General features: G+C 37.7%; 1 protein-coding gene across 1 annotated transcript; it reads right to left on the bottom strand.

The window, feature by feature from the left end:
- Positions 1 to 64,601: 64,601 nt before the first annotated feature.
- Positions 64,602 to 143,841, bottom strand: SLC39A8 (solute carrier family 39 member 8). Its single transcript, XM_079153458.1, has 9 exons — positions 143,725 to 143,841; positions 142,834 to 143,282; positions 115,673 to 115,835; positions 108,345 to 108,514; positions 105,688 to 105,810; positions 105,045 to 105,209; positions 69,000 to 69,207; positions 68,410 to 68,594; positions 64,602 to 66,402 (listed from the first exon to the last, which is right to left on the bottom strand). Exons 2-9 carry the CDS (start codon positions 143,050 to 143,052, stop codon positions 66,253 to 66,255), a joined length of 1,383 nt encoding a protein of 460 aa, XP_079009584.1. The 5' UTR covers positions 143,053 to 143,282; positions 143,725 to 143,841; the 3' UTR covers positions 64,602 to 66,252.
- Between the last annotated feature and the right edge of the window lie 338 nt (positions 143,842 to 144,179).

The raw sequence follows: 144,179 nt of genomic DNA, 5'->3' as shown, positions 1-144,179 counted from the left end.
CTGTACTCCTAATTAATTCAAGGTTCAAGGACATGCTATTTAAGTTTTCTCTCTCTCTCTCTCTCTCTCTCTCTCTCTCTCTCTCTCTCTCTCTCTCTCTCTCTCGTCTCTTTTCTTAAATAAGATAGAAATTGATGGATAACTTGATGGTCCCTGGAGAAACTCTGCTTTTAGTAATTTGGTCATGGATATATTTAGTATCTCTATTTAAAATATGAGTGTACTTATCACCTACTATTCTCAGGTTCACAATCTCAACTGAAATCATAAGGCAACAGAAGTTCTAGTTCACATTCTATGACACCTATCTCACCACAGCAGAATCTCTGTCTCAAGGTCAAAATTACAGTGTTTTGAAATTGCTGGTGACTGTGCTAACCCTTAGATGGTCAATTAAAGGTCAAGGGATCTTTGTGGGAAAGCAGAGGAGAATGTCATCTATTTCATCTCTAAGGACTGCATGATCAACGAGTGAAAGTCGAAAATATCCACAAATCAGACAATCCTGATAACTATTTTGGCTGCTTTCTCCTTTATAGTAACCAAACCCACACTGCCTCTACCAGTGCCACCACTTTGTTCCTGACTTTTGAAAGCCCCATCATCCCATTGAATCAAGTGCACTCATTTTGATAGCATCCATTACCAATGTCACTCTTGACCTACAGTGTATAGACACTACAGAGTCAGTGTCCTTTAGACTGTGGGGACATAATGAGATGTGGTGAGCATGTCTTACATGATAAATCCACTCTAGCATTCCAATTTTCCCAAGCCTTTCCATACATTTCTCTTTAGTATCTCATGGAAGTTCTCAAATTATCATTTCTTTTAGTATAAGGGATTTTGGGTTTTGGTTTCACTGAACTAATTAAATTTTTTTAAAAAAAACTATTAGAGTTGATTTCAACTACTCAAATTAACACATGAAATGCAGAATCTCTGCATCAATATCAATTAATTCAGTCTGTCCTAATTCCTGAGAATCTATTCTGATATATGTTCTCTAGATTTCTATCATTGTAAATGAGCAAAATTTTACCACACTGTAACTGCTCATGACTCACATTTTGTACCTCACCTTCTGGGCGCTTATGGAACATATAGCTCTAAAATCCTGAGGAGGATTAGAAATATCTTACAAGACAACTGTCTCAGGGGAGACTGTTACAGGTCCTTCAGGAAAGAGGAGGCAATGTGGCTGAGCAGAGGAACGAGGGCTGCTTCTAGTGACAAAAGGGACTTGACTTGATGGGATATATGGGTTCAAGTCTTCAATTTCAACAGAATCTATCCAGACACCTCTATTCCCAATTTTCAGAATCCCACTCTTTCCCAAATAATGACCTAACTTTTATTTAAAAAGAGGCTTCAAGATTAGGAGTACAATTTGCATTATAATACAATCACTCCTAAATTTAGCCTCTGGACTTGGTTTTCAGAAAACTCAGAAATGCAGCTGTAAGAGTTGTGCATTCATTCCATACACATACACTTATATACACATACCAAAATCACAACAAACGTCTTTAAAGTGGTCATTGAAGTTTTCAGTTCTCTTTTCCATACTCTGGGAGTTTGAATGCTTAAGCTCATCATTTTCTTTTCACAATTCTCCAGTGCACTTAAAAACAACCAACAAATTCCATCATGTTTGTTTTAGTCAGCTTTTACATCACTGTGACCAAACAATTAGAGGAAGAAAAGTTTAATTGGTACTCACAGTTTCAGAGGTCTCAATCTGTAGACAGCCAACTCCATTGATTTGAACCCAAGGTGAGGCAGAACATCATGGCAGAGGAAAGCAGCTCAGGATATGGCAACAAGGAAGCAGAGAAAAAACTCTCTGTCACCAGGGACAAAATATAAATCTCAAAGACAAGTCCTCAATGACCTATCTCCTCTACCCCTCTACCCACACCCTACCTGCCTATAGTCACCACAGTTAATCCCCATCCGTGGATTAATGTACTGATTAGGTTTGGGCTCCAATTATTTCACCTCTGAATTTCTCACATTTTCTCATGCATGAGATTTTGGGGGATACCTCATATCTAAACTATAACAATATTCTTTATTTTTCCTAAACAGTCTGTGATACAGTCACTTGTTCACCTCAATGTTTTCTTCCTTAGGCATATGAATAAAATGGATTCCACACCTGATGTTGAACCTTAAGTTACATGGGAAAACCATGTTGGCATTTGGCAAGAAAAGGTATATGTTAAATTAAGAAGAATAATGACAAACTTACAAGAACACACAAGGATAAACTGGGTCCTGGTATGTCTCTCAAACCTTGATGGTTTTGGTGTTCTATAGGAGTTGGAATCTTTCATCCCTGAGATGCATGAGCACTTGATTCAACAATTTGAGAAACCCAAGGTACAGCATCTCAAGAGCCATAAAAACATGGATTCTGCTAATGCTCCAAGGTGACCCAGCAGATGGGCCACAGAATATATGAAAAACAGTACTTCCTGTCCCCCATTACTTTCTGAATGTGATGACCACTGCTTTAGTACCACGTTCCATATCTCTTTCAAATTCCTCATTTGACCAACCCTAACACTAAACCACACAGTAATGGAATTCTGGGAACCATGGATCTAACTTAGCGAACCTGGTATAGTATGAAATCACCACATTATCCCTCAAACATTCTTTTCTTCCATTTTCTCTATCTCATTTGCCCTCACATCAGCATCCCTTTTCTTTCTTCAGCTAAATAAAATTCCCTAATCATTCAACTCACTCCAAGAACTATCTTTGTGGGGAGTTGTTTATAAGGTCTCACTTGGTTGCTCTCCCCTTTAAGTTTTAAGCTCAGTCAGGTCACCCTATTATATGTGTATATGTATATATGTATATATGCATGTGTGTGTGTAAAGGTAGGTATGTATGTATATAATGTGTATATGATATATATAGTATATATAGACTAGACATATATGTATGTTATGTTTACATAAATGTACCTACAGTATTTATACACATGAATATGTATATACAAAAATATATATATTTGTAAAATCAAATCCTGATTTTTTATTTTGAAATATCATACTCATAATTCATAATTAAAATTTTCCTTTGAAGAAATAAGTTAATACCAGAATCTCAAACACACATAAAAATAACAAGTGGTGGTTCCATCCATTACAATAATGTAGACCCAAGGATGCATTTCTGCAAGTGTGAATCAATTAAATTAGAACTAAGGTCAAAAGATCTCATATTGTTTCTTTATTTTTCTTTCTTTTTCCTCACTACAGTGTTACTACATAAAGTCAAATTCCAAAAGTATGACTGTCAGGAAAGTTTTATTATCAACCTTTTGTGATGTCTCCTTGTTAAATAGCTTCTAATGTGAAGTCCTTATTCATTATCTAGATTCTATTTTATTAAAGATTGATTTTGAAAAAGGTTTCAGATTCTTATAATATTCCATCTTTGGTAATTTCACCTACATTTGACATTTTATTAAAAAGAAACTAATTTCAATTCTTGATGATTCACTGAATCCTCATATCAAATATTCTTTTGTAGAAATTTGTTTGTTATATGATTATATGAACTCCTGGCCCCATACCACCACCCACACTCAAACACACACATAAAAATTAATTAATAAATATGGTCCCCTGCATCCTCCTCTTTCCTGAGACTTCCACTGGACCAATGGGCAGGTTTGGCTAAAGAAGAAACTGTAATATAATTACAAGACTTACCGCATTCCTCTTCTGTACTCCTACTTGATTTTCATCTGTCTTCCCCTCCTGCATCCCCCATCCATTCTGACCTCCTACCAGAAAGAGACTATCTTTTTTCTGTACATCTCTCCAGCTAAATGAATTACTCAGCACTCCCAAGTTACATGACATGGATTCCTAGTGTAACTGTCATTTTAAGTGGGAGCATTTAAAGAATAAAAAATGCAAACCCCAAATTTATTAGACCTCCAAATGACACTCTCAGGAAATGTGACAGAAGCATTACGGGGCCCTTAAATGACTGGTATAGTGTTCTGCCTTCCTGTTTGTGGAGCTGACTCTTCCTGTATGGTCCTTAGCAGGAAGAATGGGGCACCACAGCAAGGCCAGTTTCCAATTTCCCCAGGCTCTGAAGGAAAAATAGGACTATAATCTTCTTTTTGGCCCTCTCAAATGAAATAATCTCTGCCAACCACAGTTTCATCTGTATATATCAAAAAGTTTACTTCCATACCTTTTAAAAAGATACACAATTTAGATCAACATCCTTGAAAAATGTACGTGCAATAATAATGCACAACCCTGATGAGAACAGAGAGAGGTTTATCCTCTACCTTTTCAACAAATGATGGAAGTCCACCCTTGGAAAAAAGTACCCAGAATGATAATGTATGAAAAGGTCTAGCATAAACACTAGCTTTTGCTGAGAATTGCAAAGTTATTCAAGAGAGAATGCAAGGGCAAAATATAATTCCAATTTCAACTCTGTAAAGGTTTTCACATCTTTTAACATAAAACATAGGAGAATCTACCTCAGCAGACTATAACACCAGAAAAGCTTTCTGAATAATTAAAGAAGGGTATCTAAGGTATTTGAGGTGTGCATTAACTATTGGATTTGTTTCTAATGTAAAAGATTCTATGTTGTTTGCTTGTTTTTAGAAACAGGGTCCTTCCAGAACATTTAAATCTTCCATTAGAAATACGTACTTCCTTTGATTTTTACTGTTCTTTTCTACATTCAATATTTTATAGTAAACTTTGGTGCTAGAAGGCAGACTTTAGTACAATGCAGGATTGTTATAGATTCTTTTTCCAAAAGTACCGAGAAGATGGGCTCTTTTTTCATTTCACAACCTGGGTAATTTCAAAGACCTTGGAATCTAAACACTTTTCAAGTCTTGTAAACCGAATCAAAATGCTTCATATCTATCTGTTGCTATGTGTTGCTATTTCACAAAGCTACACAACAGACATCCTGGTCACCACTTCCTCCACATGAATCTTTAAAGGTTTTATCTCCTGGCTCATTTTCTCTTCCTCCATAATTATTTTCTATTTGACTATCCATGGGTCTCAAACTTGCCTGCAAATAGAACCTCATAAAAAGTTTGTAAAAGTACCAGTGCATAGGTTCCACATTCAGAAAGTCTAGTTTAATTTGTCTGAGATGGAACCTGGCCTTTGGTATATTTATAAAGTTCTCCAGGCTATTTCAATGTGTAATAAGGATTGGCAGACTGAGGTAGGCAATCCTCTCTGCACTGGACTCCCTTATTCTAACCTTCCTCCTCCAGATATTTTGTCCTTCAACTCTTTTTAGTCACTCCCACACTTATTCAAAGACCTTACCATCATCTTAAGTCCTCTATAATGTCCATTTCAAGCACACTACTGTCTTTGCTATGCTTTCAGAAATTCTCTGAGCCCACTTTGACTGACACTTCATGGAATACCTTTAAACCAAAATTTATCTCCTTACGGTTTCATCACCCATCACGGTGCCCAGCTAGAGAGTGCCATGGCCCAAGATCTTAATCACTCTTCTGCAGAAACCATCTTCTCTTGTCCCTCTCACATTCTCTTGTCAAGGTCTGGCAAAATCCCAACACTGGAAAAATCCAAGTTCCCCACATGCCCTGTAACCTGGTGTGACCAGACAAAAATACAGATACAAAGACTGATATAATTTTAACTCTTGATTACAGACAACAAGTGAATCCATAGTTTCTAGAAATCCAACCTATTCCCCCCATCACACTCATCTATGATCCCCAGGGAAAATTTTATGCTTTTTCTTCTATTTGAATCTCTAATGTCACTTTCATTTTCTTCTTTCTCAAATAATGGGCTTGTTTCTCATGTTATTAAGAAATTAGAAACTGCCAGGCACAGTGGTGCATGCCTGTAACCCCAGAGACTTGGGAGACTGAGGCAGGAGGATCACTGGATCGAAGCCAGTCTCAGCAAAAGCGAGGTGCTAAGCAACTCGGTGAGATCCTGTCTCTAAATAAAATACAAAATAGGACTTGTGATGTGGCTCAGTGATTGAGTGTCCCTAAGTTCAATCCCTGGTATCCCCCCAAAAATAAATTAGAAACCATCAAAAAATAAACTTCTATAAGTGTCCACCACAAAATCCACTAACCTACTTACACTTGCATCTGTCTTCATATATTATATTCCACCTCACCTACACATATTTTGCCTTCCTTTCTATAATTCTAGATGAATTGCCTATGTTCCTATTTTAAATCAGTCCTTCTTTGTTTCTGGATTTATTATCGTATATTCTATTCAAGACATCCCTACTACAATTATTCCCTTTTTCTCCCAGATCTTCAATTTTTTTCTTCTCCATTTTTATGAACACACAAACATGCTAAAGACCATCTGTCAAAAAGCTCTCTTGATCCTACCTGCTCCCTACCTCCACCCTCTACTTCCTTCCCTTCACTGCAAAATTCCATTCTTCCAGTTCTTAGCCAATAATCTTGGGGTCACCCTTAATTCCTTCTTTTTCTGACAACCCTACATCCAAAATAATCTGTTGGCTCCACTTTCAAAATATGCTCAGAATCTGATAATTTTCACTACCTCCACTACTGCTGTCCTAGTCCAAGCCACTGTCCTCTCCTGGAATCTTACCACCCCTCCTAACCAGTCGCCAAGCTCTCTGACCAGTGCAATCTTTTCTCTGTCCCTTAGAGTAAAAGCCTCTACTAGCAACTCTCTCATTCGGAACCAAAGCTAACCTCATACTGTGACCCATCAGACCCTGCATCAGATCTCCACACTGATTATCACTTTTCCCTGATCTCTCTGCTCAGCTCATATGGGAAACGGGATCTCACTGAAGGGTCCTTGCATTTACTTTTCCTTCAGCCTGAAAATCTCTTTTGCAAGTTCTCTGTCAAGCTCCCTCTTTCATCTCCTTCAGAACTTTCTTTAAATATCATTTTATTTCGAGGTCTTCCATTTTCATCCTACATAAACCATCCCATTGGCCATCAGATACAGTATATTGTTATAATACCAAGCATGTTATAGACTGTTTCTTGCATATAGTCAGTCTGACCAAATATTTGTCAATGATTGTGTTTGCCTCTTTATTTCTTTTCCCACACTATCTTCTTAGTCCTTGCCATCTGGTACTATTCTTTGCACATAATAGATGCTTATCTTTTGAACTAAACTAAATTGAACCAAACTGAACTATAGTTTGTTTTCCTTGAGCACATACTTCTAAAGACAGTGAGGTGAGAGTTACCTAGAAACCGAGTATTTAGGGAAACTCATGGAGTTTAGTGAAGGGCTTAGAGTTTTTAATTACTGGGAATGATATAAAAAAAGAAATAACTATGTTGATTTCATAGCTGTGAACAATGTTACATTTTGTAACAAACACAAGGTTTTTTAGGTACATATTTTGAATGAGCACAAATTCAATATAATGTCATCTACTTATTTGATGGTTCATGGAAATAAAAAACTCTAAGCATTGTTCATGTACTTTATCTGATTCTGTGTTTCAATGATGACAAATTCTCTAAGAACTAAAACAGAGAAAGCAGAAATCTTCCTGCTTTAGTTCACAGAGAATTTCATCACTGAAACTCAGAAGCAAATAAAGCCCATGACCAAGAAACTTTGGTATTACATAACCTTATGTAAAGCTAATTTTGCTGTAGTTTATGGTCCAGAGTTTACGTTTCCAATGAAAACACTGTGTCTATTCCACTAATGTCTTTTGCATCTGTTTCTTATCAAGAGGATCCCTTCTCACAATATACTTTCTTTTAGTGTTGATAAAAATTTCTCCAATCTAGTATTCTTCAGAGCTCTGGGGATTAAAATTGACTACTTCAAATGGTCTTATTTTTGTGAGATAGATGATCTGGCTTATATCTTTATTTAAATTTTCATTGCTATAATTGGACCCCTTCATCTCAATAATGGCCAACATATATTTGAAGGTACATGTAATCCTCTCAAAAATCTTAAGAAGAGGCAGATATTATTACTATAATCATCGCCATATTACAGAAACACAGAAAATATCTCGTGTATCCAAGGTTGTACAATTAGTAAATAGTGGGTTCAGGTAATAAAGATCCAGGAATGCCACTCTTACCAACTATGAAATAGTGACCCCGATGTCCACCCCACCATCGTCTATATGAGTAATTATGCCAGGGCTTAATTAGGACCTGCACATTTGATAACAAAAGATGGGCTGAGAGTAGCTATGGAAAGCCTCTTTCAGAAATACTACCTTCCACTTTACCTGAGTAGCCAGGAAATTACTATCACCTATTTTGTGGCAATACCCAAACTGGCTGAGCAATTGCTTTGTCCCTGATTCCTAGTAGGTACCTCAAAGATGTTCTTGAGATGGAGAAGCAGATCCCAAGTGAAATACTCATGTTTCATCCCATTCTAAGTGAGTAGCATAACCACTGAGCATAAACATAAGAACAAAGATCATAATTTTTGCCTTTCCTGGGAGTCCTTCAATGTATATTCCTTAATGCATGTAGTCTCTAAAAATAAGCAATCTTAGTTAATATGCATAAGAGTCCCTTTTCTCTCCCTTTGTTCTTTCAAATCATCTTCCAAAATATTATAACTTTCCCTACTTTACTTTTATTTACTTAGTTTTATTCCTAGAAGTTGCCTAAATGACGTTTTATTTCAAAAAACCCAAGATCTCTTCTTTATTTCCTTTAATGGATCTGTCTGGAAATCAGACAAAAAATAGTTTAGTATCATCATTGGAGACAAACTGTAATCATCAATGCATAATACTCCAAGAAACAATTAGGGTTGGTCTGGGATGTTCCAGTGTGCAAGCTGCTAGAGCAATTATTTTCAAACATATCTACTAAAAACTATACCATGAAGAAAGCTTGGTGGAAAAGTTAAGGAACAGTAAGAATTTTTTTTTTCTAGAATATTTATTTCAAACAAGCATCTCTAGGAGAATAGAGTTGGGAGGAAGAGTTTAATCAAAACTTGTAACTATCAATACGTATGTTTCAGTAGCAAATCTCAAGATAGAGTTCAATGCAAAAATCATCTTATCAACTAATGCAGAAAGTTTGACCTGAAATAATATCTTTCTGGTCTACTAATTTCATTTTTTACCTTCATCTTGATAGGAGATGAAACTGATAATGAAATCTAAAGCTATTACTCTGGTCAGGAATTATCCAGATAGCTGGGAGGTATATATCAGAGTACATAAAAGTACTATGAACTCATGTTTGTCAAGATTTATTACTCAACTTCTTATTCTAACCATCAAAAGTAAGTGTTAATATGATTCAGTGACTGGAGAAGTGAATTTCATCAAAATCCACAGATATCAGCATTTACCTTGACCAAAAACATATCCAGAACATTCCAGGTTTTGGCCAGTTACAGAAAGCAAGGAGATGCTACTGTCATTTTAAAAGTCAAATGATTTTCCTTTCTTCTTAAAGGATAAAACATTTCCAAAATTGGAACTGAAGAAAGTTTGTACTTTAAAGTGCATGTGTCCAAAAATCTGTCAGATGTACAAAGCATATCATAAAGTACTGAGACTTTGCCTCCATGAAGAATAACCAGTTCTTCCATCTTTTATATTCTGCACTTCCAAGCACAGTGTTCCTTACTGCAAAACAACTTCCAGCAATATTGTCTGGATCATGAAGTCCTGAAAATAGTTAACAACCCAAGGTGACAGCCATGGAGGTGTTGAGAAGAAATGAATTATGTATGTATGTCAAAGACAAAGCCACAAAGTTTCCTGACAGAAGAAATATGAGGGGGGGCTTGGCATGCACGTAGCTGAGGATAGAGTATTTGCCTTGCATATATGAAGACCTGGGTTCAATCCTCACGACCAAAAAAAAAAAAAAAACAGAGAGAGAGAGAGAGAAGAAGAAGAAGAAGAAATATGAGGTGTGAAGAAAAGAAAGGGCTCAAAAGTGACTATAGGATTTTTTCCTAAGAACTTGGAAGGATGGAGTTTACATCAACTGAAACAGAGAAAGCCACAAATGGAACTGGTTTAGATGGGCATATCAGGAGTCCAGTTTTACATATGTTGACCTTGAAATGTTTGTTAGACACTTAAGGGGAAATGCGGAGGAGATAATTAATATATCTGCAATGTTTAGGCCTATAGATAAAAATCAAAAAGTTATTAGCATATGAATGACATTCAAATCCATGAGAGTATATGAAGTCATCAAGGAAGTGACTAGAGATGTTGGAAAGGAGAAGACAAAGTACTGGAACACTGGGCACTCCACATGAAGTGTTCAAGAAAAGCATGAATACCCAGACAGTGGTTCTGAGCAGATGCAGAGTGTGAGAGAGGGGGAAAGCCATGAGACTGATGTCTTGGAAGTCAGATAAAGATTGAGTATGGTGGAGAAGTCAGTCAGAAAACAGAACTCTCCACTGTACTTGGCAATGTAAAAGTTACTGATGACCTTGATCTATTGAATGCATGTTTCCAATCTGTTAAAAATTGCACTCTCGCTGGGCACGGTAGCACATGACTGGAATCCCAGTGGCTCCGGAAGATAGCTCAAAACCAGCCTCAGCAACAGTCAGGCAGTAAGCAACTCAGTGTCTCTAAACAAAATACAAAACAGGCCTAGCGATGTGACTCATTGGTAAGTTCCTTTGAGTTCAATCCCCTGTACCTCTGCCAAAAAAAAATTTGCACTCTCTCCAGATAATCCTCCTTGATCTCCAAAATTGAAGTAAGTAACACTTCTATGGGGTCCCGTATCATCCTATAACCATATGTCACATATAACATATATTTGTGAAGAGGAAGACAAGGAAGAGGAAGAAAAGTGCAGAAGTAACACTAATTGTTTTTAACTAGACTAAATGCTGATATTGTTTACTAGAATGAGTATTTCAATCTGTTTGGGCTGCAATAGCAAAATGCCAGAGCCTGGGTGACTTATAAATAACAGAATTTATTTTTCACAGTTATAAAGGGTGGGAAGTCCAAGATCAAGATGCTTGTAGATTCCATGTCTGATGAGGAACAACTTCCTGGTTCATAGACAACCGTCTTCTCCCTGTGTTCTCACATGACAGAGGAACAAGGGAGATTTCTGGGGTCTCTTTTACATGAACCCTAATCTCATTCATTAGGGTTCTGCCTTCATGATCTAATTACTCCCCAAAGCCTCCCCTCCTAAGATCATCACATTGGAGGTTAGATTTTAATGTATGAATTTAGGAGAGAGATAAACTGTCATCTTTAACAATGTATTCACAAAACTTTGTCTTAAGAAATCATCACTAAATTAAGAAACTTCATAGCTATTTATCCTCAGCTGAAATGAAGATAAATAAGCCTCTGCAATATTAACCAATAATCACAAGACATTCTGCTCTTCCCTTGGTAAGCAGTGGAAATATACACGTCACCTAACAGAAGGTCTTATGGCTTCTGCTCTTTGCTCTTCCATAGGCCTAACACTACCTGCTCTTCCTTGCCATTCAAATTGTGACACCCAATGACTAGGTTTTTAGTTAAACATCCTTTGCAAAGTCTCAAAGCCAGTTTCCCCCTTTTCCCTAGTTATACTTTTCATGACATTAGTGTATTTGGAGTTTAAATATTTAATTGTGTAAAACATTTACAGATGAATGTGGTAATGAAATCATTGCTCCTATAATGTGACTATTCTCTAAATGCTGTGTTCCTCTTTCATTACAATTACAGGCACAGAAAAGTGAAGGAAATTTTGAAATTCTGCAGTATCAACATCTTCAGACATTAGACAATACTGTGAAGGACCAATGTGGTACTCAATCTGTGTGTATATTGTGTAGAGTGGCTTTTGTTTCATAAACTCTAAAAAACAGAATATATCCTCTGTATTACTTTAAACACTAAGATACATTATTGTTAGTAGGCATGTATTAGGTAGAAATTAGTATGATAATGCCTATTATGTCTTTTCATTCTTTTTAAATATAAAAAACCATTTAAAATTAATTAAATTAATCATAGAAATGGAGAAAGTGTTCCATTCTTGCTGTCTGGTTTAAAACTAGATTGTATTTAGTAGTTTGCAACATACTGCTAAAATGTTAAGTAGAAAAGAATAAAGTTTATGGAAGAGCTTTACCAAAATTTTATATAAGCAGTTTTGTAAGAAAGTCATTGGGTTATATTTTCTATTTTCCTAATTAACGTATCATATTAACCAGTCAACTTATATCCAAACTAAATGAGATTGTGAATTTCTCTGTGACTACACCTATCATCATTATCTTTTTATCACATCAGAGAGCTCTTCATGGTAAATTTGGTTCTGAAGAAGTTAAACTTTCATTTCCAAAATCATTGATATTTCCTATTGTTTTTAAAGTATTGTTTTCCATAAAGCAGAATTTTTTTCATAGAAGAGAAAATAAAAAACCCTCTCGAAAATGATTCCAGGCAAGATCTTTCTTTTGTTCACTGAGCCATATTAAGATGTTGCTATGCAAAGTCACTGCTAGAATAGATCATTAATTGGAAGGTAAACTTTAGGATACCCATCTCTGACTCCATAATATTGGACCTTACTTTGATTCTGAATAATTAACTCAACACAGGAAAAAAACATAGTAATAATTCTCACTTGACAACTACCATGTCATTTTTATGTTTCCATGGAGATAACAATCATTTGATTCTCTTGCCTAACTATCATCATTTTAAAATCTAATCTGAGCATCTGCTTTTGGATCAATTGGCTTTATGCATTTATATTTATTATAATTACAGTTACATTTGGATTTATTTTTGACAGACTATTTTGCATTTCTGTTTAACATGTTTTCTTATTCCCCATCTCCTCTTGTCTTCCATTGGTGAAACAGACTATTCTTCTGCTTATGTATTTTTATACTCTCAATGTTTGCCACTAATTGACTGATAACATAACTATTTACCTTTTGCTACCATTTTAAAGCCTATCTGGAGAAAAATTTCCCATCCTTAAAATGGCAGCTGTTAGCTCTGGGGGAAATTTTGTATGAATTAGAGAAAGGGAAACTTTCCTCAAGAAAAAATAATATTAAATTAGCTCACAGGGTTTTCCAGAGCCCTGGCAAGCAACAGCCCTTCCTAGCTCCAGGCCCATATTTGCTACCCTCTTAGCAGCTCAAACATCATGACATGAAAACATATGCACCTCTATGCCTCATTCCTACCACCTTCGTGGAAAGACAGTGATGTGTGGGGCAGAACTCAGGCCCCAATTATCTCCTGAAGATGTGCCTATGGAGAATGTGGATGGTACCTCCTTAAATGTGACACTTTTGATCAGCACAAACCTGAAGACCCACAGGGCTGCATGCACAAGCCAAATGTTTTACCATAAATATGCCTTCTGTCGTCCCCTGTCCTACTCACGTGGTGATCATATAAAATATTTCGGCTCTGGATTCTTTGGGATATATTTCAGTTTGTTCCTTTATCATTTGCCAAGTTATTTACTCATTCTAACTTCCCTCATCTCAAAATCTCCTAGATTTATTTATTTTCTTGTATAAGAGGTTAATAAGCATTTTCTCAAATAGTAGAACAATAAATATTTTAGACTCGTGGAATATATAATCTCTGTCACAACTTCTTAACTCTGCCATTATAGCAGGAAAGGAGTCATGGACAATATATAAATGGATGAACAGAACATTGTTCCAGTAAAGCTTTGTGTTCAAAAGCACTCACGGAAAAGCTTTGCCCCACAGTCTGTGTTCTCTGATCTTTGTCCTAGAGTATTTTCAAAATGAAGCTTTGCATGGTAAACCTTCTGAAGCATTGTGCATGTGAGGATTTGTTTTTCATGCATTCAAGTGATAATCAAATATCTTTTATTAAACACTCTAAAAATAGTATTTCTGAGGTGAGGAGAGAGTTTGACTCAGTGGTAGAACATGTGCTTAGAACATGTATAAGGCCCTGGCTTTAATCATCAACACCAAAAATAAAAATAAACATTAATCCATTATCCAATATTGCCATTGGGCAATCTGATAACAATATAGCTCCAAGAGATTGAGGTAATCTGCTTTTTTTAATACCAGTTTTCTTTTTATTTTTATTTACAGACTGCATTTTGATACATTGTACACAAATGGGGTACAACTTTTCATTTCTACTGTTGTACACAGTGTAGATTCACACCATTTGTGCAATCATACATATGCTTAGGGTAATAGTGTCTGTATCAGTCTACTATCTTTCCTTCCCCCATCCCCTCCTGCCCCATTTTGCTCTACCCCATCCAAATTTCCTCCATTCCTCTCTTCCCCCTTCCCCCACCCCGTTATGTATCATCATCCACTTATAAGAGAAAACATTCAGCCTTTGGTTTTTTGGACTTGATAATCTGCTTTTAATTTCTTGAAGCCTTTTTTTTTTTAAATAGTTCACCATAGTATATATTGGTATAAGCTCTCATTTATCTATTTGCTTCACACTGCGTAAAGTCTTTCAATTAAATGCATGAATATCTTTCCTTGACTTGAGGAAATCTTAGTCATTATTTTTCAACTATTTTCTTTCATTATTTATCTATCAGAAATACCCCTTATTCTGATATTGGTGCTACTACTCCATTTTTTCATAACTCTCGATTTTGTTATAATTCTATATTTTTTATCTCTTTCTGGTTCCTTCTGGGAAAGATCCTGGACTTCATCTTCCAGCTTTCTAATTTGTCTTCCATTACATCCATTGTTACTTAACCCCTCTGCTGTGATCTTTATTTAAGCCATCATATTTTTTCATACAAAATATTTCCAGATGAATTACATAAATGACTTTTTCTGCTTCATATATCCAATTTCCTATCTGCATCAGTTAGGAATTACTTATCCTGTGAGTAACAGAAAATCTGATTACGTAGTTTCTTAAATAAATTAGCCTGTTTACTTTTCACAAATAATAAGAGGTTTAGAAGTGGTTGCTGGCATTGGTTCAGTAGTTCAGAGTGGTCAGGCCAAGGTCTCTCCTTCCCACTGCCTTTCCCTCATAGTGGCTAGATGATGTTTTACCTCCAGCCATCTTGTTACAGGTGACAGGATGAAGGGAGGCCAAGGGGAAAGAAGAAGAGCAGAAGCAGTATATCTATGGGGCAAGCAAAGGCTTTCCTAAAAGTCCTTAGCAGACTTTCTCTTTTACCTGTCTCATTATATCACATATCCAGCTCATGCTGCAAGGCTTTTTTTGATGGTTGATTTTCAGTTCCCTTGACACTATGGCAGATGAAGCCAAGGCAAAATATGCCTGGACATGGAACTGACTGAGCCAACCTATAGTATTTGCCACAATCCCATTTCTCTGAAAAGATTTTGTTTGCTCATTTAATTCCTCTCTCTGGTCTATGTATCTGCTTACCTAGTATTGTTTGTTTGTTTGTTTGTTTGTTTGTTTGTTTTTAATGTTGTGGTGTTTTTTTCTAAGGGTGCTTTCAAGTTTAAAATGTCTTTTCCTTCTGAAGGAATGTTAGCTCAGTTGGTGACAATTTCTCTGGAGAGAAATGTGAGACCAGGGCCTTGACTTCATTTGGAGAGGAGAAAGATACCTTCAAGGTGGAAGTCTCTGGTGTGAAGAACTGCACTTCTGCCCTGGCACTGTTCCTTTGCAACAGCAGCTGCCCAGATAAAACCAGGTGGCTTCATGATGGAGAAGCTGTGGGGTTGGGCTGCACTACTGTTTGCATCTTGATCAGAGCAAGGCTTGGTGTCATACAAATACACATCATTGAACACTGCACTTCAAGCTGGTAAACAAGCTAACAGAAAATCAGTCAGTAACCATTCTCTGGGATTGTTAAAAATCATCAACCTCACAAACAGGAAGCCAGAGAAAGACGCATAAATAGAATAGACTACACATCCACCATTGCTTACTGTCCTTACCAAGCTTCAGTTCAATACATGCTTGATGAAATGATCCACAGATTGCCACAAGTCTTCGATTAATTTTCAGAGATATGAAAACTCTGGTTAGAATTCTTGTTGATTTCCTGGAGGAATTGGCTCTTGAAGTCTTGCTCCATCTTTCTGGAGGTGCTTCTTTCTTATTTTTCATTTTTTTCTATTTATGTTCATGTCAGTGGTGATCAGCTTCATGACTTGAAAATATTGACAAAATAAAATAATTTGCCTACATTCAATAGTAGGCATAAAAGCAAAGAATAAACTCTATATGAATAAATTCATAATCTAGAGTATAACAGCCAACTTGATTTTTGTGACTTTCAAACATTTACATTTGGTTTCACTAGTATACAAGTAATTTTAGAATTATTTGTATTTTATCCAAAATTATTACATCTTTGAGGCAACAACTAATTTCATGTTTCTAAATATTTAAATGGCATATAAGAAGAACTTTGATCTATCAAAATGTATAAATGCATTCTATTATCATGTACAACAAATTAGAACAAATTAAAAATTTAAAATAATAATAATATAGTCCTGATATAAGATCTTCCCTTTGGTTGTAGAAGTTTCTTTACTTTCCTTCTAAAAAGTGTGATTTTTCTCCCTAAAATGTTATTACTCTTCAGTCAAAAGGAAGGTACTTAATTAGTATTTAGTATACTTGTTGGTACCAAATATTATTGAATTGTTAGTAAGCATACTAAAATACAGAAAAATCATAAATGCATTCTGTATAAAATAGAAAAACTAAGAACAAAGCAGCCTTTTCTCTGAAAAATCAGGATGAGTGAGTTAATCAAAGAGGGAAATCTCCATTCTCAGGGAAGGGCAGAGGTATCAACTTTGGAAGTAACAAAGTAAGTTAAATTAGTCAATTCAGGTGAATTTCTGTTGGCCAGTCAAAATTTGGAGTGGGAGAAAAATACTAGGAAGAGATAAAACTTGAAGAAAACAAGATAAAACTTGTGAGGTGGTTTGTATTCTTTCATTCTTTTAACACTGAGTGAGGAAGGACAGGAACACAGAAGGAACCAGACCAGTGCAGTTAGAGGTCTCAGTCAGCTAGACCAGGCAGACTCCACTTCTGGTGTGTCTAACTGTATGAAATCCAGCATCTTCCAAAGACAGCATAATGAGAAGAGCCACAAGCAAATAAAGCTGGCAGTAAATAGTCCCAAGTACTATGTGGTCTAGTTAGTTCTCTCCTGATGGAAAATCTGGGGAAGGAAGTGGAAAGATCTGTGTCCAGGCATAGAATGGTGTTACGGTGAGAAAGAATGTTATGTATTATAGAGTAATATATAATATCCAGATTTGCCAGGGATGGCCCTGGTTTAAGCCTGTTGTCCTGGCTTAATCATCAATAGTTGGGTGCCTCTTTTCACTGTCAACTATGTCACTGGACTTTAGGTCACATTGTCCGACAGGAGTTACTATACTCACATGGAATAACTTAAGTTGATCACTTTGAGAGAGAACTTGCTGACCCTGTTGCTTTCCTGCTGTCATAGTCAGTTTGGCTGAAAAATCATACCATTATCCATTTGTCCTCCATGTCATATCTGATCAAATCCATATTGCTTGGAAGGAATTCCCAGATGTTCAGGAAACCCACACTGAGGGAAGACAGATGTGAACTCCCCTCTTGCTTTGAGCAGGATTCAGAGCAATCTGGAAGCTCACTGCTGGCCTTGCTTTCTCTCCCCAACCTTCTCATCAATCTGAAAAAAGGACAACCCTGGCGATGAGAGGTAGGCAGAGAAGAGGAGGAAGGAAAACCAGCTGAAGGTCACTCAATGCATTCTCCCCAAATGTCTATGCTTTACCTCTTCAAACTTCTGGGAGGTAAACAAGCCCTCATTAGGTAGAACAGGTTTCAATATAAAGGAGGATTTAATTTAAATTTAGTTTTAATTAAATGATTTCTTATTCCTTTTCACTTAGTTCTCCCACGGAACTTATGAAATCCTTTTTCTTTTTTTGAATACTTTAAAAAAAAAAAACCTGTCTTCATACTCTCTCAAAAGAACTTAGATATAAGTATGTAACTTTCAATAAATCATTTGAAGTCATACATACTTACCCAGAAAATTGACATCCTGTGTCATCCTCAGTTGCCCTACTGGAGACTTCTGTCAAAGTTATTTGATCTATTTTATTCTTCCTCCTTCTTTGGTGCTTCTCAGAGTGCAATACAACATACTGGGTTATCACAGGTCATTTCCATGATTCTGTCAGCAGCCCCAGTAATGAGGATGATCAGTTGATGGGTCAACAAAATGCATTTGAAATACAAGAGACACATTAGAAAAGCAGGAATATGAAAGACTCAAGATCCTCTTAGGAAACATTGCCACATTTTTATCAATTTTAATCACAGAATAAAACATATTAGCATTATTGTAATTGTCCAATTTATGGTCATTCTACTTACAACATGGGATACTTGAGTCTTCCACCTAATTACAACTTTATAGACAGCATAAGTAATTGTAATTACAATCATAAGTATGATTTCTTTAAACAAAATGTCCACTTACCCTTTCAAAGAAAAGAAAGACTTCAGGGAAATGATCACTAAAAAAAAAACTATGTGATAGAAATCAATTGTTTCTTAATGCATTGAACTGATCTGGCCAATTTCAAGAGCAGCTATGTTTTAGTCAGCTTCTTCATGACTATGGCCAAAACCTGACAAGAACAATTTTTGAGGAGGAAAAGTTTGGCAGCTGACTTCTTTCCTCAGGGCCTGAGGTGAGGCAGAACAGTGTGATGGAGGAAGCAGATTATGACACCAGGAAGCAGGGGGCGGGGGAGAGGGAAGAAAAGAGAGAATGCACTCCTCACCACCACAAATTATAAACCCAAAGGCACGACACCAATGATTTATCCAGCCACACCCAACCTGCCTACAGTTAACAGTTAAGCCCTATGAGAAGAATCAGAGGATTAATGCACTGCTGAGCTTAAGGCTCTCATAACCCAATCACTTCACCTCTGAACTTTCTTGCATTATCCTGTACATGAGCTTTTGGGGGACACCTAGTATGTAAACCATAATAAGCTACTAAAGAAAATCAGATCTTTTCTTCTTGTTTTTTCTCTCTCCCTGACTCACTTTCTTTCTCCTCCTCACTTTTCCACTCTCTCTAATGCGCGCCCTTTCTCTTTCCCTTTCTTTTCCTCTCATTTTCTCTCTTACCCTGCAGGAAGACACTCTGTTTGCTTAAACTCCCTTATGTGATTTCCCGTGTCTGGCGTAGTTTTCGTGGGATTCCTTACATTGGTGCCATGGCTCAGATGGGTCCTTCCACTGCGTCTTAGGCAAGTGGAACCCCATCCGACGCCCCAGCGCCCCCGGACATGGCCCCACTTTCCATTGGCCCGGACGCTCAGCTTTTTGCATGCAACACCAGACTTCAGGTTGGTGAGTTCCCTTAGACAGGTCCCCACTCTAGACCACTTAAACACACCTCTGCTGACCTGAGAAGTGACCGTCAAGTGTCCAGGGCTCTGGAGGCAGCTGAGGTGTGGGGGTACCCCCAGCCACAACTTTTATAGTTACGGCTGGCCCCTTAGTCAGTCTTATCTGCCAGGCGGATTCCTGATTTTATAGTGGAGATTCTCTCTCAGGGTTGAGGCTCATCTCACGCTCACGCTCGCGCACTGGAAAACCCTGACCTCAGGTCCTCAACCCTTCTTGGCTTTCGCCTGGCCCCACATTGATGCTTGTGTGACGACACCATCTATGTGCTGCTTTCTCGTCTCCAGTCGACTACTCTGGCCTTGGGACACCCTGGCCACAGACTCGGCTGTATCAGTCTCCACCTTGGGGTCTGGGTCCTCCAATCTGGCAGATTCGCCCCTGGGAATCCTTCGCCTGACCCCCGGCTTAAAGCCATCAAAACTTGATTACATTTGGCCACAGTACCCTTTAGATAATCAATCCAAAATGGCCGTGTAATGGGACACTGCTTCCATGAGCAAGCGGGCAAATGGAAAGGGATTCCTTATCTTCAAGTCTCTTCCTTCTTGTTTCTTGGCTCTTCCTGCAAACTCCAACGCCTCCTTCTTCTCCCGCTCTTAATCCCTCCTCCTCCAACTTCGACTCAGCTGTTTCTGCTTCCATTCCCTGGCCCAGCCCACCTAGTCTTCCTGCCAAAGGTCCTGCACAGGCCGGTGTGGAGGGAGTAACCATCCCAACCATCAGTGGCATGTCCCAGTAAGAAGTATGATATAGCAGCCCCATTGCCCACAAGTAGTGGGAGATAATTTTCTAATTTACTAACCAGGAAAAAGGGTTAAAATACCTTAGGCATCGAGTTTCTGCTAGAACCTATTAGCCCCTTTCAGATCTCAGTCAAGACTTATATTGAAATGTAAATGGAGGAAGGGGCAGTGGGACACCAGTCTCAAACCCAAGGGAAAAAAAGTGTCCATTTTAAATTTCTCCTTGACTGCAACACAACATTTTATCTCTCCCTTTTCCTCTTCTCTCTGCCCTCCTCTTTCCCATTTTCTCATGCTATAATTAATGGCCATTATCATTTTTCTTCTAGGACTGTTGTTTTTCTTAAATGCTATATTTTCAAGCTCACAATTTTTATCCTACATACCTAGGTTAATGATTTTTGATCAGTTCTTTTTATCCAATGCTAGAGTTATTTTTGAACACCTGTTACACTGCAATGGAGATAAACATTACAAGGCCTTTATTTAGTGTTAAACATAAGCATAAAAATTAAAATTTAAAAAATGGATCCAAATACTTTTTTTTACATTATAGTATAATTTATTTTTTGAATATGTCTTTTTTTTATTAAAAATCATAAATTTACATAGGGCAATGTTGTTTGATTCATTCGGTTATTTTCTTCCCTTTCCCCCCCACGCCTCCCACCCCTCTTTTCCCTCTATACAGTCCTTCCTTCCTCCATTCTTACCACCCTCCTTATCAGTAACCCTAAACCTAACCCTAACTGTAACGCTAACCCCTCCTACCACCCATTATATGTCCTCATCCGCTTATCAGCGAGATCACTCGTCCTTTAGTTTTTTGAGATTGGCTTATCTCACTTAGCATAATATCCTCCAATTTCATCCATTTGCCTACAAGTGCCATAATTTTATCATTCTTCATGGAAGAGTAATATTCCATTGTGTGTGTGTGTGTGTGTGTGTGTATATATATATATATATGCCACAGTTTCTTTATCCATTCATCAACTGAAGGGCATCTAGGTTGGTTCCACAATCTGGCTAAGGTGAATTGAGCAGCTATGAACATTGATGTGGCTGTATCTCTGTAGTGTGCTGATTTTAAGTTCTTTGGGTATAGGCCAAGGAGTGAGATAGCTGGGTCAAATGGTGGTTCCATTCCAAACTTTCTGAAGAATCTCCATACTGCTTTCCAGAGTGGCTGCACTAATTTGCAACCCCACCAGCAATGTATGAGTGTACCTTTTTCCCCACATACTCACCAACACCTATTGTTGCTTGTGTTCTTGATAATCGCCATTCTAATTGGGGTGACATGGAATCTTAGGGTACTTTTGATTTGCATTTCTCTTATTACTAGAGATGTTGAACATTTTTTCATATATCTGTTGATTGCTTGTAGATCTTCTTCTGTGAAGTGTCTGTTCATTTCCTTAGCCCATTTGTTGATTGGATTATTTGTATTCTTGGTGTAGAGTTTTTTGAGTTCTTTATAGATTCTGGAAATTAGTGATCTATCTGAAGTATGAGTGGCAAAGATATTTTTCCACTCTGTAGGCTCTCTCTTCACATTACTGATAGTTTCCTTTGCTGAGAGAAAGCTTTTTAGTTTGAATCTATCCCAGTTGTTGATTCTTGCTTTTATTTCTTGTGCTATGGGAGTCCTGTTAAGGAAGTCTGATCCTAAGCCAACAAGTTGAAGGTTTGGACCTACTTTTTCTTCTATAAGATGCAGGGTCTCTGGTCTGATTCTGAGGTCCTTGATCAATTTTGAGTTGAGTTTTGTGCAGGTGAGAGGTAGGGGTTTAATTTCATTCTGTTGCATATGGTTTTCCAGTTTTCCCAGCACCATTTGTTGAAGAGGCTATCTTTTCTCCATTGCATATTTTTGGCACCTTGGTCTAGTATGAGAAAATTGTATTTATATGGGTTTGTGTCTATGTCCTCTATACTGTACCATTGATCTCCCTGTCTATTTTGGTACCAATACCATGCCGTTTTTGTTACTATTGCTTTGTAATAGAGTTGAAGGTCTGATATTACGATACCCCCTGCTTTGCTCTTTCTACTGAGGATTGCTTTAGCTATTCTGGGCTTCTTATTCTTCCAGATGAATTTCATAATTGCTTGCTCTATTTCTGTAAGGTATATCATTGGGATTTTAATTGGAATTGCATTGAATCTGTATAGCACTTTTGGTAGTATGGCCATTTTGACAATATTAATTCTGCCTATCCAAGAATATGGGAGATCTTTCCATCTTCTAAGGTTTTCTTTAATTTCTTTCTTTAGTGTTCTGTAGTTCTCATTGTAGAGGTCTTTCACCTCTTTTGTGAGATTGATTCCCAAGTATTTTATTTTTCTTGATGCTATTGTGAATGGGGTACTTTTCCAAATTTCTCTTTCTGAAAATTCATCACTTATGTATAAAAATGTGTTGGATTTACGAGCATTCATCTTGTAACCTGCTACTTTACTGAATTCACTTATGAGTTCTAAGAGTTTTCTGGTGGAATTTCCAGGTTCCTCTAAATATATAATCATGTCATCAGCGAGCAGGGATAGTTTGAGTTCTTCTTTTCCAATTTGTATCCCTTTAATTTCTTTGGTCTGTCTAATTGCTCTGGCTAGAGTTTCAAGAACAATGTTGAATAGAAGTGGTGAAAGAGGGCATCCCTGCCTTGTTCCAGTTTTCAGGGGGAATGCTTTCAGTTTTTCACCATTTAGAATGATATTGGCCATGGGCTTAGCATAGATGGCCTTTACAATGCTCAGGATTGTTCCCACTACCCCAATTTTTTCTAGTGTTTTGAGCATGAAGGGATGCTGTATTTTATCTAATGCTTTTTCTGCATCTATTGAAATAATTATGTGATTCTTAACTTTTAGTCTGTTGATATGGTGAATGACATTTATTGATTTCCGGATGTTGAACCAACCTTGCATCCCTGGGATGAAACCCACTTGATCGTGGTGCACTATCTTGTTAATACATTTTTGTATGCGATTTGCTAAAAGTTTGTTGAGAATTTTTGTGTTGATGTTCATTAAGGATATTGGTCTGAAATTTTCTTTCCTCGATGTATCTCTGTCTGGTTTAGGTATCAGGGTGATATTGGCTTCATAGAATGAGTTTGGGAGGGTTCCCTCCACTTCTATTTTATGGAATACTTTGAGAAGTATTGGAATGAGCTCTTCTTTAAAGGTTTTGTAGAACTCGGCTGAGAACCCATCTGGTCCCGGACTTTTCTTTGTTGGTAGGCTTTTGATGACCTCTTCTATTTCATTGCTTGAAATTGATTTATTTAAGTTGTGTATGTCCTCCTCATTCAGTTTAGGTAATTCATATGTCTCTAGAAACTTGTTGATGTCTTCGAGGTTTTCTGTTTTGTTGGAGTATAGATTTTCAAAATAGCTTCTAATTATGTTTTGTATTTCACTCGTGTCTGTTGTGATATTTCCTTGTTCATTCCGAATTTTAGTAATTTGAGTTTTCTCCCTCTTTCTCTTTGTTAGTGTGGCTAAGGGTATATCAATTTTGTTTATTTCCTCAAAGAACCAACTATTTATTTTGTTAATTTTTCCTATTGTTTCTTTTGTTTCAATTTCATTGATTTTGGCTCTGATTTTAACTATTTCCTGTCTTCTACTACTTTTGGTGTTGGTCTGCTCTTCTTTTTCTAGGGCTTTGAGCTGTAGCATTAAGTCGTTTATTTGTTGATTTCTACTTCTTTTGTTAAATGCACCCCATGAAATAAATTGAAATAAATTTTCCTCTAAGTACTGCTTTCACAGTGTCCCAGGGATTATGATATGATGTGTCTTTGTTCTCATTTACTTCTAAGAATTTTTTAATTTCCCTCCTGATGCCTTCTGTTATCCATTCATCGTATAATAGTGTATTATTTAATCTCCAAGTATTGGAGAAGTTTCTGTCTTTTATTCTGTCATTTATTTTTAATTTCAATCCATTATGATCTGATAGAGTACAAGGTAGTATATCTTCTTGTATTTGCTAACAGTAGCTTTGTGGCATAAAACATGCTCTATTTTAGAGAAGGATCCATGTGCTGCTGAGAAGAAAGTGTATTCATTCTTTGTTGAATGGTATATTCTATATAAGTCGGTTAAGTCTAAATTGTTGATTGTGTTATTGAGATCTATGGTTTCTTTATTCAATTTTTGTGTGGACGATCTATCCAGCGGTGAGAGAGGTGTGTTAAAATCGCCTAGTATTATTGTGTTGTGGTCTATTTGATTTCTGGATTTGAGAAGGATTTGTTTGACGTACATGGATGAGCCAATGTTCAGGGCATAGATATTTATGATTATTATGTCTTGCTGATTTATGCTTCCCTTAAGCAGTATGTAATGTCCTTCTTTATCCCTTCTGACTAGTTTTGTCTTGAAGTCCACATTATCTGAAATGAGGATGGATACTCCAGCTTTTTTGCTGTGTCCATGGGCATGGTATGTTTTTTCCAATCCTTTCACCTTTAGTCTATGGGTATCTCTTTCTATGAGATGAGTCTCTGGCAGGCAGCATATTGTTGGATTTTTCTTTTTAATCCATTCTGCCAGTCTATGTCTTTTGATTGATGAGTTCAGGCCATTAATATTCAGGGTTATTATTGTGATATGATTTGTATTCCCAGTCATTTGACTCATTTTTGTTTTTTGACATGATTTGGTTTCTCCTTTATTTGGCTATTCCTTTAGGCTAGTTCCTCCCGTTGCTGATTTGCATTGTTATTTTTCATCTCTTCCTCATGGAATATTTTGCTGAGAATGTTCTGTAATGCTGGCTTTCTTTTTGTAAATTCCTTTAGCTTTTGTTTATCATGGAAGGATCTTATCTCATCGTCAAATCTGAAAGTAAGTTTTGCTGGGTATAAGATTCTTGGTTGGCATCTGTTTTCTTTCAGGGCTTGGTAAATGTTGTTCCAGGCCTTTCTAGCTCCTAGGGTCTGGATTGAAAAATCTGCTGATATTCTTATGGTTTCCCCCTGAATGTAATTTGATTCTTTTTTCTCACGGCCTTTAAAATTCTCTTTATTTTGTATGTTAGGTATTTTCATAATAATGTGCCTTGGTGTGGGTCTGTTGTAATTTTGTATATTTGGAGTCCTATAAGCCTCTTGTACTTGGTTTTCCATTTCATTCTTCAGATTTGGGAAATTTTCTGATATCATTTCATTGAATGGATTGTTCATTCCTTTGGTTTGTTTCTCTAAGCCTTCCTCAATCCCAATAATTCTTAAATTTGGCCTTTTCATGATATCCCATAATTCTTGTAGATTCTGTTCATGATTTCTTACCATCTTCTCCGTTTGTTCAACTTTGTTTTCAAGATTAAATATTTTGTCTTCAGTGTCTGAGGTTCTGTCTTCCAGGTGTTCTATCCTATTGGTTATGCTTTCTATGGAGTATTTAACTTGGTTTATTGTTTCCTTCATTTCAAGGATTTCTGTTTGTTTGTTTTTTTTTTTTTTCAGTATCTCTAACTCTTTATTGAAATGATCTCTTGCTTCCCGTATTTGCTCTTTTAACTGTTGATTGGTGTGATCATTTAATGCCTGCATTTGCTCTTTCATCTCTTCATTTGCTTCCCTGATTGTTTTAATTATGTATATTCTGAACTCCCTTTCTGACATTTCTTCTGCTGTGCTGTCATTGGGTTTTATTTGATATAGTATCTAGGTTTGTTTGGGACATTTTCTTCCCTTGTTTTCTCATATTGGTCAGATATCAGTGGGACTCTGTGATATTGCAGATTTCCTCTACTTGCTTATAGTGTCCCTGTAGATTTCCAGTGTATCACCTCCCAGCCTTCAGTAGCCTGAAGTCTTGGAGTAACTTGATAATGCAGTACTTCTGAAGAAAGCTGTCCCTAGCCCACTACTGGTTCCAGGGCTTGGAGCTTGCTCTGTGTGGAAAGGCTCTCACTGGCGGGTCTGTTCTGAGAAGCTGGCCGTGTGGGAGGAGCCCACCACTGATGTGCCCAGGGCTGCCTGGAGAAGACTCTAACTGCCCTGCCCTACTCTAATAAGCCGCCTGAATCCCGGCCTGCCGCCCGGGCCGAGCTTCACCAGGTGGGGGAGACTCACCCTGTGGGTCTATTTTAGTCACAGTCTCTCAATGCCTCCCCTTCTTGAATCCTGGGTTCAGGAGCAACTGGAGATTCAGTCACCCTCTAGTCCGCCATCTTGGATCGCCCCAAATACTTTTAATTCACGTGATTTAAAAGGTTCTGTTATGCCCAGATCGCAAATCCCCAAAGACCACCAAGGAGCCATCTCCGATGTAAAAGCAAAAGGGTCTTTATTGCAAGCTGGAGCTGGGACTCACAGCGTTCACTGACACAGCAGGTACTGGCTGAGAGTTCCGAGTCTCAGTTCAGTGGGATTTAATGAGCTCCACAGTAGAGTGGGAAATTTGAACAAAGCAAAGTACACAGTTGGCTGATATTCCAACATGTGAGGTTTGGCATGTTTCCATTGGCTTAGGGTACCCAGGTCTTAACATATTGACATATATGGTTTGGAATGTTAGGCATTGGCTTGTTAGCTCCCGATTGATTGTTTGCCAAAGGCCAGTCCTAATCTAGTAGCCTTCCTGGAATCGGCTATCTAGGCCTGAAATCTTTCATGCCCTAAATGCAGCCTGTCATGGCCACTGTTTAGCTCCCTTTTCAGTTCAATTTAAATTTGGTAAACTAATAGAAGCAAAATTTCTTTAAAATTAACTCAAGTCTCTAGGTGGTCAAACTCATTAAATGTTGATGTTTATAAAATGTCTAACATCAATTTTTCTAGGACTTTTCTTCCACAGGAAAGAGACAGCAAATACTGTTGGTACGCTTGTCTGATATCTTGGTTGTTTTACACTTGTCTGATATCTTGGTTTTTTTACAATAAGATGAGTGAATGAGAGTTGACATGTATGGGATTACTCAAATGTGTTTGTTAGAGACATCTGATTAATTTATAAAGTTATTCCATGGAGTAACATACTTAAAAACATTATTCTTTGTATATTAAATGTGTTCATATTTTCCAGGTATACAAGCCTTTAAAGCAGAAAATTTGTCAAGCTGCTATTCTCCAAATTAAACTTGTCTGTAATGGTAAACCTATCATTTAATGTTTTATATTGGACCTGTCATCAATAGGGTATATGTTAAATTCATTAAATGTATTTCTAAAAGTTATTGAGAGCCTAATTTGTTTAAAGGTTAAACATGAAAGCATTTTGCCATTTTGCCACACAAAAGGAAAGTTAAAAGCTCTCTCAGCCTTTCTTTAATTCATGTTTTAGATATAATGTTAAGTTGTGTTAACTAATGTTCACATGGGACAACAGTGATTGAGATTGGGGTCTCTGACCTCATGACTTTGGACAGTGGACTTTTTTGTTTATCTTTTCAGTCCCAAACTTATCAGTAGTTTTACACATCCATTCCTCCCACCTTCAGCCTCCTCACTGCCCAAATGACTTGTTCTCCATATCATCTAAATAGCTGTATAGCATGATTTAAATCCTCCATCTAGTCACAGTGGTTTCCCTTATAATCAACTTTTATTATAAAGCTACAACATTTCTGTAGACACATCCAAACCCAGTTCCACTGTCCAGATTCCTATAGTCTCTACCCATTCTAAATTCAACTGCTTAAGGGTAGCTACCCCTGCCATCTTTTCTCTCTTGTTTTTTCTCTCCCCGACTCACTTTCTTTTTCCTCCTCACTTTTCCACTCTCTCTAGCACGTGCCCTTTCTCTTTCCCTTTCTTTTCCTCTCATTTTCTCTCTTACCCTGTAGGGAGACACTCTGTTTGCTTAATAAACTCCCTTATGTGAAAAAAAAAAAAAAAAAAAAAGAAAGAAAATGAAAGCTCCCTTAAAGCAAAAAGGCAGATAACTAAGGAAAAATAATTTAATGAAAAAGTAAACATTAATTCCAATTCTAGAAGGGAAAGAAGTTTTTAACATTTTTATAACACTACTATTGTGAAGATCAATATTTTCATCATCGATTACAACATGTGAAATCTTCCTTTCTCAAGGTCTGTGAAATGGAGCTAGATTATTTTTTTGATGATTTCAAAGAAACAAATAAAGAAACCCAATGAATTATCACAATGTCTTTTGAAATTGTGAGTTTATTTTTCACACAAGGCAATTCAGTTTTTAAAATATGATCATGAACTGCTCTTAGTAACACCAGATGCAAAACCTGCAGTGTGTCCTTGTATCTCCTATGTGGGTAAAATGAAGTTGCAATTTTAATAAATAGCTCGCCTAACCTACTATTAAAGCAAAAAAAAAAAAAAAAAAAAGTTGATGATACAGGTTTTAGACCAAATTTGGAAAAGTCTGAGAAGACAAGTTCCTTTCCTACCTGTCACTTTTACTTTAAATTGTCTCTTTTCTAGAATTTCTTAAAGAAAGATAGGTTGAAGTAAAATTAATAATTCATAATAGAATTTTCTCCATTCAAAGGCAAAGCTAAAAAAGTATTATATTTAAACTAAGGAAAGGCATTTGACCGCCTTTCATCAAATGTCCATAGCACACTTATGTAAAGTCTCTTCTAATTAGGCATTCATTGTCAAGCATAAAAATATGTCCAATACGTGACACTTCCTTCTAGAAACCTTTACATGAGAGAAACAAAGTCATATATAAAAACTCCATTGAATACACAAAATGTTGAGAAAAAACAAGTATGGGAAAGAAAGACATTTTCTTTTGAGGAAATCTAGAAACATTTCTTTGAAGTAGTGGCATTCAAAGTAAATCTTAAAGGATAAGCCAGGCATCAGCAGTGAAATGCAAGCCCTGACATCCAAATAAAACTCAAGTGGCCCACGCAGGCAGGCTACCAGAAATCCTAGACATGTCCATGTGCTCAAACATGAGCTTCCAGGGGCAGGATTTTCCCTAACACCTCACCCAATACGATGCACAGATATGAATTTAAGAAGTCATTGTGATCCAACAACCCCATTTCCTGTTTTATACTTTCAGGTAGTAGCTAAGAGCAAATGAAAAGTATTTTAAAGTGTAAATCCCAGGATGAAGTAACCTGGTATAAAGATCAAATCCACAGGATTTGGAATAAAAACTTATTTGAAAACCTTCCCACAATAGCAGCTATTAGACCCTGGAAAGATGACTAAACACTTAATGCCTCAAATTTCCTTTCTATTAAAAAAAAATGGGATAATAATATCTGTTTCATAGCAATGTTGGCAATGTGAAAGGAATAATACATGTAATTTTCTCATCCCTATTTCACTATTAAGAATTTTGTTACATTTCTCCAAACACATATATTTTATTACAAATTTTACCAAGTTACCTGTGCTTATGGTAATAAATCCACAATGATGGGCACTATTTGTCTTCCATTTTATGGCTTCTTAATATAAGAAAATTATTCACATGACACTCTGCAGAAGGTAGCAGAGGGCATTCCTGGGAGAAAGGTCACAAAAAGGGGAAACCAATGAAGTAATAAGTTTTTATGAGGAGCACATTATTATGGCAGATGTAAAAATTAAAACAAACCTACATAGTGGACACAGAGGGGAGCAAAGTCGTTTAACCTGAGGAAGAGGTCCAGGGGAGGACAGCGGCTGCCTGGCATTACTGATTTCATGGAAATTTGACAAGTCACTTCCTAACAGGGGGCCCACAGAACTCCCGCAGAGAACCAGGGCCTGCTTTCCCATAGCCCTAGTCCTCCTTTTCCATCACAAATCCTCAGGCCTTCTTCCTTATAACCCATCCCCGTGCCTATTTTCAGGACAGGGAGGATAGTTAAATGTGCGAGATTGTAAACGGGGAATGACTATTCTAACAAACAGGAGATGAGGTGGACTAGGCACCTGAATCTGAAACCTGGAGTACTCAAACACTGACCAAGCAGTATCTCTCTCCCCTTTGTGTTAGTTAATTTGCTGTCCAAGGACATTGCAATCCCTTTAATTGTAACTGTGACTGGTGTGGTGGCACACCCCTATAAATCCCAGTGGCTCAGGAGGTTGAGGTAGGAGGATAGGAGGATCTGGAGTCCGAAGCCAGCCTCAGCAATAGGGAGGTTCTAAGTAACTCAGTGAGACCCTGTCCCTAAATAAAATACAAAAAAGAGCTGGGGATCTGGCTCAGTGGTCGAGGGCCTCTAAGTTCAATCCCTAGTACCCCGCCCCCGAAGTTGTAGTGAAAGGAATTTAGAAAGCCACAATACTAGTGATTGATACCTTCAAAGATAAACCTCTATTTGGGAATAAAGGAAGCATTCTTAAGTGTGTTCTTTTCCACTCTTCTTGGCTTCTCCAGATAACACTGTGAAACTGAGTATTTATTACAAAATACAAATTATAGTGGTGATGGGATCGAGGAGGCATCATAGATTGTTCTTCCTGGACACACAGACTGGATTCCCATTTCCCTTCCGGTTAGGAGATACCTTTGAATGTGATATGTGTGTGTGAGCCAGGCCTGACCCTCCTTCTGCATCACTGAATGCAGCCACATTCTCAGGGTAAACATGGAAACCTTCCTTGAAGAAGGCAGGCTTCTATCATCTCAGGTCTGAGGATGAGTAGAGAGCAGAATCTCTGGCCTATTGGCCTTTGAAGGACTGTTAATGACACATAGCTCATATCTATTATGTAGGAAAACACACAGATATGAATTTAAGAAGTCATGCCCAATAGAACATGTGAAGAGTCTGGTGGCCAAACTCTCCTGGATTTGCTAGATTAGCACAAAAAACCAGCAAATTTGTAGCAATTGAGAGGAGATGCTGATGCTGTCAATAATCTGTTTCCTTGCTTCTAAGACTTTAGGTGGGTCATAAAGTGTTATGATATCACAAAATTTAATATTACATTTCTACACACACCAAAAACCCAGCAAACTATAATAATCACCACAGCTAGTAAAGAAACTGCAGCAAACCATCCTACTATCAACTGAAACATCCAAACACACTATTTGTCTCCAACACTGCCAGAAAGGGGTACTCATATCCTAAGTTTATAACTCTTATCTTCAGAAGTTACAAGATTCTGCTACACGAAAGGGTACAAAAAATGATTATGTGCCTCCTGGGTTGCTCTGAGGATTAAATGCTATAGGAATTTGAGAAAGATACATATGTATGTAGGTATAGACTAAATTCAAAAAGGCTTCACAGAGAAATTGTCCTACAGAAAAAGCATTCAAGGTCTAGATAAGAGCAGAAATGGAAGACACGGTAGAGAGGAGATGGGACTCAGGTGAAGTGTGTCAGCACCTGACCTCCCAGAAGCTGACCAGAGAAAATGACACCTAATTCCTTTATTCTCCTCAAAGATATCCCTAGGCTATTCTTTAGCAGAAAGGGAAACATTTCACAAACATTTCAGAAATCCAGTCCCATTCATTATTTTTACAATCTTGAACAAATCCCCTTGTGTCTCAGTGTTGTCCTCTGTGATACTGGGAGATTATAAGGCCAAGGCTATTCATCTTATAGGATCAAGTGGGTCAATGAACATAAAGCAGCTTGAAAATGTGGGAAGAGCTATAGACATGAGAGTCATCATTATCACTATTTCTACTGTCTCTCTTGTTATTTGCTAAAGTAAAGGAAAGAATTGCAACTTAGGTGACTTCTATTATCTTCTGGGCTGCAGAGCTGAGTATTCAAGATAAGTTTTCTTTTACTCTTACCAACATTTGGAGTTGCATGGTGGGCACAGAGCATTAGCTATAGTTATGCAGTTCACTTATACAGTCAGATGGCCTTTGGGGTCAATTTGAAGACCTCCTGGGTGAACACTCTCTCTTCCCTGATTGGTTGTATTTACTGTTTCCAAGGCAACTCTAGATCCATTCTGCCTGTCCCCATTCACTGTTATATCTCTTTAACAACAAGAGACATAAAATTTAATAAAGTGAAAGCATTTTAATAAATGAAGGCATAATTTAAATAGGAGCTTTGGGTTTTTTTGGTTTTTTTTTTTTGGAGTCCCGGGACTTTTTTACATGTTATAGTAGAATCATAGTTCTTTCCTTTTAAAGGGAATGGAGGAAAGCAAACACATTTTATAAAATTCCTTGTATGAACATTGAAAAAATATTGTCATGGCAATCTGTACATTCACAGGCACAAAGATCCCTAACCAACATTTAATTGAACTTATTCTCCAGAAAAGAAAGTACATGCTTTGAATTCTCTGTTATCATACACCTATCTGCATGACCAGGACACTTCTCCACGTTCCCAACATAATGTTCCTCCACGTCTGGTCAGAGAGGAAGTCCAAAGGTGAGGTAAGGATCGTAGCTCCAAGAGGACTCTTCTGTCAGAGTTCTGAGCAAGCTTGCAACAATCCTATCAGGTAATATTACGTTTTCAATGTTTCCAGGTGAGTTATTGAGACTCAGGGTGTTTGATTCAGTCCCAGTGTTGTGAGACATATAAGTGACAGAGCCAGGATCCACACACCTACACCAAAGTGCCTTGACCACAAGGAGTTGGCCACAGTTCTGGAGGAGGTCATACCCTCAGTACCACATAATCACCATAAATTTTTGAATTTTGATAAGTTACTCTGGTTCTCAACTTGGATCCCCGTGGAAAGCTGAGCCTGAGACAAAGACTGTGTACAGGGACTGATCCTAGATTTGTAGGAGTAAATCCTAGAAAGCAGGAGACTAACGAATGTAGAGGCTAAGGCAGGAGAAAAGAAAAATCACTCTAAGGTGTTTTATCAAGGTCACTCATAGATTCCTCTAGAATGGGTTCTGCATTCTGCCAGACACTCCAAGAAGTCTATGGAATGCCTTCTAGAATTATCCAGCTGACAATGAGAGCCTGGAGCACTCATGCCCTAGTCTCACCCCACCCCTTTGGTTAAGTGTTATTCCTGGCCTTACCCCTCTCACATTTCTCGCTGCTCTTGTGCACTGCATGAGGAATTCCCAGTGTTACTGAACTAGGTGCCTTGTGTCCAATGCACAATATGTCAATCACTAAAGTGATGAGTTTGCAAAAAATAAAATTTGTTCATAAAGTGGCCAAGCATGTGGAGTGAGGAGAGCAAATTTCAAATCTGCTTTCCTGGGATAGAGTTTATGGGTTTTTATGGGAATAAAAATGCAGGGTACTTTAAGGCATTGGGGAAAAGGAAATTGGAAGCAAGGAAGAATGAAGCAATTGGTGGTCTGCACACACATAATCATACGTCATGGCTCTTCATAGGATGCATGTTCAGAAAATTGCAACCTTAGCATAACCTGTGGGTGTTTTGGCCTTCTGACATTAAAAGGTCACCCATCAGACACCCACACGGGCCCAACTGAAAAGGTCAGTAGTTTCAACCATTGGAGGCAGAGGAGATTACCCCCAAATTCCTGAAAAACAACTTAAATAACAATTTCTATTGTGTCCATACATCAGAGGTGTTATCTACAGCAATGCTAGTGGCGTCTAATGTTTTATTGTTTAGGTAAGCAACTTCAAAATCAGTGATAAAACCAGTAGAAACTAGAGTTTGTTCGCACCCGCATCTGACATGAACATGACCCTAATTATGGCAGTAGAGCATTCCTGTCGTGATGCACAAAATCAATGTGGCAATAGCTTCTCTGGAACAGCAATCACAGTCCTACTGTGGGCGCTGAGGCTAAGGTGCCTAGTTCTACTCTTGCTTTTATCACAGGCAAGTCTAAGTTAAACACATTGTCTTTCAGTTTCTCCTTCTCTAAAAGGGACATAAAAGGATCTACTTCATAGTTTGAAAATAAATGAGATAATGAGTGTAAAGCACTTGGTAGAGAGCTTAGACATAGTGCCCCAAGGAGTCAGTAGAGCTTTATCAAATACTTTATAATTACCATATATCAATTTCCTTCTCTCATAGCAGGAGGTAAGTGCATTAAAAGCACTCCATGTCTTCCCTCTCCTGGCTACAAGATGCTAAGGGAAGCCTAAGACAAAATAACTGCAAGTTCCTAAACCAAACATCATGGCGACAGGAAATTTCAGCACCCAAATTCCAACGTTTTCTTGGCACTGTCTCGTAATGATGAAAACTGGATAGGGGCTTACCTCTCACACAAACTGGAACCAAAGAGAAAGATTTTAAAAGGCTCATGTTTCCACTTGGTAAAAATCCTGTACTCTGACAGAAAAACAGCTGGTTGGAGAGGAGAAAAAACAACCAGCACAAGCGCTGAGTAGCTTCAGGTCTCCATGGTAACAGAGTGCCATAGTCTGACCTCTTTAATCACCTGATTCTCATAGGATAAAGAGAGGAGCAAGGAAACAAAAACTCTCAGACAAAATAATGTGGTCATTTGTGGAGCAAATGATGCCAAGACAGCAAAGGTGGTCCAGAGATGATTCTGATTACCTATAGTTACCTGACATTGCCCTAGAATTATTTTTTCAGACTAATAGATTAATATTGATTAAGCAGAGCTTAGTTGAAATTATTCATCCCTCCCCACCCCACAAGCCACAGCACAAATGCAAGATGGCACTCTGGGGATGGTGGACAGTTTGCAGCCAAGCCACAGCCAGTAGCAAGATAATGAAGTGGAGTGGATAGTCTCTACAGGAATGAAATTTATGATATTTTTTTCTCTTTATCATAAGCCTTTGGTTGATTTCTAGGAAAGATAACTAAACATCTCTTGAAAGATCAGAGTAGTACATCTCAAAGCAAGGTCCTCAGAGCTCCTGCACCAGAATCCCTGGGGGCATTGTTAAAGCACACTTTCCTAGGGTTGAACTTCAGAGATTCCAGCAGAGCAAGCCTGGAATGGAGCCAAGGAAGCTGTATATGCCAGGCAGCTCCAGGGGGTTCTTTTGCACCCTACAGTTCCAAACCACTTATTTAGAACTTGGGTGTTACTCAAAAATCTAATTTTAGCTAACTTTTCTCCTCTTTATTTGTGCTGGCATTCAAAAGACCATTTATAAATGTGACAGATTCCACTCATCCACAGATAACTTGCAGGGATAATCCATTTTTGAGACAAAAAAATATAGGAAAGCATTGAAAACCAATAAAGTGAAAGGAAACAAAACTATTTTGGAAAAATACTTCTAACAATGAAAAGGTTAACTTTGGCTTACCTAATTTTATTGAATTCCTTATATTTCCTCACCAGTTATAATAATATCTAATTATTGTAAAGAGTGCCATTTACTTTTTATACAATCGAATTCTTCCACTGGAAGATAAAAACCTAATGCTATAAATCACTATTTTATTTCATACCTCCCAAAACTTTATACAAGTTATATTTAGATGCCATTCCATTTTTTCATTTATTTATATACGCAAATGTTTACAAAGTATGTAGTACATACAGGGCAGTGCTCCAAATTATAGAAAAAGGGAGAAAGGGGCTTTACCTTAAGGAATAAGGGAACAACATGGGTTGAGAGATAATCAGAGTCTATAGAGTTTCTATTCTGGAAGGAAAGAAGGACAATAAACAACCTAGTGAAAGATGTACCAAGTCAGGTGGTAAATATTATATAGAAAAACAAAGCAAGTGTGGTGGCTACCGTTTTAAATAACTGGGGAATGGGGAAAGACCTCAAAAAGGAGGTAGCATTTGAAAAATCCTAAACATGGTAAGGTAGCAACCCTTACAAGTACCTGTTAAAAGAATGTTGGAGGCAGAGAAACTATCAGGTGCAAAAGCCCAGAGGCAGAACACCTCAGAGGCCAATGGGACTTGAAGGGAGTGAAAAGAGGGAGAGAAGTAGATAAGGTGAGACATAATTCTGGAAGGGGAGACACATATCGTGACCTTTGACCTTTATTGCAGTGAGATCAGAAGAAGTCAGCAAAGAGTTTTAAACATAAAATACAGGAACTGACTTACACTTAAAAGCATCACTCTGGCATCTGAACTGGGAATAGACTGTAGAAAAGACAAGGCATAGAAAGAGAGGCCAGATAGAAGGCGTTCTAGTACTTTGGGTATGAAATCATGGTGGTGGTGAGAAATGGGAAGATTCTGGAACTATGTCATGATGTAGGAGACTGGGTAGTGAACAGTCTTAGGAAACTTGGTATGGTTGCCAATAGTGTAAGGGTCGTCTTGAAAATCCCAGGTGAGATTTCTCAGCAATTGTGACCTTATGCATCTAGGGAAAATTATTAGTCAGATCAAAAAATCTTATTTAGCTGTTGTAAGAAGTTTTCTAATTCACTGAAGAAATTCTTCACTTAGTTTTGTCAAAGACCTGTCTGAGTATTTCTCCTTCTCCCTAAGAAGTAGAGTCATGACTATTATCCCTGCCTGCTAGAGAATTTTGGAGGGTTAGTTGCTGAATCTACTGGCCTTTCACTTTATAAGAAAGTGAGGCATATTTTTAAAATACCTCACTCTTTGCAAACCCCATCCCTAATGGTATAAAAATCTCTGTGGCATAATTTTGGTTGACATACATTCTAAGTTTATTCCTACCAATAGAATGCTAAATGCTACTCAACAGAAATCATTCTCAATGGTGAACTTTTGAGGACCTGTTTATAACAAAGGCTGATATAAAAATTCTCAAAGCAGAAATAATTTTAGTGCAAAACCATATGGCATATTATACATATCATTTATTAATGGCAAGAGAGATAATACTCCAATTAACCAAGAAAGGTTTTTATAGCTCAAAAGGGATAAATTGTATAAATCCCAGGAACACCTACAGTCAGTCCTGCTTCTGAGTTCCTCGCATATCGTGAGCTTTCATTCGTTGCTAACTACCATCCTGCTTCACAGTTTACTGCATTTTCCATTCATCCATTGATCTCTGGGTAGTGATTCCACTGAGCTATGTGAGAGAGATACAACCAGCATTTAGAGGGAAAATAAGGCACCTTGTGACTTCATAGACATCATCCATCTGCCATCACCAGAAATGACTTCTTTCTCATCTTTTCTAGTTACACATCACAAGCCTATTTTCCCCTTTTCTGAAACTTTAGAGTACCTTTAAGTTGGTAAGAAAAGGGAGGAACATTTTATCATGCCCATTTGGGGGAACGTCACTTGTTTTTTATTTTAAGATATCTTACAGTTTATATTCGATACTAATACCTCTGTCTTATAGCATGTACTGGTCACGTGTGATTTACTTGATAATGGATACTTGTCACCAGAGCCCTAATTCTAACATGTCCCTATAAAAAAATAGGATTTACCTTGCCACTCTGTTAATGTGGTGTTGTAAGGGAACGAATAGATGAGGATAGTGGGAACATGAGGTTCAGAGAATGATTCTATAAAATGAGCCCACTGTACTGACTCCTCAGATGCTTTCTTTGCCAAAAAGCATTCTGCCTGCAGCCCCACCTGGTCTGAGAGGACAGGAAATGTCATATTCCTCAACAGACTGAGTCAGAGGGCCGAAGGCCTGGCAGTCAGTGTAGGTAATGAATGATGGGGGTTGAGAAGATGAGGGCTTGTTATCAAAGAAAAGACAATGGATGGCTAATACCGAACTTCCAGACTGCATTTCCCCCCTCAATTGACCAGTCGCTAATACCTCCAGGTGAGTGGGGACCCCACTTCCCAACACAAATGATTACCCTCAAAGCTGCTCCTTCCTGCCCTTAGGCACAAACAGGGAGAAGAAAGAAAAGGTGAGGGGGAGGGGTTTCTGGGAGTCTATAAAAGAGAAAGATTGCCCCTCCCATGGGCACCCAGCTCTGGGCCCCACTTCTCTCCACAGGAGTCTATCTCTGCCCTCTCCTGAATAGAACTTGCTTTCTACGCTTGTCCTTGGTTTCTCGGGTGTTTCATCTTCAACAGCGGGAGAACCAGAACCCATTTCTGATCTCCAAAACTGGTATCAGTGTCATTTCAGGGACTGCCTGTGTCTTCTTTATTGATCCTTTCATTGATTAACTGATTAGTCTACAAGCTTTAACAATTTAAAATATATATATGTATTTTCAAGCATCTACCAGTTTCATGAGAAATATTATTTCACATTTGCCTGTTAAGAATCCCTTCAAGATCCATTCACTGATTAATAGAGCACTAAATTTGTGTTTTTGCTCTTCTATGGATGCTCTGTGTAATTTGGGGCTTGAACTTTACATCATAAATCTTTCCTGTTGATGTTCTATTTAGTTAAGAAGTGGTTCAGATGATGGATAATGGAGTATTCTCTAGAGTCAGATTATCCTGGTTTCAGTTGCAAGTTCATCCCTTACTTGGTTCCTAGGTTATCTCGGGAATTGACTTAAAATCTGTGAGCCTTTTCTGTAATGTGGACAATAATAACAGTCCATACATCAGAATGTCATCGTGAGCGAAAACCACATTAACTCATTCAAGGTGTTTAGCAACAATGCCTGGCAAACAAGAAAAATTCAACAAGGTTTGCTTTGACTACATTTTTAATAAATGACAAGTGAAATTTAAGACTGCACAGAATATGGGAAATATTTATTGATTCCCAATTCTTTCATTTACTAGTTATTTAGCCCTCTCTGACTCTCTTTTTCAGATTTTAAAAAGAGATCATTCCCACCTCAAGTGGTGCTTCACAAAGGCCTCCTAACGATTTTGTAGGTCTTCATGAAAAGATGGGACTAATTGCCATTCTTAACTGTTTTGTTGGCATGCCAGAACAAAATCCCACAGACTAGGTGGCTGGAAAGAATTAATGTTCTCTCAGTTCTGAAGTCTAGAAGTTCAAGCCAAAACGTAAGCAGGTCAGATTTCTTCTGAGGCTTCTCTCTTGACTTGCTGATGGCTTCCTTCTCACTGTGTCCTCAGAGGTCTTTTCTCAGCACACATTCCTGGTATCTCTCTATGTCCTAATCGCTTCATAAGAGAGCATCATTTAGACTCAAGTTCATTGTTACAGCCTCATCTTCACTAATAATCTGTTTAAATGCCCTATCTCCAAGTATAGTAGCATTCTTAGGTATTGGGAGTGTTTCAACATATGAATTTGGGGGGACACGCTTTGGCCAATAAAACTATCTTCCAGTTTTTCCAATCTTTTTCATCTCACATAACCCACCTACCTTAAAAGACACACCTAAAGAAATAGGGATTCAAAAGCTACAGATACCATAACTTGAAGAAATGGAGAAGTTTCTGGATAATTACTTTCTTTTCCTACAATCATTCCCTTGCCCTGCTTCATTTGTAGTTGCTGAAATTTTAGGTAGAGGTTCTAAAAGTACAAACACCTTGATAATTGTAATAACTTGAATTCTATATCAAGTTATTTGAAAATATTTTACAGTGCCAATGAACAATGACTTCTAGGAGCAATACAGTGAAGAAAAATCAGAATACTGTGAAGTGAGAAGAATGTTTAACAAATGTAAGAAGAAAAAAATACTTTTGCCAAAATTTATAACATTAACTTGCCAAAAACTACTTTGGAAAACATCATAGCATGTCTATCCAAAAGTCATTCACTCTCCTTTTGTGTCAGTCCACTAAATTGTGTCTGTTCTTCTACAAGAAGTCATTGACCTCAGGGAGAACTCTCCAGACTCTGTGGATAAATCAGGAATGGCCAATAAGTCAATCACAATAGTGTCATTTCCCCTTTGACTTTTGGCTTAAGTATAGGCCAATGAGTCATAAGGAGAGTCTGCAAAGAACTTTAGAAAAAGAATATAGGAAAGATAACACTTTCTTTCAAATACTGTGAACATGAGGATACGATTCTTAGAGTTTCTGAAGTTGTCTTGTTCTCTGAAATACATCCCTGCACCTTGCCCCAAGACTATGCACAAAATACAGAATGAAGCATGGCAGAATACGCCACTTCAAAATATGCTACTTGAGCAAGAGGATTAGCTTGAGTTAAAGGTTCTTGAAAAATAGCAGATACCAAAGGGAACTCTCACCTCTCCTTTTTTCTCTGTCCCAGCAGAAATGAAACTTTCTTGTCACCACACATGGGGAATTGAGGTAGAGAAAAGTCTGTATTGATAGACCTTGGTAAAATAATCCTTATCTTCTTTAACCTCTCTACACATGTTAGTTACTTTTCCCCAGTTGCCACCCTTTGTTCAACCTATCACTGTTGGTCACCATTTGGATTTTGTCACTTTCGTGGGTCATTTTCCAGTGGAGTTCCTATGTACAGGCAAAATCTGTTTTCCTACTGTCAATCATCTTATGCCAGTTTCATCTTCTGGCCAGCCAGAGATCCCAAGAGGGTAGAAAGAAAGTCGTGCCTCCTCTGCAAAAACAGTCTCTAAAATCAGAGTCTAATTTTTACCAATAGGGAAATGAATTTAAAAGAACGGTTAAAAGACAAAGCAGCCTGAATCACTTTAACACTCAACTAGATGAAGATCAAGAATAAAGTGCTCAGGAAAACTTCTAATTCCACACCAAGATTTTGAAGAATTGATAAAGAAAATGTTTGTGTCAATGGGAAAGGCAACAAATTGCATTTAATTCTTCTAAAAAGCATTAACTTTGAAAATTGTTTTTAATGATATTTTTATATTTAACAAATATAACAAGTTGGAAGAAATCATTGCTGAAACAAAACTACTCTAGCAATAAGTTATCTTCTATGATCTGAGGCAAAATCTGCAGAAAGTACAGAGAGCACTCATTGTTGGCATTTGGCTCCACCTTTTGAGAATGAAGATTCCAGTTTTAAAAGCGGATGATGAAACATAATGGGGGGTGGGAGGGTTAGTGTTAGGGTTAGGGTTAGGGTTAGTATTAGGGTTAGGGAGGGGGGCAAGTATGGAGGAAGGAAGGACTGTATAGAGGGAAAAGAGGGGTGGGAGGGGTGGGGGGAAGGGAAAAAATAACAGAATGAATCAAACAACATTGCCCTATGTAAATTTATGATTACACAAATGGTACGCCTTTACTCCATGTACAAACAGAGAAACAACATGTATCCCATTTGTTTACAATAAAAAATATTATGAAAGGATGGCAGTTAACAGAATGATGGTCCCCTTTGGTCTGAATCAGTGATGCTGAAGTATTTTTAACATATGAATCAATCTAAATTTGGTACAACCAAGAAAAGCAACTCTTTATTATTTTGTACTGGGAATTGAACCCTGGGGCACTTAGCCACTAAGCCACATCCCCAACCCAGACTTTTTTTTTTTATTTTTTTATTTTGAGACAGGGTCTCACAAAGTTGCTTAGGGTCTCTCTACGATGCTGAAATTAGCTTTGAACTTGGAATCCTCCTGCCTCAGCCTCCTGAGCCACTGGAATTATAGGAGTGTACTACACCTGGTGAAAATCAACTCTTCACATTGCCTCCTCCCTTTCATTTTCAAAGTGACTATGATCATGTTTCTACTTAAATGAAGGGCGGGAGATTTACACATCCTTGTGGTTTAAGGAAGATTCCAGGTCATGTGACACTACAAGGTAGTTACCAACCATCCAGGACACTCCGTTCCATGAAAGCAAAGAGTGGCCAGGTCCGTTCAGCTCTGTCTTTGTTGCCTAAGAGCTCAGCAAATGTTATTTTTATATAATAATAATAATATTAAGGATGCAGGGGAAAAGGTACATTCATACATTAAAACTACACTAAGATATCATTTCACTTCAGTCAGAATGGCAATTATAAAGAATAGAAGCAACAATAAATGTTGGCGAGGATGTGGGAAAAACAGTACACTCATACATTGCTGGTGGGACTGCAAATTGGTGCAATCATCATGGGAAGCAGTTGGAGATTCTTCAAAAAACTTGGAACCATCATTTAACTCAGTTATCCCACTCCTCAGCATATACCCAAAGGACTTAAAATCAGCATACTATAGTAATGCCACCACATCAAAGTTTATAGCAGCTTGATTCACAATAGCTAAGCTAAGGAATCAACCTAGGTGCCCTTCAACAGATGAATGGATAAAGAAATTGTGGTATATGTACAAAAAGGAATATTACTCAGCCTTAAAGAAGAATGAAATTATGGCATTTCCTGGTAAATGGATGGAACTAGAGAATATCATGCTAAGTTAAATAAGCCAATCCCAAAAAATCAAATGCCAAATTTTCTCTCTGATATGTGGATGCTGATACATGATAAGGCAGGGGCCGGGTGGTTGGGAGAATAGAAGTGCATTGGATTAGACCAAGGAGAATGAAGGGAAGGGAGGGGAGATGGGAATAGGAAAGACAGAATGAATCAGACATAAGTTTCCTAAGTTTATATATGAAACATGACCAGTGCAGCTCCACATCATGTACGACCACAAGAATGGGAAGTTATGCTCTATGTATGTATAATATGTCTAACTACACTCTACTGTCATGTACATCTAAAAAGAACAAATTTTTAAAACTTCTTAAATATAATAATAATAATAATAATAATAATAATAATAAACAAATGAATGGGAACTAACAAGAAATAAAAGCAGTCATTACATAAATAACCTTTTCCCGACCCCACCCCAATTACTACATTTTACTACTTATTATCCTTCACTGAACAATATGATTTTTGCCTACTCCAAAATAGTCACTCAATAGTGGTCATTAAATTCCCAGTTCAGTATCTTTATAATCATTTTTAACTTACCATTGTTTTGAGATTTTTCCCATTTCCTGTAATAGCTTTTGGTGACCTTACCTGTTTGTCTGTAATCTGATATCATTTTGAACAGATCATTTTAACTATATTCAATAAATAAAACTAGGATTCTTCACAACTCCTAAGAAAGATGAATTCATCCACTTTCTGTTTTCAACAAGCTGGACACCAAAAATGTGACAAAGCAGGTCAGAAAAAAAAAAATCATGTTGACTATGAACTGTAACCCAGTAATCACACAAACCAAAGTGGCAAGATGATCACAGACCTTTGGTGACAGGACTCATTATCCTAAAGAGCAATTTAGCAGGAGAGAACAGTTCATCTTGCTTACTGAATAGAAAATGTTGGAGTTTAATAGCCATCATTTTTATAGCATCTGTAGCCCAGCATCTAGGAAAAAAATATATCATGAAGTTTAAATCCAGGTGACAGTTTATTTGGGGTAGACACATAATTGTGTGAGTAAACACTTAAGACTTAAAATTGAATATGTTAGTATTCTCCTCCTGGACCACTACTCTTTACTTTTTGGGGAATGTGGTAAGGAGAAGCAAGGGAAGAGGCAATTTTTTGATCACAAATTAACAACCTTGTCCTCTTCCTGCACTGATTCTAAAAAGCTCTTAGAGTCATATTGTCTCTAGAAGCCAAGGAATTTACCTTAAGAATATACACAATTATTCTTCATCTTGGTGAAAACAATTTTAGGGGAACTAGGCTCTAAAGTAAATGAAATATCCTCTCCTTGCAGTAGCCCGGAGTTATATTCCTGTCCTCCCAAATCTTCATGGAACCCCCTTAAATCAGTGAAAGGACAGGTAGGTGGAAGTCCCTAGAAATAAGAGCAGAAAATCAGGAATGGTTACATGGCAATTCAGTGTTGTTAATGTACTAACACTCAATGTTCTCATTTTCAACTAAAAAAAAAAAAGACACTAATACTTTAGAGCAAGAATAAATAAATTAGCATGAAGAAATTAAGGGAATCCATATGGCATGAAAGAAAGCAGTACAAATTCTGGAATCACACACATCTGAGTTCAAACCCACACTATCCACCCTGTTTCTAACTATGACAACTGAGGAAACAACTTAACTTTTCCAAGCCCATTATTACAGGTGATATGCATATCTACCTCACAGCATAAATTTAAAGATTCCATGAGATTATTTGTGTATTCTCCAGAGTGCCTGCAATTACTAACTGCTTGAGAAATATTATTATTTTGCTAGTAAAAATAATGATCTATATTCCCATCTCACAAATAAGCAACGTTAATGTTTTAGCCTGCACTCTTATCATTTTGGTTTCTATATGGATTATGCAATAATGGTATCACACTATGCATAATCTCTGGCATGCTTTCTTAAATAATTAATAGTATATTGTGACCATCTTTCCATGCCATTCACTAAACCTCATATTATAAGGCACAATGGTGACATGATAGTCTCTTTCATATCTCTACAATAGCTTATTTTACTGATTCCCCTATTATTGAGCATTTAAAATGTGCCCATATTTTCTCTACAAAAATAATAAATAAATAACCCTGCACATAAATACTTTGATATAATCCTCATGGAGTTACATTCCTAGAAGTGAAATCACTGGGTCAAACAAAGTATGTGTACACATTTTCAGTTTTCTTGACACATTTTGACAAATTCTCTTCCAGAAAAGATAGAATTTTTAAGATTCTCTGTTACTTTATCCACACTGAGAACTGCAATTTCACCTTTAAAGAGAAAAAATATTGCCAATATACTAGCAGTGAGAAGGTGTTTCATTGCTGTCTCTATAAAACAAAAGCACCTTAAAGCAAATTGAAATTTCCTAATTGCTGTTTCCCAGCTAAAGTTTATTCTACAGCAAGGATTCACAAACCATGATCTGTTAAATTAAATTTGTAGAAGGTCATTTATTTGGACTAGGCTCCTGTACTGGGCCCATCACACTAAACCAATATGGCAAATAAAACTAAAACATTTAGAAGTATATCCATGCTTCAAATGGCTGAGTTTCTGTTATTTACAGCAGCTGAGCTTTAGTCAACTGTGGGCAGACAGTAGATTCAAATAAGGAGAACCAATTAAGCACTATTCCTCACTTCTGTTTCTTTACCTCACTTCCATTTTCTGTTTGTCACTACTGGCTGATCATGTTGCCATCCCAGAGTTGTTTGACATTGCTCTGATTCTGAGGGTTGCCTGATTCTGGATCTTTAAATTAAATTTGTAAGATTAAAATAAAAACAGAGTGGTTGAATTTATCAAGGTTGCCTTGAGAAAGAAGAAAAGGTGCTGGAACAGAGCAGCAGTCCAGATCAAAGATAGTTCAGAGTGCCCCCATCACCACCTCATGTAAAGGTTGTACGTATAGCTAGAGAAGAGAGAGTGACTCACAGAAGCAACCTGATTGACTGCAGTCCACATTTTTCTTTATATAAGCACAGTGTCTAGAGGTTTTTGCCCTGTATGTATGTGGTCTGATCAGTTGGCCACCTGTGACTGGCTGAAGCTTGACCTCTATGATCGACTGAGATTCAGTTGCTTGGTTACTTTTAGGGCAAATTTTAGGTTAAGTTTGTTTATTCATCGAACTGTGTATTTGGAAGCTTCTGCGAGCCAAACTTTATCATCCAAGAACAGACAGGTTTGGACTATCTTATTTCAGTTAAGTAGTAATTTTGTCTTTTGACAGGTCCATGAATCAAATCCCACCCACCATGTGTTTTTCTACATTTCACAAGCATTGTTTGTACAGATGAACATCTGCAATCAATTTGGTGATGAGGAATACTAACTTGAACCCCAATTAAGCAAAAATGTTATTTTTCAAAAATAGAATTTGATTCTTCTTATTAGCCAAGATGTAAAACTTTTACACAGCGATGATTATTATTATCATACTTTGCATTGTGTTAGAAGATGCTATGGGGATTTGGTGTCTCTCTTATTATAAAATATCTATATCCTATTCTCAATTTTCTGTCTTGACTCACAAAACCTAGAACATTTCCTACCTAAACTATTTACAGAAAAGTTGGCCAACCCTTCTTCAAAGGTATCCATTAAAATGTGAAAATTTAAACATCTTTTTAAGTGTTTCACCTAATATATTAAAGTGACAAATTTAACAAGGATATTCCTGGATTCTGTTTATCAGTGATTCTTATACATGAAGTTCTCAAAGTTTCCCAGAGAGAATCTTGTTAGAAAAATGAGAATAAGTAAAAGCCAACAGATATCCACACTTCAACCATTTTTATGGTTGCTTTCTTCAAGTTTGGGCTCCAAAAAAGTTTTATGTAGATAAATTAATCCTACTGTTTAAAAGAGAGGGGGAGGGAGAGAGAGAGACACACACACACGACACACACACATAAACTGAGACTGTACAGGGCATCCCTTCAGCCAGAGGTCTCTTACATGTCTTCATCCAGTAGCTATTGACAATAGAGAGTTCTCAACAGGCCCCCAGCCCACCTGCTTTCAAATAAAACTGGCCCACTTTTTAAGAGATTACACTTCCAATTGAAAAAGCACAGCTAATGACCATTCCATATAAACGTAAGTTGGTATCTGTAATTTTTCTCCTTTGGGTAGTACCTGGAATTTTTCTCCTTTCAGAAGGAAACTAACCTTGATTCATATGAACTATCTCAACATTTAAAACTGTTGAGCAAATATTCCTGCAGTAAGGGCAGAACAATTTAAGAACAAATACATACAGAACAGAAAATGTAGGCCAAACTATCCTTGGTTTTTTGGAGCCATTTCTTGAGGTTGTGATAGCAAACTTACACGGAAGCTAATCTTTCACTCATGGCAAGATGGAATGAAATGGTTCAGAGCAAAAATATAAAATAAAATACAGGAATAAGGACTGGGTTGTTTTGCCATTAACTGTGGCTTCCTTAATGATTGTGCATTTCCAGAAGGTTTAACATAATTGCCTCTTCTCCCTTCCTGAAGCTCGTTTAGTTACATCCTGACACATTCCCACACGCACAGCTCTTCTACCCTCAGGTTCAGTTTGGCACGGAAATCCAAATAAACAAGAAAGAAAATAGTCTGTTCTTTATTGCGTATATGCTACTAAAAATCAACCCAAAACAATTATCAATTTCACGACAGGAACCTTAGGCACTACAATTAAAATTTCTATAAATGGTTTATATCAAAGTGATCCTCTGGTGAACAGTAAGTCAAGACAATGAGAATATAACCAATAAAATTATCGAAAGAGTAACAGTGGTACTAACAATAGATAATGTTTAGGTGCTTAGTGTGTAGCAGGGCCAGTAAATTCAGTTGACTCGTAACAGTAGAAGCACTCACTTCTGAGCCAGGCCCTGTTCTAAATCCATGGTGTATATGCATTGCTTCAAGTCAGCAGCACCTGGGAGGCAGGCACCATTTATATTAACATTTTATGGATGCAGTTTGGTAAATTGCCTTGCTCACAGAGTTAATTCACTGTGGATCTGGGATTTAAGCCTAAGTCTCTTGGCCTGAGAATAACAAGCTTATCCACAGCTTTTTCCTTCTGCTCAAACCTGCCTGATAAAGCAAAGTGGGATGATTTTAGCAGGATAAGCTTTAGTGTCAACCATTACTGAAAGAGTGAACAAAAAGTTTTTAAAGGCAAAAATAAAAATAAAAAATAAGACTAGAAACTGCTTAGAGGGAAAAGACAGTAATGGTTATAACAGGTGCATTTGATCCCTGTCTATTATCTTCAAACACCATTAAATTAATAAGTAGAAAAATGATCTCCATATCAATCCCAGTGCACAGACCAGTAGATAGAACAAAGGAACAGTCCTCAAATGGTGGCAACAGGAAGCAATAACCACAGGAAGAGGAAGCTGCTAAAAACCCAGCAGTCTTAGACTCCCCAAATGGTGTCACACCTACCACCACATCAGGACGTGGTGGACGTGGTAAAGATAAAAGGTGGACGTGGTAAGAACCACAAAAAATGATTTAAAGTAGTTCTCATTGTTCTAGGTGATTCTAACAAAAACTTTTCATATAGGTGGGAGGATAAAAGTCTATGTAGTTTGATAAACTGAGGAGAGGTGGGTCAAAAAGAGTTACACAGGTTGCTTTCTTGCAGGACTTCTGGAGCAGTGGATCTCCATGAGAAGAATGCAATATCTGGCATTTCCTAAATGTATCTGAACACAGTATTCTTTTTTCTTGGAAAAAGATGTTAACATTTTGTAGATTATGCATTTCTCATGCAATACCATTTAAATGAATAGGTTAATCTTTATCATTCCTCTGTGGTGAAAACAATCAGAGTATTTTGCTGGGAGAAGAGTTTGTACTATGTGTCTTGGATGTTCACATCCATATGCTCAACAGGCAAAGTATCATAAGCCAGAAAAACCATCCTGTACAAGTGGACTGCAAGGTGATCCATAAGAAGGATCAGTAAGCTAAAGTTCACTTAACTTGGTGAATTGGTCAAAGAAGAACTATAGACAAATGGATACACATTTTTTCCTGCTGTGATACAATGAGAGACAGTATTGTGTTCGTCAGAGTCAAAGAATTCCAAGACCCAAAAAAGTTTAAGAACTAGCTTTATTTTATGCAGTAAAAATAATCTTGCAAAGGTGGTATTAACACTGAATTCTAGAAATTCCCAGCCTTTCTGGAGTTCAGTTTCCTCACCCAAATTGTAAAGACAATATTCTTAGTTGTATGTACCATACAGAGTTATTATGATTATAAAATTGTGTAATAAAGTTTTGATGAGCATAAATTTCTTTGCAAATACTAGAACTATTATTATGTAACATTAGATTATATTTCTTCCAACAAAGGCAATATAAGAAAGGAAAAAAATTGTAACATTTGGACTTTAGTAATGTGTATCTGAAAACCACTACAAAAAAATTGGAAGTCATCAAAAAAGAACTAAAGCCAAGGCAAATCTCTCTGTCAGGCAAGCTCAGGATAAGTCACTCAAGGAATCTATCTGCATCCAGGCAGAAATCCCACTGTTCATACATACCTGTGGATTAACACCAACATTTAAAGTGAAAATGGCATTTAGGTATATTAGTAATATTCTTGCAATACACATAAATTTACATTAAAAGGAAGTAAATCTAGGGCCATAAAAATAGCACCATTATAAATTGTAGTTGACAAGAATCCTGTAGCCTTGAACTACAAAATATAAATCACTCACTGTTCCTAAGTGCCAGTCACAGGATATGGGAGCTAGAGTTATAAAACAATATAAATCAAGTGCCTACCACTTACCAGGTATGCTCCATGTATGGTCACATTTAGCTGTGTAAGGTGGGAATTATTATTCTCATTTTACTGATAAGGAAATTGAGGTCCAGAGAGATATGATCTAATTCACACAGCAAGTAGTCATCAGAGGTAGAATTAAAAGTCTAGGTCTCTGATTTCAAAATATTTTCTCCTTGAGCACATCTATGGTTGTTCTAGTTTAAAGTAAACAAAACTAAAAATAAATGTAAAACATGTTTTGGGTGATATAAGATCAAATCTATAACTTTAAATATCTGAAAAGAAACATGGTAAAATTTTAATATGAAAATATTTCTATAATTATCCCAGAGATTTGTTTTTATAATTACATACCTGAAAGAAATTTCAAAAGGAAGATTATTTTCAACAGATGTAATGCTTGTTTAGTGTTACTTATAAATGATAAATGAAAGAAATATTATAACTTATAGTTTGAAATTCCAAAAGCACTTCATGGTTAATACTTATTGACTGACAATAGACAGCACTAAAAAAAATACAAGTGTTACATTTAATAAAATGTTCTCTGTTCAATATTACCTATTTTTACACTGATCTTGAAATAGCAATAGCAAGTTCTGTATTTTAAAACCAGGTTGAAGGATGATCTAGTTTCTTTGTACCTTCTGAGTCCTTTTAAGAAAGTTTTTACCTCCATAAGTTCTGTAAGGATGTGTCACAAATCATTAACTTCAGCTCTGATAAAGCCTTCAGGGAAGACACTTCCCATTCTTAATTCATCAGCAGAAAAGCACCATCTTCAAAAAATACATTTTTCTGATTATCAATCCACCACTTCTTCAATAAACAAATAAATAAAATGAGAGCCCAAACCAGCATCCCTGGGTAAAAACTCCAAATTTTTTTCAGGAAATCCTTACACCAGTGACCCACAATACAAACAGAAGCAGGATAGACAGTTAAGAATTCTGTCTAGAAATCGGAGCTACACAGTTTATGTGAGTATAAAGAAAAATTATCTTCCTCAAAATCCTCTGCGGAAGTGTAAGTTAGTTTAGCAGGTTCAAAGACAAGGGAAGCACATGCAGAAGAGAAAGTCATAGGAATCTGAACTGTTGTATCAGCAAAAGGAAAAAGTTCTTAAGTGTACTAGTCTAAGCAGGTTCAGGAGCAATCAGCATCAGAAGCTGGGTGTTCAACAACAGAGCTCCAAAGGGTCAGGTTCAGATGCAGGACCTGGGAAATCAAAGTAGATCAGTAGATTTGATGATAGCCTAAGTGTTTCTCCTTTCTCTCACTCTCTCATTCTCACTCTCTCTCTCTCTTCCCTTTTCTCATGCAGAAGAAATAAAACTCACTCATTCTCTTAGGGTCCTGGCTAGATCTGAGAATACCACCGACATGAGAGATTAACAGAAGAAACGCACACATATGCATTCAATACAAGTTTTATATGGCACAGGAAACTTGTAAGAAAATTAAAAACCCCAGGAAGCAGCTAAAGTGAGTCACTGGATATATACTGAACTGGATAAAGAGTAGTAAGTTGTGAAAAAGGAACTAAATTATCTGGACAAACTTAAAGGATAAGAGTTCTTTAAATAGGGTCTGTACAGAACTCTCTTGATTTTAACTCTGCATCCTTGATGACAAGAACGTGTTTCCTTCTGTTATAGGGCAGACATCTTTCACATGGGAATTCAACTCCTGTTTTTATGGAGTGGAATGAAGGTCTGATTGATCTCCTTTATCTGCTGTTGTTTTAAGTGCCTTCAATTCAAAATAGTCAACATGCCAGACCAAAGAGTTTTTGAGGGGGGCCTGTTCTGAACTCCTTTATTCTCCTCCTTTTGGGGACTATAGCCAACCTCCAACCTCACTGCCCCTTTTCTCCACCACAGTCTGAGTATGAAATGGCTCTCTTTCCTCAGAACTCCAGGCCCAAAAGCTAATTCCAAAATGTGAATAGCACAAGCTTGGAATTGCTTCTTTCCCATTTATCCAGCAATAATTAGGTACTCCCTTAATAGCCATTAAGGGAAGGATGCATAACAGTGAAGGAACTGATGGACAGGTCTGTCTGTTTGGACTTTTCTCATAAAATGTGGCATCTAAATGCCATTCAGGAGTCATAACTGGGCATGATTCCCACAGGTGAAGAATGAGATAACATTCTTTCTTCTGATTTTCATGAAAGTAGGGAAAGGTCTTGAGTAAAAAAAGGTCTATTCCTCTTTTCCTTTGGATTTTGACATAGAGTTTCTGGGGGTCAGTGGGGAGGAAAGTGTCCAGGGGCCAGCGCTGGGCATCAGAATTTGTATTGCAAAAAGAAACTCTGGGAAGGTTTGAACTGGTTAGCTTGCTTTAATTGCTAGTATTTGGAAAGCAACCCAAAATGGTTTTCCCAAACAGGGAAAGTGATTATTAAACATACCAAAGAGTCCCAAGGTACAGAAACTCCACTAAAGAGGCTTTAAATTCACCTGCTGAAATGATCATGGACCAGCTTTCCACCTTCTTCTCTTGCATCCTCAGCACATCACTTCCTCCTCATACCATGTCCTCTTAAAGGGAGTTGCACTGGTTTGCTAGGCTCCCAAAACAAAGTACCACAACCTGGGCAGCTTAAACAACAGAAACTGATTGTCTCAGATTTGGAGGCTAGACTTCCAAAATCAAGATACGCACAGGATGGGTTCTTCCTAGGGCTAAAAGGAAGAGGATCTATTCCAAGCCTCTTTCCTAGCTTCTCATGGTATGATGACAATTGTTGCAATTTATTGACTTGTATACACTTCACCATGGTATCTGCCTTCCTCTCACATAGAATTCTCCCTGTACCCGAATTTTTATTAGGAACCCACCCTACTGCAGCATGACTTCATCTTATCTAATTATATCTGCAATGATTCAGTTTCCAAATAAAATTTGGGGCTGAATTTTGTCCTCCCAAAAAGATATGGTGGAGTCCTTCTAAATTGTAGTCCTAACACTCCCATATTATTTTTTTTATTCCTGGGGGACAGGGAAAATCGATTTCAAACAGTAGTAAAACTGCTATTCCTAAATCACATCCATATACAATGTACAGAGGAAGGAGAGGATATATTTTCCTTGCTCCATGTAAGTAACTCCCCAGTACATACTCAGTCATGTCTCACACGGTCTCACATAGTTTTGGTCACAACTATGTCACATGCTTCCCTAAAACTAATCACTGGGGAGAGGTTGGAATTGCAGACATTTGGAGATAGAATGTTGTGGACAATGAAGTTGCTAACTTGACTGATAAAGGGAAGGATCGCAGTAAGATTTTAAGCATGGCAGTTACTGTGTTTCCTTGAATCTTTCAGACCTCCAAATCATTAACTTTATCCTTCTCCCATTCCCTAATCATGTCTATAACCTTTTTTAGAACTCATGCTCATTGGAAAATTGGAAATTATTAAAATGAGCAAATTTGGAATAATGACTGATTCAATATCCCACCAACTGAGATTTCTTCTAATTCACTGACAGGCATATGTTTATTGAAAAAAAATTGATAAAATGCAAAAAATTTTTAAATAATCAACTTAAAATGATTTGTAATCCCACAGAAATATCCCCTGATAATGTATTAGAAAAGTTCTTTTTCATCTGTATATTTTATACATGTATAACAAAAATTACCATTCTAGTGTGCATGCTGCTGAGTAGCCTGCTTTTTTTCTGTTAATATTAATTTTTAATTTATTTTTTATTGGCACATTATAATTTTCCATCATAGCAGGATTCATTATGCCATATTGGTACATGATAATTTGGATTGCAAAAGGAAACTCTGGGAAGGGCTGAATTGGTTAGTTTGCTTTACTTGCTAGTATTTGGAAAGCAACCCAAGATGATTTTCCCAACCAGGGAAAGTGATTGTTACACATACCAAAAAATCCCAAGGTAAGGAACTTTCTTAACATTAGTAAGCATTAATTTAATTGTTTTTACTTTCATTCTCCTTGTAATTGCGCTAGTCATCATAGAATCAGAAACAACTTATTCCCACCACATACTTATATTCTACAGTTCTCTCTTAGTATCTTTAATTGCAAGAGTTTCCCCTTGAGTTAAGTCACAATGTAAAATTCTCTGTTCCATTGAAGAAAAGGAAAGAAGAGGGGTGATCAGAGAAGAATTAGCTATTATTCACTAAAACCAAGGTGCTTCACCTCCTCTGGGAGGGTTTTTGTTTGTTTGTTTGTTTTTTGTTTTTTGTTTTTTTTATTACTAACTCTCACTCCAACCTAAGGAGAATTATCCTGCTTGTGCTCAGTTACAGTTTTTCTGTATGTCTCTGTTCTCTGTTCTCTATGGTAACACCTATGAGCACCGTATAGTTGGTTTTTTACATGACATGGTATCCCTGAGAATAGAGATGAGCTCTGATTCATGTACCCTCTAGGTTTAGCCTCAGTAGACCCTAAATGTACATTTTATTGAACAAATGAATTCATTCATTCATTCACATGTGACCAAGCTCAAAATTCTTTATCTCACTCCCTGCAGTTTTTTCCTGCAATGTTTTATCTAATATTTAAAAGACATTTGAATGAAAAATCTTTAAAATATTATTTGCAAGAAAGTGACTATAATTATTCCAACACTAACCTGAATACTATGCTTAAATATCAGTAAGGCAGGGGCCTTAAAAACCAATCGTCTATAGAAAACCAAGTAATAACTTAAAAATAAGGTGATTGCTGCTAAGAAACTACATTTTTCTCTGCACACAGGTGTATAAAGTGTGGCCTAGATTCATATCCTACATCACACATCTTCCTTGGATTTATCTAAAGAGTCTGATTTTGCACAGCCTGTCAAAGTATATAAGTGAGTCCCTTAGTTATTCTGCACCTGCTATTAAAAACCATATGGTTCTATACATAGAATATTATTTCAACACCATTATCTGTTCTGAACCCCAGGATGTTTAGATGACAGACCGAAGCCTCCTTTAGCTCCAAAACATTTCAATGGCATCAAGTGTGACTCCCTCCCACAGGAACCACAGAGGAACAACATCACTTCTACTTTTTATTTTTGGGGATTGTGACCCAAGGACACTAAACCACTGAACCACATTCCCAGCCCTTTTTATTTTTATTTTGAGACAGGGTCTCCCTAAGTTTCTTAGGGCCTCATTATGCTGCTGAGGCTGGCCTCAAACTTGCAATCCTCCTTCATCAGTCTCCCAAGTCTCTGGAATTAAGACATGTGCCACCATGCCCAGCTCAACCATCATAGTTCTCATGTATCAACTATGCTAAATGCAAAAAAACCAAAAATGTCTGCAATGTTGCTACGTACTCCAAAGTGAAATAAAAATGAATTGGAAATTCTCTGGAAATGTTGAAAGACTTTTGCTCACCATTTCTGGAACACAGTGACAATTTTTCTAGACTCTGTTTCAAATAGGATGTTAATTCCAGACCTTGACGGTGGGGAACTAGAAAGTGCTGAAGGACTGTTAAATTCAGGGACTAGGAATTGTGTTTGAAATAAATCTCTCAATATTTAACTGCTGCATTAGTTAGAAAATTCTTTTACTGTAAGCAAGACACCCAAATCAAATTAGCGTAAAAAGAAAAAAGACTGATGAGCCATTACAATAACTTGGATAACTCACAATATTGAAGGAACTGCTGAAAAAAACCCAAAAGCACTGGGGATGTCAGGGACTAAAACCGAAGACAACTCATTCTCTCCACCCCAGTCCCCACTAACATCATCGTCTTTTCTGTGAACATCTGTCTCAATTCCTCAAGTTTCTTCTTGTGCCGGGGATACAACCACCAGCACTCTGCCCTCAGGCATGAAAAACAAGAATGTTGGCTCTTTCCCTCCTTGAACAGTTCTGTGGACAGGCTGTGACTGGGCCTGCCTGAGGGACTTTCCTAGCTTATGGCACAGGGAAGGATTAGGTGCAGAGGTTGACCAGCCCTCCTGAGCCAACAAGTGTGGGAGCAACCAGTTACCAAGAGGAAGAGCAAAGCTGTTATAAGAAGTGGTGAAGAAGTAAAGATAAGCAAGGAAAATCCACAGAGATCAACCACTCCATGATGGACCATGATTTAATAGGACTTTCACTGGCTTTGTCACCACAAACTTATAGGACTACCCAACTCCTGCCTCACACAACATCGTCCCTAATACTCACTATTCTAAAATACTTTGCCATTTTTTTGCCTTAAACCAGTAAAGGATCACGAGGACAGAGGAGTTGTTAGTTCTCACATGCTTCCTTTTATAGGATACTCATACAATGAAATTCTGAGGTTTATTTTTCCCAAATTAAAATAAGACTTTTTTTTTAAAAAAATCAAAATGCAAAACATAAAAATGGAGAAAGGATAAAGATTCCTATGAACTACCTTCCCCCATGGTTCCTAAGATTTCAAAAAGTAATGTTTTCCAATTCATTAACAAGCTCTTACCTAATTATAAGAGTAACAACATTAGGGTTAACAAATATAATGGCTCCCAAGGGGAGAACATCTATTTACAAGCGTGGGCTGTGAAAAACTGGAGCCTCTCAGTTCCATGACATAAGCTGCAGTCTCTTGCTTTCTCACTCAGCTGTGCCTCTTATCAATTCATAGTGCATTTAGAGTGAGGAAATGTGACCTGAAGACACACCCACATGGGGAAATGTGCATAAGCCTTCAACTGTTTATTCAGAAAGCACTTGCAGAAATCAGTTCACTCATCCCCTCCTAGAAATTGGTCTTTATTTTAAAATAAGTGATGCTGGTGTTTAAGGAAATGCTGATAGACAGATAGTTGGAAGCTTTTATGTCTTCAAAAGATTTTTACCTGCTAGAAGTATAAGCCCAATTTTGGCTAGCCTATCAAAAGATTCTGGCTATTCTTCTCTGTTTGAAGTTTAACTCACACAAAATGTTTTTCCTTTTATTTTTTAATTTAAATTTTTTATTCTTTTTTAGTTCTAATTAGTTGTACATGACAGTAGAATGCATTTATACATTTTGATAGAGCATACATAAAGGGAGTGTGATATCTCTTTTTTCTGATTATACATATTGCAGGATCACATCAGTCATGCAGTCATACATGTACATGAGGTAATAATGTCTGTTTCACTCTACTATCCTTCCTACCTCCATGCCCCTTCCCCTCTCTTCACTCTCCTGTACCTAATCTAAAGTAACTCTGTTCTTCCCTATCCCCCCACTTTGAACCTAATTCCATCTCATTAATCTAAGAAGATCTAAAGCAAGATTTCTAATCATCTTTCACTTCTATACGTTTTCATTTTGCTGTCATATGGAACCAACTCCACGCCGATGAATCCACTCTGGTGTCTTACTTTTTTCCCACCTAATTCATAGGCACCTCCTCTTTCAGGATAGGAAGACATAGTCACCATGGGAAACAAATGGCAACCTCAACTTAGGAGAGGAGGTTTGTTTATTCACCAAAGGGCATATTACAAATATCTAGTGCAATGTAGGGAAACCGCAAGTGTTGCTGCATGAATGTTGGCAAAGACAGCAGAGCTTGACTATACCTAGGGCATAGGGACAGAGACAGCCTGATCACCAGAAGCAAAGGAGAATCATCCATGAATGGGAGCTAGTCCAGCTAACTGTTAGGTGTGCTAGGTTCAGAAGCTATGACCCAGGTATGAAAATTAAAAGTAACCATTTATAAATTTCAATAGCAATTTGACCTAAATTATGTCTAGTGTAGCTAATAATGGAAATGAAGTTCAAATATTCTATGTCTTCATTTTTAATTTTATCACATTTTCTCCAGTGTTTCCTGTGCATTCTATTCACAAAGATACCAACCTGTAACAAATTGGAAATAAGAAACCCAAGCTAGGCCTTCACCACAGTAATATAAGAAGCTCTACTCTGGAAAAGGACTTTTTATTTTTTTAATTGACACATAATGACATATGTACATATTTATGGGGAACAGTGTGACATTTCAATATACCTATTCAGTGCATAACAATCAGGCCAGGGTTTTTGTTACATACATCACCTCAAACATGATAATTTCTTTGTGTTGGGAACATTCATAGCTATGTTGGTATATTCAATTAATTGTTATTCAACCATAGTTACCCTTTCCTGCTATAGAATATTATGTCCAACCCTTCCTGTGCCCATTGACCATCCCGTCTCCATTCTCTCACCTCCGCATCCTTCCCAGGTTATGGTGATCCTTACTTTTTAATCAGCCTTTGAGCTTCCACATGTGAATGAGAATGTGCAATATTTGTCTTTCCATGCCTAACTTATTTTACTTAGCATAATATCCTCTGGTTCCATCTATGTTCCAACAATTGACAGGATTTCTTTCTATTTTATAGTGGAATAATATTCCTTTGTGTATATATGTCACATTTTCTTTATCTATTCATGCACCAACAGACATCTTGATTGATTCCATATCTTGGTTATTGTTCATAGTGCTGCAATATACATGCAAGTGTGAATTTTCTTCAACCTAGTGACTTCATTTCCTTAGAATATATACTCAGTAGTGAGTGTGCTGGATCCTATAGAGGAAAAGTCATTCTCTCTTTTTTTTTTCCCACATTTTCTTATTGGTGTGTTATAGTTGTACATAATGATGGGATTTCTTTTTACATATTCTTACATGGGTAAGAGTGGTCCACTTCACCTTTTGAATATAGCTCTGAGGCTTATTTTTAAAAGGGACAAGTTTTCCTTTTCCTTTTCTCCCTCTCCCCCTCCCTAACCTGGGGACAGGGAACAAGATTACCTTGAGTTACCTGTGCTCCACAGGAAGGAGAGGATCTAGGAAGTGAATATCTCCCAAATTAACAAGTGAATGTTAACACACCATCGAGGTGCCCTGGGAACGAACACACACACACACACACACACACACACACACACACACACACACACACACCCTTCAGGCACATCTGGAATGGAAGCTTTGAAGAGCTCCTTCAAAATCCCCCTGTTCCTCCTGATGGACAGAATCACAGTCCCTAGGACAAGAGTCCCTGTGCTTCTCCTTTACTAACAAAGCAAAAAAACTTGTTTTTCCTTTTTCTCAAAACCATGTCCTCCATATTGAATTGGCATCAGGAACAAGATTTCAGTTACACATGCACACAATATAACAATATCATTTGGCCAATATCACTCCCCAGCACTTCCCTGCTCCTTCCCCACTTCCCACCCCTTGGTCCCTTTTCTCTACTGATCTGCCCCCCCACCTTTCTTTTCCTCTTTTCTCTCAAATCTCCTCACATGAGAGAAAACATATATGTCCTTTGACCTTCTGAGTTTGACTTATTTTGCTTAACGTAATGATCTCTAGTTCCATCCATTGTTCTGCAAATGACATAATTTATTTTTCTTTGTGGCTGAATAAAATAAGGAGAAAGCATTCTTAAGCAACACAGGCAGCCCAAAGAGACCTGTAGGAAGACAGTCAAAGAAACTGACCACCTGTTTTCATTCTCCATTCTTCCTCCAGTCTCCTGTTGAAGTTCCCCATTTGACTAAACCCATCGGTGTTCAGGTAGATCAGCCTTGTCAGGCAAAAAACAAGATACAGAACGATAGAGAATGGAACTCTACTTAGTACAATTGAAAAGTCTATGCCCTCATTGTAGAAAATGCACAGTCCCATCACCATAAAGTAAGATTGTTTTGGTCACACTTCCTATACCATTATTAATTCACCACCTCTCAACTTCAGCTCAGTCGCTCCACGCAAGCTCTACCATGATGGACAGAATTCCTTTAAGCATCCATCCTTTATGGTGAGGAAGCACCATGTTGGGCTTTTTTAGCCCCAGGCATTTGAAGCATATTGCTGGAGGAAGGGACCCTCCTGCTATGTGCTGCTGCTGCAAGGGGCCAGCAACATAGGTGGGAGAACTCTGAGCATGGTCTTCCCCAGCCACACACGCAGAGCATATGGTCTCTCTGTCACTTCTCAGATCCCGCCTGGCCTAGCATTAAAAATAGAACCCCATTTCATAGGGTTATTATGAATATTAATTTTTAAAGTGCATGTGTAATCAGTATATTAACATGAAGCTTTCACAGTGTGAATAAAAACAGCTTTGATTTTACTCCTTGCTGTTCTTTTAAGCCTGCTTGGGGATAGGGACTAACTAGGCCTTCTCCCATACTTGGATGGAACTTGAAATGGCATAAGGAAGGACTTTTCTGACACAGGACTCTGGGGGAATATAAAATCCTACCATCACTTTAAGTCAATAAAAACAGTCTCAAGTCAATTATTCAAAGTATCCATAGCATCCATCAGTACTGCAATCTTTATTCAAAAGTAAGACTTCTGTATTCCCTGTTCGCTAACTGTGGCTTCTGGCCCCTCCAGGGTTACGTGTTTAGATGGAAGAGAAAAAGTTGGGGTAAGTTCTTACTTAACAGTCTCAAAATATGGCTCTAAGCTGTCACACTGATCTGTACTTAAAGGTAGCCTTCCTGTTGGCACTTCCAGGTTCTTCAGAGGGGCTCCTTTCCAGTGATGTATTCTAGTTTTTCAATTCTTCCATTTGACTTAGTCCTTGATTTTTTGGAAGTCACTGAGCAATGCACTCTGACTTCAAAATGCTGCCCTCTTACACGTGATTTTATACTGTTCCAAGTCAGATCTCTCCCCCTCTGCTTGACTCATACTAGACCAAAGGGAATACTCATCTGTCATTGGTCCCAACATACTGCAGGACAAGGTCCAGCCAAAAGCAACAGCAACTGAACAACTGTCCTCACTTCACCTCCATAGCCCCTGGTCAGCCCTACCCTATGCCTCTATCTCCTGGAACTGCAGGGGGCACCCATGAAGTGTCCTGTGGGGCCCACTGAAGGAGTTTGCCGCAAAATAGAGGACAAGACATTTAATTAGCCTTCTCTGCTTTTTGAGAGGAGGAAGAATTTCCTATTTGAATTCTATTTTTTTAAATACATTTCAAGATATTGATAGACCTTTATTTTATTCATTTATATGGGGTGCTGAGAATAGAACCAAGTGCTTCACACATGCTAGGCAAGTGCTCCACCACTGAGCCACAACCCAGCCCTTGAATTCTTAACTAAGAGATTTTCTTCTGTAATTCATCGATTTTCATCTTTATCCACATATTTTTCGTTTTTGTCACAATTTTACCCATCTTCTTCTTTCCCATAAGCCATGATAAAACATTCCCTTTGGGATATAATCATGGTCACAAATCCTCCTCGTGGCCTTCCTCAGGTTTTACCACAAATTGGACTGTACAGTGTGAGAATGACACATACAATCACAATGACAGACACTATAGATCAAGACACTCGAGCTCTACCTATTAAAATTGTTCCTTGGTGTTCTTACTAGGCATACCCAAAGTAAATGACCTTGAACTTGCTGAATAGCCCAGTTAATTATCTACAAAATTATTTTTGCTTATCCAAAAAAAATTGATCTAAAACAGTTATCTACAAAAATCAGATAACAAAGAACATTTCAGACCCAACCTTTCTTATACTAAATATCTGTAATAACCCACCAAGCGAAAGGGAGAGAAAATAAATAAATTTGAATATTTGTTTTTACCAATTTCTGCAGATAGTACTTAACTTCATAGTTCTGGATGGGAATCCAGTAATCAGAAGAGTTTTAAACACAAAGACCAAAGTCCACAGACAAGGAGTTTTGTTTCAGTTTTCTTAGAATTTAGATCATCCTGTTAAAAACAGAATTTCCTCAAGGCAAATAAAAAAAAACAGTCTAAGACCAAGAAACTATAAAGACAAGTCTCTAGCCTTGTAGAAACTAGTCATCAGGTAAGACTGGTCAGACTGGCCAGTATAATTAAAACCGTCAGAGTGACAAGGGATTGCTATGAAAAAACCCAGGAGAATCCCCAAAGGCAGCAGCTCCCTGAACAGGCTATAACAGAACCATCTTGAGTAATGAGCTTCCCAAGTGAAACATGCAAACCTGCCCAGACCTGAGAGATGGCCAACCACCCAAAACTCATATTTTGCTTCCCCTTAGTAACAGAATCCTGATTTTACTGGGGAAATGTATCCAGCCAAAAGCAACAGTTCCCAGCTTCTCTTGCAGGTTGGTACCATCCCTGTGACTGATTCTGGTCAGTGGATGTAAGTAGAGGTCATTGGATCCGACTCTGTAAAAGTTCCTCACGGAGAAAAAGGGACAGGTGTGAACTTTTAGCCTTTCTATCCATTCCTCCTTCCACTCTGCTGAACTTAGACTTGAAGACTGGATTCCTAGCAACCATCTTAGAGTCCAAGGCAATCTTGAAAGTGGAATCACAATCTTAAGGCAACACAGCTGACGAACAGCAAGAAAGCCTGGGTTCCTGATACCACACATCTGTCATGCCAGCCCTGCACTGTCCTTCCACACTTCTTTTATAGGAAAGAAAGAAAGCTTTATATGTTGAGACACCTGTTTTTATACTCCATCAAATCCTCAACAGTGGTACTGACATTTTCCTCGCCTTAACCAGATTTCAATAAATGGTTCTCACTTTCATACAGGTGTTAACGGCTTTCACAGTGCCACCTATCTGTCCGTGATTATAGCATGCCATTTGGAAATGTTAAAATATGAGGGAGAAGGGAAATGTGTGTCTTAGAATTAATGAAGCGGTATTTGGAATTTTCCATTTGTCCAATTGCTTTAGCTTACTTCAAATTCTACCAGTAAAGTCACTGATTCTGGAGTCATACAGAAGTTAGAGGCTTCCAAACGGGGACTCAAATGACCTTGACCAATGTGTGGTGCACAAAGGAAGCAATGAAAAAAGCAAATTAACACAAGTATTGCAACCCACAGCTGTGTGGAATGCTAAGTAAAAGTGAGAGAACAGCTGTAGTAACATCAAGGTTAGAGTAACGACAGGGGTTAAGAATCTCTTGGTGTATAATGGAGCTTAAACAAACTCAAAGGAGTCTAAAAATCATGGCAGGCTTCTAATTAAAAAAAAAAAAAAAAAAAAAAAAAAAAAAACCAAAGAGAGACCGAAAGGAGGAGGATGCCAAGCAGAGCAAGGAGAACATGCCCCTGGCATCAGCCATCAGTAATGAGCTCTGTGGATGCACCCAGGCACCCATGCTAATTATCTCATAAACCCACAATATTGTTTGGGCTTATTTCCACTGGTTCATTTTTTATACATTTAAGTTCCTAGCTAAAGAAGTTTGTTGTGTTTTTTTTTTTTTTTAAATGTGGTAAATCAGAAATGCTCCCATTCAATCATGCTAAGTGAAATAAGTCATTACCAAAAAGCCAAAGGTCGAATGCTTTCACTGATATGAGGAAGCTAACCCACAATAAGGGGGAGAGGGGCAGAACAGATATTCAGTAAATTAGACAAAAGGCAATGAAGGAAAATAAGGGAGGATAAGAAAAGGAAAGAGTAGAATAAATCCAAAGTAATATTCCTATGTACTTTTATGAATACACCATAGTGAATTCCACCATCATGTATGGCCATAAGAACAGGGAACTAATTAGAATAAAATATATTCCATGCTTGTATAATTATAACAAAGTGGATCCTACTGTCATGTATAACTAAGAAGAACCAATAACAATTTTTAAGAAAGAAATGCTCCATTCAGTAGGGCCCTTACTAAGCACCTAGAGAACATTATAATCAAACTATTCAGAGGCTTTTCTAACACTTATCTTCAGTAAGAGTGAACCAGTGTTACATCCATGTTGGAATCTGTATGCGTAAATGAACTAAAATACCAAGTCCATAAAAAGAAATTAGAGATAAGTAATAGAAAAGGGAGATGCACTAGAAGCATTCGCTATGTTATTATTCTTAGATATGTTCTACTGCATGAAACAAAGTAGCAGAGACTTCATAGAGACTGAGACAGATTGAACCAGTTTGTACTTCTCCACTCTCTGGAATTATGTACTTCTGCCCTTTGCCCCATAACTTTACAGCACCACCCGTAACAGTGACCAAGCAGAGTCAAACCACAGCCCAAGGCCCCAGATCAGCCCACCCTCTATCAGCAGACCTGTAGCTTGAGTAGAGTAACCTACTGTGTGAACCTGAGATTCTCCAGGTGGTTTTGAAGGAGTTAAAATTTAAGTGCCCATAATTAAAGCACAGAATCTGTAGTCTAGCAAATGAACTTAGGAAAAGAAACAAAGAGGGACAGGCCTGAGGCCTGAACATACCTAAACAAGCCTAAAATAAGACTGCCAAATCATCAAAAACTAACTGGCCATGGAGGATAAACAATCTCCACAAGGCCGTGGACCATCTGGTGTCACCCACTTTCCCCCTTCTTCCCTTTTCTTTAAGGTTAACTTGACCCCTGCTAACCAAAATAAACTGCCCTACCCCATTGTTGGAATGTCAATTTGCATGTACTACTTGCTGATGTAATCAATGTAGTCATGTGCCCGCTTATGTTTGAATCAGCCAATTATGTGTACCCGCGCCAAACTCCCTAACTTTTCCTATATAAACCCCTGATTTCTGAGCCTCGGGGTCAACTCCTCTATCTCCTGCGTGAGACACGTGTTGGCCCGGAGCTCCGTTATTAAAGCGCCTCATGCTTTTACATCAAGCCGGTCTCTCGTGTTTCCTGGAGCACGCCATCCTGAGACTCAAGTAAGGGTCTTCCTTTTGGGGGGTCCTACAGTTTGCCACATTATTATGGTAACACAGGGTCTAATAAGATACTCAATAGATGCTAGCTATTGGGCATTTCTAAAAGTTTAACAATGAAAAATAAAAGTATATAACCCAATATATGATACATTGAAATATTTTTGGTTAGTCCTGGTAGCACCTTTAAAGTCTAAAAATTGTAGACTATTCAACTGGTGTATGTAATGAATGTTTCAGTATAAGATATGTTGACTGACAGGTTTATGCTTGTTGAAATAAAGTTATCCAGAATAATATAAATGTAACCATGGCTTTCCATCTCCGATCTTCTACATTCAACCACAGCCTCCGATAAGTAGCAATTTTGGGGGGGAGGGGTAGGTACCAGGGATTGAACTCAGAGGTACTCAACCACTGAACCAAATCCCCAGCCCTATTATGTATTTTATTTAGAGATTGGGTCTCACTGAGTTGCTTAACACCTTGATTTTGTTGAGGTTGGCTTTGAACTCAAGATCTTCCTGCCTCAGCCTCCAGAGCTGCTGGGATTACAGGTGTGTGCCATCGAGCCCAGCAGCAATTTTCTTTTTGTCTTTTGAGTCTTCACTGCCCTGTTGCCTCTGTTCTCATGGTCGAGGAAAATGGCCAGGGGTTAAACACATGGGAAGAATAGAAAAGCCCAAGCCAGGCGTGGTGGCACATGCCTTTAATGCCAGGAGGATGAGGCAGGAGGATCACAAGTTCAAAGACAACTTCAGCAACTTAGTGAGATCCTGTCTCAAAATTTTAAAAAGGGTGTCAGTCTGGGGATGTGGCTCAGTAATAAGCATTCCTGGATTCAATCCCTAATATCAAAAAAAAAAAAAAAAAAAAAAAGAGCCCAGACAATCCACACACACAATCAAAGGTCATTAAAAAATCTTGTTTTAATATAATTTTGTATATAGTTTGTTAAATAGTATACAACTTGTTTTAAAATGCCAAAGACCATTTATTAAGATAGAAAGTAAAAAGCTGAAATGATAACAATAGATTCTGTTTCTTGAAATGGACAATGATAAATCCTTATAGTGTTTATTTGCTAAATTTTTTTTTAAATCACCAGTTTCCTAGTTCTCTCTCCCCCCATAATACCAGATACATGGTGGTCACTCAAATAAAAAAGAAATGTATTAAATGAATAATGTAAGACACAGTACATGGTTTCAAAGATGTTTACTGTTTGGTCAAACAATAATTTTTTTAAGATGTCAATCATAAAGTAAAATATACATTGGCATAACATTAAAACATTCACCAAATTTGCATTATTGCTATGTAAAAACATGTTATGATCTGTAGAAACATGCAATTCCTGAGATTATTATTGGCTTTTATCAATCATATTCCTGACAACTTGTCTTTCTTTAAGTGACTTGGGAGTGTGAATTGTGGTTGGGATGTTCAATTTCAGACCAAATTTTTATTATCTGCTAACTGAGCAAACAGACTCTGTTTTTTTATAAATGACAGAGAAAAGACCCATGATGTGCTACCTTTTTCCCCAATGTATACCATATGGAAAAACGCAGGCCGAACATAAAAGAAGTCTTTTCTAAATGACTCTCTATCACCCATGAGGAATGTATATTTTCTAGTTAATCAGTCCTTGATGTACAGCAGTCCAGCTGTTGTTCCGCATTTATTAAAATATTCTCTGCTAAATAATTATGTTCACCTTTTAAAGTAAATTGTTTAAAATTACATTCAATTTCTTTCTCCAGACCCGCTGTCTTCACTGTCAAAATGCATAGGCATGACACACTGACAAAGCTGTCACCAGCTTTACATACTCTTCTGTCATTTCTAAGAGGTGCAACCATAACATAAGTCATAAAAAATCTGTTCTGGTCTTTGATGGAGTCTGGTAGAGTTTACACTTAAAGATAAACTTCTAAGACCAAACATGGTAGGGCTAGCAAGCCACTGTTGAGTTCCTAATTTTTGTTTTGAAATGGTTTTCAAAACAATACTACAAGTTCCTAACTGAAGCATAACACAGAACAAATGCTGTAAGCAATCTTTTTTCCTTGGGTTCATTAAGGACTTGGAATCATGTGTTTTATGTGTTTTGATTCTCTTCCACGTTTCAAGGTACCTGCTCTTGAAAGCACTAGAACAAACTAATTGAAAGGAAACCACTCTGAAACTCTACCAAGTCTTACAGCTTTACATGACCTTCCTTGTAAATTTATCTCTGGGCTTAATGTGTCTAAATGATTACAGAATGTATGAGTCTTGCTTCATGATTTTCTAATATGCACAAAACATTGAAAAATAGGTATTTACCAAAATCCCCATATACCAAACCTTTCAAACTGGAACCCAAAACCTTTTGAAGTCTTTTAACAACAAACAATGGCCTATTTCGCATACCTGAAAGCAATAATTAGTATTCTTGACCTACCGTTGAAAACAAAATTATCTTTTTAACTAAACAGGATAAACATAAAAATCCCTTTGGAGATGTTTTTTATTTATGCAATGCCTTCATTAACGACATCATCTTCCATTTCTTATTACTCCAATTCGATTTCTCCTGCATACAAGGTAATTAGCAGAATAGCTGTGAATCCAGTTAACATTCCAGCATTCTGAATCATGAAAAAGGTGAAATCAGTTTTTCTTCCAGTTACCTTTTCTCTCAGCATATCATTCATCTCTGGAAACTAGAAGGAAGATGTTTTGTTAGACAACGGTTGCCATCTAGTGGTCAAACATAAAACAATCACTTCCAGATTTCTATGGGGAAGAAGATGATTTATTTCAGGTGATTACATGTTTTAGTATAGAGTGTATAATTGGAATATCTAGGCATTAAGAATAAAAATGTTCAGTGGTGTTGATCCCCAGCTATGCCAATCAGAAGGATGGGACCTACCTCATTTTATGCATTCTCTCTCTCCTCCTCCTCTCTCCCGTTTCCTGTGCTGCATCCACACACATCGTTCTCTCAGATCTCAGAGGCATCCTCCCTCAAAATCTGTGTACTTGCTATAACCCTGACCTGAACACTTCTCTCTCCAATTTTTCAATGGACTAGACACTTCTTATTTCACCTTAATTCATCCCTTCCTGAAACACTTCCCTTAGCCATTCCTAATTTATACTAGATTCCCTCTTACCTTCTCATCATATATACTGCTTTTCCTTTTATTTCACAGCATTTTAAAATTATTTGTGATTTATTTGTTTGTTCAATTTCTGCTTTCCCTCCTTCTAGATTAAAAAGCCCCACAGATGCAGCCATTGTGCCTGACAGATTTCCAGCCTTGACCTTAGAACATATCAACAGTAGTAGAATAAATACATTTTTAGAAATAACTATAAAGTTAACTTCTTATTTCTTCAATTTGTCTACTTTAGCTTGCTCTAACCTCACAAAATTATAAGGGTTTTAAATAAATTTTCCATTACTCTAGGATTAAAGACTAAAACAATCTTGCTGAAGTATAAAAGCAATTAAAACCCTAAGTATTTCACTTAAAAATCTACTTTCTCAGCAATAATGTCTACAGAAAAGTCTATATAAGGAGACATGTAAATGTCAACTTTTCAAAACATTTCCAAAGTGATTTGCTACATATGCTGTAGTGAATTGTACCAAAGCATCTGAGAGGTCTCCAAATTCTACAGTTAATCTGTGGGCTTGACTTAAGAAAGTTCTTGCTAGGAAAAAAATGACAGTAAAATGTGAAACCACCGGGGAAAAGGCAAAAATAATGGAAGTACATATAGCATCATGTACTAGTATAATTTCTTTAAACAACTCTCATAGATTCTGTTCTTATATCAGAGAAACATGTGACTATCTAGAATAAAATAGTATGACACATTAATTTTATGAAAAAAAATGCAAATGCGGTCAATTGATCTAAGAGATGAAATTCTTGCTCTTAACGGGGTCTGCAGAGAATGATGAACAGAGCTAGATGGTTCTAATTAGGGAGCTAAGAATATAGATTAAGGAAATATAATTAGTAAATTATATATGTAATATATCCTTTTCTAAACACAAAAGAAATATCACTTGATTTTTATATACTAGCACATTTTTATTTTCCAGAAAGCTATCCATGACTCACTCAAAAATGTACAGGATATTTTCTCTCTTAAACATACACACACACATAAACACTCAAGTCAGCATCCACACACACAAAGATAAAGACATAGACACCCATAGGCATAAATATAGATGTAAATACCCACTGACACAAATAAATATGGTCAAATTTAATTTTACCAACTTTAGTGTAGTAATTTTAGTTCAACCCAAAAGGCTTTCACTGTTTAGTGCTATTTCTTCTATCAAGTTATTCCTCTTCCAAATGTGACATCTTCATAAAAGAGGGGGAAAACGTTTCATGTAGTAGATGTCAAGTTTTAGCTACCACAAGGCAAAAGAAGGCCTGCGAAAATAACCCTACTTCAGCCAAAACAAATCATTTCACCCTCTATCAATAAGATCACAGATAAAAGAATCAATGGTAATCAGTTTCAAATTACTATTAGTGCAAGCTACTCAAGAAGTGAGATGTGTTCAAATGAGAATGTTTTAAGGTACAACATAGGCCTTGCACACTAAGAAAAGCAGGAGGTTACTCTTATCTCATAACCCGGATGTTCATCTGTGAATTTTAAATTACAACAAAATAAAATGTTAAATTTCTTACCATATCTGCCAGAGAAATGTAGAGGAACATGCCTCCAGCAAGTGCAAATATAATATTTGGAGCAAAGTTGTTGCCCACCAAAATGCCAAACGCCAGCCCAACGTAGCAGGAACAGGCAGAAAGGAAGTTGAACAGCAAAGCCTGCCGAGTGCTCATCCCTGCATTGAGCAGGATCACAAAGTCCCCTGGAAGAAGAAGAAAAACCAAGTGAATTTTTTTTTTTTTTTTTTTTTTTTTTTTTTTTTTTTTTTTTGGTATCAGGAATTGAACACAGGAACACTTAACCATTAAACAACATCCCCAGCCATTTTATTTTTTATTTTGAAACAGGGTCTCACAAAGTTGCTTAGGGCCTCACTAAATTGCTGAGGCTGGCTTTGAACATGCAATCCTCCTGCCTCAGCCTCCCAAGCCTCTGGGATTACAGGTGTGCACCTTCATGCCTAGCTGAATTGCCTTTTTCTATTTGGGACGAGATCAAAGATAATCATCAATGTCCAACAAGGGCTCCTTCATTTTGATACATCAGCAGGATTTGAAGAATGTGTCACCTGAAATGTCTCATTCCATGTAAGAGTAGAGCCCCTCACCTAACTCATGAGGAAACTCCTCACACAGGATTGCTATAGAAGTGCTGAGGCCCTGAAGCAGAGACAGGGTGCAGGAAGCCCCGATCGCCAGGCCATCGATGAAATTGTGGAGGGCATCGCTGAGCGTTATCATCCAAGCAATCGTCCCTATTTCTGACAGTTTGGGCCCCTTCAAACAGGTACATGAACTTGACTCCCTTTTTCCATCCTGTAAAATAGTAGAAAATCAATCAACCTGATAAGCAACATTTCTTGAACTTCTAAGAGGTACAGAGAAGTAGAAGATGGGTTAGGTTATGTCTTGAGAGAGACAAATTGTTCAACTGAAAGCCTTTCACAGGGATGCAAAACCTTCATAATATCTAACAGAGAAAGAAAACACAGTAGGGAGGAAGGAAGTAAATCAATTGATTCATCTTGAGTAAGCCTCTTACGAACATTTTACATTAGTTTCCCCTTAAATCAATCCCTTTGACTATGCGAGCAAACTCTTGCAACTTCCTTCCTACAACGTAACAGATATTAACCTAAGCATCTGATTTATGCACGTGTTTTAAATTAAGAAATTTACTCAAAGACCACATTTAAAATCTTCTCCATGTTACAATTTAAATGTGAAATCCACAATTAAACAGGAGGACATCAAGGAATATTTATTATAGTTCCTTCTATGCCACTCTGTGAAAAAATCATCACAGTTTTTTCCACTGTGAAAAGAAGTGAATGTACTAAATGATACACTTATTTTTCAACAACTTGTTGAGTTTCCACTCCATCACAGATAACATGCCTTGTGCTTAGGCTATAAAAATGCAGTCCCTACCAGCTCTCAATTTAAATTATTCTCTTAACAAATTTCATGAATTATTATTAGAGCAGGATTGCCTTTGCTCCAGCATGCCCTTCCATTTTGAAATAATAATAAAAATAGAAAATCCCATGACAAAACAAAACCTTAGTGGGAATTTAGAGTTCAGAAAATTTGCAAAATGGTACAAAATCAAATGATAAATGCCAACTAAAGCATTGTACAGAAGTTGCAGGAAAAGGCAAATTCATCAAGCAGGAAAGCAGTTTGTAATTAATTGGAGAACATTTTATTTCTAAATCTCCTCCCCCCACCTCAACATAAGCAGTTAATCAAAATCTGTATTATTGAGCATCTACCATATATAAAACACTGTGCTGAATGCCATGGAAAAGATATGGAAGTAAAAAGCACTTCTGTCTTCATGAAGCATCTCTATGTTGAAGAAACCAGACATACAGTATATGGCTGACTGTTTTGTTAGTGTGTAACATATATTCAACAGAGAGGGGCTTCCAGAGCAATCATCTAAGAGGTTCTGCATTTACTCCAACATGCCTTCCATCGCTCAGTACACTTTGGGGACCAACACTTTCAGAAGTGACTTCAGATCTTACATCTTTTCACTGTTCACTGGAGGCCAATCTGCATCTTTGCAGGATGCTGTTTGTTTTCACCACCAATAGTCACTTGGAGCAAATAAAGTCTTAAATGAATATGGAAGGACTGGGAACACAGCTGCCATTCTCATTGTCATTGTGGTTGATGTTGTAGCGCAACACGGAACAGCAAAGGCAGATAGCATTCGTTATATGCTAGGCCCTGTTCTAAGCACCTCCATTCATTTAAACTAATTCAGGTAAATACAACTACTATTATAATTTTAGAGTTTAAGAAATTAAAGCACAGAAAGGTTAGCAAATTTACACACTGATAGAAAGGAGGTAACTTATAAAGGGACAGAGGGTTCTTGTTTATAATAGGATCTAAACACAGTTCACAGGGAAAACTGCTCTTTCTCTCAAAAAACTCTTCTAAACAGTTTCTAATCTCCTCAACTTTAAAAAGCCAACATCAAAATGAAAAGAATTCAATGTTGTCTTTCAGTGTGGTCTTTGTACCCTGTAACTACTCTTCAATGCACAGAATAATAAACAATCATGATTCAGTCCATGTCCAGTGGGTGACTTTGGTAAAAAATGTCCTGAAGCAGCCAGCAATAACCACAAAAGAAGTCATAGGAAAAGCCATAGGGAAAATGATCTGGGCTTTGTAAAAATTTCCTGGCCAGATACACTTAATAAGACTGCTTTGAATTAAAACAATTATTTTCACCTTCCAATGTGGCTTGCCTAATCATATATTTATAATTTCCTTATTTACTGGTGATGATTTAGGGAAAAGTCTACCAGACCAAGTCATGGCTACCTGATATCACTTAATACAGTATGCTACAAACACCTTTAATCCAAAAGAGAAATTACATTAATATATTAGGCATGATTTTCTTAGCTCTAAAGCAGATTGGACTGACTTTATTTATATGCCACATATTAGTTGTATGAGCTTAGGTCCCAAATGATACTCACCGATGTTATAAAAGTCTTACATTTTTAATAAGTTCGGAACACACCAAAATAGGCAAACATTTACAAAAAAGTTCATTTGTAATTCACCTGGAGCTAAATCACTGAGCAGAAAGAACATTAAATTCAGGTTTCTCTAGTTAAATAAGTGAGGGCTCATCTCTTTCCTTTATTTTTGCTAGAAGTTGCTGCTGCAACTTGCTTCCTTGTTTGATTTTACTCTAAATATGAGGCTATTTCTATTCCCAGCCCTGATGAGGCAGTTCACTCTAGTGACAAGATGGTAAGTCTGACGTCCAAAATTGAGTTTCTAGGGCAGATCCAACAAGAATCACTGTGCCATTTCCAGCAGGGCTCTCAACATGTCTCACTCACCTTAGTTATTCATGGAAACAAAAATCAAAGCAAAGTGCAGAGGAATCCAAATTCGGAGAGGAAGCATATCATGACCAAGGGTTTCAAGAAAAAAAGAGGAGGCTCTAAGTAGAATCCCAACATCAACTGGAGAGGAGGAAGCAAAATTTAAAGAAATAAAGTACTAAGATATTAAAATGGAGGAAGCAAGTGGGCTCATTGTAGAAGAGTTTAAGCAAGGTGGAGGAAATTGAGAGGAGAGGAGGAAAGGAGAGGGTGGAGTGGCAGGAGGAGAAGGGGAGGAACACAGGTAGAAGATGGGGGGAAGAAGAGGAAAGGATGTGGAGGAGGAAGAAGGGAAATTAAAAACAAGGAGGAAGAAGAGGCAAGCAAGGATGAGAGAGAGCAAGAAGAGGAAGAGCAGGAAGAAGAAGAAAGGAAAAAGGAAGAGCAGAAAGAGGAAGACAGAGAAGGACAAAGACAGGGAGGACAAAAAGAAGGAAATGAAGAAGAATGGAAGGAGAGTAATGAGGAGGAGAAAGATGAGGAAAGAAAAAGAAACTCTTGGCTAAGTAGGTCAGACACTGATCATATCAATACAGTTCACACCTGCAAGGAAACACTCTGAAGAGGAGTGCAGATGAGGAATAGCTATTTTTCCACATCTGAAACAAAATATTAAGATTTTTGAAAAAAAAAAAGCATAATAAAACAGCATTTTGGTGGATACCTTTTTATAAAAATACTGTAATTCCATGATGTTCTAAGTGCAAATATGTTTGGCAACAATTTTTTTTTTTTTCTTATTTCTGTGCTGGGAATCAAACCCAGAATCTCAGTCATGCTAGTCAAGTGCTTTACCATTGAGCTACATCCCCAGCCCTGGTGGAAATATACTTGGAAGAATACGTACAAAAATTTTTGTCCTGGTTCTCCCTGAGAGATAGCACTGTGAATGATCTCGGTAATTTTATCCTTTTATTTTTCATGAGTGTTCTGGATATGTTTAAATATTCATTATGCATTTTAGTACTCACAAAATAAAGCAAACTCAGGCTGGGAGTAGGGCACCAGGAAGGAACTGTGAATCTGTGCAGACTTGAAGTTGCCATCCGCTAACCATGTGAAGCTGGTGACAGGCTGCCTGCAAGGTGCTGCATGCACTGGAGAGCGAGTGTAGAGCCCCACTGGGGCGAACCATGTTTTGTTTGTTTAATGGCTCAAGAGAGCAGCACGGGCATTTCTGCACTGAGGGAGGCAACAGCAGCCATGAAGAATGGGCAGGATATAATCGCTTATTGGCTCCCTGCTTTATTGGTAAGGAAACAAAAGCAAATAACCTCTGTGTGGAAGAATTAAACTTTATATCCCATGTTACATGGTGAAATAGTTTTGCAGAGGAAGAGTTCTGATATAAAGAAAATCAAGCCAAAAAGGAAAAGTAGCAACCCACCAGAACACACAGTGATGCTGAAGTGAAATATAAATGACAACCAGCAGAAGATGCAAGCTGTGTGTAAAGTAACACATAAAATCCATGTCTAGAAAGGAGAAATTATGGTAATACAAGTGGGAATAATAAAATGCAGTTTAACAAGACTTCAGGTAAAGGCGGGTGAGATTTAAGAAAAACAGACTAGAATCCAAGTCAGTTTATTAATTAGCAGGCACAGGTTTTGCGGTCAAGCATGGATTTGGGAAAGAGGCCTTCTTCTCTGAGATTCAGATTCCTTATCTGCAGAATGGTGAAACTAATACTTCCGACTTCATGGAATTGTTGTGGTGATTAAGTGGGATGGTATTGATAAACCAGTGAGTGCTCCATTAATGATTATTGTGAAGTTGCAGAGTTGCACAGATGACTTAATGACAAGGCAGGAAAACTAAAACTGCCCAAGAACATACAAGACAAAATATTTACTACTTAGGATCCTTAAAGATATTCATGTGCCTACTAAATAAAATTATTAAAAAAAAAAGAAAAATTAGAGCTAAGAAGAAAGCTTTATCTAAGTGAGTGGGTGCAGAGACTTGTTGAAAGGAAAGGAGGAAAAAATTAACAAGGATGCATAAGCTTGGGCATAATTATGCTCTTGAAGAAGCCTCACTACTAAAGATCAAGGTGTATGAGTGAGTCAGGAGATTAATTAGGCAGAAAGTCAAACTCACTGTGAAAAGTATGAAATCCAAGTTAATAAGTTTATATGAATTGGACAGTTGACTGGTACAGGAGGAAAGGCCTCAGAAATGTGTAAAGTAATAATGTCTTACAAATACATAGCACCTCACAGCTTACGAAGCACTTCACATTGCTCACTTCATCTTCTCTCGACCTTTACAACATTCTTATGAGTGAAACAGGACAGATACTGGTATCATAATTTTAGAGATACAGAACGAGATAACCTATGAATATAAATAACTTGTTCAAAGTCATATGGGAGGTATTGGAATAGAACACTTAATTATTCACTGAGCATGTATTTTATAGCAAGCAGAAACTGTGCTTAGAACTGAGGACAGAAATATAAATAAAAGATTCTTCACTTTGTTGGAATTCACAGCCCAGAAAGAAACACCCAGGATTCAGGCCTGTGATAAATGGCTCCCATTTCCCCTTCCAGAATGGCTCTCCACCCTCTTTCTGCTCTCTCCTGAGGCTGTGCTGAATAGACAACCTGGATATGCTTCTTTTTTCCTGGTTTCCATTTGAGATTGACCCTTGAGGAACCCTGAAAGAAGTGAACAGGAGAGGTCAGGGTATTCATTCCTCAAAGCCCCTTGATGGGCACATCTCAGGGCACGATCCTTAAATGAAGGTCACAGCTCCTCTCAAGAAAACTCTCTTTCTAGGTTCTAGGAACTTTTTCCTCCCCTCCATCCTTTGAGCCATTATTGGTCCCTGGTTTACACTCTCGCCCTTGCTAGAGGCATGCTCCCTCCCCACTTCACACATTCCTCAAATTATCTTAATTTGAGAATATCCATTTCCTATTCAAACCCTAACTGATAAGATCATTGCTGCTGGAACATAGGAAACAAATTTCAAAAATAAGACATTTTAATTGGGTTTTTCATAATTCAAAGTACAGAGGAAATGGAACAGAAGTTATGCACAAGGTGACAAATGAAGCCCAGGGCATGCATGGTCTCTGCAAAGTATGTGTTACAAATTTCCTCACCACTTGGTTCTTATGACTCCACAGAACCAATGGAATTAGAAAAATCTGTGGCATTCAGTGATTCTATAAGGAAGCCTAGACCCTTAGAATTTTAATGTAAAATCATGTCTTCTTTTTTGAATTAACTATTCTTTCTTTTTTTCAAGCACTTCCTTATTTGTTCATGGGTACTGACTGATCTCTGCCCATGGAACACTAAATAACAGTAGGATTGTGCCCGACATGAACTGAATTTTATCTGATTCAGCAGACCATTAAATTGGATCATCACCATTCCAATATTAAATCGTACATGCAAGAATAAGCCCACACTGGTCTTGGAGGCACAAGTGAATTATAATAGCAAGTGCTTCAAAATCTCATGATATCTAACCCTAATACGCCACTTCTTTTCCTACAAATAACCATTCGATTTCATGGGTAGTTCCCAATGGCCAGTGAAATGTAGTCAGATCTGTAAGTATGCCAGCACCACCCAGCTGTGCAAGCTTATTCACAATGAATCTAAAATACAGTGATAAAGGGAAATCTCTAAAGTGAGCAAAACTTTGAATGGAATATCTGATTTTCCCCTTCCTGAAGAAGAAATAGCCAGAAATATGGAGCTAGATTAACTCAGGGTGGGTCAGAGCTTTCAAAAGATAAAAGTAGAAATTAGTAGCAAAGCTATCTGGAAGAAATATAAGGATAGTATTCTTTTAATAGGCATAGGGTATGAAGCTAACTCCATGCCACTAAATATCTTAAAAGGCTATCATAGAGAATAACTGCAATAAAAAAGTAAACCAGAAGACCTTGGTATCTTTCAATAGTCATCCTGATGTTTGCTTAATGGGCCACACTAAAAATGACATAGTGGTAGGGAGGGGTATTTATGAGCTCAGCATTCTCTGTCTGCCATGGTTAGCTCACTTTCCAGCACTAGAAGGCCCTACCTGTCAATAGCTAAGGCAGTTCTCTTAAACCCCCATCCTCAAAGGTATCACTGCCCAAGGGCAAGAGGGGTCCAGCTGGCTCTGTGTGGCCACAGGATTATTGCACTGGATCTCCCCAATCATAAGCAGGTACTCTTTGGACTCACACATGTCTGCCTGCCTTCAGTACCATCTCTTTGTGTTGCTTCTGCAAGCAAGACATGGATTTATGGCATGCCTGACATAGAGCCAAGGTCTCTTTTAAAAATTCCTCAAACCATTTTTCATAGACTTCATAGATCTTGTCACTCACTCCCTCATAAGACAGGTCTGTGGAGTGCCCTGGTGAAAGCTCAGCCAGTGTGCAAGTCAAGAGATAAGAGAGGCTGCACCTTCCCTTAGATCATGAATATACACCTTATACATGCAGCCGAATATATGGTGAGATTTCTGCTATAGAGAACGCACAGTTCCTGAAACAGCTACAGGTGTGCTACAGAGGGTACACACCTTTGGCTCTAAGTGTAGGTGAAAGTAGCCCATCTTATGTTTACACCCCACTCACCTTACTCACTTGAAGAATTATTGCTTCCTGTCCTCAAAACCTTAAACTTGGTGGGTTTAAAGAACATAATGTTCAAGAAAGCAATGCTCCTATTGGGAAACACGGTCATTTTCTGATCCGTTGGAAGCAGAGTCTAACCCGTGGCAATTTTAGGTTTTTTATGCCCTTAAGCCAACAGGTAGATGAGGAGGCTATAGTACTGACTAGGAAAATGGTACCCAGCTGTCAGAGGCAATTGATGTTCTGCTACAGAATGAGAACAAGAGTAATGCTTAGAACTCCCTCCCCAAATGTCCTAGTCAAGAAAGAACACCAGCAACTCAATAAAAAAGCCACCAGTTCTTGAAGGACTCATTCCTCACAGGAATGAAGGTGTGGGACACCAAAACTGGAAAAGTTCCCAACCAGTCAAGATGAAGCCAGACAGTGAAGTAAACACAGGATGGATATTGGAAGGAGAGCTGTAATAAGTAGCCCAGGCCTCATATCCAGGAATAAGAGTAAGTTAGCAGCTATAATTTATGTTCCTCAACTACATCTTTTCTTCCTCTCCTCTTCTCCCAGTATTTTATTGAAGCATACTGATGGTGGCCAATATTTTAATTTAGATTACAGTGTTACTTAAATGACCTCACATATGGGGATGATATGGTAGTTGATGGTATTGTGTGCATCCCCCATGTTGGGTACTTGAATTTTTCACCTGCATGAAGGACAAGAGTAAAGGCTCAAAGGGATAAAGAGTGGACTATTACCAATGTTGTTAATTTACTCCTCCAGATTCACTGTCTGCCTTTCTTTCCCAAATTGCCTCTCCCGGGAGATTTGTATGTACTCTACTAAAGGGTTCCCATGCCCCTGACTTTCAGTTGGTTCCATACAAAGATCTCCAACATAAAATTAGAGGGAAATAAGAGATAGTGATGAGGATATTGATTCTCCTGGCTTCCTCCTTGAGGAGTAATGTAGGCTGGCAATGTCCCCAGTTAAAGATCATGGTTCCATTTATAGTAGTTTCTGTGCAAGATTACCCGGTTCCAGGTTCTAGTAACTCCTTCCTTCCCCTTGGCCTGGGGCAAGGTTGCTAACAGTTCCACTATTACTAGTCTCAGATTACTGCATCTATATATTTTTTATCCTTTATTAGGAAGTGCCATCTCTTTCTGGAAAGGACAAGACTGAAGTCCAATGCTCATTCCACCAGACAACATTCACACATTCTACATATATTGTTAAATATATTTTAATGGAAAAAGTAATAAACAAGACCAAAGAGACATGAATGTATATGAAGAGTGAAAGGCACTCTAACAAATGTAAATTTTTGATGGGCTTTGCTTTTATGACTAGATTTTCTAATGATTTCAGTGTTTATATTTTATAGCTGGGGGTTCATTGGTCCTTCCTTTAGCTTTGAAAAGGCAATCTCAGTTCGCTATAACCAAAATGAAATTTCAAACAAGAAAGGAAAAATAAATTTTATCTTTACTGCATATAATCAAATATAATTCAAATGCACTAAATTTCCAACCATTTGGTTTTAGGAAAATCTCAAAACTATTTCCCAAACTCTCTTTGCTAATGAAAATAACCATTAACTAGAAAACAACAATTTCCAGAAACCTTGAAAATTGTTTGCTTTCTCTCTAATCCTTCTCCAGAATGCAAGTAAAGTTGTTTTGGTCTTTAAGAGTTGAAAGTAATTGTCTTTCATTTTCAGCTTGGGAGCATAGCATTTTACTGCCTTAAAAAAATTAAAATTCAGGAGAAACCTGAGGGATTTTCAAGAGCTCTGCTACTATTTTGCCAATGGAATTTAAAGTATATACTAATTAAATATTTACAGTTATCCAAATGGAGTATTTATACACTCTAAAAGGTTGTCTACTGTTGCTACAGAGAATGGCATTAATGCACTGATACATTTGGGAAGCAGGGTCTCATTTCTTATAAAGAAAGATTGTATAATGTACTCCCCAGTCCACACAACTCTCATTGTTACTGAGAAGTCTTAAAGGGACTTTCAAGAAATAACAGAAATTGGTTAAGTTTTAATATGAACTAGAGAAATCAGTTGCTAGGATTCTGAAAAGTAGTGTTCCCAAAATACAGGAAGATCTCCACTGCTCAGCATCAAGTCTTCCAGAATAATAAAGATGAGGAAGCAAATGTAGGTGGGTGCCATGGAGGTATGACCCCACACAGCATCTGCCTATCATGAACTTACTACTTTACGTGAATTGTGTCAAGAACAGAAATATAGACTATCCCACCCAATGTAATACAAATGATTGATTTACTGTCCCTGAAAAAAAAAAAAAAAATAAGTGGAGGGAGCACTTTCTGTTGTCAGAGAAGATTAGAAACACAAGCCTCTTAGGGCAAGAAGCTTGGAAGACATGATAAGAGGCAAAGAATGACAGCTGAGAAGACAGACCAGAGCCAGTGGTAACTGCAGACACTGTGACAGAACAGGCAATTAGACCCTAGTGGAGTGTTGGAAATAGGCAAGCTGCCAGCAGAGAAGACGTGAGCAACGTGGAGGAAGAAAGAAAAAACCCTTCTCTGTGACTGGCAACCAGCAACTGGTCTATATTTCAAATTCAGAAAAACAGAGGCCGTTTCTACTCTGTGTGTGCAGTGTAAGGGGTGGGAGCCACAAAAGATAAGAGTACCAGGACTTCACTCTTTCTTAAATATGTCATTGCTCCCGCGTGAAGATTTGCCGACCAGTTTAAGAATAGATAATTTCTAACAATACAGGATATACCTCTAGAGCACACAACAGTGACAATGCAATATCAATAATAACACAATCTCACAGAGCAATTTCACTTATTATGTTCCTAGTATTGTTTGATACATTTTACACATAACAAGTCACTTGCTCTTCTTACCAACACTACGTAGTTATCATCCCCATTTTACAAATAAGGAAACCAAAGCATAGTGAGGATAAGGAAACTGACAAAATCATATGTCTAAACAGGAACCAGGACAGAATCTGAACCCATACACCAAACAGTCTAAACCTGTGATCTCTACAAACTGTGAGTTTCTATTTTGTGTTTTTCATCCCTCTACTCCCAGTATTCAGTGCTATAGGTATTCAGTGAACATTTATTCACTGAATAAAGGTATAGTCATAGTAAAATTACATTTTCTTTCATGATATGTTCACAATCATTGTCCCATGAAGCATCTATTCAAATCTTTCTGAAGAGCAAACACGTGGACATTTACACATTATGTGCAAAGAAAGTGCACATAATCCCATTCCATTCCATCAATTCCATTTGATTCATCTACAGAATACAAGACTCAAAGCACATAGGTGTTTTGTTGTTTATCACTAATTCTTTATCACCAAAAGTTGAGGAACAGATTTTAAAAAAACTCTTAAAGGGTAAGCATTTTTTTTTTTTCATATTTCAAGCCAAAAGTTTTTAACATTTAGTAGGTGCTCAATAAATGTCCCTACAAATTAAGTAGGAGAAGGGTTGTTTTGCTGAGCTGAATGAAGTGGAATACCAAAATCACCTTACCTTTAACGTGTTTCAGAGCCCCCACCCCCATCCCCGTGAATCCAGCAGAAGACTAACTGGCAGCCATCTTGCATCTAACTTTCTAAAACTTGCAAATTTTTCAGATAGCTTTTCGGCAGAAATCAAAACAAAAATCATAGTAACAAGACAACTAACCTGTTAAATGTTTATCGTTTGCAAAGTACTCTCCCAACTGCCTGAGAGGAGAGTTACTATCTTCCTGACTACAAATGAAGTCAATTAAAAATATGTCCAGTGAGGTCTTAACCAGAACCACACAGTTAGAAGACAGGAAAGTCAGGACTTGAACCTAGACTATTTGGCTTGTAAGCCAAAGCAACAAAAGGCCAATAGACTGCTCAAGAGAAATGAGTTTTCAGATAAGACATTTCTGAGTTCAGTAGTTTATTACTGTCATAATGGACTGTTTTATTCCTCTTTGCTGTCCCCCATCCTGGAAAGCACTAGTGTTTCAAGTGCTTCTGGTCTCGAGTAAGGAACACCAAGCTGATCCTCGGAGGTGTTCTGAGGTTTGCTAGCACTTTAAACATACTTAAAATGATACTTCAAATCACTAAGGAGAAACAAACATCATCCTTGAGCTGTCAGCTCTACTCTGTATAATCTGTTGTTTACAGAGTGTAAGCATGGATGGAAAACTACAATTGTCTTTGTAGCTGGCTCTTCCTGAGTTTGTCACATTTAATAAAATGCAATTTTGGAACCAAAGTCTTATTTAGATCATCGTCACTATTTAAATATTAGAACACAGTAATGCTTAATTTGAAAAAGAATTTCTGTCCAGAATTTTCTCTAATGTCATTTTACAGCATGCACTATGCTACACGTACTCTGATCACTTATTTCTTCCTATAATCCACCAAACGTCTTCCTGTCCCTGAGACTCCGTTGTTTCCTCAGCCATCACAAAGATAGCTTCTTCCTGTGATCCAAATTTGAGTTTAAATGTGTTATCTTTATGAAGATCATCCCTGACCACCCAAACTAATGTAGTCACCTAGACATCATCATATCCCCACATTTTAATTCTCTGCACAGCATTTGTTACCCTATCATGTCCCACTAGAATAAATCAGAATTCCAGGAAGCGGGAACACTTTCTGTCTATTTGGCACAGAATCCCCAGAACATAGAACAGAACCTGGCACAAAGCCAGGTGATCATTAGATACGTAAGTGAATGAATGAGGGAATGAATGACTGAATACTATGTTCCTACCCATTCATATGACTGCACTGATTTAATGTCTGAACCAGGATGTCACGCAGAACATGAACTGTTACCAGAAAAGTGACCTAATATATCTTAGAGGTTCAATTTAAGATTGATTTTATTGTTTAACATAAAAATTTCATGACTCTGAAATTTTGGCCAAAGTCAAGAACACTATAAAAAATATAGAGAAAATATGAAGCATTTCTGCAAAAATGATGTCTACCCAATAAAGAGTTTTTATGATTCTACTTTCTAAATGCAAAACAAGCTCTAGATTTGTGGATTTGTTTTGCAGCCTAGAAAACTATGAATGATAACTGATCCCTTACTTCAGTTTTCCAAAGTGTTTTATAACCTAGCAATAAAGGAGGTTTAACTAGAAAGCATCAAAGCAGAGATTTGAATGGTTTACTAAACCTTCAAAGATAATCTTAGCCTTCTTCAGTACTAAATGTTTCTGACTTTATCTGCCTTCACTGAAGGTTTAAAAAAGTCATGTTCATTAAGCTCTTTGATATTCCTAAGCAGATGGAGATTCAGTAAAATGAAGTCTGGGGGTTCATTTGTTTTGTTCTTTTTTTGGATTTTGAGAGTTTTTTGTTTGTTTGTTTTACTTTTAATCTTCAGATATCTGCTAACAAACAAAAAGCAGTAGTATCCCAACCACTTCAAAAAGAATTGGGCTCACACATGGGTCTCTCCTTCCTACAAATTAGAACTCAGAACTAAACATACTTTGAATAAATTGGGTGATTGCTAAGAATGGTGAGAAAACTTAAAGGCCAGAGAAAATCACCACTTAGTTAAAATAAATGAGACGCTATTAACTTAATTGAATTGAGATCCTCAGAAAGGAACTGAAATTTTCTATCTATAAGCAGCCATAGAGTAAAATTAAGTTTTACCACCCAATCAATGATCTAATTCCAGCCTGAAGGTACATTTATTAAGAGGGAGCACTTAAATTGGTCTTCAAACACCTTCAATTCTTTTTTATTCACCAAGATTATCAGTAAAGTATTAATAATTATAAATATATGATTCACGATCTTAACATTTGCCTCAGACATAAAACTGAATTGATATTATAGAGACAGACAAACCTCTATGGGTCAGTGTAAGGGAGTGGGCAGTGTCTGCTAAGATTCTACTACATAACAGTGACATCAGACCCAAAATGCATTTTGGCAAGACCTCACTTCTTTTACAGATGGTTTACATTTGTGATCCTTCTAATTTAGGATCTTTATTTTTTAAAAAACCTTTATTTTATTTTTATGTGGTGCTGAGGATTGAACCCATGGCCTCGCTCATGCTAGGCAAGCGCTCTACCACTGAGCCACAACCCCAGCCCCAGGATCTTTATTTTAAATATATAGAATAAGTATAACATATAATAATTCAATGTAGAATAAATTCTGCCTCCTCAAGAACTTCTTCAAGGAATAAGGATTGTATTCATTATGACCATAAAGCCCTCTTGCTTTGGCAAACTTTCCCTCATATAATCCACTGATTAAAAGTTACTCACCAGGTCTTGATTCAGTATTCCCAAACTGCAGAATGTAGCATGTAAAGAACAGAGCACAAAATAAATATTGTTGAAAGTGCAAATAGAAGCCAAAGAAAAGAAAGTGGCCTATGTAGCAAGTCCAATAATTGTGAAATAAAGATTCTCAATAATGCAATCTTTAAAAAATAACAGACCTTGAAACACTGTTGTTAAAGACCCACCAGTAATATCATATGCATTTAAATATTCCTTTGCTTACACTGGTTTTCATTTGGGCCTTCTATAGAGTGGAATTAAGCAACTATTTCTGGTACCCAGCATAATTGACTTGAACCTTTTACATTTTTGTCCTTGTTTTTTAAAGGAAAAATGTGCTGGCTCTCATTCTTACATTTTTATCAACTGGCATGCATGACAGAGCAACACAGCAATTCTTCATTATACTAATGGGGAAAAAATTAACTTGACATCAAGCCTAATTGAGTAAAACCTCACTAATTTTTCTAAATAGGGATAAGTCCTGCTTGATTAGTGAAAGCAATTTAGTATAGAACATGTTTAGATAAATGCACTTATATTGCCTTCCAGAACTGATACTAACAAACTGGGCTCTGACAGAAGGCATACATGTGGTAAGGTCCCTATGAAAACCTGCCACAACGTATGGATAAGATTAATGCAGCACACTGAATGCATAATAATAATTCAGTATTTCTTTAGATCGCTTAAAAATTTTAGGTACAATCTTGCCAAAAAAAAGTTTCAAATATTTACAGACTTTGCCAAGATAATTCATAGTGCAGCCAATAAGCAAAAAAGAACAAATCATAATTTATCAGCTATGGTGGACTTGTAGTCACAATTAATGAGGTTTCACTATAAAGGTAATCCTCTGCTCACTCTAAGTTGTGTTCCAAAAGTTCATCTGTAACTTAATTGTTCAAACTCAACTGATTAAAGCAATGTTCCCATTAGCAAGTTAGTACTACGGATAAGGGCTAAACACAGGCTTGGGATGCAAGACCCCAGGTAGGGGTCTCATTATAATGTTTTCACTTATTATCTGTGTAAACTTGAGTGAATTGCACACTTAACTGAGTCTGAATTCACTCATCTCTAGTAAATTTAATACCTGCATCTCAGGGCTCCTGTAGAAATTAAACATAATGATAACTATAAAGCACCTATCACCGTGTCCTCTGTTTACCTCTAGATATTTATGTTCTTTTTTCAAATATTATCTCTTTATCACAGAGTATTAGATTTGACAGTAATAGGGTAGCTTCAATAGGTTCATGAACCCCTTTAAATCATATGCACTAGTGGGTGAGTCTATACATCCCTGCTGCAAAAGTTAATGGGCTCCGTCAAACAGTTTCCCAAAGGAAATAATAATCATTTTTTAAATGGGGACACTTTCCTAAATTTTTTAAAATTAGAAAAAAACAACCAAACGTTTCAGAATAATAATTGGAAGTATCCTCTGCATCTAGGTTAGGGTTTTGCTCAATCTTATTAATCCAGGAATCTCTTATCCTCAAGATTGGTACAGGACTCGTTTTCTCAGGAAAGTATCCATGAGCAGCTACTTCACCTGCATCGCTTCTCACCCAGTGTGTGCCACATCTTTCTCAGCACAATGACTTGGGAATATCTCTGCTACAGTACTTATCACCCTACACAATAACTACTTTTTTACATGTCTACAACCACCTTTAAGGAGTACCAAGTACCTGATAGGTGATCAAAAAGTTCTTGTCACATAAATAAGAATGTTTTTCTCACAAAAAGGAATTTACACTTGTCTTTTTTAAAAAGCAGTCATTTTTCCAGGTATGAGACTACACAGCTGTTACTCAGGAGGCCGAGGTGGAAAGAATACCTTAAATTCATGAGTTCAAGACCAACCTGGGCAACACAGCAAGACCTCATTCCATAAATAAATGAATAAGATTCTTCAGATCCATGTCCAGGCTCCCTCTCCTAGATTCAGGAACACCAGGTTGCTTACCTGTGCAAGTACTAGGAGATCTACAGGGAGAAGGCCTGGGACCCTGAAAGTCATGAATCGGCTGTCAAATGAAACAAATTCAAGTCTGGATAACAAATAGATTTATTCTAAAGAAGTATTGTAGAAGGGAAGATGGCAGAGCAGATTTAGGCAGCAACCCTCAACTCCACCATAGCTAGAAACAAAGCAATGAAAGAAGAGCTGGTTAGAGAGTCCAGTGACAGAGTACACACTCTAAAACTCAATACCAGATGGCTTGAGACTTGGAATTTGGTCACTGGAACAGAAAGCAAGAACAGAATTCCTTGACTCTGAACCCTGACCAGGATGGGGTCAGCGGGAGGGGTAACAAAGAGGAAGAAAAAAGCCCCTAAACCCTCTTCCTTAACAAGAGTTAGGAAGAAAAACAGACCAAATTAAAACAGAACAGAAGCAGCAAAGACAGTGAAGAAGAAGACACAGTTTGGTCCAAATTGTGGACTGAAAGCTGAGACAGGCAGCACAGACCTTTTATAAAGTTCCTAGTCAGCCTCCCTAAAAGAAATTAAATAAACTATGTTCTGAGTATAACAAATAAAACCAGAAGGAATATCTCTGAAATGGGTTGTCCCAGTAATTTATCTAGAAAGAACTTATAGAGGGATTGCCGATAGCTGAAGATTACTGAAACCCCTTCCCCTCACTTTGGACAAGGGAACTGGGATGGAGCTAACCCAAGAGTAAATCATTCCAGGGAATGCTGAACACAACCCAGCACTCTCCACAGACTCTGCAGCAATTCGGGTAACAGAGGTCAACGGACGTGCTACCCTAGTCGTAGACAGTACCTGGTGATTGACATTAGCCAGGGTAGAGATTTCTAAGCCACAGACCACTCACAGAGAGCCTGCATTCACAGGTTCTACTGTTGTAAATAGTCTCCAAACAATATGTCTCTGGGAAGCAGGTGTACAGAGTCCCACAGTAGTCAGTTACAGCCCTGAACCCTGCACCCTACACTCCTGTGCCTGAAAGAAACAACCAGCAGATACAGCACTCTCTAAGCACACAAACTCAGACTTCTAGGCTGGACTAACAAGCATTAGTTGGGGAGAAAGTCAACCAGGGAACTAGCGTCTGTGCCCAAGCATCTCTAGGAGGGTTCACAGCTGCCAGTCCCAAAGTCGCTGGTTAACTCAACTATCATTCAGACTCATGGACCCTAGAAAAGCAATTCCTGAGGATGACCCCAAGCAGCTACTAAAGAATGGCTTTATACACAATGACTGTATACTGCACAAAGGGGTTTACAGAGAACCAGCTCAGAAACACCAGCCACTACACAGTGTGCCCACATATAAATCCAACAAACTGCAACATGTGCACTCCAGATGAGATATCTGTAATATACCCTCCCCACAGGCCACCCAGTGCAACATCAGACTACAATACCTCTACCTTAGAATACCACACCCTGCATACTCTGAAATATACATGCAGAGTCACACTGGTTTTGAAAGTACTGGATACATGAAATTTTTTTCTTCAGGAAGGCACACAAGACTGAATCCCCTAAGAGAGAATAACCTGGCTGCTAAGTCACAAATGTTACAGTCTGTTGCCTCTTATTCAACATAAAGCTAGTAGGTACCTAGACACACCAAAGATTTGAAGGGGCCTCCCTAGAATTGTATCAGAGGTGAGCTGGTACCATCTCCACACTGGGGAAACAGAGCAAAGAGGAGTGATAGGCATCTTCCAAAAGTCCCAAATCCTAATGAAATCCAAATCAGGAAGACTCAATAAGAAATCTCCCCACTTTGGCATGAATTAGAACACAGATTCTCAGGCCTCAAAGATATAGTGTATAATCTTGAAAATAAAGTTGACAATATGCAAGAGATGTTATGAGACCATGACAAGAATATTCAAGAAATCTGAGATAACATTAAGAGACCAAAATAAGAAAAATTGGCATAGAAGAAGGCACCAAAATACACATTGAGGAATGCAAAATGCAATAAAATAGTATCAAATTTTTTCAAACCTTAGGAATGAGATAGAAATACAAGAGATATTTAGAAGCCCAAATAGAAAATATCAAAAAAAAGATCCTCTCCAAAACACGTTATAATTAAAATGCCTAACATACACAATAAGGAAAGAATTTTTTAAAGCAACAAGAGAAAAATCAATGGTTACATTTAGAGGTAAACCAATCAGAATTTCTACTGGTTTCTCAGCCTGGACCCTAGAAGTCAAAAGAGCTTGAGATAATATAAACCGAGATCCAAAAGAAAACAGGTGTCAACCAAGATTCTATAGCCAACAAAAATACCTTCAAAAATTGAAACTGAAATTAAAACCTTCCATTACAGGAGGAAACTAAAAGAATTCATGACCACTAAGACAGCACTATAAAACATATTCAGTGAAATATTTCATACAGAAGAAAAATAAATATCAGAGCCAGGATATGGATGAATCTCATTAGAAGAATAGTCAATTAAGGGAGAATTATATCTGAATTAAGCATTAGAAATAAATCAAAATGGCAGGAAATAAAAATCAACCCTCTAAATAACACTAAATGAAAATGGTCTAAATGCTTCAATCAAAAGACATGGATCAGTAAAATGGATTAAATAAAAGATTCAAACATATGTTGTTTTCAAGATTCTCAACTTACAAAGATATCCACAGACTGAAGATGAAAGGATGGAAAAAAGATAATCCATGCAAATGGAGACAGAAAGCAGGAGGGAATAGCTATTCTTATATCTAACAAATAGATTTTGAGCCAAAATTAATCAAAAGAGGCAAAGAAGGTCACTTCATAATGGTTAAGGGAATCATCAAACAAAAAGATACAATGATTATAAATATTTATGCCCCAAATGTCAGTACACCTACATGTATAAAAGAAACACTACTCAAAATAAAGAATCAAACAGACCTCAGTGTAATAATACTGGGTGATTTCAACATACCTCTCTCACCAGTAGGTCATTCAAACATAAACTATGTAAACATTCTTCAGAACTGAAAAATACTATTAAACAAACGAACTAAATACATCTATAAAATATTTTATCCACAAACAACCAATGTCACTTTCTTCTCAGGACTCATGGAACCTTCTAATATTTTAGGACAAAAAAAATCTTAGCAAATAAAAAAATACACATAGAAAGTTCCTTGTAACCTATCAGATCACAATGGAATGAAATTAGAAGTCAATCACAAGATAAAATCAGAAACCATTTTAACACCTGGAGATTAAACAATGCATTTCAATGAGGAATGGATCATAGAAGAAATCAGGGGAGAAATCCAAAAAATTCTTAGAAACAAATGAGAACAGAGATATATCAAAATCTCTGGGACAATATGAAGGAAGTTCTAAAAGGAACATTTAAAGCATTGAGTACACATATTTTAAAAAAAAAAAAAAAAAACGAAAGATTCCAAATAAATAATCTAATGTTACTAATTCAAGGCCCTGAAAAAGAGAGAACAAACTAATTGCAAAATTGTAGAATACAGAAAATAATTAAAATCAGAGCCTAAATTAATGAAATTGAGGATAAAAAAGCAATACAAAAGATCAATGCAACAAAGAATTAGTTCTTTGAAAAGATAAACAAGATTAATAAACCCTTAGCCAAACTAACCAAAACAAAGAGACAAAAGACTCAAATAAAATTAGAGATGAAAAAGGAGAAATCACCACAGACACTTCTGAAATCCAAATCATTAGAAACTATTTTTAAAATTTATACTCCAATAAACTTGAAAATCTAGAAGATATTGACAAATTTCTCAACACATTTGATGTACCCAAATTGAAACATGAGAATATAGAAAACATAAACAGACCAATATCAAGCTTCAAAGCAGCAATTATACAAGAAGGAAAAGCCCAGGACCAGAAGAATTCTTAACCCAGTTCTACCAGATCTTTTAAGAAAACCTAACATTAATCATCTTTAAATTATAACATGAAATAGAAAGGATATAAATATTCCCAAATTCATTCTACGGAGCCAGTATCACCCTGATACAAAAATAGACAAAGGCATATCAAGGAAAGAAAACTTCAGACTAATACCCTTGATGTATACAGATACAAAAATTCTTAATAAATATTGGCAAACCCCATTCAAAATACATTAAGAAAGTACTATACTACAATTGAGTAAGTTTCATCCCAGGGATGCAAGGTTGAATTAACATACATATACAAATCAATAAATGTGATTTACAACATAAATAGAATTAAGTACAAGAATCATACCATCATCTCAATAGGTATAGTCTTTTCCTGTGTCTGTTTACTAGACTGAGACTTTCCATTTCTTACCATCCATACAGCATAATAATTCCATAATTAGAATGAAGTTCAAAGGTATTAAAAATTTATACCCAAAGAACTTAAAATCAGCATACTACAGTGACACAGCCATATCAATGTTTATAGCAGCTCAATTCACAGTAGCTAAACTATGGAACCAAACTAGATACCCTTCAACTGATGAATGAATAAATAAAATGTGGTACATATACACAATGGAATATTACTCAACCTTAAAAAAGAATGAAATTATGGCATTTGCTGGTAAATGAATGGAACTAGAGAATATTACACTAAGGGAAATAAGGCAAGTCCAAAGAACCAAAGGCTGAATGTTTTCTCTGATATGCAGATGATAATTCACAATAAAGGTAGAGGTAGGAATAGAGGTATTTTGGACTAGACAGAGAGGAGTGAAAGGAGGGGAGGGGGCTTGGGGGTAGGAATGACAGTAGAATGAATCAAACATTATTACCCTCTGTGCATATACAATCTCCTCTTTCTTGAAAATTCTTCCAAAATTGTTCCTCATTTCCCCACACCAGTTCTCTACCTTCAGATTCTTTATTATTTTGAAAACAGAACTATTTTTGTCATCCATTACTCTGGGCCAGGGCAATGCACTGATACATCTTCCTAAGGAGAGTCCAGTTCACAGTAAGAGACCATAAGTGTGCCTTTTGTTCACAACTAGAAACATTACCTGACCCATTACCCCAGCGCCTGGCCATTTTTGTCTGGTTTTTCTTGCTTGTGCCCCTGAGAATGGTGTTGCCTAAGACTTTACTCATCCAAGTCTCTTCTAACCTATCTCCCACTGGGACATTTGTTCTGAAAAGGAAGTAAATCAAGATCAAAACTCAATCCATCCATCAATAGCTAAATACATAAGGAAAATGTGGTGTACATGTATGTGTATGTACACGTTTATGTGTGTGTGTATAAGTATGCATGTATATGTATACATGTGTGTATGCACATGTGTACATGTATATATACGTGTGTGTGTACCTATACAATTTTTAAATCTAATTCTACACAGTATTTAAAAAGACTGAAATTTCTTAATTTACAAGGCAATAGGCATGAACCTGGAGGACCTTAAGACAGGAACAGAAAGACAAATATTGCATGACCCACTTATATCCAAAACCTAAAGAAGTCAACCTTATAGAAACAGAGCAGAATGGTGGTTCCCAGAAATCTGGGTGGTACCAGATCCACTGTTTGACAGAGAGGTCAGACACAGAGCAGAAGCACATGGGGCTACAGCCAAACACTGCTGGGGAAAGGAAAGATGCTGGTCAAAGGGTACAAAGTTCTAGTGAGACAGGAGGAATAAGTTTTGGAGTTCTGTTGCACAGCATTACAGCCATAGTTAATAATAATGCATTTGCTATTCTTTGAATGCTCCCAGCACAATTCATGTTGAAATTTAATCCCCATCGTGAAGCCCTAGGGGAGACTAGGTGGGACCTTTAAGAGATGATTATGTCATGAGAATAGCCCTCAGGAATGGATTAACCTTTCTATGGATTAATAGATGAATGGGTTAACAAATTGTCTCCAGAGGGTATCTGTCATAAAAGCCTCTTTGGTTCTGCCCTTGTATGTTCCTTGCCATATGACGCCCTGTGCCACCTCAGGACACTGTGGTCTCCACAAGCAAGAAAGTTCTCGCCTAATGTAACCCCTCAAACTTGGGCCTCCCAGCCTTCAGAACCATGAGCCAAAATTTACAAATTACCTGGTTTTAGATATTCTGTTATAGAAACAAAAAACAAACTATGACAGTATTAAATTGTTAAAAGACGATGATGGTTCAACATTGCTTAAACTTGAAATGTTCTTACCACAAAATAAGATAGATAAATAGATATGTTAATTAGCTTAAATTAGTATTTCCACAATGTGTGTGCATATATGTATATATATATACCATAAATGTATATATATAATTAATATTCATCCACTTAATTACTTAGTTTTAAAAATTCAATCCAACCACCCTCATTTTGTTTGAATGTGCTGTTTAGTTTTGTTCTCTGAGAAACTGTCACGGAAGTCTTGTTCCACTTGTCTGTTCTGGAAGACTTCATCAACAGAGCTCTTGGCTATGAACTGCATGTGAACTCAAGTAATCCATCTATTTTCGAATCCTCAGAATGCACCCCACCTTGCCTTCACAGGAAACACACTCTGAAGCTGACAAGTGCTTATAAACCTGACATACGACCACACAACTTTGAACCAGGTCATCTACTCTTTCAAGAACTATTGAATGTTCCCCCACTGACACAGAGAGTTTCGTGGATACAAGTCCACAGGAAAGTGTCAGGAGCTATTACTTGCACTTAATCCCTGTCACTTCTCAGGAATATGACAGTAATGTGTGCTAGTATATTAGTAGCAATAATAAGATTTAATATTTACTAAACAACCATACTTAATCAGTACTTTTAAAAAATGCCTTAATAAATCCTGATAATGATGCTGCCTGCTAGATATTATTGCCAACTCATCAAGAAAGTGAGTTTTTTAAAAAATAAAGTAACTTTTTAGTGCTCAGTCAAAATTTAAACTTAGATCTCTGTAACCAAATTTCTTGTAACAAAGCTAAGTTGCTCTACTTTTCATGTCACCAATTAATGCTCACTGATAAATACTGTAATTCAGAAATGGTACCATATTTGTTAGAAAAATACTTATTTATGCATTTATCTTTTCACCCTGCTTTAAGCCTCCCTATTCCAAAAGTAGAAAAATTTATAAAGTATACATTACCTATACTTAGTTACAGTATATAAAAATTTGACACTGAGGAAAAAATTCAGTAAAAATACTCATAAATTCTGAGTATAAAGAAACTTTCTTAACCTAATTCAGGCTATTTTTGGAAAGAAGAAAATAACTGAAATGTTATCATCAAAGTCCAAATCAAGATGAAACCCAGCAAGCATTATCACTACTTCACTCAGCAGTGTCCTGTGAGTCCTTCTCAATGTAATGAGGCAAGAAAAATTAATTTGAATGATTGGGAAGAATGAAAAAAGATGTGCTTTTTTGTTGTTGTTGTTGTTCTTTGATGTCTACATAGAAAATCCTAAAGAATAAACACACAAAGCATAACAGTAGAATTCAACAACACTGCAGCATACAAAATTGATACACTAAAATCAGTATATAACATATTAATAATGATCAATTAGGAAATATAATAGGAAAAATATATCATTTATGATACCTGTAAAGCTACAGAGTATATCAACAAAACATTTTTAAAATACTTAAAGAATGAATTATAAAACATAGAAAACCAGAAATATCATACAGAAGTCAGCTGTCCCTCAGTTGGTCTCCAAGTTCTGCACAACATCAATAAAAATTCCCAAGATTATTATATGGAAGAAAATGACAAAGACTTTCTCCTTGGCCAAACTGGGTTAGGCTCCTCTGAGCCCTCTTCTCAATAAGATTTCAACCGTGGACTCCCATGTCCCTTTTTGTAGAATCCAGTTGTAGCTGAATTAGTTCATCAAGAATTATCCCACCCTTGATATTTGATCGCCATCAAAATCTGATAACATTCTTTGTTCCCCACCATCCCACAGATGATGTCCGATCACCCTGGCTTGCCCTCAGCAAAAATTCTAAGTCGGTTTGATAAAAATGCTCCTACCCTTGACATCTCCTGTTAGTAATTTTCCAACCACTGACCGCCCACACACATACACACACAACATACACTCTGCTAACAAGTAATAAATCCACAGCTGCCTTGCTGTAATTGGAACTGAATTCAGTCTCTCTCCTCTTTCACCATAGAATTGACCCCTATTGCGCCAGTCTTAAATAAAGTCCTTCTGCACAGTTTCAAAAAATGTTAGAATACGTTTTCTTTAACTCAGATTATTAAGAAAAAAGATCAACCAAAGATAAATAAAACAGATGAACAGGAAACACAAAAGTAAACATAGCCAATAAGTACATGAAAAAATGTTCAACTTTGCTAAAAATCAGAAATATTCAAAAGAATACTATTTCAAACTGATTAAATTGTCAAGAAAATTTTTTAAATTGTGAAATTTCCAAATATTAATAAAGACATGGAGGAAATGTAATTTACTTTTTGCTGCTGATGAGAAGATAAATAAATATAACAGTTTGAAGAACAACTTGTTATTGCTCAGTAAAATTAAATATGTTCATAATCTGTGACCCATTTCTTACCAATCTAGCTATATACCCAACCTTTCCCACAGATGTTCAATAAGACAATTAAGCCATATGCCTAAGTCATTCACTATATATAACAAATTAATGTCTCATCTGGGCACACAAAGTGATCCTATATACTTAAGAGGAGAGAAAACTCAGCCATAAATGCCTAACATGGAACATTTTCACACTGAGAATTGTTCTGCCTGGAATGCTGTTATCAACCCTGCTTCAGCCCTAGACAAACTTTCACACACAGGCAAAATAAGAAATGTGCAAGAATATACATTGTAGAAGTGTTTGTTAGAGAAAAACCTGGACAGACAAAAATTATCAGGGAAAATGGAAAAACATGTACTAGTAAAAACACGCCTTTAAAATAAATGAATTAGAAGTCAAGGGTTGAATATTTTCTCTCATGTACAAAAGTTAGAAAGAAAAAGGGAACAAAAAAACAAGATGATCTCATAAAAACAGAACTGGGAACAGCAGAGTAGAGGAAGAAGACCAAGGGAAGCGGGGAGGGAAGGGTTAAAGATAGAAACATGGAATGACATTGACCAAATTATGCTAAATGCATTTAAACATATATCACAATGAATTCCACTTTTATGTACAAGTACAATTTGCCAATTAAAAAGTAAATAATGAGAAGACCAGTAGAGAAGAGGAAGGTAATGGGGGACAAAGTATATACAAAATAAGCCAAACCCAAAAAAACCAAAGCCCAAATGTTTCCTCTGATATGCAGATACTAATTCACAATAACGGGGGTGGTGCTAGGTAGAGTTAGGGTTACTTTAGATTAGGTAGATGGGAGTGAAGGGAGGGATGGGGGTATGAGGGTAGGAATGATAGTAGAGTGAAACAGACATAATTACCTCATGTACATGTATGATGCATGACCAATGTGATCCTGCAATATGTATAATCAGAAAAATGAGAGATTATACTCCATTTATATATGATCTGTCAAATGTAAAAATGCATTCTACTGTCATGTACAACTAATTAGAACAAATAAAAAATGTTTTTAAAAAAGAGACAGAAAGGGGGAATGAAATGGAACAAATTATGCCACAGGCATCAATGTCACAGTGAACCCCACTACTATGTATAATTACAATGCACTCATAGAAAAGGAGAAATTTTTTTAAATGAAACAATAAATTTGAGCAATAAGTGGTAAAACAAGCAAAAGAAAAGTAAGTTGCCCAATATAGTAGACAACATCTTTTTTTTACAGTATCAAAATGTAAAAGAACACAATATATTGCTTATGGCTATATAACTATATATGTAGTTTATGAAAGCATGAACATATATGGCAAGATTGAATTTATGATATTAATGAAATATATGCATAATTGAAAGCTATAAAGTAATGAAAAGTCATGAACAACCATCACAGGCAGCAATAAAAATCAATTTTATAAATAGAATATTGAGCAATAAAAGGCAGATAAAAAGATTACATTCCCTATGAAAAACTCCATAATGTTAGGAGTGAGAACAGCAAGGCATAATGACAACAGAGAGGCTCAAGTTCAAGTTTGGCCTCTGAATTGCTGGTGATACTGTTTCATGCTCCAGGTGGTGGTAATATAGGCAGATTCACTTTGTAAACATTTAGACAGCCCTGATGATGGTGTGCAAGTTTTCCTGTGAGTATACTTTGCTTCAATAAAAATATTTATCTGGAGAAAATTAATCATCTTTCCTCTTCTTCCTACCTCTTCAGGACTTTCTCCCTGCTTCTCTAATGACACCATAATTTCTTTTCTGTAACCCAGGCTCATATGTTCATTTTTGGTCTTTCAACCCCAGCAGACCAACTGTTGCCAAGAGCAATCACTACTAACTGGAAATTGGGCAAAATTGGTCAAAGTTTGTCCAGAACAGATCCTGTTCTCTTTGCATTTCATACATCAAGTTGGAAATCAAGAATTTTTTGGAGTCTTATCCTAATAACATGTACCAAAAGTTTCTGTCCACTTGAATAATATTCTCTGAATGAAATATTAAAGATTCTTAGGCAAACAATGTGTGGAGTAGAAATTAGTGGGTTTCTCTAGCAATTTCTAGGGCCTATCTGGGAATATCTTGTCTTTGAACAATTGTTCTTTCTTTTCCTTTTTATTTCAAGATATTCATTTATTCAGCAAAAATCGTGTGTGGGTGTGTGTAGTGTGTGCATGTGATACTATACACAGAAAGAAACGAAAAACTTAAAAGTCTTCAAGTCACATCTAGAACTCACATTTTTATAAATTTTCAGTTATGTTAGCATAGATCTGAATGCACATATCAATGTATTAAATGAACCCCATAAAAATATTAACCATTGGGGGCCTGGGGTTGTGGCTCAGTGGTAGAGTGCTTGCCTAGCATGTGTGAGGCACTGGGTTCGATTCTCAGCACCACAAATAAATAAATAAAATAAAGGTCCATTGACAACTAAAGAAATAATTTGAAAAAAAAATTAACCATTTAAATGTTTATTGCATGATTAAGTAAAATGTTACCTTTTCCTAAGGTTACCAAAGCAATCCTTGACTGAGACCTGTAAGCAACTTTCAAACAGACAAAACAGCACATTTCAGATTTGGAATATGCCAAAGCACCTTCATCCGCATACTCTCATCTGATTATACTAGCTGGCCTGTGATTGGTGGTGCAAATGTTTTCTCTATGAACTTCACATGCATGGGCATCCTCTGTGTGAGGACAAGAATAGGGAGGTCCTAGCTGACCAAGTGATTAGCTGATGCAAGGAGTCACAGCAGACAGCTTTCAATTCCTCCTGACCAAGAAATTGCTTTCTAGGTACTGAAGAAATTGATTTTGCTAAAATTAACTACCACTTGGGAACAGTAGCTCATGCATATAATCCCAGGGACTTGGATGAGGCAGGAGGAATTCAAGTTCAAGGCCAGACTCAGCAACGTAGAGATCCTTAGCCACTTAGCAAAACCCTGTCTCAAAAAAATTTTTTTAAATAAAGGACTGGGGATGTAGCTCAGGGTTAAGTTCCCCCTGGATTCAATCCTGTGTGTGTGTGTGTGTGTGTGTGTGTGTGTGTGTGTGTGTGTGTGTGTGTGTATTTAAGTATATATTTAAAATATACACATATATTTATGTATTTAAGTATTTAGAACTTTATTTTATCTGAAAAAATGAAAGGGTTTCCCTTTCTTGGCAAGTTGCTTCGGCTAAAATTTTAAGGCTTTCCATTGAGCTCTGATTTAATTTAGATTGCATGTACTAGCTCAGGTAGTATGATTCTGTTCACTGCTACTCTATCTGATCCTTCAAACTACCATTTCTATATTTTGCATCACTAAATTTTTCATATTCACAATGAACCTGTTATAACATTTCTATACCCAGATTCAAAAAATTAACACTGCCAACTATAAAACTTAATTCAATTTTAAGAGATTTGGTGTGCCCCAATTATTTCAACTATGTGACAAACATCTTTCATATATAATCAAGGCATTATTATTTCACGTTCATTCAAATAAACCAAATGTGTCAGGCTGTGACAGATAGAACCAGACTTATTGGGTGCATAGTTAGACAATTCTGACAGAGAATCTGGTGCAAAGCCTGATAATATAATCATTCAAGTGGTAAATTAAATTAGACTTTAAAGTTCTGTTCCATTAAGTGAGAGTAAATGTTCCAAATTCCCTTAATCTATCTGACAGATCAATGGCAGGCTGGCAAGCATCTACATTCAGAAGGTTGTCTTTACTAAATTAACTACAAGTTTTAAAAATCACTTTAATTTCTAGGAAAAGTATTCAAATTATAAGAAAGATAAATAATACAAATGAGAAGACATGGAATTTTGTGTATTTTACCTTTATGTTATATTGTTCTATCCTAGAGGGAAAACACACACATTCAAACATCTGTAAGGTTGAGTACCAGAAGCCATCTTCTAAAGGATAACCTGTATATATTTAACATTTAAAGTTGAAGGTATTCCCAGAGGAGTGAAAGATGGATAGGACTTGATAAGATGACTATGATAAAAACTAAGGAAAGAAAAAAAGTCAGCAAATGGAAGAAGTAGGAGACATAAATTTGTCACATGTGTGCAACATGTTCACACTATGTTGCATGGTCAGTCCGTGATAAATTATTTAACTTTCACAAAAACTAAGTAGTTAAAGATTTTTCTACTCACTTAACAGATAAGCAAACAAAGGTTCAGAGGTATTAATTATCTCCGAATCACACAATATAATTTATTGCTAAGATTTGAACACTGGGCAGTCTAACTCCAAGGCCTTGACTTCATCTCCATACCCAGCAGCTGCACAAGAGCCAGGAGATTCAGAGGAAACACCAGGACAGTGGCAGCTACAACACAGTACCGGGTCACTGGGACCACCTGATGAGACTTTCCTAATGCAACAGGGAAGGAAAAATCTGGGTTCACTGGGTTCCAGTGAAAAATCTGCCTTCAGATTCCAAGCATTTAGTCAATAAGACGTGCTCTGATATTAACTATAGGAATAGCTCAGAAAGAAAGAGGATGAGGGTTAAGAATACAGTGTGCTGCCCATATGAATCACTTGTATCATTCCAAAGAGAAAGATCAGAGAATAGGTAGTATACCTATATATATTTTATAATATATAAAAATTATATATGATGAAGAGGAGGAGGAGGGAACACATAAAAACAAATCAGACACAGATCAGGGAGTAATGATCGGCCATACACTCAGGAAACAGGATGCCTTGGTTTAAATTAACTTTCTATCTGTATGACTTTGGGTAAGTTACTTAACGTCTCTGTATGTCAGTTTCCATACCTATACAATGGAAGTAATAGCTGTACTTGCCTTGGAGGGTTATTACTATGAGGATTAAACGAGTTAACGTTTGTAAAACACATAAACTTACAGTTAATATCTGTCAGCCAGATGGTCTCCTTTCAGAATTAGCCTGTCTTTCAAGAAGTTTAGCAGTGTGGGGAGCAGAAAGTCAGGATGGAAGAATAGGTTGAGGTAGAAAAGAGAAAGAGTGTTTGTAGACATGGGGAGAGAAGAGATTCAGGAAAAATAAATGAAAACTGGAAGGGGTCCCGAGAAAGATGAGAATGTTTGTAGGAACTGCCTTTAGAAATGAGAAAGGATGGGAGCTCTGACACTAAAGGGAAGGTGACAGTGACAAGGAGGAGAAGAGGGCACAGTGTATTTTGGGGAAGTAAGAAATGAGGGGACAGCCAAGTTCCCAGGGTTCCTCACTGAAGTAGGAACAGGGAGAATGAGAACTTTCTGGAGTATTAAAAAAAGTGAGACCGGTTTTTACTGAAGATGTGGAAAGTTGTTAATAGAGATGAATAAAAGAACAGCTGACGTCAGTGAAGTGTGCACTCAACTTGGTGGGACCCAGGCACCATTTTCATGACTTTAGCACCACTTAGAGGAGAGCTAGATTAAATGACCTGCAGAGGGCAACGGAGCGTTGAGGTGGACCTGGTGAGAGCAGATTCCAGCAACCCAGACCCCCTCCTCACGACTGTCCAGCTGTACCATCCACCTTTGCAAGCACCAAACAAGCAATACAAATCGCTTCTTATGGAAATTTGTATTTTTTGTTGTTGGTTGATTTGGAGGGGGAGAGATGAAAAGAGGAGGATAAAGTCTTTTCTTCACAGATGAAAAAAATCAACAAGAAGCAAAGTGATGCTGGCCCCAGAACTGCAGAAAAAGCTCCCTGATTGGAGGCACCAAGTACCGCTGAAGGTCGAAGGCAAACAATAAAACTAAAACTAAGAGCATTGGTTGCAAGCCAATTTCAGGAGCAGTTTGAACTTCAGATCTTTCCTTCCCAGACAATGAAAGCAAGGTGAGTGTTGCAAGCGATGAATGGAGATTTACCCTTTGGGGGAATTGAACCAGAATAACCTTCATGCAAGGACTCAAAGCAAGCCGAAGGCTGACATCCAGTTCAGTGCTGGAGGCAGGGGTACACAGTCAAATATTGTTAGTGTCCCAGCCCCTTCTCCTCCCCACTTCCCAACATAAGCAGCCAGAAGAAAATTCTAGCCTTCTTACCTCCAGGTAAAAACAAAGGAAAACCAAATTACTCAAAAGAATGGTAATCAAGAACCACATGTGCACAGACCTTCCAATCAGTTTCCAAATTCATACTTAAACATACATTTATATACACGTGTGTATACATATATGACACATTAAGAATGCACATGTATATATATGCATTTTTTTACTTTTCTTTGTAAAATATATTATGTTTCAGCTGTATTATCAAGGGCAGAAAGTTTATTGATTTCATCCCACTGATAAATATTAACGGTACTTGGTACATGGTATGTATCAGGTACTTGATAAACACTTGCTGAATTAATCACTATTTATCTAAACTCTTACACTCTCACAGAGACCCAAACACTTCAAAAATGTTTTTTTTTATATTTGAAGGGTATTGCTTAATATGAGTTATTGCCAAAGTAATTCTCCCTAGCAGCACCACACTTAGCAACTAAATTCCACTTCACTGCACCTCAATTTTAAACATAGAAATCATAATAGCTTCTAAAAAAATGGCTGGATGAATTTTTCTTTTTTTATAAAAATACTCGGATCATATTATATTCTTATTATCATCTATTCTTAGATGAAAGCACAAAAGAGTTCATAAGGAGACTGATTACAGACTTCTGGAGGAATGAGCTACACTGTCCCTCTAGTGGCCCTGAAGAGCTAAAACACCCTTCCAAAGAACACACCATTCCTGGGGAATCAGCAGCTGGTAAACAGTCCTTCAAAAGCTGTGGCGCAAAGTGGGAAAACCTCACCTAACAGTACATGTGCCACTGAAACGACTCTTCCAGGTGGCTACATAGGAAAGTCAGAAGAAAGAACAAAGCAATGTAACAAAGTGAGATGTGACACATTACATTGTGACAATAATTGAATAACTGGAGAAATAAAATCCTGTACTCCCCTTCTGCCCTTGTTCCCCCGACCTTTCCCCGAAACATGCATGCCTCTGGGTACCTGCACTGCACATACACATGCACACACACACCACACAGACTGCCATGCCTCAGATATACTGGATCTGGAGCAAGAGTACTGAAGAATCTCACGTCATTTGTCTAAACGCTTAAAAGGTATAATCAAACTAAGAAACTATTAAGTATCTTCTACTGTGATAAATATGCTTCCATGAGAAAAAAATATTTTTAATTGTGTAAAGCTATCATTTTTTTATGACTAAGCACAGACAAAATACTGAAGACAACTAAACGTAGTACTCTTGCATACGGATTCTCCTATGATGGGTCAGAACTACTTGGTTAAATAATAAAGATATCCCCAAGTCACATATTTTATTTATTCTATAACATTTCTTTTGTTCTTCTTACATTTCAGCCAAATCAAGAATCATGTTGTTAAAAATCTAGATTTGCAACATAATTCATGTTCTATTGATAGTAATACCAAAATAGACTACTTACAATTTTTAAGTAGTTTCCAACTTTATTACATTTTGAAGAAAAAAAAAAACTTCACTCTGTTGAAATAGTAGCAACTAAAATTGTCAACAAAATTCTTAAAGTTACATTTAGATCCTAATGAACCATGAATTTTATGTATCATGGTCAATCATTTTAATGGGGTCACCTAGGTTCAATTATTTTATCATACAAAATAGAAGAAACTATTTTGATTTTATTATTAAAATCACTATCGCTTATATTGCAACACCTACTGTCTCTTAAAGCAATGTCTAGAACTTTAATATACATTGTTTCTTAGATTCCATTCCTTTTCCTGTTTTATACAATCAGAAGAAAACAAAATAGCAATATGTTGCTTAATTTGTTAAATCTCTCTTCTTTGAGACTCTTACTCCAATGAAATGTCCAGAAAACAGTCGTCTTAAGATTTGCTGTCAGTCCAGGCACAGTGGCACACACCTATAATCCCAGTAACTAGGGAAGCTGAGGCAGGAGAATCACAAGTTCAAGTTCAAGGTCATCCTCAGCAGCTTAGTGAGGCCCTAAGCAGCTTGGTGAGGCCCTGCCTCAAAATAAAAAATTAAAAGGGCTGAGGATGTGGCTCAATGGTTAACTGCCCTCTAGGCTCATTCCCAAGTATTGGCGGGGGGGGGGGGGGGGGGGGGGGGGGGGGGGGGGATGGTCTCAGTACTTTTGTGGCTCATCTCAAGGCTAGGTACACAGCTGCCATCTGAGCATGCTCGGTGTCTGTTTTCTTCAGCTGACCTCTTATTCCTGGAAGTATATTTCCAGAATTCTAGTTTCATTTTATTCTCTCAGTAAATTGGTAGTTTATATAGATTAACAACTCCACAGTGATTTTCATTCAATATATTGAAGGAATTGTGCCAGAGGTTTCCAGTATTGATTTTGGGAAATTCAATACTATTCTGCTTTCAGTTTCCTTGTTTGTGACCTGTTTAATTTCTCCTAAAGTTTTTAGAACATTCTATTCTCAGATATTTGTGTGACTAGTTCTTCCTCAGTATTCAATTCTCTGCTGACCTCTTTAGGGACCTTTCCTGACCAGTCAATAAAAAGAAGCCCCCACATACCACTCTCAATCACCTTATTTTATTTCCATCAAAATATTTATTGTTATCTGATATTTTCTTGATTGACTCTTTGCTATATGGTCTGTTTCCACTGAATAAACTGTGAGGTCACCAGTGTTTGGGATAAGAGCAGGTACTTAAAAATGCTTATTGAATAAATGAATGAAAATCCCATTCACCAGCACTACTGCCAGAAGTAGAGTAAAAATAGCCTTTTGATTGTATTTCTATACTACCTGAAGCAGGGTAATGTCTAGGACCCCATATTTGTCATAGCGCTTACATTTATTACAAACATGTTGTCAGGCATAGCTAGTCCTACCTTACAACTTTGACTACATTTGAACTTTTGAGCAGTTCAACTTCTTTGTTAAAAAAATATTCGTATTAACCTCTTATGAAGCTAAAGCCTTTGGAAGACATCCTTTGTGCAAATAGAAATAGCCTTTCAGTTCACTCTGATACTTGAGGCACATTTGGCAGGTAGCTCACCATGGTAAGTTCATGAGAAGGAACAGTTCCGAAATCAGATTTTCCAGAGAGGTCACACTGAAGTTCTCCATGGTTGAGGAGGTCCTCAGCCCTCCCTCCAAACATTTTAACTCCAAAGATTCAAGCTCCTTCTCCACAGAACTGTAGTTCTCCCTCAGAGTAAGAATTCAAGTTGGGCTCCAAATTTCATGGCAGAGTATCACCTCTACCATCTAGTATCTGAAGGATTATTAATCATTTTTTAAACCAGCAACATATCTCATTGACACTTGAACCACCATCAGAGTTCAATCATGATTTCGTTATGATCCAGTATTTGCCAAAAGTTTGCATAAAGCATAAAGAATTAAGATACATAGTGCAGGGAAGGGGTTGCAGTTTTTCTGTTTGGGTTGTTTTGTTTTGTTCTTGTTTTTGTTTGTTTGTTTGTTTTGTTGTTGTTGTTTGGTTTTGGTACTGGGGATTGAACCCAGGGTCGCTTAACCACTGAGCCACATATCCAACCCTTTTTTATTTTTTATTGTGAGACAGGGTCTCACTAAGTTGCTTAGGACCTTACCAAGTTGTTGAGGCTCGCTTTGAAATTGAGATCCTCCTGCCTCAGCCTACTCAGCCACTAGGATTACAGGCATATGTCACTATGCTAGGCACAAGGAAGGGTTTTAATTATCATTCTCTAAGTTATCTCTGCTATGCCCTGCATTAAATTGTATCTTCAGAAAGCAATATCCTTGGGACAAATTTTTCTCCCCCACCAAAAATAAAAACTTGGGGGGGTATGAAAAATGATGGAAGGAGACAGACATCATTACCCTATGTACATGTATGATTACACGAATGGTATGAATCCTCATTGTGTACAACCATAGAAATGAAATGATGTACCCCATTTGTGTACAATGAATCAAAATGTAGTCTGTAAAAAATTAAAAGTTAAATTAAAAAAAAAAAGTTGATGTGATTATCTTGTTTCTAGTAGAGTTACATGAGGAAGGAACTCCATAGGTTTCTCCATCAGACAGCCTCTTAATGACCCAAGATTTGACACTTAGAAGCTGAGTGTTCTTGGGTTTGTTACATAGTCTCTCTAAGCCACAGTCTTCTAATGATAACAGGACTTGTCCCCTACATAGAGGGTCAAATGAGGTGATTAACCTAATGTTCCAGACATAGTCCTTGAGCTTTTAATAACTACTGTTGCAATTATAAGAAATTATTTGAAATCCCAGAGATTTGGGAGACTAAGGCAGGAGAACTGCAAGTTCAAGATCAGCCTCAGCAAATTAGCCCTAAGCAACTTAGCAAGACTGTCTCAAAATTAAAAAAAAAATAATAATAATAATTAATTTTTTTTAATTAAATTTAAAACAAGGATTGGGGGTATAGCTCAGTGGCTAAGCAACCCAGGGTTCAATCCCTGGTACCAAAAAGAAAAAAAAGAAATTTAAACATTTTCATATAATTTGCAAAATCATGGCTTAAAGCATCATTCATTACATTGCATAAAACAATTTCCTCTTTGATTAGTGCTAACACAAAACTGCCTCTTCAAACACACTTAAGATTTTCCTTCATCAGGTAGGGAGAAGTTATGATCAACCATGTTTTCTTTCTAGAAGGAAACTCAGGTGATTTATCATAATACCTTCTTCCAGATATCTCTTTTCTGCTATTTCCCCCTTAGCTGGCTTTTCTTTTCATTTTATTTTTAAGGTACACTTTAATATTGTGTATATCTTTGTAGTTTGTAGTCTGCCCTTTACTTGCTGAGTAAATCTGGAGAGGTTATTTAACATCTTAAGATTCACTTTCTTCATCTGTCAAATGAGAATTTTCGTGGACACCAGTGGTATCGTCATCCCAGCACACACACAAACACACCCTTTTTGTGGTGCTGGGGACTGAACCCAAGGCCTTGTGCATGCCAAGCAAGTGCTCTTCCATTCAACTACATCCCCAGCTTTCCAAAACCCCTTATGGTAACCCCTTTCCCACTCATCCACATTCCTTTAAAGTCAAACGAGGGACTCAGCTATCAAAGCACTTAGATTAGTCTAGAAGTGACCATCTAAATCAAGATGAACCAGGAATACACTTGCAAGGAATTTTGGATTTAAAGTAATAGGGAGATCAATTTCCTTCTAGTAGCTGAAATTATAAGACATAACTAGCAGTTGTTAGTGGCCACATTTCCCACTTAGAGAAGGAGGTGGTTCACAGGGAAGGGAAAGAATGATGATAAGATGCCGACAAGAGGAGAGGGACAGTGTATGAATTCTAATCATTCCTGGGTTCTTGCTCTTCCAGTAGCTTGGTTTGTCACTAGACATCCCAGAATCTTCCAAAAAATCTGAGTGTTCTTGGGTTTATACACTATTTGTTTACACACTATTTGAGTTTGACTTCCATAACTTGGAACCCAAATACCTCCAATACATAGAAATAACCCTTGACTTTGAGTATTCACAATTTCTTTCTTAAATCACTTGTTCAGAGCAAATATGTAGAAGGAAAGAGGGGGAAAGATGCAGACTTCCAATCTACTTACCTCATATTTCTAGGACGAAGTCTCATATACAGTAATGTACAAAATACTGGCTCAAATGTATTCACATCGGTCTTTGCATGTGATAAAAACCATGAGATAAAGTAAAAGAAATAAATGAAATCACCATAACATACCTGGAGAGAGATTACACTGACATTATCAAAATGGATATGTCCATTGGGCTCTGTGACAGCAGGATTTGCATAGCATGTCACACCATTGATTGCAGGTAGCGTTTTAGGTTGATGCACTTTTTCTTGAGGACCAAAGTCATCATTTCCAAAGTGAGTGTGATCATTCTACATGAAAAAAAAAAAAAAAAAAAGATGTTGAATAGATTGTAAGAGGAAAAAAAAGATGGCTCACACAGACAAGAAAGTAGTTTACTGTTTTTTATCTAATGACATTTTTTTTTAAATTTCAGGTCTATATGTAAGGCATACTTTTTAGATTTACAAACTCACTATTTAAATGTATTCCCATTTATTATATTCTGTCACTTCTGCTTTTCATATTAGGGTACATATACTTTCCTGCTTTGGTGAATATGAATGGAATACAAGTTATATGCATCTGTTACTTGACATTAAATTGTGGTACTTATTCCAAATTCTACAATAAGAATCAAGTATTTTCTTATACTTGTCAACATATTGAGCTTTTTATTCTCCTCATATGCATGAGTCTAATAACATAATTACAAGATCAAAATTTCTGCCTATGGTTAAGGAGTTTTAGAGGGTAACCTATCACATGCTTTAAATAAAGTCCATCTACCTGACCATATGTCTTTAACAACATCTTCAGTGTTCTTTCAAAAAAGAAAAGTATGTAAAATCCACCAAACACAGCAACTGCTTTCTCAATATAGTTGTCAACTTTAGGATTAAATCCAAATGCCTGAGGGAAGAAAAGATATAAGTCAGGTAAAACTAAGTAATTTAACTTGATTTCTGGAAAATAATACCATAATTTGTCAGTATACAATTTTCATCAAAGTTCTAAGTCCACCTTCACATCCAAGTAATATCAGGAATTCACCTGCCAAAATCACAAAACAAATATTCTAAAATTTGAGTATCCAAACCATGTGGGATGGCAGAGAAATCTGACAACCAGATGTTGTCCCATTATATAAAGCCACGAGATGATCTCACAGTTTCTTCCCTAGAACACCTAGGGCAATAGGGTTTTGAAAAAGTAATTTTTTAGCAGTGAAGAAGGAGCATTGATTCTCATCTTTACGAGATGATATTAGATCGAGGTGATGAAGAGAAAGGAGATATTGACTACTACTCACTTTCTCTAAAAGTAATGCATTTTCCCACAATATCCAGAGTAAAGATTCTCACTCTCTCTCTCTCAAACACACACACACACACACACACACACACACACACACACACACACAAATGAGAATGAAATCCATAGTTTAAACAAAAAGACAAGAGTTGGACTTCAAAGTCACAAAGAGTCAAGTGTCCTCAACACATGAGAAACATTAACTTAAATAAAATAGGAAGGGAGAGTAACACGTGAGAAGTCACAACTTCAACCAGTCCACCCATTATAGATCTCCCCTCTGACACAGAATAGGGGATGCCAGGGTCCTCATCTTATGTCTGCCTCTGGGGAGAGCTCATGGGCTTATCCTCATTTTAAGTAACTTCTCTGTGCCTCTTTACATAGTGCCAAATAATACAGAGATGATAAAAATATGATGACAAAAGGAAAGGAACTTTCGAAAAACAAATGTAAATTTGAGGTATTATTACAGTTGTTTTTTTTTGTTGTTGTTGTTGTTTTTGTTTTGTTTTGTTTTGTTTTGTTTTGTTTAAGTCCCAGGGGTTAAATCCAGGGGCACTTAACCACTGAGCCACATCCCAGCCCTTTTTAAAATATTTTTATTTTGAGAGAGGAACTTTCTAAGTCTTAGGGCTTCACTGAGTTGCCGAGGCTGGATTTGAACTTGTGCTCCTCCTGCCTCAGCCTCCCAAGCTGCTGGGATGATAGGCGTGCACTACCATGCCCAGCCAGATTCTTTATATTAGTACATTTTCGATAAAATATAAAACCTTAAAATAATAGATGTGAAGTCTCTAGTCCACATATTAGTTTATTTAATTTGGTGTATGTGTATGTGTGTGTGTGTGTTGGGTTGAACCCAGAGCCTCAGACATGCTAGGCAAGTTACCCACCACTGAGCTACATCCCTGATCCAGTTTGTTTAATTTAATTGGACTTAAAAGTAAGTGAGATGATAAATACATGTATTATACATGTATAATTAAATGTACAAAATTTATTTTTAGTCATAAAACCTGCCCTGTCAAGTTAGCTGGGTTTCTAACCAATTGTATGGTTATATCAAGTCATTTAAATTCTTCTGGATTTTAATTTTCTTCTCTATAAGTGAAGGTTTGAAGTAAATTCTCTCCTATTTTATTCCTATATCAAACAATAATATTAAAATCTATGACTCTAAGAGGTTGTTACCCCCATTTCCACAAAGGGCTGTGAAAACTAAATGAAGGTTTAGTTATTTTCTAGACCTTATGAGATGAGGGAGGTACTTCCTGAAATACCGTTTTGCCTAGGTTTGGGGGTGTTATTTTCTTTGTGTGCAAATTACACGTAGGGAGATACAGTCTGTGTATGCCTCTTTCCTTCCTTTTTATTTTTTTTTTTTTTTTTTTTTTTTTTTTTTTTTCAGTGCTGGGGATTGAACCCAGGGCCTTGTGCTTGGGAGGCAAGCACTCTGCCAACTGAGCTATATCCCCAGCCCCCCACCCTTTTTCCTTTTTTCCTTCTAATTTCCTTCTTCTATTATTTTTTCTTACATGGCCATTATAAAATATACATCACTTGTTGATTATTTGAATAGTACACTGTAGTCAATATCAGACCAATAGCACATTTTATCAAAGAAAAAAATAAGTTACTATTTATTTATTGGCCCCCAATTGATTTTTTTTTTCCTCAATCGAGAAAGAAGGAAAAGGGTTGTTAACGATGCTCTCACTTATCCTCTGGTAGTAAATATAGGAAGGAATTTTGTGGTGTATCTTCAGCATACTTGACATTGCATGCTCTTAAGGAAATAAATAAATAAATAATGAAACGGTGCCCAGAAAAATTAAATTCACCAAATGCAAGGCAGAATAAAGTGTTAAGGGCCCTCAGAGGTGTCCCAGAGCTGTCTGAGCACGTCCTAGTGGCTGGCCTCCTGGAATATTAATTTTGTCTCTGAGACTGACATCCATTGCAGCTTGAGACAAGCTTTTACATTTGCTGTGATTCAGCTTTCTCTTATCCAAAACACTATAAACCAGACCATAAACTGCTGTGAGAATTATGGAGGTTAAAGCTGTATAAAGTGCTTAAGCATTTAAGAGAAACAATTATTCACAGAAACAAATAGTCAACGTCCTTACCTCTGGAATAAGTTGGAAAATTGCATTTGAAAAAAGGGTCCCAATAGCCAGCCCCACAAAATAGGTCAAAATTTTTGGGAAATAAGACTTCTTTATCAGTGGAGTCAAAACTAATCCAAGGAGAGATGCCAGATTAATAATTGTCACCGACAGGAATCCATATCCCCAAACTGTGGGTTAAAGGGAAAAGGAAGAAACAATTAATCAGAGCCAAGGCACCAAATGAAAACCTTGCTGTACATAGCTTGAAAAAAATTTCTTCTTTGAAAGCTTGGAATGGAAACCTTCTTTAAAATAAAATTTTTGCAATGAAAATTATACAGAAAACTGAAAACATAGATAGAGCATAATAAACATTAAGAGAAATAGTGTCTGTGCTTTCATCTGTCCTAAATCATCATTATAGGATCAAAGAGTTTTATAAGTTGTGGGGAATTTGGAAAATTTCTGGAACAGTGACCAACAGTCAGGTCCCAGCCACTGAATTTCATCTATGGCTCAAGGCCTACTTTGAAGCTCAGCTTTTGTAAGAAGACAAAGGAACTGAGTTTCAGGGAAAAGGTATGGGATGACTTGTGGAGGACAGTGTTGGAGGTGAGGTGGGTGGATTAGCCTCCAGTGAACATCACTGCCAAGGCTGAGTTTGTCATAGCATTTGTCTGCAGACTCCTGAAAGCACCTCAGCCCCCCAACCCCCTAAGGCCTCCCAAGACCTAGTCTGTGAGCACGCCGGAAGTTAGCACTTCCTGTGGGGGTGGGAGGGTTGACTGCATTGCACAATTCACCTCACCAGATAGAGACAGAGATGCTGGTGACAGATGGAGGAGGTGCATCTTTCATCTCTGGACACCCAGGGCCTGTTGGTCAATAGGTACTCAGTAAGTGTTGCTTCAAGTGAAATGAACAAATGCTGTTCAAAGTTCTACAGCTAATGGTATATGTGACCTATGATGGCTGGGCCTCTATTTCCCCTCTTGATCCTAGAGAAATCAGTTTAAGGACAAAATAGAAATGCAAATAAAACATATACAGTGCAGCTGATACAACATGCTACTGGAACCATGCAATGTGTGGCTTTGCCAATGGCCCCACATATCATACACAGTACAGTTTGAAAGATGAGAAAGCTACCTCTACTGCCACTTCTTCAAAATACCCAGAAAATGCTTTTAAATGTTGGACCAATTTTCTCATAGGCACTGTCAGAGGAATTCACTGGTGATACCTAAGGCTCAGTGGGCATTTGCCATGTGCCAGGCACTAGCAATCAACAAGTATGGATTCATTTGTTCCTCACAGAGCCCTGTGAGATGAGCACCACTATTACCTCCTTCATACAGTTGAGGAACCGAAGCACAGGGGGTTCAAGTAAGTCATACAGAGAGAAAGCTGGACTTCTAACCCAGACAGTCTGGCTCCTGAGTACACACCTTTAGCACTATGCTTCATTATTCCTGTGGCAGTTATTCAACTTTTAAAAAGCTCAAAGGATTCAACAAAACTTTAAAAATGGTATCCTGAATTATGTCTCATGAATACAAGATTACTCACCATTATTCTAGTCCAGCAATTCTATCCATGGATAAAAACACTTAGCAAATATTCATTGAGTCTGGAATCTGAACCGAAGCATGGTTCCTCCCAACAAGAAGTTTTAAATTTTTTGTCTGGAGCACTGGGAAACGTGTGTGCCCACATACATGCACACAAGGACCAATTAACAAATGAAAAGGACAGAGAATAAATGGCAGTATGTTACTACAAGAACCATCACGGCACCGACACGACACGATGACTCTGTCTTCTCCAGACTCTCTCCTATCAGCTCCAGACCCTGACTGTGCCCTACAAAATTATGCAACAACCCACTTTATTCCAATTTACCAGTTTATCACTTAAACAATACCGTGCACTCCCCTCAGCCTCTCCTCCACAGTTTATCCAGTGGTTACGTCCCTTAACACAAAGGGCCTTTGATCTTATCCCCAGCCTTCACACATTTATTCAAGCAACAAATACTTCTAATCTTATTGGATAGACAAGATGTCTACATGTTGAAAACTAATATAGAAAGGCAAAGAAAATTTTTTACTACCAAATAGAAGAAAAGTCACATACTCATAAACTCATCAGCTTCCCCTGGGAAATCTTGTTCCAATATGCACTTAGTACCTCCATAAATAGAAGAAACACCAGAATCAATTTCGATTTGTCACTCTCCACTAGTCAATTCCATAGATAATTGGTGACCAAACCCTATCATTTCTGCTTCAGCTATCTCTCACTTTCAGCTTCTCATTCCTCATGCCTGTAGGAGTACAGGACCTGTATCTCTCATTCCTTCACTTGATGAAGTATGACAGCTTCCTCTCTGAACTCCCTCCCTCTGATTGACAAGGCCTTCGGACTATTACATCACGACATAAAAATGAAAACTCATGCCCCTATTCCAAACCACCCTTCCAATACCGACCCCTGCGCAGCCTCTCCAGTGGTTATTTATCCTCTCCTCAACATGGTCTCCTCTGGAAAGCCTCAGTTTTCTGTTTTCTTCCTCCCAAGGGCAACAGTCTCTTGCTCAACAAGATTCTCACAGCTATTTGTTTGAGGTCAGTTGGTCAAAAAAAAAAAAAAAAAAAATCAATTCATCTCCTTATCCCATCTTTCTAATCTTCCCTGCCTTTGTGAACATTTATCAGAACTATTTGGGAAACTGGGAATGTAACTCATCACATGCTAGGTGAACTGCCTAGATTCCCCTTCTTATACTGATAAGCCATAATTTGGAAAAAATAATCTATTTTTCCACTCAACTGGGACACCAAAAAATGATTGGTATGAACATTTTCCTTGGACTTTTCCATTTACACCTCAAACTTACTCTAAGGATCTGTTTCAGAGAGGGTACTTCATGTGAACTCTGAACCATTTTAATAAACTTCCAAGGAATATCAGTAACAATAGCTAACATTTACTGAATGCCCACTGTGTGTCTAAGAACTTCACTTATTTTTAACTCATCTAGTTATAACAACAGCTGTAAGAGATGAGTAGCATTATTATCCCCATTTTGCCGATTAGGAAATAAGATTTTATTATTATCCCTATTTTACAGGATTTTTGCTGTTGTTTTTCATTAGTTGGCTGATTCCGTTTTGGGGGTTTTTTTTGGTTTTTGGTTTTTGGGGTTCTTTTTTGTTTTGTTTTGTATTTTTAATAGTGCTAGGGATCAAACCCAGAATCTACCGTGTACTACACAAGCACTCTAACACAAAACTATACTCCCAGTCCCCCAACTTACAGATTTATAGACAGTACAGACTTCATTTTCTACCTGGCCCCACTCAAAGGACAAGCAGCACAGATGGTGTTTAACAGTGCAAACTCTGGAGCCACAGGATTTGTACTTAAAACCCAGCTCCTTCTTTTATGGCCTCATAGGCTAGTCCTTGGCTTCACTGAGCCTTTCTTATTTAAAATGCAGGTAAAAGCAACTCCTAACTCACAAAGCTTTTATAAGAATAAAATAAAACAAATGCTATTCTTGCAACATAGCAAAACTTCAGTATATGTTGTTTATTATTTTTTCCAAAAAATGTAGTAAACACACCATTATGCAAATTTTAGTTTGTTGAGTTCATTGTTGTACAGTGAGAAAAAAACAACAAACTTGGAGTTAAGGGCTCTGTACTGTTTCCCACCTCTAGTTATTGCACCTACAGGAAGCCACTAACCCCGGAGTATGGGCCTAGGTCATTGGTTTGAACAGAATGATTTTGAAGTAAAATTCTACTATTCAGATTATCTATAATCTGAATTAAACAGTATTCTGTGCACTTATCACAAAATGAGGCAATTTGGGGCCATTCAATTATTGCTAAAATGTAGTTCATTTCTCTCCTAGAGAATTTACTATTACTCTCTTACACTCATCAATATGATTATATATATATATATATATATATATATGTAACTTCAAAAAACTCACACAATGTGTGAGATCTCTTAGAAATGAGACTATTTTATCTTCCCACTGAAGTATCAAAATAAACACACTGAAAAAATTCATGTATCATGACCCTTTGTATTGCTTTGAGTTTGATTTTTTATTCCCTTGGATGAACTTAGACTTGATTCTATTAAATGAACAGGGATATCAAGAATCCAATGCATTTAATTATTTTGAAAAACTTTTCTTTGTGGGAAAATAGCACTACACAGGGATGAGGGAATAGGGTGAACCTGAGAAGGCTTATATAAGAACAAAGACATGATTGTATTACTGTGGCCAGCACTGCTCTTGGCACTTAAATATGTTGACTTGTGATGCTCCCAACAATTCTACAAGAGAGATTCTATTACATCCATTTTACAGAAGAGGTGACTGAGGCATATGGGACATCAAATAAGTTGCTCAAGATCATATAACTGCACTGAAATAAAACAACTGATTATCACATCAGAAAGGAAATATATTGCCAAATTTAAAAGATTAGTAGTGCCAAGTACTCTACTCTTGTTATTGGGTCCTCTGTCCAACAATTTGGTTCGTTTCTGATCTTGTAATTAAGAATTGTTGACTTCCCCCTTTATGACTTTGCAATGTTGACCCTAGAATTCCTGCTTCAGACTTCCCTGTTCTCACCTTTTGGTTTCTGAACTGGAGTAACCTGGGAAGTTGGGGTTAAAAACACTTTTGCATATAGGTAATTAACCTGCACAGAGTAGGAGATTTCCTTTTTCTTAAGTCTTAGTTCTTGTACCCAGAATTATATCATGTTAGATATATTTTATTTTTTTTTAAAAAACATATATTTTATTTAACAGAACTAATATAGACTTTATGTGCCAGGTAATAGTTAAGCATTTGACAAACAGTAAGTTATTTAATCCTTATAACAGCTCTGTGGCCAGCAGAGACAAAACCGTTTGAGATGAGGAATCAGGCATCAAGATTAAAGTCATGTGCCCAATATAGCTGGATACTTACAAAGTTGGAAATTGAGCCCAGGTGGGCTGCCTTCACAGTATATCACTAGTCTATACTCCTAGCAAATGTTAGAATAGTAAAGAATTTGCAAAATTTACTTTTGCATGTGAAGTGTAAACTGTATTGCTAAATAGGCTTGTTGACATATAAATGTTCTGTAGCAAAAATATTTGTTTGCATAATAGTTCAAAATTGAAATTATTTTTATTCACAAAACTGATAAAGTTGATAACTTATGCTTAATGACTTATATTCTTCATACATACAAATATATAGAAGGTAAATGGAAGGTGGGTTCTGAAGCTGAGACAACCAGACTCAAATCCTGGCCCTACCAAACACAAGTTGTATAACTCTTTCAGCAAACAATTTTGATTCCCTGTACCTCAAGTTTTCTTGCCTGTAAAATGGGAAAAGCAATGCCTACATCATAAAATTTTACAAAGATCAAGTTAGTTAATATATGTAAAATATTTGGTACCTTTTAAATAGACAATACCACCAAAAATTTGGTTATTTTTATTCTGTTTGTCATTATTATTGTCATTCACATATAGAAGATTGACACATACATACAAAGCAATCCAAAACTGTTAAATGGTCGTTCTCTGTTGAGTTGCCCCTTGTCTTCCCTATCTTTACTCCCCTTATAGTCTTTGTGTATACTCATGTTTGATGAGCTTGCTCAGACTAGCATCTTTAAATGCCACCTCTATGATAAAATCTCCTATTTTGATCTTTCCTTTTAACTCAACTGTGTGCATGTGTTGCCTACTGGACATCTCCACTGTGGTTCTGTGTCAATGCCTACGGGTGACTGTGCCAAATACTTTTAATCCTCAATACTCTCTTTTGTCCACAATGAATGACTCCTCCGGAGTCTTTATCCCCAGAAATGGATATAACCATGTATTCCGTTTCTCTGGCTCAAACCCTGACTCATCTTCCTCTTCCCCACATCTGGCCCACAGACAAACCTTTTTATCAGAGTCTCCAAAATTCATCCTGCATCTTACCACTCACTTCTCCCCAGTTTTATCTTCCCTACCTTAATCTAAGTTTCCACCCCTGGCAATAGCCTCCTGACCAATGTCCTTGCTTCTTCCCTTGACCCATGACAAAGCATTCTTCAAAGTCATGTAGGATTCCCCCTTACAGAGTCAAATAAAATTGTGGCACTCCCAGTTTAGAACCCCATGGTGGCTTCACGGTCTATTCACAATGAACTCCAACCAGTTGGACCACACCCTCCCTGGCCTCCCACATCTGGTGTCCTCTGCCTCCAGGACATCACTTCCTTCTGGTTTTGCCATGGCCCACTCCTCCTCAGGCCATACTCTGCTCATATGTAACCTTACCCCTTGACCATCTAAAATCTCACCCACCCACGCCACCTTCTCTCCCTTACCTGTTTTATTTTCTTCTGAGAATGCAATGTTTTGAAACTACATTATCTGTTTATGTGTTTAAATGTGTATCATTTCTCTTCTCTACTATGCTGTAAGCCCTAAGAGAGGGCAGGGAATTATTCTTCATATTCATTAATGAATCCTTCCTGCAGAGAACAGCAGCATTCGATAAATGCTTACTGAATGAATAAGCTAATGAAAAAAATGAAATTAAAATACCCAGGTGGGGCAAGTTAACAAGTTTGGGATACTGAGAAATTGCACATAACTGGGAAATAGAACCATTGAACAATTGGTTTACTTCATTGGTGAAAGTACTCTTCCACATGCTTAAGCATGTGAACTGTATATTAAGCAACCATTACTTCTCTAATATTCTAAAATCTGTTCACAGCAGATTATTCCTTAAAAACGGAGGGCTTATGGCAATATCATTATAGACCCTTGCAGTCGTTGCTGACATTTTCTTTTATCTATGATTATTAAAAGAACAATAACTTTATCCCTTAAGGTTTAATCTAGTTCCCTTATTCCTTCACTGACAATTGCAGATAAACTGACGAGTTTTAGAATAATGTGATAAAAAATAAAAATGAAATAACATGATAAGCAAAAGGTGATGGAAACTAATGATATACTATTAGACAAATAATTGATATGCAATCCAATATATACAACATAGCATAAACTATATTTCATTTAAAATCAAGGATTGAGTTTTACAAAGTTTTTAAGTGACACTAAGTATGATTTTGAGTTCACAAGTTCAAGATCACTACTTATGAAGTTCAAAGGAATTTTAATTCTAACTACTTTCAAAATATATGTAGATAACTAAAAGAGAAAAAAGCAGAAAAATAGGCATATTAGCATCATTTCATACTGATTCAAAGACTTCAAAAAAGGGAGAGAAAATGCGTCCAGTGTACCTTCTGAGAGGCTTGGTTTTGTTTTGTGCTTAGATCGATCTGTACAGGGGTGGAAGCTCAGCTGCTGTACAACTGCGGGACAGATGGCAGAGAAGTTTGAGCTGGTTATCTGGGTAGCATTTGAAAATCCATGAAGGGAAAAGATCTCTGCAGCCGATAAACACTGAAACCAAATAAACAAAATAACACAACATGTTAATACTATAAAAGCACACAAACAAAGGTCTTTTGAAGAGACAAAATAGTCCTCAGATAGGGAAATAGTTCACACCTCTTTAAACCTAGAAAAAAAATAGCACACAGTCTTCTTAATCAACAGCCTGCCTATAGCAAATAAAAAGATTACAGATTGTTCTGGATGTGTACAAATACTTCAAAAAACAAATAGATAAAAACTGTGCTGTGTGATTTAGTGGTGCACTTGCCTAGCCTACATAAGGTACTCAGTTTGATCCCTAGCACTGCAAAAACATAAATTAATAAATAGAAATAAATAAAAACATATCATTGGCATGTGAACAAAGGAAACAATAGAGATAATTTCATATTCTCAATCTTCCCTCCAAGTTTGTTTGTTTGTTTATTCATGGTTTGAATGGATTTTTAAGGGAACTGTCAGAGTAGCTATCACATTTCTTGTAGGGAAACACCTGGTTCCTCACAGTTTCATAGTACAGAAATTCATCCTTCCTCTACAGAGACAATAATAATCCTAACATATAAAACTGTCTTAAAATGTGTCTTTAATATAAACTATTATTTCCTAAAATATGCATTCTCAGTAATAGTTTTTCTATATTATATAAAGTTTTAAAAATAGTAATTTTTAAATATATTAATTCTTAATGAGGAATAGACTTTTCCCTAGGAAAAAAAATCTCTAAGTATGAAGACTGTAAATTCAAAATCAGTCTGGGCAACTTAGCGAGGCCTGGTCTCAAAATAAAAAATAAAAATAAAAAGGACTGGGAATGTGGCTCAATGACAGAAAATGACTAGGATGTGGCTCAGTGACAGAAAATGACTAGGTTTATAGGAAATGACTAGGTTCAATCCCCAGTACTACAAAAAAAGAAGAAAAAAATCCCTGACAAAAATACTTTTTAATGTACCATTTTATTCTCAGACACATTTTAACTGTAAACTGTCTTCCACATATGTGCATTATAATAAAGAATATAAAACAAACCAAATATTAATACATACTATAAGAACTATAGCATGTGAAAATATCCATTTACTCAAGTAGAAGTGTCTATCTTTTAATAAACATAATTGGGAGGTTTTTTTGAACATGTCAGTCAGTACTGAAGCCCCACTAAATCCTTAACTATGTTCTAGGGACTAAATTGCCCCCAAAAACTCATATGTTGCATTCCTAACCCCCCCCCCCAATGTGATGATATTTGGAGATGGAGCCTTTGTTAGGTAATTAGGGTGAGATGAGCTCATGAGGGGCCTGATCTCTTAGAATCCATGTTCTTATAAGAAGGGACACCAGAGAGTTTGCTTGTTGACTTTCTCTGTCATATGAGGTCACAGGGAGAAGGGAACATTTGAGACCCAAAGAGAGAGCCCTCCCCAGACACCACCACCTCTGGCATCTTGGTCTCCTACTTCCGGTCTCTAGAACTGTGAGAAAATAAGTATCTACTAATTAAACCACTAAGGCTATGGTATTATATTACAGCAATTGTGCTAATACACTAGGAATGGTTTTGAGAATTCAGAAGCTGAGTTGTTTCACCTAAGGTGCTGTAATTCCCCTTCACAACAGATGATGAAAGTAGAAATGTCAGATTTTGGTACAAAGAGATCACTACTGCTTATAAAGGAAAAATGAAAAGCCACCAAATACACCAAGATGCACACAATTGTCAAAAGTCAAGATTGCAATTACCTCCTTCATATTCATATTTTTTTAGTGTCTGAGTATGCATCTAAAGTTGCTCCTTATTCAACCCACTCTGTCCTTTGGGTTTGTGATAATGATAGCTGACCACTGTCCCTCGAAGAGGAGACAGCACACTACTGCTCTATTAATAGTCTTCCCTGGGACTGATAATAGGGAACCCTAAGCTAATAGTTGGAGAAAATACCTGGATAGCAGTTGCAGAAGAGAAAGTGGGTATAGTTTACTCATCACCATGAAGACACCCAGAAACATAATTGCTAGGCTCAAAAATTACAGAGCCAGTGTGACTCAGTTGGCTGATACACAACTCCAGGAATTAACAGGTGTGGTAGCACAAATACGAAAAAGCACCTCTCCCCACGAGGAAGTCGTAATTTACTTGGACTTCAAGTTCCTTCAACCGTAAAATAGGAGGGAAAGGAGACATTGCTATGGATCATCTCCAAAGACTTCTCAGAATTAATATACTAAGACTTTCTAAAACTTAACGCCTGCTAATTTCTTTTCAGACTCAAACTGTGACCCATTACTGCACCAAGAAGTTCACTTGCAAAGACACACTCTCAGCATGCCTTAAGTAAAAGACAAACTAAAAGAAAGTACAGACACACCTATCACACATAACAGGGTGAGTACTGCTTGGTCAAACTTTAGCTTCTGTTCCACCTTATATATATCACATACATGTACAGTGGATCAAAATGTAACGTTTATTTCCTACTGTGAAAAGCAGTCCAGAGTTTGTCATAATCCTCAAGGATGCCTGAATTACCCACTGCACATCACTAAAGATACTCTTCCTATGTAGTTAGAAATAAAGAAACTGTACAATCAAATGAACATATAATTAGTACTATAAGATAGCTTAGGATCTTCATGATCTGGGAAGTATTTGCATAGAAATTTTAGTGGGGCAGATGGTGAGGGATTACAGCACTGTGACAGCAGCAACTGTCCAACCACCAGGAAGCACACAGAGCTGTAGAGACAACAAAACTCAAGGCCTTACGTTGTGATAAGAGAATCAGAACCAAAAACCAAGAGTGACAAGGTGGAACCAATGGCAAGTCATCTACCAGTAAGTAGAATGCAAATAACTTTAGACATCAGCCTACTGCAGCTTCAATCTTGATTTTTATCATACTTTGATTTACAAAGCTGAACCCAAAACAAAAGAAATCAACTGTCTGTGGAAGGGCAGTATCTCCCACAGCAAAGACAAACAGATTGAGAGCCCGGTGCTTAAAGGATGAGGGCATAGCAGAATCAACCGGTTGGACAACTGACACTAACAAGGAAGTTCAGGTACCCTCTCAGCACCCCTGCCCCCAAACCAATGAATAAATAAGCTACGGAAACAGCAGCATTGCCAAGGGCTTCTCGGAAACACCTCAGGGCAATTCTAGTGAATAGGACATGCCTTAATAAAACTCAGCTTCCGCCCTCCTTCACATTTATGTATGAAAACTTTCCTTCTTTCTGCCTATTTATTTTTATGACAAGCTGCTTTCTAGAATGCCACATTTGACATTTGCTGTGGCCATCTAAGCTCTGTGCTCTTAGAGGCAAATCTATGACCAGTGAATGTTTAACCCAAAGACTTCTGCAAAGTTTTGAGGTTAAACTCCTATATGCTAGTCTCTGCCACATTTGGATGATCTTAAATGGGCCTTATATGCATGAAACACCAAAGAAGGGCTGCCATAGAGGTAAGGAGGGATAAAATCAGTATTAGACAAAAGCCCCAAATTATACTAAAAATCATTTCAGCAAATATTTCTGTTCATTTCTGCTTCTGCTTCCCTTACTCCTTCAACAGTTTTAACTTCTCAAAAGATTCTGTTTCTTTCCCAGACATGTCTTTGGGCAAAGGCTGGGGGCTAGGATAAGGAAAGACAGGGATGGCTGAATAATTAGGCAAGTTTCACCCTCAACATTTTATACATTAAAATCTGCTTATAATAAGTTTCAAGGAGTTAGGCGAGGTTTGAAATTATATAGCTTAGATGCTTACAAACACTCTCCTGACTAAATTTTAGTTAAGCTCCTCAGAGCCCAGGCTTCAACCCTGACATCCACCTTTAAGGTAACTGTTTCACCTTACTTTCCCTGAAACCCTGTTAAGTCAAATTAGAGAAAGCCCTGCCACCTTCAATATCTAATTGCCTTCAGCATCTGGTCCAGTTTCTCATCCCCCATCCTCAATACCTAATCACCTTCATCTGCCTTCAACAAGAATCCTGTTAAGTCTATTTAACTAAAATCTCCCCCTGTTCTTAGTAATTTTCCATCCCCTGACCCTGATCCTGCTCCTTGGAGATCAATCCCCACTTGTCCCCGTTATATTTGGAGAGGAGCCCAGTTCTGTTCTGACTTTTTTTTCCCCCTATTTGATGGTTAATGTCATGTTGGCTTGATTGGTCACTGGATGTCCAAATTAAACATTATTTCTGGATGTGTCTGTGCGGGCATTTCCAGATGAGACAGTGTTTGAATTAGTGGACTCAAACAGATGGCCCTCCCCAGAGTGAGTGGCACCAATCTGTTGAAGGTCTGAATAGAACAAAAAGGCAGAGATTGGTTCTTCCTACCTCACTGAATGGGCTCCAACATCTCATCTCATTTTCTCTGGGCCCCAGACTAGACTTTACACCATCAGATTCCCTGGCTCTTTCTTTGGTCTTTGGAATTAATTATGCCACTGGTTTTCCTGGGTCTCCAGTTTACAGATGGCAGACCCTGGGACTTTCAGCCTCCAACACAGTTGTGTGAGCCAGTTCCTCACAATGAAACCCTCATTAACCCTCATTCATATTCATGCCCCCTTCCCCGCCTTCTCTCTCCACTTCTCTCCATGGTTCTCCCTGTCTCTCCCTGTCTCCATCTCTCTCAATAGATACACAGATCTATCCATATATCCTACTGGTTCTGTGTCTCTGGAGAACCTTAATACACCCCTATTGCATTAGTTTCTGACTAAAATCTGATTTCACTACTTTAAATGCTTTCAGACACTGGTTTTCTTTAACAATATCAAGTATAATGGCCATGAAATTATACTACACATTGCATTAATTATTTCCTTCTTTCTACAAGTATTTATTGAATCATTGAAGTCTGGGTATAATATTGATGGGAGAAGGAGAGGGTGGGGAAGATGGAGGATGACAACCAGGAAAGAAAGAGTACAAATAAATAAGCAATAGCACTTTCCATCAAGAAGCCTAAATAACTGTGGCAGGAATAAATCAAATACACCAAGATCAATAAAACGAAGAGAGACACAACAATAAAGAACTGCAAGGCCTCACATGAAGGTGAAATTATACACAGAGGAAACAGTCAAAAACAACTTTGAGGCCAGGACTCTGGAAAAAGGAGAAAAAGGACGTTAATCCCAGTCTGATTAAGGAACCTAGGAAGAGAAACACGTGGGACAGGAGGATGGCCAATTGAGTTTTAGACATTTGAAGTTGCAGTGCCTGCAGGACATCAGCTGGAGATGATCGGTAAGCTTTCTCTAACAAGGTAGGTGCCTGAAATAGAGATGAGATATCTGAGCAGGCAAGGAAAAGATGATCAGGAGAGACAATATGTAGAAAAAAGAATTTTTTTTTTTTTTATGTAGAAAAACCCTCAGGAATACATAGGTAATTTGTACAAAAGTAGGAAAAAAGAGCCAGAGAACAAGATGGAGCAAGAGAATCCCACAACACAATAATCCAGGAGAGCAAAATGTAGTGAATGCCTAGGACTTTGGCCTGCCTGGCATTCCTTACTCATCACAGGTCAAGACAAGCCACCTGACAGCCATTCTTTCACGTCATGTAAGTGGAGCTGACCGGGAACAAATGATCAAGATTTGTCTACTCTCTGATAGAAGTACTGATTGTACAGATAGGAATGCTATGAGTCTGAGGAAGAGGTCTGACAACTAGGAGATTTCCAGCATCATCATTATTTCCTCAGACACAGCTGCACCTGAAGCTAATGTGCCCTTGACTCCTCAGTTACCTGGGTTAATAAATTCCCTTCTTGTCTTAGGTTAAAACTAAGTTATGCTTTTTTTCTTTTGCTCTTCAAATAAAAGATTTTTGACTGATAAATTATTTAAAAGTAATTTTCTAAAGCTAGTGAAGGAATGCTACATCTGTAACCTAGGTGAAAACAAAAAGATATATTTCCACTTTTTCTCCATTTCTTCTTCCTTTTCTCAGCAAATGGGCCATTTTTTCTACTTGGCTGTCTTGTCAAGTGGCACCCATTAAATAATACAAACAATAGGACCATCTGATCCTATGACTGTTATGCCAAAGCCTTTGCACCAAAACCTTAAATGAAAATCATTCCATTCAAGTCAGCTCAGAACTGGTTTCAGATTTTTGTCATGAACTGGGACTTTGTGGAAAGCTAAGTAGTTCAATTTCCCAATTAAGGACACTGCTAGGTGTGGCTGTATTCTCTCTGTGTGGCTAAAGATAGGAAGGGAGAGTAATCCGAGATGCATTTAAACTCATCAAAGAATGAAATATCAAGTCCAGGTTATTTTCCTAAGTGGTAAAGTGACCGAGACACATGAACTTCAAATTCTATTACAAATCCCCAAAGGGAGTCAGAGACAGAAGTAGAGTTAGGATCTGTTATGGTTTGGATGTGAGGTGTCTCCCAAAAGCTCACATGTGAGACAATGTAGGAATGTTCAGAGGAGAAATGATTAGGTTGTAAGAGTCTTAACCCAATCAGTGAATTAATCCCTCATGGGATTTATTGAAGTGGTTGGGTGTGGCTGGAGGAGAATGGAATTGGGGTGTGCCTTTGGGGTATATATTTTGTATCTGGAGAGTGGAGTCTCTCTCTCTGTTTCCTGATGATGTGAGCCACTTCCCTCTCCACACTCTTACGCCATGATGTTCTGCCTCACCTAAGCCCCAAGGAATGGAGCTGGCTTTCTATGGACTAAGACCTCTGAAACCGTAAGCCCTCAAATAAACCTTTCCTCCTCTACAAATTGTGCTGGTCAGATCCTTTTAGTCACAGCAGCAAAAAACCTGACTAACACAGAATCCAAGTCTGAAAGAACCTTGCCTAACTTCTTTGTCAGCAAGCACTGCAACTGCGTTATGGAATTCACCATGTGCACAGTCGTGCTCGTTCATTTACTCATTAACAAAACAGGTTGATCTAACCTTCTCTGGGCCAGGAGTTGAGTAGGGACCAAGAGTAAGACATGGTTCCCAGAACATCTTCAATAAGCTCACCATTCATCAGAGAAAACAGACACATGCAAAATGTGTAAATATAATGAAGATATGAAAGAGGTATTGTGAGATAGAAGGTCAGGGAAAGAGGTCAGGGAAAACTTCCTGGAGGAGAAGAGACATGAACACAGTCTGCAGTGTTATTTTGGTGCTTCTGAGAGCTGGGGAGATAAGACATGATTCACATAAATAACAATCAGTAATGGAAAAGAGTATGCTGTTAGTTGACATGTATTTTCTAAACAACAGCTATCACAGGAGTTCTGTAAGGGCTACGGTAACAGGAACTATAATATATGCTTAACATCTGAATTATTTCAACCCCCATATTAATTACTAATAGATTTCTAGATGAAGAAATCATGTCTTCAAAAAGCAAAACTGTCCAACTTTATAAATGTTAATGACAAAATTCAAACAGGTTTTCTCATTCTTCTGACTTCTAAGTCAGTACTCTGCTGCTATGTCTTGCTTCAACTCTGAGAATAACTCAAAGGGGAAATCATTTTGATCCTGTCATGGAGTGTATTTCATTGCCCCTATTAGTAACCTGAGTCATAAAGTTAAATTGCCTTTCTACCATTTAGAATCCTACCCAGAGAGAAACCTCAACAACAATCCTACAATTTCAAACATCAACCAGGTTTTCTCACCATGAAGGAAACAAAAGATGGTCATGATAACTTGCCTGCCAGTAAGCCCACCTGGCTATCATTCAAACAGGAAAACTGGTCGGGGGCAAAATCCTCAAGCAACAGATGGCCCAGCAGCCAACACAGGCATGCAATTGCTAGTAAGTGATCCTACAGCAGGATCACCATACCTAGCACCTCTGGGTTCTTGCCATCTTGAATGCTTTGTTTCCCTATTACTATTTTAAACTTAGTACACTATTTTTGCAGCTCCAGCAGAGAAGCCAGCTGGTTGATTCATTCTCCTGGGCTACCATTACGTAACCACATGACTATAGAACCAGTACAACTGGCCACAGGTTGTCAAGAATGTATTTAGAGGAAAAGGTGAAGATCCAAGATGATTATTTAATGAGACAGAAGCCTCTAGAATCCTTGAGCTCCTATTACCTTAATATTACGAATGCTAATAAGACTAATACTATGTGCCTACCACACGGAAGTGCTCAGTAAACCCATGTTTATTGAATGAATGAGTAAATGAATGAGCTGCTTATTCTAAAGAAGAGTATTCTTTAGAACCAAATGCAAAAAAAAAAAAAAAATCACAGTAGTAATGTAAATAAAATTATGAAAAAGTAAAAGAAATAAAAATCAGAAACTAACATATACTTAAAAATGTTTCATTAAGGCAACTAGCCAATATACCAAGAGAACAACTTAATATGTAAATTTAAAATGGAGTTTGAATTTAATAATCAGGAGGACATTTCTTACCCTGGAAACAAGTGAACAGTTCCATTAATTTAGGCCTTCAGAGGTCACTGAACAAATATCATGGAGTTGGTGATTTAAAAGCTCCACACTCAAGGTAGGAACATTCAAAGCTGGAGCGACTGAGGAAATCACTTCCAGATTTGGTATTGCTGCAATCTTGGAACAGTCTTACCTCAGTTACAAGAAACTTGAGTCTCATTCCTCCTCAGTATTGCTCAATCTGTGTATAAGCTGAATCACTATCAGCACTCTCTTGAAGTTTTACCCTCTTAAATGACTATTCAAAGTTTATGCATTAGTATTTTATCAAGATAAAAGACCGGTTTTCCCAAGATTTGAACAAAGAACAGTCTAGAAAGATAATCCCTAGGTTTAAGAGATAGCTAATCAAGTGATCCCAACTCTGTTTTCCTGACTTTAATTCTACCATTCCTCCCTCAGTTTTTCTTTTTTCTTTTTTTTCCCCCTAACTTGGAACAATCTCTGCTACCCCAGAAACATGGGAGAACAGAGAGAGGACAAGGCAGCATGAAGTGTCCTGGGGAAAAATTTCCGATGTCTCTCCCAGGTGGGGGCAAAGAGACTCCTGGTGGATCCAGATGGGCTCCTTAGAATCTGTGTGAAATGTGAGTCAGTTTGCACACCTCACTCCTGCAGTTGTTTTGAGTTCACACCTGACTGATGACCACACCATGAGGTCAGGATGCACAGGGCTCAGTCCTCTGGCTGCCCATCAGTGTGGTCTCTCTCAGCTCTCCATTTTCACTGGAGTCACTCGTTTTTGCTCTCCTTTCTTTGGAGCCACACTGACGCATGGCATGCAACAACAACACAGTTGTTGAATGCAGGTGATCCTCCTAGTCACCCCCTCCAGCCCTTGCTTTTGTCATGGGTATGGGCTGTGGGCCCACCATAGGGTTGCCCTGTGGTGGGGAGTTTTCTTCTGATCTGGACCTTGGGAGCACTTGCTGCTCTCTGATGTGTCCCTACTGATCCTCCAGGAATGAGTATGGAGAACACAGGTCATACTGGGGAACTATGCTGGGCATAGAGGTCCTTATGTGCAGAAAGCAAAGACCTTTCTTACCCTGGCTCAGGCATGGGTGCCCCATGATTTTCTCTATTGTTGGCTCTGCCTGGGGTCCACAGTCACTATTATTTGATTGATGAGGTTTCCTACTTCAGCAGAAGCATGCAGGGGGAATGTCAAACCATGCCTACACCATCTGTTCCTTCAGTTGCTTAGTGGTGGTCCCCTTAAATGGGGACCTTTCTGTGACCATAAAATACAGAATGACACTCATGTCCCAGACATCCATTGGGAGGCCCTCATATTCTTGCCTCTGGATGACTTCAGGGGCAAGGTACAGGAGTCTGCCCCAGAACTTGTTAAGCTCTGCCCAGCGATGAACCTGGTGCTCAGAGCAAAGTCAAAGAGTTTGATGTTGCCTCTGGCATCCATGAGGATGTTCTACACTTTCAGGTCTGGTGCCCAGTGTCTTCCTCATTGCAATTGCAATCAGCACATGCAAACTGCCTCAACAGTCTCTGGGTCTCTTCCTCCTGCATACCACCAGCCTCCTGGACATGAAGCCATAGCTGTCCTCCACCTGCACGCTCCATGATGACGTAAATATTTTCAATGGTCTCAATGACCTGAAAGAGCTGAATCACATTTTGGTGTTCCATGGCCATCAGCATATCTAGTTCAAATAGGATAAAGAAGTTCTCCTCTACCTTTAGCAGGACTGCCACCTCTGTCCCAGTGAGGAGACAGCAGGTTAGTTTCACCTGGGCAAAGCCCCCCTGCCCAATTTCCCTCAGAACATGATAATGGTCTGTGAAGGTTGTCTGCTGGCAGGAGCTGGGCGCCTGCAGGACTACACTACTCTGACTATACTGACTGTGCATCCTAAGTAGGAGGATCAACTAAAGATGCTAACTAAAATAACAGTGACAAATATAAAAAAAAAATTTTTCAAATAAAATGATATCAAAAGACTGCAATCTCCAAGCACCAACCACCAAACCAATTAAGTATCTAGGAGTCTGACAGTTCATCACCAAGAGCTTCCTGTACTTATAGACAAGGACACAGCTGCAGCCACGGGCTTATATAGCTGTGTTTGAAATTCTCTACAATGGTTCCTTGTCAGAGTAAGGTTGAGTCATTTCTGAACATAACTGCCAGTGGTCATCTCACTTTTTGGACACCAGGACCTTTTCAACTCTCATAATAAGAAAGGACTCTGGAAGCTTTTGCTTCAATGGGTTATGGAAATTGATATTTACTTGTTGAGAAACTAAAATTTTCAGGATACTTCAATGGTCTTTTCACTTTGAGTGTGAAAACCAGCAATAACTCTTTTTTTTTTTTTTTTTCTTTTTAGTACCAGAGATTGAACTCAGGGGTGCTTAACCATTGAGCTACATCCCCAGCCCTTTTTATTTTTATTTTTTATTTTGAGACAGGGACTCACTAAGTTGCTTAGGGCCTCACTACATTGCTGAGGTTGGCCTGGAACTTGGGATCCTCCTGCCTCAGCCTCCCAAGTTCCTGGGTTTATAGTCATGCACCACCAGGCCCAACTGTAATAACTTTCAACTTTTAAAGACCTCATTATATCTATACGCAAGGTATTCAATTTATTTTCCTTCCAACTTAGAATGATTGATGTCAAAGGGATGGTAGCACTTCACTCATATTGTGATACTATAACAAAATGCTCTGTTCCCTAAGATGCTGTAGAGCACAATATTAACATCTATGGGGTTGAAAGAGAGCAAGCGTTCATCAGGTAGAAACCCTGGAATGCAAAAGTCATTGATGTATTCAAAGTGACAAAGGACAAAAAGTGGAAGCCAAGAATCCTAGAACCAGCAAAAGTGTCCTTCCCATAGAGGGGGAAATGGAGGTGTTCCCAGATGCTTCTGTCATTTTGTGCTGCTATAACAAAATACCTTAGTCTGGGTAATTTATTAACAACAGAAATTGACTTCCCATATCCAGAGACAGGTAAGTCCAAAGTCAAAGCACCTTGCTGCTATATCTTCACATGATGGAAAGGGCAAAAGGGTTGGACTCATCCCCTTAAGATCTATTCTTTTTTGACATACTAGCAATTGAACACTGGACCTCAGGCATATTAGGTCCATGCTCCACTACTAAGGTACATCCCCAGCACTTTTTATTTTGAGACAGTGTCTTGCTAATTTGCTCAGGCTGGTTTGAACATGTGATCCTCCTACCTCAGTGTCCCAAGTGATGTGTTTGTGTCACAATCACATACACACATATGCATGCATACACACTCACATAGACTCACACACACATCCATACACACACACCCATATACACTCACACACATTCACATAAATTCACACACACACACGTATAGACTTGCAACCCTACTCACATACGCTCACACACTCTCATTCTTAAAAATTCCTGAAGAGCAGATGAAAAGCACTATTCCTAAATATATTAAGTCGAAGAGAAAGATTCCTTGTCTCATAATACATTGTTAATGGAAAAAAGATTATTATGAAATAAATATACAGTATAACACTAGTGCTATAAATATGGTTAAATAGAATCTGCAGGTATGTGCTCCAAAATGTTAACAATGCTTATTTCTGGGGGGTGAAACTGTGTGTGGTTTTTATTTTTTCCTTTCTGCTTCTCTGTATCTGCCAAAGTTTTAAACAGTGGGCTTACATTTCCTGTTTCATTGAGAAAAATAAAGTTAAATCAATGGGAGTTCTCTAATCTCTTTTTCTAGGTTTTCACACACATAAGATGAGCTAAAATTTTAAGATTTTACTAAAAATAAAGCGAAAAAAGAAATAGTAAAAGCTACAATATATTACATAAAAACAGTTCACAAAGTTTTCTGACTTTACCATAGCAAATGACAAGTCCTCCAGTCCATGCTACATTCAGTTTCTCAAGTCCTCCTCACCCCTAAATGCCTGGTGTGGTGTCAGAACAGAAACTGGATCCAGATTTGTGCCTCTGGACACTGACCTGCCCCAGTGGCAGGGGTCACCCTACTTCTTGTCATCTGTGAGAGGGCCACCCAGTCTTTCTCCCATCTGCTGACAAGACAAAAGGCCCTTTCGCCTTGCTACTAACCAAGGGCTTCCCATTCAGTCCCTCTGGGGATAAAGGGTATAAGCCATGCTTCTTCTCCAACTCAGAGCTTGGAGAAGCCATGAGGAATGAGCTCATCCTTCAACTCCATCTCACCTCTGCACACAAGGACTGGCCTTGTTCATCACATGCCCCATCACACGACAGACCTTTAGCACATTGGTTCTCAGAGCATGGTCCGAGGCCCCTGAGGGTTGCTGAAACCCTGTCAGAACATATGCAAGGTCAAAATTATTTTCATAATAATACTAAGTCTACATTTTTCTTTTTCACTCTCTTTTATGAGTTTCCAGAGGCTACATATGTCATAACAGATCAAATGCAGAAGCTTATATGGGAATCCAATCCTCTGCTATTAAGCTAGATACTAGACATTTGCAAGACATAAAACAATGCCATTTTCTATTTTTATGGTTATGGAAAATACAGTTATTTTTCTTTTAACATGGAATGAATTCATCATTGTTATTTTTAATAAATTCAATAAATATTTCCAAGTTTTCTCAACAGTAATTTCTGTAATGGTAAATATTAATAGATACGAATTATATATATGAAGGCTCTTTGATGTTCTCCATAATTTAAGACTACAGGAGATCCTGGGACCAAGACATTTGAGAACCTAGAACATAAGAATGATGCATAGGAAGTCCCAGTGCCAAAAGAAAAAAAAAAAAACAAAGACACAGACGAAGCCTTATATGCCACTTAGCAGAGGAGTTAGGAGCTTTTAATATAATCCTATCTAATGCCCCTTTCATCCTGTTCATCCTACTCCATGAGATTGTGTCTACTGAAGCATCACCATCAGGTTGCTCCTCTTCTACTCATCTCCTCCCCCCCAACACACACACACACACACACACACACACACACACACACACAAATACCAAAAACCATAGCAACCTTGGAAAAGTAGACATTTCCACAGGCCTTGAGTCCTAACACTTAAAGAACTCAGTTTTCTGTCTCTAATGTTCCTCTCCCTCTTCAGCATCCTCTACCAATATACGTGAACTCTCTATTCTAACCATACAGTTGTTGTAATCCATGTATTCTACTTCCGTGTGACAGTGACCCTCATGGCCTAGAATACTGACACCCCTCCTCTCCAATATCCAACTTCAGTCTGTCCTGTGAGGACCCTTTAGGAACCCACCCTCTCTGCTTAAGGTTGCTGTGCTCAACCCTTCTTCTCCAGACTTCTACACCTATAGTATTTATTGTTTTGATTTATTGGAACTTCCTTCTATGATTATCTGTTCATTGAAATGGGTATCTCACCAAATATGGTGGCGCACATCTATAATCCCAGCAACTCAAGAGGCTGAGGCAGGGGGATCACAGGTTTGAGGCCAGCCTCAGCAACTTAATGAGACCCTGTCTGTGTGAAGTCATTCATGGTTATCAGAATCAGGCTTGACTGAGCCATGGGATACAGAGTTCTGACTCCCAGGAATTGGCAGTCATAAGAGACTGTTTCAGATAGTCTGGGGTAGGTGGCTCTGTACAGAGGAGGCTCACCCCTGAGGAAATGCTAATTCTGGGATGACCTGCTACAGCAGATGGCTTCCCTAACTCCACCCCATCCTGTTCCTCACAGAGTAAGCTCCTCCTGGTCCCCCTTTACCTGTGCAACTATAAATAAAGGGAAGGTGGGCTTCCCATCTTGTTAGAGGTCTGACCTTGGCATGGCCCAATCTGTCACACCCCCTTCCATTTGAAAAGATAATTGGCTCTTGTGTTTATTTAATTAAATAAGTTTCTTAGTGATTAATCAATAGCCAGCACCGTCCTCTAACAGAAACCCTTTCTCTCAACCATGCTGAACGTGGCAGAATCCTCCTTACGCCTGTCTCAAAATAAAAAAATAATAATAATAAAAGCTGGAGATGTAGATTAGTGGTAAAGCACCCTTGGGTTCACTTTCCACATATCCTCATCTCCAAAAATGGGTATTCTTCAGTAAGATCATAAACATTGAGAGAAGGTACTTCGTCCTTCTTATGTCTTTCTCAAATCCTAACAAGGCTTTGGACACAAAAGATGCTCTATGTATAAAAACTCACTAATGTGATAGATTAAGCAAAGAGGGTACATAAAAAGAGATTTAAAAGTAGCACTTACTAAGTAGAATTCTTGGAAATATAGTCAATAACTTGAGAGTCATTTACCAGGACCTCTGAAGAGCCAAATTTTATAGTCACAAGGTTTTCTGCTCATTCTATGAATGTTTCCAAGAATCAGTTCAGTGTGGCCCTGATACTACAAATGTAGTAATGTAAGCTAATGTTGACACCAGTGCTTCCAAGCTGACCTAGATATATAGTAATGGAGAAAATCAAGTCCAAATGAGGAGAACAGAATCTGGAAAAATTCAGAAATCGAGAGTTAAAAAAAAAAAAAAAAAAAAAAAACACTTCAATATCTTTATTATTTCCTTTTACTCAGAAAAAACACGGGTAAAATTTCCACTATTTCTTTTCTACAACTTTTAAAATTTATTTGTCCGCATCAAAGAAAGGAATGTCTTGTTTACCTTGACTTAAACAAGTTAATTTGCTTAATTTAGAAAGTTGTCTTGTAATAAAAGTATTGTTTAAAAGACCAAATTATTTATCAAGCAAATAAGTATTCAGTCATTCAGCAAATATTTTCTGAATTCCAACTATCTGCTAGACAGTATGCAGTTAGGTGAATACAGAGGTGATAGAGTCAAATACAGCCTCTCACTTCACAGATCTTACAGGCTATTCAAGGATTCGTGTAAAAAATAATTATACCATGGTCTGCTACAAGTTACGTAGGATCCATGAGTGGGAAGAAGACCGTGTAATTAACTACTCTTGGGTAATGGGATTTTCCAAGTTTTTCTAGAGAAAACAACATCTAAAATGAGATGTGCAGGAAGAAGAAATAGAAATAAGGTTGAAGACATGGGATAAGGGCAGATGCCAAAAGGTCCTGTACTGGGAAGTCATGTGAAAATGGAGGCATGCTCAGCTTTGCATCTTAATGATACAAGTTGGACAGAAATGTGGTGGAGAGAGAGAGCTGGAGGCAACACTGGATGTAGAGGGCAGCAGCAGCCATGTGGTGGGACGTTTGAGCATTCACAGTATGCCAGGCACTAGGGAAAATGGCTAGTTACATAACCTGATTTCATTTCCACTACAATCCCACTAAGTAGTTAAATTTTCTTCATTACATGAAAGAGAATATTAGAGTTTAGGGATTAAATAAAAGATATTTAAAAGTTAATCTAGTAAGATGTGCATTTGATAAAGGAGGAAGAGAAGAAGCAGAAGAAGATGAAGGAGGAGGAAGAGGAGGTAGAGGGAAAATGAAGGGAGGGAGGAAGGGAGGGAAGGAGGACAACATCTAGTGTCTCAGACTAATCCATGGTGTAGATGGTGATACATATCTCTGAGGTGGGCAAAACAGCATTACCAGGTTTTCGTGGAGAAAGAGATGGAGTTGCTGAGTTCTGTCTGGGACAAGTTTACACCTGATGAATTGGGGAAGTGGGTAGAGTCAGACATCAATCCTCCCTGAACGTCCAAGGTTCAATCCAAAAGAGAAATCTGAACAAGACACCCCATATAGAAAGCAGCCATACAGAAAACCTCAATCATAAGAGTGACTGAGGGTGTAGCAATAGCATATAAAGTCAAAAGAAGGTGGGCTTGAGATGGAATCCTGAGGAACACAAATAATTAAAGAAAGAGCAAAGGAAATCTAAACTGAAAGCCAGCAGCCACAGAGGCAATCAAAACAGCAGAGTTGCAAGCAAAAAAAAAAAAGAAAAAAAAGGATACTTCATACTTGAACCTAGTTGGCATCCTCAAAATTTACAGAGGTAAGGCAAGGCGTGAGAAACACTTATTATGTTTAACAATAAGAAGGTTCTGTGTGACCTTGTGTAGGATAATTTCAAGGAAGTAGTGGGAGAAGCCCAATCACAATGATACAAGGAGTGACCATGGGGTAAGGAAATAGGCATTTACATGCAGAAAGTTAGGCACAAAGACCAGGAAATATTTGCAGGGGCAGCGGGGTGGTGGAGAACTAAGGATTCAAAGTTGGAATGTCCCATATCCCAAACAAATTTGGGTACTTGGCCTGATCCTTACCTAAACAATTTACTTATGCCTCATTTTCTCAGGAAGCTGATATGTTGTAACTCTCATAAAATTGTTTTGCGTAGTAAATGTCCATAGCAGAAAATATGAAAGGTTGAAAAAATAGCTTGTAAATGAATTAATACTGGGTTTCAGAGTTAGCTGTCCATAATTATTGCAAGGAGAGCTTCAAAAGGGCAAAGAAAATATTTTTTTCTTTTTTTTTTTTTACTCAAAAAGACAGTAACATCAGCAGACAACACCTTCCTGCCTCAAATCAGTGTACAGTTCCCAGGAGTTTCAAGAAACTGACATCAGATTCATCTTAACCTCCAGGCACTTTCAAAGTGAGCAAGTGAGCTAACCTCTCCAGGGGATGGTATTCTTCCCATGAGAAGCAACCCCAGAAAGACACAGGTTCTGAAGTCAGTCACGATGGGGTGGAATCCTCGCTCTTCCACCTGTAATCTAACTTAGTTATCTAACCTATCTGAGACTGGGTTTCTTCCTGGGAATAAGTCTTTTCCCCAGGGGACTACAAGTAGTGGGATATAAAGAATGAAGCACTAAGCACAATACCTGGCACATAAGAACCTCTCCATAAATGTTAGCTATTATTCCTTTTAGAAAAAGACCAGCTTCCTCTGCTTCAGTGAAGGCATTGCCCATGACATTTACATAAATGGAAATCATTCCAACATTAGGAACAGAGCCAGTGGTTAGCTCTTTATATTACTATGTGTAGGTGAAGTAGCCAAAGAACATACCTAAGTTCTGAGACACTACTCCTAAAGAAACTGCAGTGCATCATGATTCCATATACAAACTCAACTACCAGATACCATCAATAGCATGCAACCCTCAACAAAAAGGTCTTGTACTTTATAGCACATATAACCAATACTGTTACCCAACTCAGAATAAACCTACTCATTTTGCTGGCCCCTCCATTTGAACTTTGGCCTAATTTTCTCTTTCCCTGCCCTTGAAGGCCACATCTGTCTTCTTTTCCCAGTTCTCCCACCTGTTTTCCAGTTAACAAGGTTCAGCTAAATAGGGAGGGTCCTGGATTCTTTGGCTAGGAAAATCCATATCAAGATTTATATAGATTTTAAAGTGTATCTAAAATTTTAAAGTGTATTTAAATTCTATCCTTCTAGAAATATAATATGAATCTTAGTCGCTCACATTTTAGTAATAATGTGAATTTTGGAAAGAAATAACAAAACCATCAGCTCCTACATATAGTCTCAGAAGTTCTAGGAGAAAAGGAATCTGTTTCAATGCATATTCAAATACTAAAATTATTTCACTTGGGACCACACCTAGGGTAACATTTTCAGGAATGTATTACTAGTATTTGATGAAAGAGAAGCCTTCCTCAAGGTGAGAGTCATCAAGGAAACGAAGTCACTGAATTTTTCCTGTCATTAATTCCTGCTGTTTTTTATAGCTGTACTTTCTTCTATAAATTTTCTAACTCTAAGGTGCTCAGTTCTCCAATCAAAAACAATTTTGCTAAGGACAACATACCAAGTAACATAGTATTATGATGATAATAACCATATATAAAGCACATAATTTAAACCAGACATGATGGTAAGTGTTTTACATGCATTGTCTATTTTCTTATTTATTATATGAATACAGGTATTGAGGGGAAAAAAACTTACATTTTTATTGTTAATTCATGTAACACACTAAATATATAAGTGCCTGAAACACAGTAAATGTTCCATGGATGTTATTATTATTCTTTTTTCCTTCAAACAATCTTCCTATGAGTAAGGACCATTCCTTTCAATTCACAGATGTTAAAAATAAGAATTAAAGAGATTAATTTGCTTGCCTCTGACTCAATAAACTAATAAGTGACAATTAAATTTCAGCCTAGGTCTGTCTGATTCTAGAGGCCAAACTGTTAACCATTATCCTGTATTCTCAATACAGTTGGACATCTAAGAAACTCATCAAGTAAAGTAATGACAAATCTGGATTATTTTTGAACTAGATTCACAGAATTAAAAGCTTAATTCCTTAAAAGCTTAATCAATGCTTGCTTAATTTTTTCCCCCAAACTATTCAGTAATTTAAAAAATTTAAATAAATTTTAAAAAAAAGATTAAAAGCCAGGGTGTTCAATGTTTGAAAGGCACAATGTCACTTTTCAGGTAAATAAATACCTTTGATCTAGATTCAGATATTTTTGTTTTTGTTCTCCTTAAACTTCAGGCCAAGAAAAACAAAAGAGGAGTTTTGGAAGAAGATAGGAACTGAATTAAACAAGGCTCCATTCTGAAGTTTTTCTATGCTCTCAAATCCCATCATCACAAAGGTAATTCAATGACAGCTTCGCTTCTTTATAAAATAAATCTCAAGACTCAACAGACCTATTTCATTACTGAAACTGACAAGGGAAAAAGTGTGAGAATGAATTAATTTGTTTTGATTACAAACAGGAATCTGTTAACTGGAGTTGGAAATGGGAAAACCCTCTGAAAACTATATAGTTTCTAAGATTGTCCAGAGTTTAGTAACATTTTGTTAAATGTTGCATTGTAAATGATCCCAATATTAGCTGATTATACTTGGTGAGTGCACATCCTTTGAGGTAAATACCACACTTCATTCAAGTAATTCACAAACTCATCAACCATCCAGCTGCCACACTTGGGACTTGTTCCTCCCCACCCCTCTCTAAGAAGGTTGATCCTTTTCAACCTCAGGCCTCCTTTTTCACTTCTTTTCTTTTCTTTTCTTTTCTTTTCTTTTCTTTTGGGGGGTGGTGGTGGTGATGATACTGAGGACTGAACCCAGGCCAATTTCTGATGCCACTGAGCTACATCTCTAGCCCTCTTTATTTTATTAGGAGCCAGGGTGTCCCTAAGTCACCCATTCTGTCCTTGAATTTACAATCCTCTGGCCTTAGCCTCCCAAGTAGCTGGGATTACAAGTGTATACCACCACACGGATTTTCCATTCCTATTTATGCTCTCAATTTTGTCCCCAATCCTACTCCCCCAAAAGAAATTGATAACATAGAGGATTTCAAAATGCATTAAATTTAAAGAAGATATACTAAAACTGCAGTCATGGGTTAAAAAATAGTGTGGAATTAAATAAAGGTGCCTATCGCTCCAATACCTCTCAGGAGAGGTGGGAAATTCAATAAATATGTCATTTAAAATCTATGCATCTGGATTAAGTGTAAAAAGTATTAAATAATATTTAGGTTTATTGTGAATTTTATGCAAGTCAACTTAATGAAGCATGAGTTATTAGATTTAAAATTTTAGAAAATAAATCAATCAAAATATATTTTTTAAAAAGTAATGGGTTTTAATGATGGGGAAACTAAGTGCCTGCTCCTCAATATCTCCCAGAAATCCAGAAGAAGCCATGGAAAGTCCAACATCTACAAGTCTTCTACCTATCGCTTCTCCTTCCAACATCCCCAGAGAGAAATAAAGATCTATCCCTTTTAAGGAAAGGAGTTTACCAGGCTGGAGCTATCACTCAGTGGTACAGCACTTGCCTACTCTGTGAAGTCCAGGGCTCGAATGTCCAGCACTGCCAATAGTAAAGGAAAGAAACTTACCTCTCCTGATATTAAGAGGGCTCAAACTCCCACCTGCAGCAAAGCTTCACCTGTAGGTGGAGCCACTGATGCTACCAAGTAGCATCACCTGCTGCCACTCCTTGATTGAGCTCATTTCCCCAGCACCTATGCACAACCACTCTCTCCAGGGTAGTGCCATTATCATGGGCATGATAAAGGAAGATTTCCACTGTATTCAACCAGAAACATTCCCTGGCAGAACACTTTTCAAGTCATATAGAAGAACTATCGTTGCTCAAAATATTCTGAGAAAAAAAATTCCACACGTGAGAAAGCTTAAAGAAAATTTCATTCTCTACAAAAAGAATTTACGTAAACTCACAGGGAAATCTAGTTTGTGATTAACAGTACAGACATATTTAGTATAAGCAGTTCTATTAATATATACATTTTAAAAATGAAACCAGATAAGTAGAATTGATTGAGTTGTAACTCTTTATAAGGCATTCTCAACCCAAAAGAGTCCTTTACCCTTCTAAAGTAGTGGTCCATGTCAGCAGGTGTTCATTTGACAATCATGCATGGCCTCGTGATATGCCCTATGTTTGCTTTGGTGATTACTTAGCTACTGAAGTTTTGCTATGAATACTTACTTTTCACAAGTTTCCATCTTTTATCCTGGTCCTATGAAAGGGTCTCGAGGACAGGACCAGTTGTCACCATTGTAGCCTTATAGATACAATCTGACCAAGCAATGGAGTCAGACAAGTAACTGATGCTTGGCCGCTTCTGTCCCTGCTTCAAAATCTGAGGTAATAATTGCTCAGGCAAGAGGAAGTATGCTCTTCTAGACTATGACCCAAAACAATACCCAGGACCTAGTGTTTAAGGTTGCCTGAGGTTCTACCTCTTACTTTGTGATACTGGATCCCTGACATAACCACTCTGTGCCACATTCTCCATATGTGCAAATGAACATAATCATGGTACCTTTATCACAGGACTATTGTGAGTATAAAATGTAATAATACAAATAAGTTGGTTAAAAAAGTTATGTCACATAGTAAAATGTTGATAAATCCTAGCTATAATTATTTATGTTATATACAAAAGGATCCATGTGACCCCCAGGACAGAGAATAAAGATGGAAGTTTAGGTGTTAGACATGAAAAGAATGAAAAGCACTTTCCTATACAGATCCCAATTACACCTGGCATCAAGATAAACTAAGTTCTTGACACCACACAGTCAAACGACTCGTGAGTGTCCCTCATTTTCCCAAAGCCTTGAAACACAATCAACGCACTGTGCACAATCAACTTATGTGACAGTGATATAATAGCAGAATAGGGCCTTTGTCTTGGAGGACACTTGACAAGAGATCAAGCACAACCTCAGCCTCTGTGTCGCCCTCCTGGTTTCTCACTTGAAAAAGCAGGTTGGAAGGCATTCCTAGCAGGTTTTCTCCTAGTGTGTTTCAGCACATAAAGGCCAAAAAGGAAAACATAAATAAAGACAGAATGATGTTCTTTAGCTCCTCCATCCATAGTCAGTGCTGCCTGGATCCTTCCTCCATATGTCTGGCATTGCCCCCGCCCCAGAAAAAATGTGCAACAGAGGATGATAAGCAATGCATAGAACATGTATGTAGTGACCACACACATACACATGCACACGTACCTCTGTTTGCTTCATACCACTGTCCTCACCACCCATTGATCTGAACCAGGAGTCATCACTATCTCTTCCCTTCTGACATTACAATGAAGAGGGATAATGAAGGAATAGATCTAACAGTAAATGCCAATTATAGACCAAAAACTGAAGATATAGCTGTGTTAGAACACTTGGTTGGCATGAACATTGCCCTGGGTTCAGTCTCAGCACCACAAAAATAAAAACAAAATAAAAGATTGCAGTAGACAGTGTTTATCTTTGTTGCCTTTTGAATGTGCTTCATCCATGCCTACTATTCCAGAAGGCTCTGGAAGCAGAAGCTTTATATTACCTTCTGACTGTTTCCAACTGCAGTGGTCATTATGCCTCATGCAATCCACTGCTACTGCCCCCTTGGCTCCCATCTTGATGAACTACCTATGTTCCACACTCCCATGTCAGATTAATTTTTTGAAAATACAAGACACATGTCTGATCCAATCAAAAGTATAATTCTATAGTACATTATAGTTACATAGTCATGTGAGAACCCAAGTTATTTTAAAAATGTTTTACTTGTTCTAATTTGTTGCACATGTCAGTAGAATGCATTTACACATTTTGACTCATCTTAAACTATCTCCATTCACTTATCAAAAAATTTCTAATGAGTACATCTTACGAACCAGTCACTACACCAACCCCTGAAGAGATGAGTCAGGATACTCCTTTCATATTTGTTCATAATCCACTGGGAGAGGAGGTAGGGGAGAGAGGATGTATAGCTATGTAAGCAATAAAAAGGTAACATAAAATTTATCCACATATTATAATATAATTGCAATATTTATTGTGTCATGACTGCACAGGCATCAATTAATACAGGATCACATAAAAGAGATTCCTACTAAATGCTTTAGCAGATCAAGAAAGTCTTCTCAGAAGAAATGATACCAGAGCGTAAGCAGGTATAAGTGAAGAACCAGGCACTATAAGCAGCCTGCTAAGATTGCAGCTGTGACTGCACACAGTGGTACACACCTGTAATCCCAGCAACTTGGGAGGCTGAGGCAGGAGGATCACAAGTTCAGAGCCAGTCTCAGTAATTTAGTGAGGCCCTAAGCAACTAAGCAAGACCCTGTCTCAAAATAAAAAGGGTTGGGGATATAACTCAATGGTAACACTCCCTTGGGTTTAATCCCTAGTACCAAAGAAAGAGAAAGAGAAAGAGAGATTGCAGCTGTAGCAAAGGATAAGGCTTGAGAAATATGCAGGGACCAGATTATAAAAGGGCTTTTCTTGAAATGACTGAAGTTTAGGGTTTGGGGTGGAGTTCAGCAGTAGAATACTGACTTAGCAAGCATGAAGCCCAGAGGCCATAGGTTCCATCCCCAGCACTGCAAAAAAATTAAAAAGTGTTTGAAGTTTATCTTGAAAGGACTGAATTGTTTTAATAAGATGAGAGATATGATCAGATCTGTACTTCAATCATTCTAAATTAGAGTGCAGTAGTCAGTCAAAACATTTACTGACCATGCGAATAGTTAATTGACACTAGCATAATAAAAACATTTCATGAACTCAGAAAACAGAGAAATCTGTGAATCAGTGCTGTTTGTGACGCTCCAAAAATGTTGAAAGGCAAAGTTTAACTGAACTTTTTTAAAGCATAGATTTTGATTAATTGATACAAGGAAAAGAAGAATGTTCTAGTTGGAGGCAGGAAAGGTCCAAGGAAGAAAAAGAGCTAAGAAGAGACTGAGCAAAAGTACAGGAAGTTTTAAAGGAGTGAATTTTTGAGTGGAGTGGGTGCCAGGCATGGAGAGGTAGGCTGACACCAAAGGTGGAGGGCCTTCAATGCCAGCATCAAGAACCTCCCCAGTGAAAAGACAGTTTACAGAGGGTTTTGGAAAGAAAGGATATTACACTCCTTGAGGAAGAGTTAATATAAATTCAAAGACATTAAAAATAGGGTTCAGGCAATGGGGTGATCTTAAAAATGTGAAAGAAAAAAGAATTCGTTGCAGGGGGCAGCTGCAAAATACATGGCAGAAGAAGAAAGAGAACCCAGAAGACAAGTGTGAGGTGCAGGGAGGTGTGACACAAAGGTTGTCTCACACAGCAACTTGCCACCTGCTTCAGCATCCACACCTACCCTCCTGGGCACCAGATTATTTGAATGGAGTCATTCCCAGCAGCTTAGTGTGATAATTGGGAAATGGGGATCTTTCCTTTCATCAGGCTATTTAGCCAGTGTCACACAGAGGAACTTGGAGATAAGGTGTTTAAGAAAAGGAAATGAAGAAAAAGAATGATAAAAGAACTTTAAGCCCCCTGGGTGGTTCAATTCTCTAGTCCAAAAAAAAAAAAAAAAAAAAAACTCTGAACCAATAAAAGGCAGCGCCTAGGCAATTCTAAAAATCCCCACTTCCCCATCAATCGTTCTTGGTATTCTGACACTGGGTCTTCTCCCTGTATTCCAGACACTTCCCTAGACATCCAGACACTTCCCTAGACAAACCAGACCTATGCTGGTGGTCATGGGGGCCCCAGAGACACACTAGGCTAAAAAGGGTTCACTCCTTTCTCTCTGTTGTTTGGGCTGCCTCTTATACCTCTTTGTGCCCTAAGTAACATAAGAAGCAAAATAATAAACTGGATTGTTCTACTAGCTCCAGCTTGAACTGAAGTCACTTTGGTTTCCCAAGGTGACAACTTCATAATAGTTAGGAATATTGGAAAAAAATAATTAGAAAAATTTGAAAACTATTTAATAAACCTCCAGAATTCAGTGGTCTATTACTTGAGAGAAGTTAACCTAATGCCCCGACCCTCATCCAGAAGAACACTGTCTTTTGAAGATAGATCTTGTAGAAGATGCAATAAATTTCTGGCCCATGGCAACAATTCTATTTTCTCAGGCTTTTTTAAAGTCAAAAAATAAATTTTTCACAATATGGTACAATGTTCCCTATGGCAGGTGAGGAAACTAAAGCTGCATTCTTTGAAATACAAAAATGTTAAAAGGCCTTAAAGTGTTATTCTAAATTAGATGGTTTCATGCCAGAGTCCATAAGAAAATGCACTGGCTAAACCCCATCAGTTACCAGCAAATTAATGGATTCTTCAGGATTAACATTTCATTTGTCCTCCTTTAAACACTGAATTGTTGTTTTCATTAGGACTTCTTAGAACTTCAAATAGATGTTCCTTAGGCCTGATTAAGTGGTGAATTTTCCTTGGCTTCCCTTTGTGTACAAGTTAATTATGGGCTTTTTCCTGTCTCTTTTGGAGCCCACAGAAGTCATAATGAGAGTAGTTAAATAGGCAAACTTGAGAATGAGAACTACAGTGTTAATGTACATATAATTTATTTACTAAAACATCCTACCTGTTAATACTACAAGAATCATATCACTAGTACACTAAATAATTAAGACATATTTTCCAGTATCTTGGCAAGAGTGATTGGGGGTCTTTGACCCCCTTAAAATTCACCTCCAGCCACTGCAAGATAAGGATATCATTTAAGTTGAAACAGTGTGTGGGCCACAGATATGCAATTTCAAGTCCAGTCTCTAAGTTTCTTTCCAAGCATATGACCACACCTACTTAGAAATGCTGGAGTCCAGTTTCCCCTACTTGAAAAAGAGCTCAGAAAATACTTCAGACGTTATTTGTTTTATTCTCTCAAATATCACATAGTATGTGAGCATTTCAGTCTTTCCAACACATCATTTATCAGATATTAAACCAAATATAATGACATGCAAGAACTGGAATAATACACAGGGTACTAAAAATATGCATAAGCAACCACAAAATCCTCCTGGATCAAAGACAGACTGCCTCTGAAATCCCTTGGCATCAGAAAATTCTATTTTTTGAGTATTATATATTTTAATTGGGGTAAAAAAGAACAAAAAGAATACCAACCTACCTATAATGTTATTATCAAAGAATTTATCTGATAAAAGTTTCACTGTAATACAAGGTCTGATTCGTTGGGAAATGTTATATTTTCAAGAATGGAGTATAGTATGCAGAATTTCCCAAACATCTTGAAAAATGTAAACTTTTCTAACAAACTATCATTGCCTAAAAGTGACAAAAAAAATGGGAAATACTACACTCTGCTACTCAAAAAAAAAAAAAAAAAAAAAAAAAAAAAAAAAAAAAAAAAAACCAAAGCATTGATTTAACTGCATCTGTCCCCTTTCCCCATAGAACCCAGGGTCTCTTACATGTTATGCAAGGGCTCTATCCCTCAGCTATATACACAGCCCCGCCAATGAATGAATTTTAATTGCTTCTAGGTCGTTGGAGGCTGCCCTAAATCTCAAGATTTTGTCACATAACTACATAATATTATGTTTGTGTACACAGAAATTTTTTTTTTATTTTGAATGAATTTTAGAATCACTTAGCCTAACATGACAAGAAACAACCCCCTTCAAATCCAGTCTGACATAAACTAAACCACCAACTGTGATCTTGGTTTCTTGGCATCCTCAGTTTCCTCAACTGTGCAACAGACTCTTCAGCTTTGAAATCTTCATGTAATGTACACAGGACTCAGAACTACATCGTTTTTAAATGGTAGTGGTTACCCACCAACTGTTAATGCCACCCGGCAACTGTAAATGAGGGTGGCATGTGACATATTTTTTCTGCTGACTTTATGGAAAATTATGAAAGCCGCTTTCTGGGAAGATTTAAGTACACCATTCCGATCTTAAGGAGAAGGAGAAGAAGGAGGATTTCTTCAGGTGTCTTCCCGCCCTCAACTACTTCATAAACTTTTCTATAACATGTTAAAAGCACAAGCCTCTGATCTCTCAGCTCATCAGACACAGAACTGCAACTTCTGGCTGTACTAGCCCTTTAAACCTGATTAACCAGCCAGATGTAGTGAAAATCAAGTGCCACCAATCAGTTACCGTCTCATACTTGAAAAACCTAAGTCCCTTCTCCTGCACTTTCCCCGCAAAAAAAAAAAAAAAAAAAAAAAAAAAAAAAGGTTCGTAGACAAATGGAAATCTACGGATTCCCACAGGACATTAGGACAGCTCTGGGCCCGCGGTCGTACCTGGTTGAAGTGCAGCTGGCCCAGCTCCAGGACGCCCTTGCCGGGGGCAGCTCCCAGCTGCTCCAGCAGGAGCTCGAGCTGCGCCGCCGACAAACTCCGATTCGCGCCGAACAAGCTCAGCACATCCTCGCTGAAGGCGAACCCAGGCCCTTCTGCCGCCCCTCCGAGGCCGGTGGCCGCCAGCAGCAGAAGCCCGGCCACTGTCCTGCCCGGAGCCATCCTGGCCCAAGCTGCCCTTCGAGACTCGCGGGTAAACTGGTGTCGCCAAGAGTGGCCAAGAGTGAGCCAGTCAGGCGTCTCCGCCCGTCAGAGTTAGCGTGGCGCGCGGCGCTCCTGCTCCTCCGCCGCCTTCGAAAGAGTAGCAGTACACGACCTTCGGGACATTGAAGTGGCCGCTCAGCCGGGGGGAAGCGATAGACCGAGTGGGCCCCCCGGGCCTCCTGGAGAGCCTGAGATAAAAGGGACAAAGGAGGACAGAGATAAAGGCCACCGAGCCACCGGCAGGCCAGCCCCAGGAGCTCTGTGTGGCCAGAGCCTCGAACGCCCGGCTGGGCATGGGGCCAGCTGCCCGGGAGCCCGGTTTGTAGAGGCCCCAGGATTTGCGCACAGTGTGGTGACACACGCTCCTCCCGGATATAAAGCCCCAAACCGCGTCACTCCTAGGAAGAAGTAAAACCACACCGACTGTAGAACACCATCTGTTCTTCCTGTCTTTATGCTTTATCCCCTCCGCAGCAAAGTTAGAAAGGTTGGGACGTGTAGTCAGTCCCCCAGGAGCTGCAGAAAACGGACCCTTCGGAGTCCCGGGGTTTGAGCGTCTGTCTACAGGACCCTCCCTCTCCTGGACTCTCTGGACTTGGCAAGTTAACAGAAAGGACTCTAGCCTCTCACCTCTCCTATCTGTCTCTTTCTGTCTGTGCGTCTTTCTCTTTGTGTGACTAGATCGGTGTCTTGAGTCTCACTCTCAGTTTCTCTCTCTCTCTCTCTCCTCTCTCTCTCTCTCTGTCTGTCTCTCTCTCTCTCTATCCTCTTTCCTTTATTTCTTGTCCACTGGGAAACTCTGGGATTGGGCCCTACGCCCTTTACAGATAAGAGGAGGAGAGTCTAGTCCCCGCCTCTGTAGCTGTAGCACGTGGTGACACACTCCCCCAGGCTGAACTACCCTGCGTGTCCACTCCGGGGCGCAGATCCGGTCTCTTCGCTCTTCCTCCGCGCACTTGGGTCCAGCTCAGCTGTGCCCTCTCCCCTCCCTCGCCTCTGAGGACTACCTGGATGCCATCTATATGCGGGAGTCACTAGCCCTCTTTCTGTTCTCGGTGACCCACCTCTTTGTTACCTTGATGAAA

Source organism: Sciurus vulgaris, assembly GCF_902686455.1.
Source record: "Sciurus vulgaris genome assembly, chromosome: 9".
NCBI lineage: Eukaryota > Metazoa > Chordata > Mammalia > Rodentia > Sciuridae > Sciurus > Sciurus vulgaris.
The sequence above is the reverse complement of the archived record's forward strand: the minus strand, read 5'-3'. Positions and strand labels throughout refer to the sequence as shown.

What these genes read in the sequence shown, in the direction of transcription:
- SLC39A8 (XM_079153458.1), bottom strand. Translation starts at nt 143,052, where the DNA reads ATGGCTCCGGGCAGGACAGTGGCCGGGCTTCTGCTGCTGGCGGCCACC. An exon ending in TGTTAAAGACATATGGTCAG is followed by an intron (nt 105,210 to 105,687) that starts GTAGATGGACTT and finishes TTTTTCATGTAG; the next exon opens with AATGATCACACTCACTTTGG. An exon ending in GGAGTTTCCTCATGAGTTAG is followed by an intron (nt 68,595 to 68,999) that starts GTGAGGGGCTCT and finishes TTCTTCTTCCAG; the next exon opens with GGGACTTTGTGATCCTGCTC.